At 38.2% G+C, this 135,435-nt stretch overlaps 2 protein-coding genes across 8 annotated transcripts; both read right to left on the reverse strand.

Annotated features, from left to right (window-relative positions):
- Positions 1–4,990: 4,990 nt before the first annotated feature.
- YAP1 (Yes1 associated transcriptional regulator) lies at positions 4,991–98,268 on the reverse strand. Of its 4 annotated transcripts, none has more exons than XM_051780184.1 (9): positions 97,710–98,268; positions 94,458–94,705; positions 46,370–46,485; positions 37,985–38,098; positions 25,612–25,793; positions 24,048–24,095; positions 14,052–14,182; positions 9,907–10,019; positions 4,991–9,264 (listed from the first exon to the last, which is right to left on the reverse strand). In XM_051780184.1, exons 1-9 carry the CDS (start codon positions 98,031–98,033, stop codon positions 9,026–9,028), a joined length of 1,515 nt encoding a protein of 504 aa, XP_051636144.1. In that variant the 5' UTR covers positions 98,034–98,268; the 3' UTR covers positions 4,991–9,025. The 4 variants fall into 4 exon arrangements, with proteins under 4 accessions (XP_051636144.1, XP_051636143.1, XP_051636146.1 ...); XM_051780183.1 differs by having other exon boundaries at positions 25,600–25,793; XM_051780186.1 differs by lacking the exon at positions 24,048–24,095.
- Positions 98,269–98,853: 585 nt separating this feature from the next.
- CFAP300 (cilia and flagella associated protein 300) lies at positions 98,854–119,720 on the reverse strand. 4 transcript variants are annotated; one of them, XM_051780193.1, is made up of 9 exons: positions 119,577–119,635; positions 119,233–119,344; positions 118,836–119,054; positions 117,970–118,063; positions 117,296–117,368; positions 112,088–112,254; positions 109,733–109,905; positions 103,403–103,469; positions 98,854–99,189 (listed from the first exon to the last, which is right to left on the reverse strand). In XM_051780193.1, the coding sequence occupies exons 3-9, from the start codon at positions 119,048–119,050 to the stop codon at positions 99,058–99,060; spliced, it is 921 nt and encodes a 306-aa protein (XP_051636153.1). In that variant the 5' UTR covers positions 119,051–119,054; positions 119,233–119,344; positions 119,577–119,635; the 3' UTR covers positions 98,854–99,057. The 4 variants fall into 4 exon arrangements, with proteins under 4 accessions (XP_051636153.1, XP_051636150.1, XP_051636152.1 ...); XM_051780190.1 differs by lacking the exon at positions 119,233–119,344 and having other exon boundaries at positions 119,577–119,710; XM_051780192.1 differs by lacking the exon at positions 119,577–119,635 and having other exon boundaries at positions 119,233–119,568.
- Positions 119,721–135,435: the final 15,715 nt, after the last annotated feature.

Genomic DNA, 135,435 nt, shown 5'->3' on the forward strand with positions numbered 1-135,435 from the left:
CCATTAGGCATTTAATCTCTGCCATGAGTAAACACTTTGCTCCATAATGTACCAGTTCCCTGTCTCCATAGCCACACACACACATCTGTGTTTGTGTATGCACATGCACGACTGTCCAGTTACAGAGGGCACACATGCTAAGGTGAATAACATGGATTATGCATTAATCTTGAAGGTAAACTTCAGTGTAGACAAATCTGATCTGCATCCATCTCCTCATCTGTCCCAGCTTAAAAGCTAAAGATGCATTCTCACAGGGGGCAGTGATTGGCAACCCAACTTCTCTTACCCAGCTCCCAAAAGCTGACTATTCAAAACTGGTTTCTTGAGAGGCAGCACAGTGGAATATCATGTGCATTCATATTCTCATTATTCATTGTTTTTCTGATTGAAATGCTTCTACATCACATCTAAAAACTCGAAGATTGAAAAATAAACAACAACTTTGCAGACTTTATAACCAAGATGGCACTTCTACTGTTTGTTTTTTTTCCTTGTGAAGCCTAGAATAAATATAATGCTCATGAGAAACTGAGTTGTCATTAGGCAGGAAATTAGTGTTTATATATAGTGTGTCTATATATAGACACATACACAAATGCATGCAGTGTTACTCTATGCCTGCATATATATACAGTGATGCAAGACTGTTTTCCCCCTCACACTCGTGATCAAGGTACTCTCATACCTAAATGATTATTCTGGCTTCCATGCAGCAGATCATTAAAAAATCCTAATCTAAAAAATAGTTAAAAACCTAAGGACTTAGGCATAAAAGTTTTCAGAAAAGGAAGAGTTGGTGCACATTAATCTGTCAGTGGTAACTGTGCACTCTTGTCTTCCACCAAATACAAGGAAATTCAAGTTAACTGGTAAGCAGCAGAGAAGGGTTAACTCAAGTCAGTTCACCCTTCCTACTGAGTGTCCCCATCCAAGTGGAAACTATCATTTGATATGCACTAACATATTGCCTTTCTATAATGCATTTCTATGTGCATCAGATGCATATACCTTATACTATATTGCAAAAATTATATTCCTGTGAGGTGCTGCCACTGAGTAAAAGAGCCCCAGAATAGCACAGTTTGAGAGTGAATTAATGCTTTACCCTCAAAGCATTTTGCAAACATTAACATTTCAGTGCTCCCAAGACACAAGTAAAACCATGCACACAGCCTCGCTTAAAGGCCCAGCAGAAAGGCGGATGTGCCATCACATGGTGGGAGTCATCTTTATTCAGGGCAATGCATACCCAGGTAGATTGCACATGACTACATTTAAAAAAACATCTTTATCCTTTTTCAGTTTCAGTTGTCACCAATGCACTTACTTGAATAACGTGGTTGTCTGTTAGATATCAGTGACATTAAAAATTAAATGCAAGCAAATGTGAAGAGACAAGTGCACCAGATATCTTCACTTGTTTAGAAGTGACACATTTCCAAGAGCAGCTAAGAAACAGTGGTCTTATGCAGCATCAGTACAGGTCTGCTTCCTTCCTATTTTCATGGACCTCACCAGACTCCATTACTTTTTTTTTTCAAAGTGATGATAAAGCAAAATCCACATATCACAACAGTAAACTTAATCAGCACAGATGACAGTTGTAAGGAACCTGAGCCTTCCTGCAATCATGAATTTTCACATAAACCCAGCTTATTTTCCAAACCATGGCTAGTATATGGATGAGAGGAACTTGGATACTGATATCACTGCTTGGATGACAGGTTTTCTAGCATTCTTGCCACTAAGCTGCAAAGTGAAATTTGTATTTCTCAGTGATCTATTGGTGCTTATCACATTCAGATTACTTAGAAGAAGATTTATCCATAGAAAGATAACCAGATCCTGAAAGGCTTTTCACAGGAACAAAGACCGGTAAAGGGAAAGTAATTTCTTAAGTGAAAACAAAAATTAAGAAATAAAGGAAGTCACATAGTTTTATACACTGATGAGTATAAATCAAATCCCAGGGCTTTAAAGCAGTTGGTAGAATCACCTGTGGGCAGGGATGAAGGGGGTGGCAGGTACAGGCTGCAGCAGCAGCAGAGCTTTAACAAGCCAAGCAGTTGTTACCTTTTTGTAGCACTGACTTTTCACAGCAGCAGCCTGAATTTCTCCTGTACTCGCTCACCCACAGCCTTTGATTTTGCCAGCAACTTCTTGGACTACAAAGACATTGGTGAGGGCTTTCAGGCTGAAGGCCACTGTTCTGACCAGAAGGAACCTCACAGTTACTGCTATTTGCTGTGAGGTATCACCATCTAAATCACACCATTTCTTAGCACTGGGGGTCTGGGATTTTGTCATATACATACATAAGCAGTTATCTCCTTACAACTGTAGACTTTCAAAGTCCAGGATTACAGCTGAACCTCTGAGAGGCCTCTGGGTCACACTTGTCAATGGCAGATGACGTCTATGAAAGGATTACATCGCTTGGTGAATTCTGAAAAGGATCCCTTGTCAGTCAAGAGAGGTAATTGTATTTTTATGCCTAACATGAAACTATGAGAGAAAGACTGAATCAAACTGTCAGCTTAAAAAAAACCCCATCATTGTCAACATCAGGTTGAAGTTCTGGGTAGGAGTCGTCCAGTAGGCACAGGGGCACCCTGTGCCCCTGCTAGGACAGCTGGCTGTAGAAACCAAAAATAATAAAATAACCAACTTTTCGAGTCTCAAACAAGAACAGGAAACCACCATTATTCAAAAAAATCATGCTTCCCAATAACCATCCTGTAAAGGGAGTTGGGCAGCAGCACGTTTGGAGTCAGTCTGTAATTTCTGTTATATATTACAGACTTTAAACAGGATGGCTGCTGGATTCTGGAGAGGAGGAACTCTGCTCTCCTCAGGGGATGAACAGCACTTAGCACTACAATCCCAGTTTTTAGGTGTTAGGAAAGCAAAACTCACATACGGTAAATACAATAAATAATTTAAAACACATTAGAGCAGCTAAGAAATAAGACCTATGGGAGGAGGAGAAAGGAGAAAGATCTAGTGCACCATTTTCATGGAGCTCTAGTTGGTTGTTGCAGAACATTGAAGAAAAAGCCTCTTGGGCTGCTCCTGACCCCTCCCTTTAAAAAAACCTGCAAATCGAAACCAACAAACAACAAAATCCCCATCAAAAAAACAATGACAAAAACCACCAAGCCCCCATGCTAAGAGAGAGAGGAAAATCTAATAAAATTACTTTGCCTCTCATGTTCTAATACAAGCCAATTTAATATAGAAAATACTGTCATCAGAGTGACCAACTTCATTCCCACATAGAGATAATACCAGTCAGTGACAGCCTTTATCTGTAGCATTCACTGGTACAACCTCTGCATTAAGACAGAGGAGTATGTTTGGAAAAGTAAACATCATGATTTTTCCACAAAAACCATTAGGCAGATTTGTCAGATGTATCGGTATTTATACGTTTCTCATTCAACATACTTTCTCCATCTGTAGAGAAAAATACATCAGCGGTTTCCTTTAAGAGGCATCAAGTACTGGATAAGCTCTACCGTATATTCTAAAGACAACTTGTTTCTTCAGTTAGTGTTGGTTTTACCATTTCATGTCAACCAAGATCTCTCATGCTGTACAGATGTCTTCCTATTGTGATGACACCTAAATTTAGAGGGTGCAGAAAACCGCTGTTAGCAATAAGAAGTGGTGACAAGGGACAAGAAGCACACTTTTACTCTTCAACGTGAACATATAAACGCTGGATGCTGATACTGCAAATAAAATCAATGGCCCCACTTAATGTCCAAATGAAACTCCAAAACAGGAGGTGCTAGACAGATCATAGCCTGATTTCAAATCATTATTTTGTAATGATCCAAGATGAAAAATGCTTTTTTTGGCTAATAACTTGCACTTGCTTCCTTGGAAGCGTACTATTTCTGACTTAATGAAATTAATACTTTTTATTTTTAACTAAGTGTTGAAAATATTTCAAAGAGCATTGCCAAGTGAGCCTCGAACACCGGAGCAAATATCCTGCTTTGCAGTAATACAGTCTATTTATGGTTGCCTCAGAAGTTCACTCATACTTCAACTACTGGAGTATGTCACCACTTTATAAATGAGAGTGATATCAGCAAATAAAATAGGTGCCTTATCCTTCCCTGGCACTGGTTTTCTAATCTGAGGTGCAAGGTGTGATGTTAGGCTTAAATTTAAAGGACCTGGGTGACTAAAGATGGCTATGAGGGGTACAGGACAAAAGGACAGAAGCATCAAGCCCTGGACCCTTAATTAACAAAACACAAATGGACTGAATTTCACAGGGTTGGGGCATTTTGGTGCTGAATAGTAGTAGTAACTCTGGAACTGCTAAACGCAAATAGTGTACAACTTTGGCCATTACATTAAAAAAACCCCCACTTTTCAGAATTTCTCTTTTAGAGAAGGTCAAAATTAATTAATCCTGTCAAGATATGTTAAACTAAAATCTTCAGATACTTTCAAGGTATGTCATTACATATTTCCCAATTCATAAGTCAAAACCTGGAAATTAAAATAGTGTGTCTTTATTGATAGTCTGCCACAAATTAATGCATAAACTTAGTTAGCCAAAAATGTATCTGCCATCTGAACATGGCAAGCATATCTGCAAAAAGTGGATGCTTTCTTCTAGTAGATAATCAGATGTTCTGTTACCAGCTCTCACTATAGTGCCGAATGCAATTAAAGAATTGTTTTACAAAGCTGCCTGACGCTCAGCAGAATCACTGTCTCTTCATTATTGCAAGGACACGGAGATGTATACTTGAATGTTAAGCCTTCACTGACATTAGTGGGACTCATTTGTCTCTCAGGTGAGCTTGCACACCATGTTTGCAGGATTGAAGTTTATGACTACAAAAGCAGTGACAAGGGGGACAAGAACAGACGCACTACAATAGGCATTCCAACAATTCAATGCATCCATCTTACTGAAGGAAATCATATCTTTACATACCACTGAATGTTAAAAACAAACAAAGAAGTTTAAGCACAAAGTATATATTTATAACAAATAAAACAACTGAAAAAGTATTACATAAAGAAAAAATAATGTAACAGAATGTACTTAAGTACCTAGCTTACAGTCATGCTCGTATCTAAAAATAACATTGGTAAGTAATATATATAATTTTGGACATAATTCTCTAACATACGAAATGATTCTGTGATTCTAAATGTGGAGAGTACTTTTTCCAAGATACAGAACACAAATTATTTTACACAGGCACACCTGTTAATTTGTATAAAAAAACATGCTTGTAAGTGAAAAGGTCACTGTAGTACTAATTTACCATGTAGTGTTAATCATGTTGAAATTGTCTCTTCTCCTTTTGCATTGGTGAGCGCCAACACTGAATGGTACAATATTTGATCCATGTGGTTTACTGACACTGCAACCTGTTTCCAAGCAGTAGCCCTGCCCGGGTGTTAACAGCACAGTACTGTACAGCCCCATCTGTCTGCATATAGTGTATTTATAACTAAAAGCTATTACAATTATTACAATGATTTCTATTTCAATATATACAACAGTATAAAATACTACCCAAAAAACTTTTGTATTTCAAACAATTTTAACCACTTCATCAAACAATGCATTTGCAGAATTAAAAAAAAAAATAACCCAAATTAATGCTGATTGCCAACAGTACAGCATCTCTATGGTATGTTTCCTAATAAATGAGAGAACGGAAGTGTCTTATAATCAATTAAAATAAGTATCACAAAACATAATTAATGTTAGAGCAGTTCAAGGATTCCCAGTTTGTCAGTATCTACCCTAAGCAGTGCTACTCAAATACAGTATAAGCCATTTAGTGTTTCTATGATGAGAATAAAACATTCAAATATTAAAGCTGCGACAAACACACAAAAGCAAGGAAAGAAAATTTGTTCTGTACTCATTTCTGTTGGAGCAAGGTACAGCATGTCAGGAGTTTGCACTCGGTGCATCATATCTGGTTGTGTGTACAGACTGAGGAATGAGAGGCTGGAGAGCAGTGCTGCAGAAAGGGACTGGGGTGTCCTGGTCCATGGCAAGCTGAACATGAGTGAGCAGTGCCCTGGCAGCCAGGAGGGCCAAGTGGCAAAGCATTGCTAGCCGGTCGAGGGAGGGGATTGTCCCGCTCTGCTCTGCACTGGGGAGGGCCTCACCTTCAACATTGTTTGCCATTTTGGGCACCACAATATAAAACAGATATTAAGCTCTTAGAGAGCAAGGGCCACAAGGATGGTGAAGGGACTGGAGGAGAAGCCTTATGAGGAATGGTTGAGGTCACTTGGTTTGTTCAGTTTGGAGGAGAGACCTCATTATAGTCTTCAACATCCTCATGAGGGGAAGTAGAGAGACAGGTACTGATCTCCTCACTCTCATGACCAGTGACAGAACACAAAGGCCTGAAGTTGTGTCAGGGGAGGTTTAGGTTAGATATCAGGAAAAGTTTCTTCATGCACAGGTTTCCCAGGGAAGTGGTCACAGCATCAAGCCTGTCTGAGTTCAAGAAGCATTTGGACAATGCTCTCAGGCATATGATGTGATTTTTGGGGTGTCCTGTGCAGGGCCAAGAGTTGGACTTCATGATCTTGATGGATCCCTTCCTACTCAGTATATTCTATCGTTCTGTATGAGCTACGATACCTGGATACAACTGTGGAAGACAACTGAAATGGAATAAACTCTGACTTTCCTTGCTGTTGTGGTTTTATGTCAGACCATTCAAGTTATAACAACTTAGTGTCCTTTTTTTTCCTCTCCTGAAGGGAGTGAGAGAGAAGAATTCATAATAAAGTTGCAAAAATGCTACTAAAATCCCTATCTTGGACACAATACACTGCTTTAGGAGCTACTGTGTCATTGCACGATATAAGTGGCCTATTTATCGCTGAAGTATTGGTGTAGCAGAATATATTTGTCATTGTGGATGTGTTTTAAAAATTAGTATTTTAAAACTTGCTTGTATCCCATAACAACCCACAAAATTTTGTGTTTTTCAAACACTAATATCCTTACGTAAAATAGTAAGTTTGCATTTATAGTGGCAAATTTCAAATCTCTGCCTCTGCTGCTCCAGTTTTTAAAATGAACTTGGTTCAGAGTTTTCGTTCTTTACATCATCCTAAAACAGAACTATTTCTGAAGCATAACAAAAAATCCAAATGGCAATGATAATATCTGGGGTTTTTTTTGTCTGTTTTGCTGATTCATTCCTAACTTGAAAAATAATCAACGTCTTAAAAAGCAAAACAATAAAACCCCAAAAATCTCTCCTCAGGAATAGTCCCTGCTAAGTGAGATTTTTTTTTTTTCAAAACCAAGTTACACGCCTAGAGTATCTTTATAGTCATGTTATACACCCTTGAAAATAAAGGCTGTTGAGAATGGTGACAGGCCCTTAATTATAGAGGTGTTAACTGGTGACACTTTTTCATCAGAAAAAGCCCAAAAGCCCCACAAAAATTCATAGCTTATATTGAAAGTTTGATTCATGCTCATTTTGTTCATTTAAAAATACTCTTTGGAAACTTGTGTCAACTCCTGCAGACAACTTAGTGATACATCTTTTCCTGTTAAAATAAAGATAATTCATATTCACCTCTACCCCATGCTAAGCTCTACTACTAATATACACTTCATTACCTGCTCATGTCACCCTCTAACACATATCTTTACATTCTTCTACATATAGTGTCCAGGGCTTATTTTTCACCAAACAGAATTTGATAACTATTACACTTAGAAGTTTTAATTGAGGATTTTTTGGTGTTCTAGCCTTTTCATTGCAATGCACAGTGACATTAATGGTTCAGACGTTTTGTCCATGCTAACTTGAGAGGAATTTTTCACCAATTTTTTCCCATTAAGGATTTTAAAATCTAAACTCAGAGATCAAAACTGAAAACCAGAAGAGAGATCAGATGCATGTAATTTTAAAATGGTTTCTGCTACTTTAAAATGCATTTAAAAATTGTACATACAACACAGTATTTTAACTTTTACATTGCTGTTATCAGATTCTAATTCAAAATCTTGCAAATATACACGAAAAATAAGCCACTGGTCATAAATTCTAATGATTACATTCAAAACTAGCCTTTAAAAAAATAAAAAAGTTACAGGCAAAACATACTGGTTTATGTACTCACTAGCTTATCAGGTTACAATAGGCATGTTTTAAGTATAAAAAAGCAGACAATTCAGATTTAAATAAGACTGTGTGAAATCAGAAAAACCCCTTAGATTTCACTATTAAAAAAAACCCCAAGAACACCTATAATTACTTCCCATCCTACAGCTACAGTTAAACCAACTAACAAAAATAATCAAAGTATTGATGACAAACAAAAGTTAGGCTAGAGTATGTGGCAACAATCAAAGTTCATATACGTTTCTATGTAAAATGACTCATGATTTACTATAACATATGAAGAAGAGCACTTCGTGACTAATGAAAGAGCTACTAGTAGAAACACTTAATGCCAAACAGTCTTCAGCCATCCTTTAAGTTGTATCTCCAAATCAGTATTGACTTCTTTTGACCAGATACATCATTTTTGGCTTGTCACCCGAGTATGTCATGTTTTACCACTTGTCACAGGCAGCAGTAGACAACTAGCTAAGCAAACTACAAGCAGTGACATGCAGAAATTAACTCTCAAATCTGAGTACTTAGATAAAATGATATGCAAGCGCACACTAGGACAGAAGGAATGGCATTCGTCATCCAAATAGGCTCATCATCCCTCCCCACCCCCCTTGAACAGTAGTTGCAACAGCAATAGAAAAAAATCAAGATGTCTGTTCTTCAGAGTCAACTGTGGAAAAAAGTCAGCAATATATAACAGCAGCGATGGACAAGGAAGAGCAAACTGAAAGAATCTTGTTGAATATTTGTTCATTTACTTTTTCTGAACACAAGCCAAAGTGTGCCACACTGGCTTGTTCTGAACTTCAGATACAGATGTCCTAATCTCCTTAGATCCTTCACAGATTTAGAATTCAGTCTCCCTGAGGCCCCTATAACCAAGTAAGAAAACTCTCTTTATCTAGCTTGGTGGCTGCCAAGACAGATTCCATGTCATTAAGGATGTCAGAGCTCAAAGCCTCTTGCAGACTTGGCATCAGTTCTTCTCCTTCTATATTCATCCCATCTCCTTCCAGTGTCCCAAGGTCCACATTTGTCCCTGGAATGGCTTCAAGGTAGTCTGGGAAACGGTTCTGATGGGATGGTATGTTACTTTGGCCGATACTGTCACCTAGTTATAACACAAAGTAAGATGGATATTAAATATACTGGAAGTACCAAACCTATAATTAAACAGGACAACTGGTTAAAGGTTAATCATGTGTCTCTTGCATTATACAAACAATGTGATTCACAGAAATCCATCACAAAACCCAAAGGTAACTTGAATGCACGTAGGTGTACAAAGAACATGTCTTTGTTTCAAATTTTCATCTACGCAACCCAGATCTCTACAGATCTTTGATGTCATTTAGCATAATTTGATTTTTACACTTAAAGGAAAAAGACAATACTGAATCAAACACAGTTTTGGAGTAGTATTAACAACACTGGAGGAGATATTATTCTTAGCTCTGAACAAAAAATATACTTTAAAAAGCAAATTCCTTATAACACACTCAAATTCCTTATAACAAGAGCGATACTGTTTATGAGCAATCTCCCATCCTTCCAATACAGTTGATTATCAATACGTTTTTTACAAATCTAACCATAACATTTCTATTACAGAAATAGGGGAAATAGAAAAAATAGAAAAAGGTAGAAAAACAATGCAAAAAGTATCACAGCTTCTCGGAGTTAACTGTTTTCATTGCAAATGGATACAAGTATATTAGGAAAACATGCATTAAAAATGAACACAAAACCAGACCTGTATCCATCTCATCAACACTGTTCAGGAAGTCATCTGGGGTTCTGGGTACACTGTAACTGCTCATGCTAAGTCCACTATCTGTGCTTTCATCTCTGGAGTGATATGTTCCACTGCAACAGAAGAAAGAGAAAAAAAATGAGGGTTTTTGAAGAAAAACAGAGGATTATAGAGGAAAATAAAATAGATGCTTGCTTTCAACCAATTCAAGGGCTTTGCAAACATTGCTGTCCTGAGAAATGCTCTACTGTGATAAAAAAACCGAAGCCTTTGTCTGGGTGGGACACCTGGGTTGTACTTTATGCAGACCTTTTCCAATTAAAACCATATTATTTAGATTCAATTTAACTTGATGAGAGCATATTCAAGCAGCTTTAAGAAACTGCCTACTTGTGTTCTGCATAATTTTAATATTTTTCACACCCACCCACCCACAGCTAAAACCATTGGAAGCATATGAGATAGTCTGTAATGATTATAAAAATAATAATAATAATGATGGTTCATCCTTTCAGGCTTCCATAAGGATAACAAAAAAATATTTCTAACTACTAATGTCCTCATGTTTAATCAACCACTGAAGTATATTTTTAGGTCACTGCTGTTATAAATAGTTGGAACTCCTTTAGCTATTCTTCAATTGCTTCCCACTGCTGCATTACTACTTGTTCAGTCACACGTCAAGGCAATGGAGTGCCCTAATATAAATCAAATACTAGTACAGAAGCTGTCCTGTAAACAAACCCCGCTCAGAATGATCCTGTTGACAGAACGGTTAACCAAACTAATGGCATGGGGCCTTACATGCACTCACTTTCTTACTGCCATCTTACTGCCAGCACAGTGAGTAAAACCAAGAAAGCCACAGTGGGAAATTTGGGATGGGGTGGGGAAGCTGGCCAGTGTATTGAGTTTACATAGCAAGGTTTTGGTAGCAAGGGGTCTGCAGGGATGTACCCTGTGAGAAGGCACCAGGAGCTGATTCGATGTCTGACCCAGCTGGTTCCAGCTGGCTCCAAAGTGGTCCAACTGCCCAAAGCTGAGCCCAACAGTGACAGTGGTGGTACCTTTGTGATAACATATTTTTTTTAAAAAAAGAGTAAAAATGCTGAACAGATGGGAGAGAGGAGAGGAGAGGAGTGAGAATATGTGAGAGAAACAGCCCTGCAGGCACCAAGGTCAGTGCAGAAGGAGGGGGAGCAGGTGCGCCAGATGCCAGAGCACAGATTTCCCCTGCAGCCCAAGGTGCAGACCATGGTGAAGCAGCTGTGCTCCTGCAGCCCATGGAGGTAACATGATGGAGCAGAGATCCACCTGCAGCCCCTAGAGGACCCTGTGTTGGAGCAGGGGGGCACGCCTTGAAGGAAGCTGTAGTCCATGGAGAGGCCAAGTAAGAGCAGGCTCCTGGCAAGAGCTCCAGCCTGTGGAGAGGAGCCCATGCCAGAGGAGGTTTGATGGCAGGAGCAGTGGCCTGCATAAGCAGTTGCAGGAGCACACTGCTACCTCCCTTCCCCTGCATTTCCTAATATCCAGTCTTTTCACAAAATATTTTCAAAATCTATATTTCTTCAGGTTGTGGTAGCATTCACTGAGAATCCTTACTGATTTTCAGCCTGCATACTAAATGAAGATCAACTTGATTTATTGTTCAAATTAGCATCTGAAGACATACTGATATTTCTCATAATGTGCTTGTGAAGTATATAGTATATGTCTTTTTATTAAGAATGAAGAACCAAAATGGTGATGAACAGCTATTCAACATTGGATGCCAGTAGAATGCCATTAGACATATATATGTATTAGATTTCATGAGGACATCTTTACCATACAAGAAAGAAACCTAACATTTCTTTACAGTTAAATCATAAATACTTCTCTTTTTTTAGATTGATTTAAGAATAGAATCACCACACATTTGACACAATCCTAATAAATAAACTATTTAAAACTTCTGTGAAAAAAGATGCTGGTTTACTTTATGGGACAAAATACTAAAAACAGAACTGAGGCAATGCTGAACTAAATCACTTTAGTGGAGAAGGCTTTTTGGCTGCTGCTCTCACACTTGGAATGTCCAGCACTTCTCTTCAAATCACTCCTTAATATACATTTCCTCTTTCTTCCACAAGGATTTCTTCATTTAGTAGTCATACCACCCAAAATTACCACATTGAACTAAACAGCATTACCCAAAATAGAGTGGATTCTTCTTCAACTAATAACTATTAAAATATGTGTATACAAAAGAAGAAATACCAATTTAGGAGTTAAACAGATAATTACCATCACTACCAATATAAATCTAGCAGACAAAAATATATGAACAGCGTGGTAAATCAAAAGGTGAAATAGTCTAATAAAATCTGCACTGTTGAATGACCCATTCAAAAAAATCAAATATGCCACAATGACAGGAAGTACTGAAGATAGCAGGCAGAAGATTAGACTATGTACATGAAAACACTACTGCATGTTTTCTCAAATTGCTCCAGTGTACTCATTATTTTCTGAGATTTTTTTTTTTAATGTTTCTATTATACAAGCACTGGACTACCTAAAATTTGGATATCCAAATTCAGGGCCTAAAACTAGGACCTAGGCCTAAAATTAGTTCACCAGGAACTTTATATACAGCCTATAAAGACAGAACAAAGTATTTCCCTAAGTCTGAACTTTAACATAAGGAATATCAACAAGAACTTTAGAGCAAAACTATTGGACTGCTGTATCTAATTCAGGACAGCAAAGCATTTTCACAAATGTCCTTTCTTAAAAATCCCTTTCCCATACCCATATGATAGAATTAAATGAGGTGATGCACATAAAATAACCTAGAAGGAGACAATGCTCAGATCAAAATGCAAATTAAAATATTCTGAACTCAAGTCAAGTACACATTTTTAATATTTTGTGTGGAGTAAGGGCTACAAAAAAAGCCCACAAACCCAGTCAAACCTATATGCAACTAGGCAAGCAGTATCTTTTTGCACTTTACAGTAAATATCAACCTGCCATGAAATTACAAAACATGAATTTGCCCTTTCTAGCTTTTGTCCTGTTTGTAGCTAATGGCAAAGATCCATCACTTTGTATTTCATGTGTGTAGACTCACAATGGATAAACTGCATCAGCCCATTGCTGTGGCCATTTGAAACCTGAAGAAGTTTTTCTTTCAGAAAACAGGTTTTGAAGATGTGAGGACCTGTATGTATGATGGCAACAGCCTTCCAGAAATTCAAGCTAGTATGTTACTAGAACACATCAAGACCATCATCTGTCTACTGAGCCTTCTCAGGAGAGCAGGTCAGGTTTAACATTTCTTGTCCTTTCTATACTTTAGGACAAGACCAGCACAGCTGCAGCTCACACAAGACCCCAGGATGAATTCCATAGAGGATAAACCGTCCCTCTAACAAAAAATTAAGTTTTCTAGTCATATTTATCTGTGTAGGAGATAAATTTTCCTGAGGGGCTACCCAAAATACAGACATCATTCATCTCAAGCTCCAGCAGTTTTTCCAAAGTTGTAATGTTTAGAATGAAGCATTTACAAGCTGTAATTTGAACAGTATTTCCAGCATAACAAACACTCCAACTCAGAGGGATTAAGGAAAAAGTTATATTAAAAACTAGTGTATACTGTAAAATTCTAATCTTGAATTAAAATACCCACTTCAAAATAATACAGCGTTTAAAATGAAACATGCCACTATTTGCAAACCTAACATTAAGAGAGTAAAAATACTGCTAAATACTTGAAGTGGAAGGAAGGGGTGAATGGAGAAACTTTAAAATTAACCTCAAGGTGTAGTCCTAAATGTGCCTCACAGTTCATTTGATCTCACAGCAAGCTATTCACAAATTCTTTGAGTCAGTAATTTGAAATGACTGTTAGTCAACAGATTATGCAGAGACAAACATGTTATGACTTTGAATAAAAACCTTCCTACAAGTCTGAACAGACTACTTCCTCCCACAGGAGACAGCTTTTAATCCTCAACTTTTACTAGACTTGCCATTTAAGGAAAGATTCATTTACAGCTGTGGCTCTTGGCACAGACAGATGTTCAAAATAAACTATTACATGTACCAAACAGAATTTTAAATCAAATTTTTTTCCTCTAGTAGCTACTCCTACAAACCTGTTAAGAAAGGGATCAGAACTATTTGTAGTCATTGTTCTCAGTTCCTGAGACATTCCAGGAGATGACACGGGGTTTTGCGATCCACCGTCTTGTTCCATTGTTGGAAGCTGGCTACGGAGAGCCAATTCCTAGAACAGCAGGAGGGGGGAAAAAGAGAGATCATGTTAGGCATTTGAATGCACTTTTCAGATACACAGATACATGACATTATAGATAATTGATGCTTTTACTGCTTCCAGTTACAAGAGTTAAATGAAATTAAGTTTCTGAGGACAAAGCAAGAATCTGTCCTGGCTTCAATGACAATGCAAGTTCCCCAAATCATGCCCAGCATTACAGAGACTGCACTGAAAATGTATTTATGGATACAAATATCTGTATATTTACATAAATATTTTCTAATTCATTTCAATATCTTTTCGCTAAGTATATTCTTAAGACCAAAAAAAGAATTGCTAATACTATCTGACCCCAAATATATGTCTGTCTACCTCTACTGATTAGCACTTTCCCCCTGTTTCTCTTAAATTCTGATTCACTCCCCGGTTTCCTTTGTACCTTTCTTGTTTCAAGTCTTCCCCATTCAGTCTTCCTGTTTGAGGCATGTATATGGAAATTTCTGACTGATCAAATCTATTTGATTTGTCCCACAAATAAATCCCAAAGCTCTTTAAATCCCGAGTAATTTCTTCATAAAACTTAAGACACTGCTATTCTGAAGTTACAAACCTAGATTACATATACATTTTTACACATCTGACTGTTCACCAGCTTGAATCAAACCATCCATAAAGCCTGTCATTAGTAATTAATGAAAATAAGTTTTAACATAAAACACATGAAATTAAAGGTGGATGGAGATAAGCAGCACTTTATGCAATTTCCAGTGATCCCTCTCCCCCTTTTTAAACAAGTAATCAATGAGTCAAACATGTGAAAGAAAAAATAATTTTCTTCAAGCAACTCTCCTAAAACATCATCAATGGTTCACCATGACTGAGCTTTGTTAATGTAAAGACTGGTAAATAAATCTTTTGACTATCTTGTTACTATTATTAGTAGTATGTCATTTCCAGGTTGTGCCTGGAAAGATAACCTCAGGCAAAACCAATCTTGTCAGTCTTGACAATACTCAATATTTCTCACTTGTAAAGTGAAAGATCTTCATCCATTCTCAATGACAAACCTAAGGACTACTGTACTGTACACTTTTAAAATATAAAAAATAACCTTTCTCCAATTCTTCTAGTGTTTTCTTTTAAAAAAAGTTTAAGGTTATTTTATTTTCCAGCAGACTGTGCTGGAATACTTCCCTCCTGCCTGTTTTTTTATCTTTTCTCATCTGCATATGCTTCACTCCCATTCCTGCTGATTATTATTACGTATCCCTTTAATACCAAGTTTTATGTCTTGCACTAGAAGATTTTCTCGCTACACTTGATTAGGTCTTTGCAGAAAGTGTACAAACATATCACTGGTTTTTGTGTTCATCACATCCAACTTCCTACTTCAAGTAAATCCAGTCCCCTGCTTACCACCACTTACTTTGCCACTGTTCTAACAAATAGTAACAATACTCCTTCCTCATTTCCAGATCACATGATGCTAGGCACCTTCTAATAATTTATAAAGGTTTATCCATATAATTTTCATTTGCTTATGTACTAAACCCAAGTTGAAAGCCTATATAATGAGGTCTTACTTTACAGCTAAGTATACAAACTTGTATCAGTCACAAATTACCTGATATACAGGTAGACTAAATCCATTTAGAAAAAAAACCAAAAAGTTTTCGTTCCTGGAATGCTTCCTAAACAGTGATCTGAAGAAGGCAGAAGGTCTTAAAACAGCCATCCCAGAGATGGTTCACTCACATGCTTTGTCCTTTTCCCCTTCCCTCTTGGTTTGATCTGTACATTGCATCTTTATTTCCTTGAGCTGCAGTCCCTGACTAGGATGAAGAGGAGGAGCCAAAACTGCAGAAGCAGCTTAATCATACACCAGTGCCACAAAGAGTAGTAAAAAAGCAAAACCAACATGGACTCATTTTTGTATACGAAGCATGAAAGTGACATTGTATCTCATTGTGTGGTAGGCCTGGTCTTTCCAATCAGCACTGCCTCCTGACTTAATAGTTGAGAGAGTGAGAAAAAAAGAGAAGAGGAAATCCATACATGCCCCCTTTTCAAGAGCTACTGACAACAGGAAAGAAAAAAGCCACAAATTCTTTTCTGTTTACCACATTTCACTGAAGACCCACTAAAAAGAGCTGTATTAAGCCAGGAGAGACAATTGTATTTTGCCTATTCTTTGGTATGTACAATGTAGTCCAACTAGTATTTTTAAAATTAGTACTACTTTTACCCTTGTTTCAACAACACTGCTAAAAATGCAAAACTACAACTATTTTTAACTATTTATAAGTAGCATTACTGATACTTATTTAGAAGTCAGAAGCACTTTCCCCTTGAAAGAATGTTATTACATTAGTCATTTAAGTAATACACTTATGTCATTCTGGAAGTCTGAAAGAGAAAGGAGTTACCCAAAAAGATGGACTACTCAGAAACAAATACAGAGCAATTTTAAATCATTATGTAAGATAAGCAGTTTCCTACAAGCCCTAAAGAATGTATTAAGACTATTTTTCCTAAAAGGTCCACGTAATGGAAACTGAAGTTGTGTTGCTTGAAGAATGGTCTTTTCATTTCTCTGTCTTTATAAAACTGATTTGCAATAAAAAAACTTACGCTTCCTAAATGTAAAAAAATGTATGGAAGGGTACCAGCCTCTCCCAGCTCCAAACAGAGCAATGTGAACTCTAGGCTTTTAGTTCATGCTTTAAAATATATCCTTTATTAGAAGTATTTAAAGTCTGGAGGCAAAAATAAAACCATGACAAAATCCTGGCTTAGATTTCTATAACCTGATCTCATCCTATTTTTGTAAGTATGTCAAACTTTTTTTAAGTACCTCTGGGAAAAGAAAAGATTAATACCTATTGGTAACACAAAAGCTGAATTTTTGTTATTACAAAAAGACCAAAATGATCTGTCTCATCTCCTTAAATAATTTTAAAAATAAGGTCAGCACTGTGTAGTTTATCTGGCTGACCTTATCAATGTCTTTTTTGTCATAATTGCATACAGATTAAATTTTACATGCAGTTCCAGGTCATTCACACCATGTCCAAAGTAACTTTATAAAAATACCTTTTTCAGAGCATTTTTATCTTCATGTCCTTTTCAGGAAAGGCAGACGACTCCCTTGTGCAACTCACTTATCATATTCTTACTGTATCAAACATATGATACACTACTCAATTTGAATTAATATATGCTTTTAATTGGTTTTATAAATTTACTTTAAGAGTGCTAACTGTAACATTTCTGCCCCCAACCACTGCTCCACCGTTTGACTATCAAATTATCCACAAGCTTCCCTGGCATGGGAGAGAAGTTTTAGGGGAAGGACAAGACCACACACCACCAGTTTCTTCCTCGTATTAACTGTCTGCATTCTTGTGACGGCCACAGAGTTACAGCACATATACAAAAGAAATAGGGAAGACACACAGACAGATGAAGACAAATAAACTCAGCAATGATGAGTTATGCAATTTGTGAAGAGTAAGGGGAAAACATACCATTCAGTGTTGCAACTGTGAAAATCAGCAAAATTAATTTAAGAGGTGATACTCACAGAGTGATAATTAATTCTATTGTATACACCTAGAAAAGAACTCAACGCTATGTAGAGCATGACAAGCGCAGATAGGGCAGCATAAAATGGAATAGACTTTTGTAATAGAAGTCTAGCTTCTTGTCTGGTTTTGCAGACCTTTGCTGTGCCCCTGCTTCATATTCCTCTTGAGTATAAAGCCATTGCTTTATACCCTCTTAGTATCTATATCTACTCCTGGCTCCACAGCACTACACCTGCACTGCTGAAGTGTCTCAGAGTTCTGTAAGGAAGGTACCTGTCAGCAGGAGTAAGGAATCAGGAAGGCCATGCACAGCTGAATGGCCTCCCTCTACCGCTTATTATTCACAGCCATCTCATACTCGGTCAACGGGACTTGTATCTTTTGCTGCCCAATTGCTTTAGCAGTACTTCTGTGATTAAGTTTTGCAACTGCAAGCAGCACTGGTGACTACAAGAAACCCTCTGCAGAGAGTTGCAACTCCTATACAGACACAAAATGTGTCCTGAAGCAATGAGAGGCATTGGCAATGAAGGCAGTTCCGGTTTACTCTACAGACTTTAAGACAAGGTGTTTATCCATAAAGATCTACTTTCAAAGTAAGCAATATAATTATTTTGTTGATCTGTAAAGCTTAGGTGCAAGTCCAATCAACAGCTTCTGAATTTTCAAATTACTAAAATAATACAAATATCTTTCCTACTGGGTATCTTCCAGCTAATGCGGCTCATCTACTCCTACTTAAACCAACAGTGTGTGAAACTCAAACTCTTGCCACATGAACTAATAAAGTTTCACTCAGATCTGTGGTTTTCAATAACAAATGAAGCTACTCTACTATTTCAGGACCTGAATAACATTTAGAGCATTTAGTTCCCAAGATGGCTGAACAAAAGCAAAGTTGCTTTTGCAGTAAAACTATCCGAATTCCACCTTTTGCATACTTTGATGGCAGCCAGCATACACTGCCCCCCAACAAATGCAGCCACATAGGACACCCTTTCAACAACTTAGTCTCAGTCTGCTTATTTATGTCCAATCATGTATTTTAAGCAGTACCTTAGTGCATGCTCATCAGAAATACCAGAAACTTCAACAATAATGTGGTCAAGGAACATCTCCATAATTTCTACAGGACATCACACTTCAAGCTGAAATCCTTGATGCTCTGACAAAACTTTCATATTTATTTCATAGTGTTTAGAAGCAGCAGAGTTTTTTAGTCAGGTCAGAGGAAGATCTCGATTTCTTAATCACTCTGGGTCAACACAGTGGGCAACTCCAAGTGACTTTCTACTGATAGTTACAGATGGCCCTTGACTGCATATTCTTACCCTCCTTTCAGCTGGGAACTAGCATTTGTATGGCCATACACTAAGCCAAATCAGAAAACAGATCAAGCTGAAAAATGTTTTTTTCTGACAGATCAGATATTTGATCTGTCTTGCAGTGTGGCCGCACCAATGCTTCAGCTAATAGATTATGCAAAAAGGACATTAAATACATCCTGTTCTGCTGTCTTATTATTAAGGCAATCACTGGCAGACAGCCGAGTTAAACACCTTAAACTGCTGCAGTTCAGTTTGCCAGAGCATGTCTACCAGACCTCTCAGCAAGAAGTAATTTTATTAAGAAGCAAATATTTTGCTTAAAAAAATACCACACAACTCCTCAGCTGCAGTCTTCAGTCCCAGTTTAGGATTGCTCTAGCCAGCTGACTAAGTCTTCCTGTGAATTAATTTTCCAAGTCACGGTACTGTATAGGTGTGCTACCTTATGTGTAAGCTTCATGGTACTCTGTAACAAAGCTCTGTGCAACTGATGCTGAGTAATTGACAGGTACTTCACAGATTATCTGAACTAATCTTTAGCTACCTAAAATACAAGTGCTTTCCTAGAATCAGATGCCTATATAAAGACAGTAAGCTAAGACTTGTTATTACATGCTGAATTTACTGCCGCAATCTAAAGGAATCAGTTCATTAATTGTAAAGATTTTTGGAAGGTAGTCCAGTGAATAACAACAGTTTGTTACCTAATGAAGTCAAATATTCCTGTCAACTAAAGCTTATCAACAGTTCAATGAAAGCTGAGATAAATAAATGCATACAAAGTTGATTTCTGCTTCCTTGGAATCTTATGATATTATATATGCTGCTCGGCTCCCTTACCTTCATGACAGTTCTCTAGTAACTTTTGTTATCGATTTTGGAGAGTACCAACTTTCTGTCCTTGCTCTGTTTCACTGTGCTAAAGAAACATCTACCAAAACTTAAACCACGAGGGATAAAGCAGAACTTAGCACTAGTAAAAAGAGCTATCAAGCAATTAAAACCCAACGAAAGGGTCACAAATAATACCTGAAGTCTTCAGTAAAACTTCCAGCCTCACTAATCATAGAAGTCCAGAGAGTACAGAATTCAAGACTGCACTTGTTTTAAATGATATCTTCCTTTCTTTCTAGAACATGTCCCAAATCTGACAGTAACACAGCTTTGTATTGGTGTGCATGAAAAGTGACTGAAAAAAAATTCTTTCTTGTAAAACAATTTATGAGTATTCTAAGAGTTTAATATTTACTTGGAATACTCAAAATCTCAGCTAAGCTGATGAAAGGTGTCAAACATCAATCAAGATGAACTTCTAAAAAAACAGGAACCACAGGAAACTAAAATAACATTTCAAACCCAGTAACTATTCAGTACTGTAAGTGCATATATTTTATGCAGTGCAAACATGAAAAAAAGTATGAAACAAAACCAAGTGGCTCAGCAGAGAGTGACAGACTGGCCGTATGTCTCTGCAGATTCTATACCGAGAAGGGAAATTTCCAGGATATCACTCAAAAGTTGATTAGAAATGAGTTTAGGTCAACTGGACAGAGAATATGAGAGGAACTTCATACAATATAAAGGACAAAAGAACGGAAACAATCAACAGAGAGCACATTCCAGGTATACAGAACTACCAAGAAAGCAGTACAGAGGTAATGAAAAGCCAAGCTGGAAAGCACAGCTGAACAGAGTAGCAGGGAAACAGGGCTGTTCTCAGAGATCTCATTTCAGTGCTAGAAACAAGCAGTAGATACAGAATGAGCAAGCATATACATAGGAACCTATCTCATAAATGTCTGTGCTGATCTTACTAACAAATATCTTGATATTAGAAGCAGATAAATAATAATTCTTCCAGTCTTAGCATGAGAAAGTTGTTTGCACATCATCTAAGAATAATGCCATCAGTGCCTTCACATTATTTGCCTCTATTTCTTTCCATCACATACCAGAATCTGTTACTTAATATCTGGCCAATTTTATGACATATACAAAGCTGATTGACATCTGCTGTAGGTGAGACATTGTTGACAACCAGATGCTAACTGTAGAAAAATGGAAGGAGAGCTACTGGGGATGGAGAGAAACTCAAGTCATTCAATCTCTTAACTAAGACAGATAGACATCTATAAAGTTTCATAAATAATTGATAATGAAGAGCGTTAAGTAACAGGACAGATGCTTGGTGTTTTCAAATTTCCTGGATGTATTGACAGTTCTTGTTTACACACGATAAGTCTGGAAATTACAGTTTTTGCTACAGATACCTTTGACTTGGATATTTTTAGCATTACAATAAAATCCTCATTCAAACAAGGAGAGTCTCTTACAGTGCTTGCTAAAAACAGATGAAGCTGAGCAATTGTTTACTCCTTCCAGAAGGTGCTAAGGCCTCCATACATAACACCTGGAGTGTTAGTGTCACTACAGTATCACAGCAGAGATAAAAAGTGGTAAAGACACTATACTATGATCAGTCAGTACTAAAAAAACCTGACCATAGACAACAATGCACCCATGGTACTGTATCCAGGATACATGGACAAAAATGTCAAGAAGGAAGAGGATGTTGGACTAGATGACCTCTACCAGTCCCTTCCAACTTATTTGATTCTGTGATTTAGAAAAGCTCAGAGATCCCATTAAAAGTTAAGGACTTTTTATCCATATAAGCCAGATATTTCATTAGAGACAAGCTTTAAGAATGCTGGTGTCACAAAATTTCTTCACAAACAAAAGACTTTAGTCTTCCCAGAATTAAGAGCACTGAACATATGAAGATTTTATTTTCAGTATTCCTTAAGAGAACATCTAAAATTTAGCAAGAGAAGCTATTATTCTGTCACCAAGCACACCTTTATCATCACGAAAGCAGATAATTCCTTCAGACCTCATTAACTTTTTTCAAAAAGAAAGAAAGGATCTGTCAGAAAGAAAAAGTTGACTGAAGAAATGTTCATTCTTTCTACAGACTTTTCACAGATTCACTAGGTCATCTGTGACCTGATTGGATGTACAGATAGCATCATGGGAGAAGACAGACAACAATTGCCTCTATAGTACAAGGCCTCAAGAAGCATTTAGAGAACAATTTCCAGAAGCACTTCTCTAAGCACTTTCTTCCACCTGTGGCTGCTCAATACGTTATTGAGGTGACACACGAAAACACAAAAAATACATTTAGATGATACAACATGAATAATCTAGTATTATAGAACTTATAAGTTGACATGATTGTGTACTTTTCTATCCAACAGATCACTCAAACACACTTTAACTCATTAACAAGTGCAGACTAATAAAACTGATCCCAGGCAGGTGACTATATAGGTGAGCCTGGTATGAAACTAGTTTAAATGTAACAGCAATCCTGATTTTTGCACAAATCCTTTCATCAGTTTCTATCCCAAAGCAGTGACCACTACATAGGTATTTAATGAATTATCAGTATAGGCCCTTTGAGTTTTTGCAGCTTTTTAGGATTTAAAGCCAGAATTTCAAGAAGTTCCAAAAATCTCATCTTATAGAGTTAAGTATGAAACTGATACCAAAGTTCTCCACTCGCTGCATATTTCTGAGTTGGCTACAGAAAGAAGATACTGTGGAAGAATGAACAATGGTATGACAGGGCTCCAAGTATACAAGACAACATAGAATATGCTTTTGGGATTCAGTAAGAAAAACATCCCTCCTGAATCCTTCTGAACGACCTAATTATGCCAGAAGATAAGGTGTTTCCAACTGGTGTGGAGGAGTGTCCTCCTTTGTTTATTCTCTTGTATATCCACAATTCTTTAGGATTTTTTTTCTCCTCTAGAATAGTATCTAATATTGATTGCCAAGATCATTATGTGGTTAATGGTCTGTAAAGGAATCAAGTTATTACATCTCAATTAAAATGCTTCAGTTTAAGAACTGCTCTGGTATTGCCAAGCAAAGTATTTATTCCAGGATGTCAGCACTATTTCTAAGGTCTGAGGTTCCTCTTCTCCGAACTAGTAACATACAAATTTTGTGGTATGCAATAGTACACCATGGCTTCCAAACACAGGATACTTTCTTTTATTCTGCTTTTCCTGCCTAGTGCATACAGTTGTTCTTAAAACACAAAGTACAATACAAGCCAATATAAATATTGTACTAAGAACTAACAGATTAAGAATACTGTTAGCACCAGCAAACGTGAAGTTCTCTGAATATACATATAAATCACCCTTTCAGAGATTCATTCCACATTCAACTTCTTTAGAAACTAAAAGAAGATCACATTAATCTGTTTATTATGCTTCACATTTTGAACAATTTTGTTTTGGTCTGAACTTGAAAGGCTTTTCTGAATTGTTCCTATTTGGAAAATGTACCTGTGAAAGAGCCTGCTAAATGTCAAAATGGAATAGTTACATATTATGTATTATATAATTGCATAGCAATTATTTTGTTAGTCTAATCTATTAAGTAATTCTGTTACCTCTGCATGTTTAAAAATCATAAATATTTCAAGTGACTTTTTATTAACTGATTACAGATATCCTTCTTTAAGATCATACCTGTTTAAACAAACCAATAAGAACATTCATATGAACAGTACTTAAAAGTCACTAACTACTACCTCAGATAGTTTCTTTTAAATACACATCTTGATGACAATGGGACTGGAATAACAGTATCCTCAAGAATGCTAAACAAGAAGGTTGTTTTCAATGTAGAAAAATGTGCAATGAATTCCTCATTTGCTCTTAAATATTGATATAAAGTTGTGGTAATGCAGCACTCTTAAAAAACAGTGTTTAGGGTCACGACCAGAAAAGTAGTTCAAAAATTCGCATGGCAGAGCTCGGTTTTGTTTGTATGTTTTTTCTGTTCTTAGAATGCCTTCATGTAGCAAAAAGTTCCCTGCTAGCCTAATTTAATGCTTTCATTTTTCTAATTATGCTGAAACATCAGTTAAGAGCCTACCTGATGTTTTGGAGAATTTGCTGTGCTGGGATTGATATTCCGCAATGCCTAAGAGTAAAAATAAGATGGATAAAAATTACTTTAGCTGCATGGTTTACCTATGCAGGCTGTCTTACAAACACCATCTTGTAGTATCAAGCCCCCAAGACAGGCCAGATGAGACAGGATAAGGGAGTTAAGAAACTATAAAAATCATGACACAGTGAAACAAAACTCACAGATTTACCAAGGATGAGTATTTGACAGATAAGCTTAACGACTAGAGAGAACAACATGAAGAAAACTGGCTGTCACCTGGTCCAAAGTTAGTCAGGTTCTCAATGACAACTGAGGCAAGAAGACAATTAGAAGGCCTACCTAGAAGCATGCTAGCGCAGGGTAAAATGTTTGTTGGTGGATTAATTGCAAAGCAGGAACAGCAGAAGCCCAGGTGCTTAAGCAGAGAGAAAGTCCTGATACCACCTTTGCAATGTATTCTTACCTAGAGTACTATAAAAAGTAACGGCTGTAAAGATGACCCATCTTACACCAAGAGATGCTGAAGATTCCTACAAAACAGGCCTTGACTACAAAGGGGATAACGGGAGTCAGAATCCAGGACAGAATACTGCAGGTGATGAAGAAAGAGAAAAGCTGTCTTTGAGGACATTAAGATATTATCCTCTTCTGATACAAGGCCCATCACCCAAAGTGAAAAGGATAAGATTTTAGAAGGTTTTCCTCAAAGAAAAGATTAGTGCTTTCTCTGGCAGTGTCAAAACCCCAAAGAATACCCTAGGTATCTAGCACAGATGGTAGCAACTCTTAAAACATTCAGATGGAAAAATCGAAGCAGAAGGCTTAGAGTCAAAAGGAGGTCAAGACCGAATTCAACATCCAGAGACTGGAAAGTCTAGTCCTACACTTTAACATCTGCTACAGCTATATTCATACAGTAGAAAAATACTGAAAAGAATAGCTTGTAGCCTAATTATGAAGTTTGAAGTTCTTCAGCATAAGAGAACCATGGGTTCAAAACACAGCAGTGATTCAGTTGTTCCATGCTCACTCCACTGTTGAACAGGCAAGATTTTGGCAACAAGGTGTCCCCCTTAATGAATCTTATATGAACTTTAAAAATACTTCAAAATATTGCAGACTACAACAGGTTCTAAAACTGAAGACTTTCTTCCACTTAAAAGGGAAAACCAAAGCAGCTGTGGGAACCAACTTTTTGCCTTTTACATGACTTGGAACTCAATGAATATGAAATATATCCTCAAGAGGAATATCCAATCACATCAACAGTCCATGTTGTCATCCTTTTTGGTTTATGAAACCTGTTCTCAGAGAATTCTTTTAGAGGGAGGAATGAGGAAGGAAAGCAAAATCCTTCAGTCTGATAAGTCAGACATTTTCACTACCAAGCTGGTATAAGTAAGAGCATGAATTCAGACCTTTCTAGGTCTCAAAGCTTTTTGTACAGTCACAGGTCTTTAAGACTCACTGAAACAACAACTTAGCCAAATCAAAACATAACATACAAAAGAAATAGTGGAAGTAGGTGTCTAACCTGTGGCCTCACCTGCCGAAGCAGTTCTTGATGCTTCAGTCTCAGCCTTTCTTTCTCCATCTGCAGCTGCTGAAGTCTCATCTGTTGCTGCTGATTGGAGCTACTCCCACCCATCACACCACCCTGAGGACTCTGAGGAGCCAGAGGAGGTGGCTGTTTCACTGGAGCACTTTGGCTGATTCGCTGATTCATGGCTAAGGAACCAAAACAATAAACATTTAAAATGAAACTCAAATAAATACAGGTAAGGAAAGTATTATCCATAAAAGGCATATAGTAAAAAATTTATATGACAAGCCATGACAGTGCAAAACATGCAGTTACACTGATGTTCAAAGTGTGAAATGTATGCTCACATGTGTGAGCAATCAACGTGTGTAAAATTAACATAATAGTCTCCTGTTTAAGAATGCATACTTGTTCGAAAAGCTTCTGAGAACAGTTAAATATATAAGCTGGTGAAAAATTCAAAAGTGGTAGTAAAATATTTCAAGTCGAATTACAAGGATCTCTCTTCTTTCTAATAAACTATTCTCACTTTAGACACGAATAGTATAACTTTTTTTATTCATGTGAAATCTTAGAATCATTAAACTCAAGAACACAGAGAATGACAATGGTCATCATACTTATACTGAACTACATCTAGTTAAAGGTTAATTTAAGTGGAAGTTAAATTCTTCCCACTGCAGTGCAGGTCATGCAACAAGCATTCACATCCATGTCACATCAAGCTTTTAGTGTTACAGACTTTATTTAGAGCTTTTTGACAGGCAAAATTAGAGCTGGTACAAAAATGGCAGATGAATTATACAGCCATAACTACTGACATCAACATAGGAAAGATTTTGCTTCATTTTCTTTTACCCCACAGCAGTATGCAATGCATCTTTTCTCGGGAGCGGAGAAGAAAAAGTGTCACTTCCTATGCCTAATGGACAATGAGAACCCATCTTCCCCCATAAAATCAAGGTCTAAGACAATTTTATTTTATAAAATAATGCATGACTGGGATGCATCTACCTGACAGGCCGGATTTCTCCCTCATATGATACCAGTATGGTTAAAGTCAATGGAGGGACTAGAGTTCCCATAGCAAAACATAGGGCTGGGAAAGGCTGACTGTATTGCAAGGACAACATTTTCAAGGGCTTTCAGTTTTGGAATTAACTCTCCATTGTGTTTTCTGTAATAGCCTGAATCTGTTAACATTCACAAAATGCTACAGAATAAAGCAGTGATAGGAGAATGGTAGAGGTTTATATTTTTTTCTGGGAATGAGGATTATAGTTTATAGAAACATAGAAAAAAAAAGGAGAGAGCTTCTTTTAGGATGACAGGGTGATTTGGGGCAAAGAAAACCATCTGTTGAATTAGTTTGATTAAATGTTCTCATATAGAGAATTTCTGGAACACTAACACTTATAACTGCCATAAGAAAGGACAACTATCTCATAAAGAATTGGTATCAACTTTTCACTGAAAAGCCCTTCAGTCTCCACTGTCCATAAGCCTTGCTCCCTTTTTCCCTTGCCACAGCTCACCTTTCCATTGGGAGGTAATATATGAAGAACAAATGTCATATACTAACTGGAGTGATAACAGAAAGTCAAAAAAAAAAAGACTAAACCAGTTACAGACTCAACTCTTCAGTCCAACTTTCAACTAATCCACTGGTCTAGCACAGAGTCAACAGTCTAATGGGCAGATGGGGCACATTTTCATGAGTCACATCAAAATTAAATGGTGTCAAATAGCTTGAAGTAATTTGAAATAATATTTTATGCGGTTACTAGTGAGAGAGTTTCATACATATGATCACTAATAAGATAAAACTTCCTGTAAAGGTAAGCGAACCAGTGAAGTAGGAATAGAAACTGAATTCCAATGCCAAGCAGAAACAACAAAAAGAATACCAAGGGCCAGAGGTTCAACTCTAACCCACGAGTCCCATCCTTATCCAGCATGGACGAGACACACAGCATCACTTCCCCATCAGAACTGAACTTTAGGAAGAAGTTGACCAGAATCAGCTAATTAACCAGATATCCTATACAAGCTGTGGTCTCTAAGGCAGCAACAGGAAGACTGGCCCCAAGACACTGGAAAATGTTAAGCAGAAGTTCAAACAGCTTCAACAGCTGTCCTGTAAGGATGTGGGCAGCGAACTTTTAATTACATGCTCCAGGATCTCCACTGGGCACTGTTTGCTGGAAGACTGACAGCAATTAAGACTACCTACAGTTACCAAATCAGGGCAAAGTTGAAGATAGAGAAAGCAATGCAAAAAGAAATGCAGCCCATCTAGCAGTTCTAGACAAGCTAGACATGACATTGCTGGAATGGGGAACATATGTCCTTCTTTCTCTCTTTTCAAGTCTGGAACCAGGACCATGCCTTTTGCTTTATATATCTTACCCTCTTTCAACTTAAAAGCAGTAATGAAGGAGTTAGTAGGGAACAACAGAAAACAACAGCCTTCTCCTGCTGTTAGTTAATTCTGCAACTCCATCTGAAGTCTGTGCTACCCTTCAGAAGTTCCGGGATTCAAACCCTGTTATTAAACAAGATGGAAGGTCAGTTACAGTAGAAAGCCATGAGGGAAGAAAGTTTGAAAATTACAATCACCAGAAAGAAGTACATCTAAGTTAAAAGCAGACTACCTAGTTTGTAAAAATTAAGTAACCAAAGCTGAAAAAATGTCAATTTCTTTTGGTTAAAAAGGCTGCTTTTGCGGTTTAGTCCCCAAAGATATAATCATATCTTGGTTTTGGAGGTTTTGGAGTCCTGCCTCAATGTATTCACAGCCAAGGCATATTACAGATAACCTCATAAAAATTTAAGTGCCTAACCTTAAACACTTAAGTGCAGTATCAGTAACATTCCTTCAATATGTTATGATTTTGTTTTTCCTGAATGCACTATACAAGTATTATTTCCCTAGGTCTCTTTTCCACGAATAGGTAGTTTTGTAAATAATTTCCTGCTCATGCCAAATGCTTCATATTTTACATAAGTGTATCTTTCTGACAGCTGCATGTATTATTCCTGTTCTCTCTGACCACTGTTTGCTCCATTCTTCTCATCTACTGACTTCACAACAAAAACTATAAGAAAGAAATCATGTTTCTCTGATATTTTTTGTTTTAATCCCTCATCCTAGATCCCCAAAATGCCTTCTAATGTCTATTTTTAAAGTAAATTTGTAGCTGAAAGCGTATCTAAAACTGGAATATCATAAGATACTGAGACTTTGGTGTGTACTTAATATTCATCAATAAATATTAGAGGAAAACTTAATGAGATGATTTGGCAACTCTTCGGAAACTGAACCTATAACTCCAGTTTCTAAATTATTATTGATCAGGTCTCCATTAAAAGGATGTTTCTGAACATTTTATTATTTCAAGAATGAAAATGCAAGACTTCAAACTGATAAAACTTTAAACTGTCCTCAGAACAGATCATGGAGATGTTTTTTATATGAGTGAACTATTTTTAACCCTGAATATAAACTAAAAGTCAGGATATTAAAAGAAGATGCAGCTAACTGAATTTCATTGATTTAACATATCCAAGTGAAGAACCAGTGACCAAAAACCCAGCAGTAATTACACTCAGTGATTTTCAGCCACCTTGGTGATAAGAAGAATGTAATTTTTATCATTTCCAATACAATACTTAATGAAAAGAGAGGAAACATATCTTGTTTCAATGGTAGTGAAAAAAGAAGGGTTTAAAGCTTTTTGTTGTTGTTTGAAGTTGTTGTTTTGTTTGTTTATTTGTTTGTTTTGTGGGTGGTTTGGTTGTTTTTTTTTTACATTCTTAATTCTCCATTACTTACCACGGATGCAACTGCAGAGATCTGCACTCTAAAGAACATGCTTATCAATGTGATCTCAGATAAGGACATTTTATTTTTTCCACATCTCATGGGTCTGTGATGATGCTGACACGCACAGCTCTTTTTAAGTACTTTGAATTCAAAGGTAAAGAGCTTCATTTTATCTATTAGCTAGGACTTACCAGTTTTCTAATGCATCCTGTTCCTTATGTTCCATGGCTATGGAAAGCATTTAAATAAGGGGCTCTGCACCCACACAGCGGAGGCTGCAAAGACCTCACAGGCAGAGCAGGAACAAACAAGTCTTTCTTTCTAGAAGAGGGGGATTTGAGGGAGGAGGGGCAGACAAGTTAAAAAACACAGGCAACTTAAGACAATAAAAAAGATCTTGTAGTCCTATAATATGGCTTAGCTTCACAATCTGCAGGATATAGTCAATTGTAAGTGCTGCAATATGCTTTCAAGAATAGAAAATGAGTGGTCTTCAAATGCTACACATTAAATGTTCTTCTACTGTCCAAACTCAACAGCAAAAATGCCTCTTCTGTACTGCAGCAGATACTACCTGACAGTTATTGAAAACAAGTTTAGACTGCTGTCTAAATGATAAAGACCACATGAAAAATAAAAAAGAAACAAACAAACAAAACTCAAAAACCAAAACCAAGAGGGAGAAACTATTACCAGGCATTGGTGCTAGAGAAAAAAGGCCAGCAGCTTGTTAACAACTGAAACATAAAAGGCTAATTCTCTCTCAAGATCCGACGTCAATTGAAAATGGCAAGTCCCAGGGCTGTGACAGCTTGCAGTAACACTTTCTTTGCCCTATGGAGAATCCCATGCAGAGATTACACCCTTAATGATTAATAGGCACAGTTGAATGTTTGATTTTTTTTTAATTTCGTTATAATTTCACCCTTCAAAGCTAAACCTAATTTTAATCTGCAAAATTAAAGACATTATTTAGTTGAACAAACAACAACAAAAAAGCTCAGAATTTTAGCATACTATAACTGGCTGTCCTTAGTATTAAGAATTAATGTTTTCACTGGGGGAACTAAAAAAGAGAACTCGTCCACTTCAGTTTCATTTAGGAACCAGATACCATTTTTGTCATTGTGCATAATTTTTGGCTATGGTCAGGGTTTTACATGGTGTTAGTTTGCAACTACAACAAAGGCAAAAAATTCTCTTTGATTACATTTAAAAGAGCTGTGAAGAAAAAAAATTACAAGCAGGATTTGAAAGAGTGAGCCTCAGAAGTAATAAAAACATGTTCCAAGTGACTTTTTAAGAGAGACTTGGTACAACAATTTGTTATTTAATCAAGATATAAGTAATGTTTCTGGGTTGCATTCTTTATAATGCATTGTCTATTACTTCAAGGAAATCCCAGTTGCAGTTTCATAATGCCGCTGTTATAAACCAACCTAAAAATTAGCACAATAAAATATTCCATTGCTTTCGGTCTCTGATTAATCTTAGAATCCTGGAGCTTAGAATCCTTCAGCTTTGGGGGAAACCTGAAACGGACTCTGGGCTCATTTTGCTCTCTTAAGGGTACAAACAAATCTTAGTGTCTTAGTCAGGTAAAAAGAAATATTCACACATTCCTGCCGTGAATTTTGGTTAAAACAAGATCTATCCAATGAAAGTACTATTACAGAAGCATATCCAAACTACAGATTGGTTACTCTACATTTACTGTTTACTTGCACTCAAATGAAATCAGTATTTTTCTTTTTGTTCTACTAACACTATTGCACCAGCTGGTTAAAACAATTTAAATTAATTTAAGTAATTGTTTTTAAAATTCTGTCTCTATTGTAAAATGTCAAGGTGCAATGAGTGGATTGACTGATCACCACTAACACTCCATAGCATCTGCACACAGACTATTAACACACTGGAAACTAAACTGGAGTAAAACGCTGTATCAGGATTTTTCCCCAATAGCAATACTTATAAAGGACTTTCACTCAGTGTATGCCAGCCAGAAAAGCAAATATAAATGAGATTCTGCAGTAAAGTAAGTAGCTATTAGGAACTTCAGGTCAGTGTACACATACAAAACAAAACATTTTCCACTCTTTAAAAATAAATCAATTTTAATTTTGAAAGGCAATACGATTTTTAAAATATTTGACTTTATTTTTAAATCTTCATACAGAATGCAATTGACACCCTAAGTATTAGTACTACAGGAGAACTACGTAAGACACTGCATTGGACAGATTATGGGAAGAAAATGTGATGTAATGTCATCTCAGTTTAAACTGTATGTAAGAAATGCAGAAGAGCAGGAATCTGAGCTCACCAAGGCCCCATGTCTGTCAAACTCAGTATCTGGAAAAATATATTTAATGAAAGCTAGTCCACATTTTAGATCAAAGTTTAATCAGCAAGGAGTGTACATAAGGGTATTAGCTGCAAACAGTTTTACTGGTTAATCACCACATAATACTTCCTGCATTAAAGAGGCCAAAACCCTTTCTTTTAATGCAGGTTTCCTTCAATTTGTTTTAAGGGAACAAGCCCTATGTATATGCACGTGTACATCTATATCTTTTTTTAATCTCTGTTATAAACCCATTAGAAATGATTAAACAGGAATTAAAAAATCCAGTGAAAACTACCGTAAAAAAATAAAATCAACAGTATACTTGTCAAGAAACATTTCTCTCTATAAGAAACTGCAATTGTGTTTCAACATGATTGAATTCAAAGAGGAAAAAACCTGACGCTTCTTTGAATTTAAGATCATATATGATTAGATATAGAGATATATAATTATTGGAGATATATATATTTAGATTGCATATAATAAATTATGTGTTCAAAAGGATTCCACCTTCAACTTCTAACACAGTATGCTCATTAACAGAGAAGTGCAAACTGTACTATTAGAAGGATATGGTGGAAAAAACATACCTATCAGGAGTGCAGTTTCCTTTTACTATCACAGCTGCTTAGCACAACACTGGAAGCATGCACTGTTTTTACTGGCACACAGACATCATTAGCAATAAATCTCCTTTCTAAAACAGGGCTAAATTACTCTGAAAACAAAACAAAACCCCAAACAGGTATAAACTTATATAAACCTACTACCTTGATAAATCCTTAATAAAACTCTGGTTTTCCCCCTATTTATTAGTATAGAAATATTCTACATTAAGTAGATAACTGCATCCTGACATAATACTTGTGGACAGATTTAATAAAGAGTAAAGAGATATAAATGCACCCTGCTTTCAAACAAACTAAGATTTCACTGTCTGATACAATGGTGCACAACAAATAAGTATTTATCAGCACTACCATAACAGCAGCATCTGCCTATTAACAGTGATGCTTACCACTGAAATTTCATCTATCTCTGCAGATTTGCAACGGGCTCACTTTCACAGAAAGTTCACTGAAAACTGATGCTGCTTCCTCTGTACATACTCTCTGACACACAAACCAAAATAAATAAGACATTTCCCCATCCTAAATAATCTCCTGAAACTGTTCTTCTGCAAAAACAGAGATAGGGAAACGAAAAATCTAATACCACTAGACCTTTTAGATAAGTCAAATCCTCTTTGTTTTAAGGAGTATGTAAAGAGGGTATGTCATTGCATTTGCAGATCAAAACCACTTGTGGCTCATACTTCGCTTTTTGTGCAAAAATGGAAGGCAGATCTGGAACTTAAAAAGTCTGAAATGCTACTATGACCAGACACAAGGTCTGGCTGGTTTTCTTTTTGACTAGACAAAGGCCAAAAACCAGTTTTTCAGTCTAGGGTTCCCGTTCTATCTTGTCCACAAATCTCCATCTGGAAAGGCTCCTGCAAACCAATTTGAAGACACATATATTAAACAAAGAGCTAGACAGGAAAGGGATAAGAAAGCAACACTATGGAATACTTCCTTCTAATTTTGATACTTAAAAAACAGCAGATGCTCTGAAGCTTAAGCTTTTAAGTGAATTACAAGCTTGTTGTGTGTTTGCTTGCCTTTTTTTAAAAATAGAAATGATAAATACGTTTCAATTACATGTACATTTAATTGAAACAAAGCCCTTTTGATTGTTTCAAAGGTGTAATGTTTTTACACTACATAAAAAAGAAAGCAGAAAATCTTGATGTGCGTTCTCTATAGTCCTACTGTCATCATCAGTTTTACTCCATTTCCTACTTGTGCAGTTCAAGCACCTACTGTACAGAGAGCCCCTATGGCACTTTCCATAATAATATTAAACACTGACTTGCCATACCTTCCCCCTCAACCGAAATTCATGCAGAACTTCAAAGAACATTAACATAATCTCTAAGTGGGAGTGAGAGAGTGAGTCGTGGCAATGATTTCAACCTGAGGTCACATCTTTTGCTTCATACCCCATTACTGCACCTTCGACAATTGAAAGAACAGAAGGAAGACTGGGCGTGTGTAACACTGGTATGATCACTACTTACAAACTCTTAAAAACCCAAGTCTGGAATAAAATAACAAGGAAGCTGAAACAGTATCTTCCTTTACTCCAATCCTCGCAGACACTTGTCTGACTACTCTAATGGAGTACTTTCTGCTTCTAAACCAGACTTAACCCAACTCAGACAGAAATGAACTGTCAGTTTCCAGAATTTTCCCACTTCAAGTTTGCTGTTCCATCTTTGAAGTTAACAAATTAAGTATCCTCAAAAGGCAAATAATTTTAAGTTGCATTTTAAAGCCAAGTCCTATCATCTGCTAACTTAAGTAACAGTTAAAATCCCTTCAACGGCATTTGATACAAAAGTCAAGTCTTGGAAACTTGTAGCAATAAAGTTGAACGATTCCAAACTTCAATTGGTACTAGGAAATTTAATTTTATAGAAAAAGCAGATGTTCTACTTCACCAACTCCAGCCACTCAGAATGCATAGCTGACCTGCCTCCTATCCAGATGTTCTTCAACTATCAAGAAAATGCATTAAGTTATCTGGAAGGCTTAAAAATCCAGAAGAATCTGTGAAGAATGACCAGTGAACAACAGCAGAAATGACAAAACAGTCCAAAACACGAGCTCAATCTGACAGTTCAATTACCTTAAAGAAAAAAAAAAACCACCTTCCACATTCAAAAAAAAGCCAATTTGAAGCACCTTACTCTGAGACCTCTAAAGGCACTGAGAAGGTAGGACAGCATGTTTGTACCAGATGCTCCACTAGACAAGAATTCTGCTGACACAGGCCTAAGGACCACCCCCCCGTCCCCATTCCCATTCGTTTGATCCCATGTCACCTTTTATGACTGCCTGTGCTTGGCTAAAAAGACCCTCCTTTCATATCAGTTCTTTCCTAGATTTGAAAGTTTGTGAACTCTCCTAATGCAAAACTGCTTTTAAGTCATATGTCATACACTTGGAGGACAAACGTCTGAGCTACAAGACTTCACTGCCATTTAAGTGGTGTAGCTGAAGACCTCAATCTCAGTTCAAAGATGTTAGACCTGAGTCTTGGAACAAAGTTTTTATCTTCAACTCAGGTTTCAGACCTAGCCTACTCCACAGCTGGGTATTCTGACAGGGGCTCTTATCTGATTTATTTCTAAAAGTCTGCTCCAAGAAAGTATCCATATTAACTAAATTCTTTTATTTTCTGCTTAAAAGCATGAATGCAACACCAAAATTTGCCTTACCAAGTCAGTCAGTCCACCTAAAATAATTTTTTCAAACTGATCTTCCTTCCTTTCTCTTTTCTAGCCACAATAATGGAAAATTCAGAGCACTGTTTGAAAAAGAAGTATATGCACACTTACTAGAGAAAATAAAGATGAATGCAAAGTTTCCATCTGATGAAGAACATAGATCTAAAGGCTGTCTCCATGGAAGCTGGCAATTCAGAAGCAATAAGAGCAAAAACTCTTCATACCTTCTGGTTTTGAATATGGGAACAGAAGAGTATGTTTGCACATGCCATTCAATAGGTTTGTTTTCTTCAATGGTTCTTAAGATTGGTGAAAGTGGTAGTATCAAGAAAGAAATTAATTTCTCCTTTATTTTCAATCGACATTAATATAACTGTAATAACCAAAAGCTTCGACATGACAAAGATGATTTCACTCTGCTTCTGAAAGCGTTATTCGTCAAAAAATAGTGAAAACCAAGCCCTTACATTACAACACAGTGACAGAAAAGGGGGGGAAAGCCCAACAGGAGTTTCAATCTATATTAAGCATAGAAAGGTAAACTTCTGAGTCATTCGCATGCTATTTAGTGTCACAGTGCATATTTGCCGAGGATCTCCACATGATAAATAAATACAAAGCCCAGTAAGTTAACTCTGTCAAAGAGATTTTTTTTCTTCATGACTGGAGTGACTTAAGGAGGTCACAAGTGAGAAAGCAACAGGCATAAGATTTTGTATTTTCTTGGCTCAAACGATAAAAACATAAACCACAATACAATGGGTACAACTTAAGTTTTCAAGGAAAACTTCTTCAAGCTCAACAGCAGCTAGCAGCTTGTCTCTATTTGCCATCACTCTAGATCAGAAGAGCCCACATGCTTTTTTTTTTTCTCCTTTCCTGCCCCTTTCAGTTACACTTGAGCTCTTTGACTGAAAAGGTCTGGAACAGATTAAAAGTCCAACCACAAAATAAAGAGCCTTGGCATGTACTCAAGCCTGTCTGGGATACACATACGCAGTGGGCCCAAAAAGGGAAGCTATGCAGCAAGAAACCCTTAATCAGTCTTTTGGACATTTCTAACTTCTTTCGGTTTTAACTGCACAGCCTTAACATTTGATGGAGTTTCAGTATGCACAAGACAAGTAGCTTTTGCCCTTACAGTTAGACTACTCTATTTACAGGAGTACAAAACAGTTCTGAAAAGCAAGATTCATCTCATGACTTCTGTCAATTAAGGCCTTTTTCACACTCCTTTTTAATTCCAGCTCATCACTGGAAACTGTAAAGTAATACATGTAAAGAAAAATAGATACCCTGCAAGATTACCTGAGTAAATATAATTGACTGCAAAAGGCAACACTGATTTTCAAAATGACTGCTTCCTTTCCAGCCTTATTCACATATTAAGTAATTGTGAAGTTGCAAATTACCCACACACACCTCTTGCAACACGCAAACAGGTCTGTAGCTCTGGCTGGTGTTAAAGCCAGTATGGACAGTTGCCAAAGCTGACGCCCCACCTTTGGACTCAAGTTGCACAGTGGTTCAACCTGTCTACAAACTGGTGAGCAGTTTATAAACAAACTGGGACAATCTGGTATTCTCCATAAGAGTAAATGGATGCTTTAAGTACACACTCAAGCCTAAAAACAAAAAAATGCAGGAATTTCTAACAGTCAAGTCAGAAAACAAAACAGAACAGTGACTGTTGAGTTTTGTAGCTCTGTATTTATACGGCATTCATGGAGTTAATGCCTCTCCCAAAAGGGGCCCACAGTTGTTGTTAGGTCAACCCCTGTAAAGCTTCAAAGGTTTTGTATCCCCTCAGCCTGACCTACTCAGTGATCTGCACACTGTTTTCATTTGGCTGCACTGAGTCCAAAAGTAAAGCCTGAAAACCACAATGATATCTTCTTTTTTTTTTTTTTCCCTACTGTTTTTCCATGGCTCTGGAAAAATAACTACAATCTGAAGGAGTTGAAAATAGTAAGTTATTGGGAAAACAAATCAAGGGCAAATTAATACAGCTAATAAGGCTTACACATACAGGTCACAGCTTTATACAAAAACAGAAATGGTAATGCTACTTTAAATACATTACTTGGACAATCTAAGAAACTAGTTTAGAGTCTTCATATTATACACGATTGCTTTTCATAGTCATCAGTGCCAATATTTTACTGAAAAGTCTGCACTTCTGCTCTTAATATGGATCAAAAACATTACTGAAAAAATTACATATTAGTTCTGTTTCTTTGAATTTCTACATCTAGATTTTGTGATCCTTCACTTAACTTACTATTGCTATTTCCAATATTACATAGTCTTTACCCCACAAAAAGATTACTAAAGTAGAAACAACAAAACTAATTTAATTTCTCACCGTACTGTTTAAAACAGAAGGTTTTGTTATGATCATCACTGTGACAAGCTGGAATTATAAGCTGGTATATATTTCAAGTGAATTTAAACAGCATAAATTATTATTTGACAATGCCCTCTTAAGACAGCACAAAGGAAAGCAAATATTTGTTTGGGAATTAAAAGGTTCTTCTGTGGTAAAGTTTTGCAATTTTAAAGGGAAGAGTGAGCTTGGCTGAAACTGTCTCTAAATAAAGTAATTTCTGAATGTCACCACTTTTGAGAACTGTATGGATCATATGGCAAAATACCAACCCGTAGCATTAGATACTTGGGTAACATACAGTCCTGAAGGATATATACTTATAGTTTTTATCTTTAAAAAAATTATTATTTAAATAAGGTCTCTATAACTCAAATTAAAATATATTTTAATTGTACTATGAAGTTTTGAAAATAGGCCTGCAAAATTAAAGCTGAGTGAACTGACGCAAATCAATAATTCTGAATTGAGATGAACTTTTACCAAAGCGTGGGTCAAGCCTTGGGTCTAGCCAAGATGTGGTCTTGTTCTTATGGTTTATGTAGTAAATTTCTCCATCCTGGGTCATAGCTTGTTCCCATCCATCGGGGAGTGGGCCTGCAATATAGAAGGAAGGAGTTGATGGCGGGCTCTTGTTTGCTCCAGCTGAAATTGATCTAAAAAAAATTTCAACATTTTACATATATAACAGTACATGAAACAGAAGAGTTTCAAGCTCATGTCTAACATTTCTGGGATAAGGGCAAAGAAGTGCTGAGTGGGAAATCAAGGAACAGAAAACACTTCTATCATTTTGATTTAGGATTTGGAGTTTAGTTTTAAAACTTGTTTGCATCCTTTCATATGCTTCTGACACTTCCTTCTGATATAGCATTATAGTATAAAACCAGCAATAAGTCAAGCCTGCCAGAATGAAACCAGCATGAGCACCAGGAGAAAGAAGAATAAACATATTCTACTTCTCATAAGAAAGTTCATCTAGTGATTAAAGCACAGCAGCAGCAACACGATAACACTGAGGAGATTCTGAAATATTCCTCTTTCAAAAACAATTAAAAAATGTGACAAAACTCATTTTCCCTTTACCTCATAACTTTCTGTGAAAACATGAAAGGCTTAAGCAGGCAAAAATGCAAACCTGAAGAACAGGGCAGGCAAACAAGCAATGACAAAGCAAAGGTAAGAAGACACCACGAGTAGCCAGAGACACAGTGCTATGAACAGCAGTGCTACACACCTCTACAAGCAGAAAGGCACACACAGGGAAAACTGCTTTTAAAAAATGCTAAAAGGCAGGTAGGTGATGGTTTTGTGGAGTTCACAGCTAATGTCTGAACACAGACCTTAGGAGGGCTCCCCTTATGTTCCAATCAGCAGCTTTCAAGAAACCACCTTTCATTCCTACACAGTTCTTAAACCATCTCTATATGTACATTCATCTGTATTTTGCTTAGACTGAAAACTGTTCTTAAAGTTACATTCATCTCATCTGGCAGGTGCTTAAAAAACATATAGTTTTGAATTCTTATCCTCACACAGACACTAATTTTTTAAAATAGCTAAATTAGATACAGGAATATCTTCCCTGCATTTTAGATTTAAGTACAATCCTAAAATTATATAACAAAAGATCCACTACAATGTTAAGGATAGAAAAGAAATTAGAACAAAACCTGCTGCAGCAGCAAGCTGTCCTATTGCAAACTCTCCTTCCACACTTCTTCAGTATAATACATTAATACACTACCAAAAGCTATCTGGCTGTTAGACTTGGACTAACAGACTATTCTGTATAATATAAGATACACTAAGTATGCACAAACATCATAATTTCACACATGAGATTCAGATATACACACAAAAATATATGTATCTCATAAATACCTCCTATATGCATCTTCAAACTATATTAGCTCTTGACTGTCATTTTGTTCTGAAGTTGTGCTCCTTCTGAAAAATTCAGTCTAAAGCTGGGAGGGACTTGGGGAGCAGGATAGATTTGTTTGCTTAATCTCAAAAGATGTTCTTGGAGAAACATCAAAAAGAGTAAAACAATAATTTGATTGCGTTCCAGTAATATCTCAAGGCATAACCAGGACAAGAATTTCTTGTGGTCTTTGAAGATCCCTTGCAAACTACATTTCTAATTTAAACTTTCATTTTGGCTCAGAAAACAATGCCCTTCTCTAGCAACTTCACTAGTCAACCATTAGAGCTACAGGTTTTCAAGTGAGGAAAAACAGTGAAAACTGGACATTTCCTTCTCATTCCTAATGCTCATAAACTTTAAATGTTACATACAAGTAACAAGAACCTCAGCTTTTATCAGAAGCTAGTGAACAGAACAGGCAAGAAAGAATGACGATACTTCCTAACATATTCACTGTACAAAAGGACTTTGATGCAGAGTGGAAGGTTCCAGTGCAAAGAACCCTGTATTTTGTTATACCCAAAGACCAGCCAGATAATCAGTGAGATGGTATTTTATAAAACTGGGGCACAGGAGCACAGTGACATGGCCCCCATCATCTAAGTGCAGAAGCTAATGAAGAACCGAAAACACTCCTTGACTGCTAAGCCAACACACTAGCCATGTGGCAGACCTTCTCACTATCACTCTCTTCAGAGTCCATCTAAGCCACACATCACTTGGAGAAACTCAGCAAGAAATTCTCTATTGAACTGCGAAGCCAAAAAACCCATCTGGCTCTAGGAAAAACAAAACCAGCCTTGGGGTGTCAGTCCTGCTGAACACTGAAGTCAATACTGGTCCAGCATGTTCCTTCGTGACAAATAAGAACAAAATGCCTTTGAAGCAGGTTGCCAGGAGCTGACCAGTCCACCTACCTGGGAACAATACTACTTATGAGATTCAGTGATCTGATGAGTACTAGCTTACTGGAGACAAACCTGGGCAAGGTTCTTCTTCCAAATAAAATGCACAGCTGTGGAACAGGACAGGAAAGGTCCATCTGCTCACCTGGCTGTCACAGCAGCAAACCTTCCTTGCTAAGTGCCATCAATGACTGCAGAAACAGAACTTTTCTCTACACAAACTTTTGGCATTAACAGCGTTGCTTTCTTCTTGGACAACAAACTGCTCTCATATTTCTGCTGTCATCCTTACATGTTGAAATGGTAGTTCAAAAATTGATTAGTACTGCTTTCTGTAATTCCTGTTTGGGTTTTGTGAGTAACTGTGAAACTAGAAGTCTGATTTTCTAACTGGTTGTCTGACAAACTGTATTAGAGGCAAGTACCAGAGGAAAGACGGAAAACCATGCTGAGGAATAGCAGGTACATTCATCCAGTGCATCTAGGAAAATTCCTTCACAATTACATGCCCCTTTTCACCCAAAAGGCTCAATAAGAACAGAATTTCCAGCATTAGCTTTTGTGACTTCAGTTATCTAAGCCCTATATTGCTGCTCTTCAGACCTTCTCACTAAATTTCCACAGTTACTGTAGCCCATGTGATACAGAAACAGCAATGATGGGTCTAACCAAAGGTCCATTTAGTCCAGACATCTAGCCTGGTGTGATGGACAGATCCTGTTACTGAAAACAGCCCATTTAGTGAGTGCCATAGTCTACAAACTTTTAAATAAAGCACTGAATACACACATAGACCTAAAAGTTAAAGAGGCTATGAATAGTCCCTTGGCCTCCAAGTATGCTCGGCACTGGAAGAGGCTCTCCAGGGAAGTGGTCAGAGCATCAAGTCTGCCAGCGTTCAAGAAGCATTTGCCCAATGCTCTTGGGCATATGGTGGGATTCTTGGGACATTCATGTGTAGGGCCAGGAGTTGGACTTCAATGATCCTTGTGGGTCCCTTCTAAACTCAGGATATTCTATGATTCTATCTCAAGTTATTCCTTGAACTAGATTCTGTCTGCTTACTAGGTACCAAAATATCTTTCAAGTACTTTTCCAATCTGCCCACCAACAATATCCCTGTGTCATGGGCTCCTACCAGTTCTGTTTGGTGCTTCTTAGGTCAACAGAACACTATCACAATCATAAGTTTACAATTCTATGAGATTATTTGCAAAGGAAGAGACAACCTTTCTAGGCAACTCACCCTGCACTGTGGTACTTTTAAGGACAAAGTCATAAAAAATTTAAATTCCAATTTCCAAATGTAAGCCATCTGTACATAACTACTGATAAGGCATTCTTCTGTAACTAAATATTCATATAATGGTGTAACTTAATATAAATAACATGTAATTTCAAAAGCTGGTGTACATGTCTCTTTGGTGCACGTCTCCACATTTTGTGAGATTTTTTTTACCTTCTCATATGCCATGAAACATGGAATGCAAAGCAGAGCTTGCTGCTGGCAGAGAACAACAGCAAGAGTAACAAAGAAAAAATTTAGTAGAGATTCCAATTATACTGGGATACACAGGGAGTCTTCCAAGTCCCTACAGTTTCTTAGATTTAATTGTAAAATAAATGTAAATAAAGCCATATTTTATCAAAAGGTCAATGCATATTAGAGGGAAGCTGTATCTATATACTAAAAGAATATGTATAGACAACGTAGGAACTAGAACACCTATATTCAGCAACAGGAATCACCTCACCTAATACAAACACTGATCTCCAAGAACTTTCCTAATCTTTTTCTGTGACAGCTGAAATTTTTCCCTTCATGCACTGACACTGTAATTCCAAAACTTTTTAAAATTATAGCGAAGTCTACAAAGTTTACCTAGAGTAGATATTTATCCTGTCAAATTAGTAAAAATTACAAATGGACACTATTTAAAAAGGGGTGTTTTTTGCAGATGAAGAAAGCAATGAACATTACTGTCATGGAAATACTTAGAAACTTGATTTTCACAACAGATTGTATATAGTGTTGACTGTACACAAAGCAGAATTTGTAGTAAGACTGGTTACGTAGAGGAGAAACATCTAATTGAAGTGAGCAAGAACCTAAGAGAACAGCTAGAACTTGTTTTATTTACTGGCATATTCCTTCCTACCCTCCTATCACCCATAAGTTATGAATTTGAGTGTTCATTTTCCTACCAACCTTTAACATGGCACTACAGTCTCACCTTAAGAGACAAAAGAATTGCACTAGGTCAGTAAACTCTCATTGGGAAACCCAATTGAAAACTGCCACATAAGACTGAAGACAAAAGAGGACAAAGACAAGTAATCTGCTCCAAAGCTAATTATCTAAGGTCTATGCGCAAGCGGAAGAGGCTAAAGTAAGCAGTGCTGTCAAACATGATTCAGAAAGTAAAAGCATCTGAAGAACCAAAGTATGTAACTACAATTACTATCCCACCTCTGTTATATCAACTGCAATTGTGTAAGAAACAGCCACTGTTTATTTTCAAATGTATAATTTTACCTCAGTAAGAGATGTGTAGGTGATGTTCCTCAGAAGAACAATGTACCATTATTATTACTTTTTTTTGTTTGTTTGTTTTAAATGAAGACAGAAGAACATAGTTTCTTCTGTATTACCTTCAGGGAAAAAATGGTTAGAAACAACACAAAAAATCAGAACAGTCACAAATAATTTTTATATACATGTGGGATATTTACAATTAACAGGATTGTTTCCTTCCCACTATTGATGTGAATATGCAATTGTATTTCGCAGAAGATTAACCAACAAATGCCATCTAAAAGAGCACTGGGCTGCTTTCTCTGCATACATATGGCCCAAATTATTTTAGTTGATTATGTGTAGCAAGCTAAGATCAGCAGGACTGAGACAAAAAAAAAAAACCCTCACTTTTCACTCTGATGCCTTCTCGTAAAGGTAGCATGCTAACTAAAACTCAAAAAATAATTCATTCACAAAATCATGCCAGGAACAGATAAAGCTGGATCAGATGTCTATTAACTTCCTCAAAGGAACATTACATGCAGAAAGATACATGGGTTCTCATCCAGTCTCAAGTGCGTGAAGAGATGGAATTTCTTAAAACAACCTAAAAATTTCAACCTCATGCTAAACTACATCTTTCCCATTTTTATATTTTAAACAATCTTTTGACTTGCCTTTACCCTTATGACACCTTCTAGTTATGCTTTCTTCCCATTTTTTCTGGGTTCTACTTTCCCTATTTATCCAAAAAGACAACAGATTTATCTCCAATATGCACACGGCAGCTTTCAGAGGTCTCCTCTCTCTGCCTCTTCTGTTTGCTTTCCTGTTCTTAATTCTAGCTAATGATGGGAATTCTAATTCTGGCTAAACAGTTAAAGCTCCTAAAGACTTTTGAGACAGCTCCCAAAAATCTCTCTTGCGTTTTATCACAGTAACTTTACTCACAAGCTCCTATGGTGGTACATTAAAACTCGGACAGTAACTTTGATTAAGGGTTACAATTAACAAGCACTACACAAGGTCTATACAGAAAGCAAAACATTCTTCCTTGTGGCATTTCAGACCTATTTTTGCAAGTCAGTGACCTCCAGCTGTCACAATACTTACGCTCAGTTTTTCCCCATATCTTTCATGAAAGACTCTCATAGCACTAGGGCATGTTTCATTGCCAGCAATATTTCATAACAGGAAACTTCTGTCTTAAAGGTCTCAGCTTTATTTCCCAGTTCTTGAGGATGAATATCCAAATTAGAACATTAAGCAGTCTTATAGCCATGACGTTGACACTAAGATTTAAGTTCCACTATGCTGAAATGGTACAAGAATTACTTGATTTTTCCATTTCTCTCAAAGATTTTTTAAGAGGCCACCATGGAAGCATAAGCTACCGTGAACTCAGTAGCAAAAAACAACAAAAATAGATATAAGAGACTTTACGAAAAATAAATATACAGTCATAATTTAAAGTTAGTACTAAACATTTGCCAAATCAGGTATCAGAAAAAGAACTGTACCCAATACATGCAGGTTCATCATTATTTAATTCCAAGTAGACTTTTGTTAATAGCAAATAAGGGTAAGCAGATGCATCCAAAGAGCCAGTTCCAAGTCATACTACCTCAACTGATTTAAGCTTAAAAAAACCCTAACACTATGTAAACATGTAACTCAGTATACAGAGAAGTTCTTTGTTCTTCATGCACTTTATCCAATTCAGAGCACTGGTGGAAAAAAACTTTACATGATTTTCAGTTGATATTCAACACAGTATGATATGTGAAATTAAAAATAAATGTTGAATAAACCTGTATTTAAATAAGAGCTTTCTCAAATCACAAGACAACCCACTTAAACATCTGAACTGTTTTTTATTGCATGAGCAACAATATCTATGTGGCACCACTCACTCACAAACATCAGGCAATTACATGTAAATTCTTTATTTTCTTTCAAATATAGTCCTCCTGTGCTGATTGCTAGGTTCTCTTCTCATTTGTTACCTTGTTACAATTAAAGGTAATTTTTTTGCTAAAGACTCTTAATTTCTTTTTAAGTACCTAAAATGAATCCTACTTTACTATCAGTATTTTTTCCTATTCATTCTTGGTACAACTGAAGGTTTGAGGAGTTAACTGAAAATACAGAATTTATGTCAATATTGAAACAGCAAGCACCTTGTTTTAGCACAAACAAGATAAGCCAAAAACCAAGATAGACCAAGGGAATTGTTTCCTTTCTCCTATTCTCTGTTCTTCAGAAGTGTCCCTGCAAAAACATGTCATCTCTATTGCTGCAGATTTCCTGAGACAGATTTACAGAAAAAATAATCAAGCTATTTTATTTTCATATAAGAGCCTGAGACCTTAATTGCTGTGAATCACGACTTCCTGAACTTGAACAGGACTCATTTGTTTCAGGATAATCCAGTCTCCTGGCCTAGCCAGCAAAAAGTTTGATTAACTTCCCCTCTACTACTCAGTCATGAACAGCACAGTTTGGTCACGCCTGTTAATCTTTCAGTATTGTCTGCAGCACATGAATTGCAGCATGAAACAAAGCTGCCTAAACGGACCACAAAGAGCAGCACCAGAGAAATAACCTTTGTGTAGTACAGGAACAGCAGACATACACAAAATACAATCAGACTGTGAGAAAATAAATATAACATGAACCTCCGTGACAGACAGAAGGTGACAAAGCAAGGGAAAGACCACAGCATTCAAACTAACATGGCACCAAATTTATCTGCTTGCTGTCTGCATAATAAGGACAAGAGAGCTCTGAAAACATACAGCAGGTTCTATAGCAAGAACAAGAACACTTTACTGCTACCTAGTGATGGTCCCCCCAGGCCAGCTGAAAACAATTCTGTATTCCAGGAAAAGACATCAGACTTCCTCAGCTATAGAAATAATCATTATGATACTGGATTTTGGAAATAATAGAAAAACAAGAGGAAAACCAAAACATCTCTGCTTCTAAACAGGATTTTCTAGGTGTTCCCTTGATGCATTTAGAGAAGACAGGAAAAAATGAGATATTCATAATAAACGTAGGAAATGTAAATAAATGTCAGTGTACTACATCCGGTCAGTGAGTAAGGGGAGACAGAAGAACAGTGCAGAAGCACAAAAGCTTTAATGTAAATTGATGTTAATTTAATGGAAATTCTGGTCTTTATCAATTTAACAGCATTTTTGGCCAGAAGAAACTAGACAAAAATTCTGCTTCCTTAGAAATTTGAACCATTCATTTGAAAAAAAACCACAAATCAAAGAACTACAGTATAAATATAAATATTATAAAAACATGATTATTATAAACACAATTATTATAAAAAATCTCTTACTTCAAGTATCAGCTTCTTGCTTGATGCATCAGACATGAACAAATTTAAAGTTTTAAACCAGGATAACTACAAGAACATTTCTTAAATGTTCTTCCCCAATTACAATAGCCTGTAGTTTCTTTATTTGTATGATTTTTTCATAAATACAGATTTTGCTTACCCGATGCTGAGTTCATGATGTTCTGCTGCACGGAAGGACTAGTGGGAGCTGTAACATTCATCTGGGAGAGCATGGCCTTCCTAGGATCTTGCCATGTTGTTGTTTGATCAATATGACTAAGACAAAACAAAGCGAGAGTTAGGACAGTCATGCATTCACAGCAATGACCTGCTCACACAGAAAGTTTAACAACAAAAAGTTAAGCCTGCCAACAACAGCCACATTCAAACCCAAACAAGAACGTTTGGATTCTCTCCAAGCATCACTGTATGTCAGATTCTCAAACCCTTACCCTGGCTACCATCACTTTCCCAACCAACAGCTGTAGCAATCAGAGCGGGAGATAAGGTTCATCATGAATATCGTAATCTAGACTGTTGTACCATAACTAGATTTTGTATCCTTGAATTAAACATTCTCTTCCCTCTTCTCATTGATTAGTTATTTGCCATTTTTAAATGTGACTTCACAGACTTTCAAACAAAGCCAGTTATGTCTGGAATCTCAAGCACAGTCCAGTACCTTGGCATGATGAGTTCATATTCAGTGCTTAGGGAGTGGTAATGAGCTGGTTAGTAAGTAACCACTAGTCTTTCCAAACTTGCTGTGCATAGACCATGTACTCAGATTATTTGCTGGACTACTCCCCTCACCCCTAACAACTGAACAATCTCTCTGTGGCAATTTAAGTAATCATTCACATTAAAGCAGTAATGTAAAAGTGATGTGCCTTTCAACTAACGTGAAAAGATGAAGACAGTGAAACTGCCAAGTAATCCACCCAGCCCTTTGCAGAGCCTAACTTTCTGTTTTGAAAAAAATGGAAAGTACGTTCAGCGCTGTCATTCATAAATGTATTCAATTCAATGAAAATACAAATGTGTAACGAATGATTACTTCACCTTTTGACTATGTGATTAGCATATTTTGCTAATGAACAACAAATGTAGGTTATTCGTAACAAGCATCAATGCTATCTTTATGTAATTAAGCAACACTGAGAAGTACATGTTGACAAAAATACAACTCCCAATACACACTGAACATTGACAACAAAGTTAGTTATCCATTCATTTAGAACTGGTATCAACTGAAACTCATATTCAGATTTTTTTTATCAATTCGAATCCAACGCATCATTAACTTGGTACCATTCTTTTCTTAGATTAATTATCCTTAAAATTAAGTTTTTCTGGATTACATGGAACATGCATTTTCATTTACTTCAGCAAAATCACAACATTTAAATTCAGAAGAACATAAAATGGGACAGTAGTCACCAAAACAATTACTGATATAGAATCACTTATCGCATTCTAATCACTGAAGGTACTTTCTGTCATAAGGTAGAACATACCACAAACTGGTTTTTAAAACTGTTTTAAGATATATATATTTTACTCTCTCTAAACATGCACATGAACAATTCCAGGTCAAAGAGTTACAGACACACTGTAGTAGGGTCACAATACAGCTCATTTAATAGAGATATGTGCTGGTTTTGTCTGGGATAGAGCTAATTTTCTTCACTACTAGCCCAGTGGTTAGTACTGGGCTGTGTTTTGGATAAACGTGACTTCCCTCTGATTGTCGCACCAATGATTTAAACTGTTTGGTGGCTGGGTTTAAACCTCAGCAAGGTACTGTAAGCACACTGCATCTCTGGTTGTGTATGTTTTCAAATATTCTGCTCCACTGAGAAACATGCCACATACAGCATGATTTCTTTATTTCTTTCTTTTAGCCTATTTATTTATAAAACATGGAACAGCATAGTAAAGACTGCCCTATATATACTGGACTATACATAAACCTTCATACTGGAGAACACTTTCTCACTTTTCTGCTGGTCAATTTTGCAAAGCAATGAAAACAGGTAAAGATAACACAGATGTAAAAACAGTGCACAGTAATGTTTCACAGACCATGTGTTTAAATTACGGTACCAGCATGTCCTACTCCTCCCCTCCATTTCTGATTTGTTATATTTGCACAACTCAATTCTGGGAATAGTGGAAACTGGGAAAACACCACTGCACCCATGATAACACATTCATTTATTTCCATTTAACTCCTATAAAAATCCATGTAACACTATGAACTTATGTCTACCTAAGGTACATAATTTATAGCTTTTCTTTTTATATGCTATTTGAGTGTAGAGTAAGAAACAGAAGGAAAAGCTTTTGTTTCCCTACACTACAAAACCATGTTTTGCAATCAACTGTCGGAACACAGTGAAACAACATTCACCAATTTTTCAAAACAGATCTGAATACAGGATAGATGAATGGACTATAGATGAAGCAATTTTACAAGTACCTCCAATTTGAGCACAAGGAGAGCATTATCAATTCCTCAAGACTGCTTAAGCATACCATGCTAAGTACAGTTAATGTTCATATGGAGTTTTTAACACAGACAGCTATTTTAGACAGCAGCAGCTTCAAACTTTTCCCTAGCTGAGTATCACTTGAGAAAAGTCAGCATGTTCCTTACTTGACCAACTAAACTCCAACCAGTAGTCATTGTAGAGCAAAGAACCACGAAAGAAAAGTCTCAAAAGTAAGCTGATTATATCAATATCATACTAATCATATGACTGGTTCAAGAAGGCAAACTCCTTTTTTTCCCCTCCCACTCAGCTCTGTGCTTCCTGACCTGCATATCCATTTTCCCTACACCTTCCCTCGAAACCCTTCTCTTCAATCTCCATCAAATCACAGTCCTTCTATGTATCTACCTGCTCCATATCCTGAATGTTTGAATGCTATATACTAAGAAACCACCCAAAACACATTATGACAGATCAGTTCTTTTCCACAAATTCCAAACCATGCTCACCAATTTATGGAATACAAAGTAGGCAAAGCCCCATTCATATGGATGAAATGTTTAAATAAATCCTAGTACTCAAAATCAAATCATGGCCAGGCTTCGTGAACGAAGATTTGGGAAGGGCTCTACCCCCGTTTGTTGCAAGCACGCTGGTGGCTAAAAAGGCCAATACGAGAGAGGCATGTCCGGTTGAAAAAGGCACAGCAGAAAGACTCCTTAGGTGGTGTATTCTGCAAGGCACAATTCTTTCTGAGTTGTCTTTTCTCCTCAAGGGTGATCCTGCGTGCTTTCTCAAAAGCATCAGCAGCGTTATAGATAGTCTGTCTCCAGACCTCTCGATTGGAGGCCAGAGTAGACCAGTTATGGTGATCAATATGGCCAAGGCTGAGATGTTGTTTCAGGGAGTCCTTGTGTCTTCTCTTTGGGGCTCCTCTCCTGCGGCAGCCGGTGGCAAGTTCACTGTAAAGCAGGATCTTAGGGAGGCGGTGGTCCTTCATCCTTGAGATGTGCCCTGCCCAACACAGCTGTGTTCTCAGCAACATGGCCTCAATACTTGTGACTGCTGCTTGTTCTACAACAGATGTATTGGTCACATAATCTGACCAGTGGATGTTTAGGATTGAACGGAGGTAGCATTGATGGAAGCGTTCTACTGCAGGTGGTGGCGGTAGATGACCCATGATTCGGAACCATATAAGAGAGCAGACAGCACTATGGCTCTGTAAACACTCATCTTGGTACTTTTCTTCAGGTGTTTATTTCACCAAACTCTTTTATGAAGCTTTCCAAAAGCTCTATATGCCTTTGCTAACCTGTTGTCTATCTCTCCATCAATCTCACCATCCGAGGAGATGAGGCTGCCTAGGTAATTAAACTGCTGGACTGATTCAAACTCTGATTGGCCAATGGTGATATGGGGATGATGGAAGACTTCCTGAGGTGCTGGTTGACGGAGAACTTCTGTCTTCTTTAAGCTGACTTCCAGCCCAAAGAGCTCAGCAGCATCTGCAAAGCAGGATGTTAAACGCTGCAGAGCTGCTTCTGTGTGGGCCACAAGGGCGGCGTCATCAGCATAAAGCAGCTCCTGGACAAGATGGTTTAAGGTCTTGGTGTGGGCCTTCAGTGGCCTTAGGTTGAATAGGCTTCCATCAGTACGGTATCGAATGTAGATACCGTCCTGGTCATCGAGGTCTGCTGTGGCCCTTTGGAGCATCATGATGAAAAAGATTGTGAAAAGGATTGGTGCAAGAACGCAGCCTTATTTCACACCACTGGTTATTAGAAAGGGCTCAGAAAGTGCATTGCCATATCTGACTTGGCCGTGCTGATCCTCATGGAGTGAGATGATCATTTTAAGGAACTTAGGGGGACAACCTAAATGTTCCAAAATCTGCCACAGACTTTTCTGCTCACAGTATCAAAAGCCTTGGTGAGGTCAACAAAGGTTACATAAAGACCTTTGTTCTGTTCCCTACACTTCTCTTGCAGTTGTCTGAGAACAAATACCATGTCTGTGGTGCTCCTGTTGGCTCTGAAACCACATTGACTTTCAGGTAGAATTCCTTCTGCTATAGTGGGTATTAGTCTGTTCAAGAGTATTCTTGCCAGGATTTTGCCAGCAATGGAGAGCAGAGTAATACCATAGTAATTTGAACAGTCTGATTTAGTACCTTTCTTCTTATACAAAGTGCTGATGACTGCATCATGAAGGTCTGATGGTAGTTCACCTAGTTCCCAACAGCGCACCACAAACTCGTGAAATTTAGCATGGAGTGCATGGTCCCCATGTTTCCAGACTTCAGGTGGAATTCCATCAACCCCAGCTGCCTTGCCGATTTTCACCTGCTGTATGGCCTTGAGGGTTTTTCCTAAAGTGGGGGCGGTATCCAAATCGTATTTCACCGGTTGTTGTGTGATGGACTGGATTGCTGAGTCTTGGACTACACAGTTGGTACTGAAAAGAATCTGAAAGTGTTCAGACCATCGATTCAGAATGGAGGTTTTAGCTGTTAGAAGCGTTTGACCATCTTCGCTGAGTAGGGGGCTTTGGACTTGGTATGTAGGCCCGTATGCTGTTTTCAGGGCCTCACAGAATCCTTTGTGATCACCCGTATCTGCACATAATTGAGTTTTTTCAGCTAGATCGATCCACCACTTGTTCTGGATGTCACAGAGTTTCTGTTGGAGCTTGCTGCATGCAAGATGAAAGGCCATTTTTCTTGCATGACAGGATGGCAGTGCAAGGTGTGCTTGGTGGGTGGTTCTCTTCTTCCTCAACAATTCCTGGATCTCTTGATTGTTTTCATCAAACCAGTCCTTGTTCTTCTTGAGAGAGAACCCTAAGGATTCTTCAGAGGATTGCAGGATGCTGTTTTTAATATGGTGCCAAATTGTTTCAGGAGAGGAATCTGCAGAATCTGTGGAATGGTTTTCAAGCCTAGTTTGAAGGTTAGCCTGGAATCCGTCTCTAACTGTGGCTGATTGGAGATTGTTAACTTGGAGTCTTCTCCTTGGGATACTGCCCCTTTTAGGTTTGAATTCGAGATTGAAGTTGAGTTTACAGTGCACAAGCCGATGGTCTGTTTGGCATTCTGCGCTGGGCATCACGGGGGTATGATGAACATCGCGGACATCTCTCCGTCGCACCAAGACATAATCAATGAGGTGCCAGTGCTCAGATCTGGGGTGCATCCAGGTTGTCTTCAGACTATTCTTCTGCTGAAAGATAGTGTTAGTGACGGTGAGCTGTCGCTCTGCACAGAATTCTAGAAGAAGTCGACCATTATCGTTGCAGTTTCCAACACCATGCTTGCCTAATATTCCTTTCCATGCTTCAAAATTCTTACCTACTCTGGCGTTGAAATCACCAAGAATAATGATCTTATCGTCTGCAGGCACCTTTTGGGTAAGGCGGTGCAGGTCAGTGTAAAATTTATCTTTTTCAGCAGGGTCAGCTTGGAGAGTTGGGGCACATATACTAAAGAGGACGATGTGTTGCTCGTTGTTTAGTGGAAGGCGTAGGGAGATAATGCGGTCAGAGTGAACCTGTCGGTAGATTTTCGAGTTTTGGAACAATGGAGTTTTTGATCATGAAGCCGACTCCTGAGAGATGTTTTTCGGTTCTGGGCTTCCCTGACCAAAAGACTGTGTAACTGGCACCATGTTCTCTGAGGCTGCCTTCCTCATGTAGGTGAACTTCACTGAGAGCAGCTATGTCAATGTTGAGATGAGCCAGGTAATGGGCAATTAGGGCAGAACGACACTCAGGGCATCCGCTATCCGCAGAATCAAGCATGGTTCTGATGTTCCAACATGCTAGAGTTAATTTAGGTACATCTTTGGAGGCAGGTACATGCCTTTGTCTTTTGATCTTTGTGCGACCGCATTGGAAGAAGATGCCTGTTGGCCTGCAGTTAACCAACTGGGTGAAGGTGGAGATGAGCTTTGTTTAGGCCACCTTTTCTATATTTGTATATTGAGATCCAGGTGTATCCATACACATTTGTATATTGAGATCCAGGTGTATCCATACACATTTGTATATTGAGATCCACGTGCATCCATACACATTTGTGTACTGAGATCCACGTGCATCCATACACATTTGTGTATTGAGATCCACATGCATCCATACACATTTGTATATTGAGATCCCTGTGTATCCATACACATTTGTATATTGAGATCCCTGTGTATCCATACACATTTGTATATTGAGATCCCTGTGTATCCATACACATTTGTATATTGAGATCCCTGTGTATCCATACACATTTGTATATTGAGATCCCTGTGTATCCATACACATTTGTATATTGAGCTCCTCGTGTCTCCAATATGAATTGGTTTTTCCCTTCTGTCAGCACTGACACACTACAAGCTTAACTCGTAATCCACGTTCAAAGTTCATCAATGGGGCAGTTTTCTCCTTTCACAGAAATCACAGAATATCCTGAGCTGGAAGAGACGCACCAGGATTACCCAGTCCAAGCCCTGGCCCTGCACAGACACCCCAACAATCCCACTCTGTGCCTGAAAGCGTTTCCCAAACATTCCTTGAGCTCTGGCAGTCCTGGGGCTGTGACCATTCCCTGGGGAGCCTGTTCCAGGAGGACCCTACACTCCAAATCATCTCAATTTTTCTGTCTCTCAAACACCCAGGATTTGGAAATGAAAACATAACACTTCCATGCCACAGCGCAGTGACACGATTTGTTCATTTTAACAGCAAAAAACAACTCCTTAATTGTTTATCCTGATGACAACTGCACAAAAGGACACACTGGCTATACTGCTGCACTTGCAGGGTTAGATATTTGGATCCCTGGAACATATCTGGCACTGTTAGAAGCCACATTTAAGCCAGGTTCTAAATTAAAAATATCATTAAGAGCCTTACCAAGGGGGACTCACCTGAAAGCTGCCAGTAAGGGAGCATAAATGGAGTCTCCATCATAGACATACAAGTGGTCCCAGCTGCACTCTGTGGCAAAGAGGTTGAACCGAAGCCTAAACGATTGTGTTTGGCCTGGCATCAGCTTGGTTCCAATCCTAGTACTAGAGGAACCAATCCTAGTACTAGAACCAATCCTAGTACTAGAACCTAGTACCTGGAACCAATCCTAGTACTAGAGGAAGAAATATAGGACTTAATTTTGTTCCTATCTACAGTACGTGCACCAGGGTAACTTACTATAAACACTGTGTATTTTTAATTATCAAGTTAAGTACTAAAACAGGACATTCTCCACAGGTAAAAGATGTTTCCCTCCATTTTAAATAGCAGCACAGGCAATGTCTAAATGGACATAACTGACATCAACATCACATTATTCTTCCCCGTACTAAGTGGATTTTTTTTCGTAGTAGCTGTATTACAAGACAACTGCCCCAATGCTTACATTCAAGATCTTCTATGTTATATGATCTGAGCCATATCTCAACAAAGAATTACTGTCAACACAAAAAAAAAATTAAAAAACATTAGCAAATCATATCAAATCAATGAAACCTATAAATCAGTCATTCTATTTAGTATGTATTATCAAATTAAAACTTAAAATCTACCTATTCATGAATAAGAATCACAGCTCTGTACTCTGTGAACAGAGCAAAATGAGTAAACACTCTTGGAATTAAAATCAACATCTCTAGGATAATCAAGGAATGTAAGACATTTTACTTCATAGAATAAATTCTCAAATCCAACATCTAGCTACCTGGCACTATTTATTATTGCTCATTTATGTCTCGGTGAAGCAAATCCTCATCAAACTGGACAAATATACTATAAACTAAGTAAATCAATTTAGACTGTACCATAAATGTAGGTCTATGGTAACAGGCCTTAGAAAAACAAAGCTAAAACGCCTACCACATGCTAAACATTTGTTAGCAAACTTACGTCAATTCTAGTACCAAGAAGAGTGACTGTTCCAAGGCATATCACCCACCACCCTCCACCAAAAAGCACTTTCAAAGTGCTGTGCATTGAGAACAAGCTGCATCTCTTCACCCATCACCAAGTTCTACAGTCAAATACAAATTATTTGCATTTTGAGAAGAACAACTTTAAAGAAAAGAAAAATGTTCTAATCTTATGTATGCAAAGACCATTTCTGCAGCTACTACAAAATCTGGATTTCTGATTGCAAGAAACCTTTATTGGCATTAAACACTCACATCCTGAAGATTTGTCAGATTCAAATTCTAACGTAATTTTACAGTTCACGGTTCAGGTTTATTGGGGGTTTTTTGGAGGGAAAGGGGTATTGGGGATTTTGATTTAGGTGTTGGTTGGTTGGTTGGGGATTTTTTAAAATACAATGGAAAACAAGCAGGAGATCCAGAGATTAAAAACAAAAAAAAAGGTTATTACTTTTTATTGAAAATAACCTTTAGATCCTAATAGGCTAATAAAATAATACCACTCCTAAAACCAAACAACTGATCTGCCTTTGCAGAAAGTGTAATACATCTTCACATTTGTTCTCCAGTGGCTGCACTGAAAAGACGTGAACTGTCATACTGAAAGCCATGTCAGAAATGAACTAACACACAAAAGACACTCAAAAACTTACTTAAACATTTTAAGAAAGGTTATCTAGGAGGCCTTCAGTTTTGATATGCCATGGTACGTATTGCAACTACAGTGCCCCCACTGGTAAGTACACTTTTCAAGGTAAGCTGAGAACTTCATTTGTGTAACAGAATTCTGAGTCATTACAAAATCATGTTTCTTTCTCCCCCTTTTTCACCTTTATTAGCACAAAGTCACCTTATATACAGTGTACATCTGCTACACCATTTCTAATGAGAACCTTTCACAAAAAAGGATCTTCTCAGAACAGATACTAACACAGGCAGGTCAGAATTGCAAGACTGTTTTACTGAAGCGTGTAATAGAAATGTAACATTAGGAAAAAAAGCAAAACACAATGAAAAGATATTTTAATCCTCAGTACCAGATGAACATACTGTATGAAATTTCTGCAACAGCGCTGAAGAGGTCTGATCTACACGTAAAAGAATAAACACACGGCACAATAAATAATCCACTGCTTCTCAGTATGTTTGGACACGACTCTTCATAACAGGACATTTCGGAAAACTAGTCTCAAACATTCAGAAAGACAAGTTCTTCTTCAATATAAATGCATCACCATAAAAACCTATGCAAGCATCTCTCCATAAGGTAATGCTTGTGTTTTACAATGTAGATAAAACTCATATTTTATGTCTGTGAAAAAATTATTTTCAGTCTCTAGTGAACTTGAGATGACTAACTTGGATCTTGGTTTTCAGATTTTTGGGACTGATTTAAGAATTCACTGGAAATCGTATTTTAAGAAAAGGAAAACACAGTCACATACCACTGACCACATCATGACAGACTTTCCAAAGCTGCTGACGTGGCATTGTGTACTTTTTGTTCTGGGGATAGATAGGAAAGTCTCTGTGTACCATAAGTAAGTGCACCAATGAAGTTAAACCTAATTATGTTCTAATTTTGGTGTGAAATTTAAACTTTTCATTATATCCCAAACATCAACTGCTCCATTGACAAGCAAGTTACCTATGATTCTATTTTACCTTAAATAACTGAGATATAGATTCTACTCTTTCATGTATTTTCCTTTGTCTTCCGAACCAGTTGGTTTCATCAATCCACACAATACATCACTTTCTGAAAGGTTTTCTCTTTTTATTTATGTTCATCTACTAACTTTAAAGATTAGTAATGAGTAAGCATCTCCTCATAAATGCCAGAATTATTTTAGAGCTGTCACCAGCACACTTTAGCACGTCAGGTCTCGATGTATATATTGAAACTTAGTTTTCCTGGTGATGCCAGCAAAAACTGAGTATTTCTGCTCTTGAAACTAACATAGTTTGTCAAAAAAACAAACAAATCCAAACAAAAAAAAAACAAACCAAAACAAAAAATCAACTAACCCCTTTGCCCAATCTTATACAGACTTGTCCTGTGCATAGGCAGTGTAGGGTATCTCCAAGATATCTACCTACCTATCATTTTAGCAGGCAGAGAATAAACCAGAATATCTACTTCTGCAGAGGTCTAAGCTCTACAGTAGAGTAACAAATGTGGTAGTCTGACCACAGGGCAGTTGTGAGAGTACCTACTAATTCAGGAATAGAAATGGATGTATATTACTAAGAAAGGTGACAATAGCCAGATCAGTCTGACAGGGCAGGTGGGCTACGGGGATTCCCACAGGTAAATTTTCCATAGATTGGTTTAGAAATGGGATAGGAAAAAAGGCTGAGAATAAACAACCTCCATGTGAGCTGCTTTGATTAGACATTCAAAAACTGGAGTATAGCATGCAGAGAACTTCTGGGTTATGGCTGATGATGCTCTGAAGAGTATTCACACAATGGAGTGGGATTCAGCTTCGCCCCAGGATAGAAGACATTCTTTGTGCATGCACCCTTTTTTATCCTATTTAGGGAATTTCAAGAATTGGAAAAGAGTAAAACATGAAACTAAGTCTTCAGATATATGTGACATTTTTAATTAGGCATAGCTGACTGGAAAGTAAAGTACTTTTCTTTGCAAGTGGTGTAACAATATTACAGATTTATACCTTAAGTAGCATGAATACATTGTTTGAGAAGATTTCAATTCCAAGCAGCAACACTACAGAGAAAAGCCTGAAGGGGAAATGAGACAGTTAGCAATTATCTCTACCTGTTCAGTCCTCCATAAACACTTCCCTGAATTTGCACTACTATTAGACAAGGATACACATTTAAAGTTCCCAAAACCCTTTAAGGGCTTTCCACCTGGCTTTGTAAAGAAAAAAAATCAACAAAATCCAGCAAAAGAAAAAGCAAGTCACACAGCAATGAAAATGTCATCTGCTGAGAGATTATATTCCACCCATTGCTTGGGAAAGCAGTGTGTTTCCACTTGTCTTCTCCATATTAGCCTGCAATATTTCCTTTTTCGGGATTATTACAGCCGAATATATATAAAAGCACATGGCAGTAAAATTCATAATTTTCTAATCTGTTTCCCAAAAATGTCAGAAAAAGCCTCTAAAATTCATCACATCATGGCTGTGGTTTTGAATTTTTCATATTCTTCCTTCTACTTGACAGGTCTTTATGCATTAACTAAACAAAGCTTGTGTTGGACTACACCATCTATGCCACTGATCATGTCCTCACTTAACTGATTTGAATAACTTTGAGATAGAACAAAAGCAAAAAAAAATACTAAAGTGGTGGGCACAAACATTCTGTTGACCAGGTGAGAAGAGAGCCTGTCAGAGCTCAAGCCCCTTAATGAAATAGAACCACATATGCTATCCTACAAAATTACAGTCTTAAGAAGAAGAAATTCTTTCAGCAAATTAATGGTTTGAATCTGAACTAGAACTATGAAGTAAGGGAAACTTAAATGCCTCTGACAAAAGTCTAATTGGTCAAGAAACAGCTTTTGCACACAGTCATTACTGGTCAGGCTAGCTCTTCTACAAATCCCTCTGGAGTTTATTCCTAAAGTGGTTGGAGATTGCAAGATGCTAAGAGCTACCAGAAATTCCAGAAAGCATGGCCCATAGAGCTGTGGACACTGATACACAGAACAGAGAGCTTTTACAGATACACAAAACACAGTACTTTATATTAAAGTATTCAAAGGCAGTCTTCATTAGCACTGGCCTGCCTGCAGACAACAGACATTACATACACCAAGGACTTAAAACTAAGCTTCCTGTTCTGTGTATAAACACCTTGCTCTTTTGAAGCTGCAGAACAGCACTGCCCTTCTTAGGAAAGCACTCAGAGAAAGGTCTTCACTTCAGAGTGTGTAACGCTAAAATGGATGTGTGGGCAGTAGGTAGTCTGACCACACATGCATGATTAATAGAAGAGATGAAGACATGATATGATTTTCAAAGGCTTGCCAAAGTAGGACCACTTTTATTAGAATGTGCTCTTGAAACAACTGCCCTTGGTAAAAAGAAAACTGGAAGCAATAATATGCTTATTTCTGCACTTATTATTCCTTTTCCTTCTGCCCCTCTTCCTGCCTGCACTCAAGGACCTCATATAGAAAAACAGGACTAGTATCACAATGCTTAGAAGTATTTTAAATGGGTTCTCAAAAATATTATTCTTGGATTCCTCTGTAGATTTCTCAAATAAAATGAAGTTATTTTCTGGGTTTCAGGAACAAAAAAGGAGCATGAGGATGTTTTCATTTCCAGGGCTCTTTCCATTACTTTGAAAACTGTAAGACATAGCAGTATCGCAGACACTAAGAAAAGTCCTTGTCTTACAGTCTTTGTAACAGTTCAATCGTTTCCCAAACCCCATAAAGGATTAAATGCTGTGATCACATTCTCTATCACCAGAGAGATTTAATTTTTAAACTTGCCCTCTCAGTTTCACAGCAGAAAAAGAGGCTACTTTTAAAGAAAACCTTCTCTTTTCTCTACCCTGCCCCCAAAGTTAAGAAGTTTGCTTCCTGTGGCTGTCACTTACCATATGCAGAATTCATCTTTTTTCTCTCTCCATAATTTTCAATGAAAGAGATAAAGATATATCACCAAGGAGGGCAAATCTAAAGGAAGAACCATCTCTGTTGCTATTTTAAGTGAAATTACTATATTCGTTTAACTTTACAGATACCCTCCTACACCCCCACTTAGCAAATTCAGACCTCCTCAAGATGCAACCATTTTGCCTTCTGTAACACTAAAGACAAGATTACACAAACACGAGCTCTCACATTTATTAAGGGAAGGGCAGATTACTTTCAGATGTGATGGGCCATGGAATACTTTATCACTTTCTTGTCCTTTTATCTCTGAGATTCTATCTCATTTCTCTCTCCCTAGTTAGCTCTTAAAAGGAGACAAAGAAAGCAAGAGGGAAATCAAATGCCTCTTTGCATGAACAGAAGCCAGGCAATTTTACGCCCCTCTCTATACACCCTTACTTATGTTGCCTGAAGTCAGAGAGGCTTGCCTAAGCACGCTGCAATAAAGCTGCTATAGCCAGCTGTCTTAGTAAAGGGGGTTCGTAGCAATCCTGTCCATTAACCCTGAGGCTAACTACCACTAAGGAAAACAAAATATTAAGATAAAAAGATTCTCTAGGTTGTTTCCTTATTGCTTTAAGTAGGAAGTCTCAGAGGGCAGTTCAAACTGGTTGCTTGAGTGTTCAGACAATGATCACTCCCAGATGGCCCTGACAGAATGAACTGACTTTTAAGAAACCATTAGGTAGGACCTACTGGAAATGAATGAACAGGTAGCTTTCTGCTACAAAGAATAAGTGACCTGTTCTTCTTGCCATTAAAATCATTAATATTGACATCCATTTTAAATATGTGCTTCAGAACTGACACTTCACACCTTAAATCGATCAGCTGTTTAGATGTTCTCAGTTTTAGTCACACAAATAGCCTTATGGAGTATTTTTTCCTTGATAAGAGACTGTAGTTTCTTTAGTTTAAAAGCAGCTCCTCCTTATGACCATGTTTCAGGTGAGCTTTTTACCTTTACAACTCAAACACTATGTTCTGCTGAGGTTGGAGGCAATTGCTCTTGTCCCTGAAGACTTTGCAGATTGCTACCTAAAACAAAGCAGAAAATCTTCCAATAGCAAGTTGCTGCCTCAGTCAGTACTTGTAAGATACCTGCTCAGTCAACTCTAGGCCATCTTGCATACTCTGTTTTTCACCAGCAGATTATTCTTTTTCCTCCCCCACACTTCAACCCCCTGAAGACAGATTTCCCAAGCTGCAATGCACCAGAGGCAACTGATTTCTTCACCCTAGATACAATACACTGTCTAAAGGCTATGCTTGGAAAAGTTATTTTTATTTACCCATTTAACCTAGAGTGGCAAAGAAAATACAAAACAAAAGCCTGAGAAGAAATCAAGCTATTTAGTACATTATTTTAATTATTATAGCTATCATTTAAATGTATAGTATACTTTAATACAATACCTATTATATTTATTTTTAAAAGTGACCTAAGAATGCTTTCAACTTGAGGATTTCCAAGTTTCAGGTTCTATATTTCCCTTTACCATTCACAAAGAATTTGAAGAGCATCAGTTTAAAAAGTATTCAGAGGCCCATTGGAAAATAAGCAAAGGAAAGTAAAACTAACTTTGAACTCAAATTTCATCGCATGTTTCAGAAGTTATCTACTAGAAATATTATTTAATTTTTTTTTATTATTAAGAATTTGGGTATTCACAGAATCTGTAAGGTTGGAAGGGATCACTGGAGGTCATTCAGTCCAACCTCCCTGTTCAAGCAAGTAACAGAATAGTACAGGAAGTACAGGATGGAACAGAAACTAAAAGTTTGACTGTGAAATTATCATCAGCAAAACAAACTACTTTCTTTATAGAAACAATTAAAGATTTAAGTTATTTCATTAAATCATCATAATAAATACCAATAGCTTAGCATTTCTGTATTTGATTTGCAGTAATTTAATTTGCTTTCTGAGTATCTTTTGGTACGGAGGGAATTAGAAATAGTGATTATAAAATGTATTAAGCACATGATTATATTTAAAAGCACATGACTTAAATAACTAACAGTTCTTAAAGTACTAACAGTTTAGTCAAAACAGATCACAAAGCAAAAATCACAGATTTACAAATTTCAGTAAGTTTCAGCAGGAGATTTATAACAAGAGTTGGAGTTCCAAAGAAATCCTAAATAACTTTAAATTATCACCTTAACTTAGCATAACTTAATTCCAAATTTATAATTACTTCTGTCTTCACCTACTAGTTATGAAAATCAGCATTCAGACATTGGGGGAGGGGAGAGTGGTGAAGGGGCTGTGCTGCTGCCATGAGATATGCGGAAAAACATTATATTTACTTATGGGCATATTTTTTAAAAAACAAGTACTCATCAAATATATGTCTAGCATTTAAAAGCATGCTTAGTAATCATACTCGTAATAGACTGCTCTAAAGATAAGAGCACATCCTACCTATACAAGAGATCAGACTACAGGTTGCACACTACGCAGCACTACTAACTTCTGTTCCAGAGGTCAGTTGTGTGTCTTTTTTAATGGTTAACATCATTATAATCAAACTTTTCTTCCAGCACAGTCCCTCCCCACTTTCTAATAGTCCAGTATAGAGATTTCCTCAGCCCAAATTTCCCCACTCTGATTAGTATGGAGTTTATTTTCTTTAGGAAGTGAGCTCAGTTCTTAATATCCGAACTCCCTTACAGTATTTGCTGACCATTAGTCAGCACTTCCCTATGATGCATCCCTTTCCTCCACTCCCTTTCAGTTCCAAATGCTGTCATTATAAGCTTCCAGTTTTTCTATTTTTTTGCCTGCAAAATTCACAAACTACTTTAGAAACTCCCTTGAGAGTAAAGCAGCTTTTTTCCATGAGTATTAAGTCACTTTGAACTCTTCGACAAACTGAGTTCCTTTAATCTTTCTATAAGATAGGTTTCCTATAGTCAGATCTTCTTATCACCATTCTACAGGACTACTTTTGCCCAACAACTAGGCAGCCAAAATTGTTTTAAAACTTTCAATTCAAACAAAATTGTAAGTGCAAGCTCTAAAGGTTGTCTAGGTTTTATCTATTTGTTTGGGTTTAGCTCATTCACAGTAGCTAACATACAAAATTCCAAAGACAAAAGATATTTGTTTCATAACCCATGTTTGGAAAATATACTGCTACTGATCACAGAAGAGCCAATATGAACTATCACGTATCAGTAATTTCAACAGCTGAGTAATAAGACAAAGCTTTTCTGAAATTTAAGCATTAAATTAGTGAACACAGCTAATGAAACAATATTCATCCCAGTTCCATGTCAACTTCTCACTAAGTAAGCTTTTATACAGGCTACCTGATACACACCTGCTGGGGCACAGTGCCTAAACTGCACATGAGAACACAGTTACAACATGGCTCCATCACAGGGACTCACTGTCACTGCAAACTTCAGAATATATCCACTCTTGCCCTTTAAATTCTGTAATCTAGATTGTAATCTTCAGATCAGAAGTCGTAAACCAGTACCTACAGGCAAAAAAAGGATATATCGAGAGGAGAATGAAACTCTCCATATTTTTTTAAATTAATAACCCTTGATAGTCACCCACAATTAGGTTGCTAAAATGGAACACTGAGTTAATATAATCCTTCTGGTCTGCCCCCCTCCAGTAATTTTCAACATTCCCATATAACGTCTGTATTTAGCCATCTGAATCAATTGTTTCTAGTCACCATGTACGGAAAGCTTTTGTAACAGATGTCTTTTTTTCACATCAATTTTACATTCAGAATTATGGAAGAAGGAAAGAAACAAACCACTCTGCTCTTCGGCTAAGTTTCTTAGTTTTTAACTAAGATGCTTGAATAAACCAAAAAAGTAAATATTTCCTTGGTTAATGCTTTCTAAGCTGTGGTTTAACACTTTATAGTTCCAGGTACTTACTCAGCACTTCCTTCCAGAATTTATCACTCAAAATCCAGTAGCAAACATGCAGTGTTTAGTGTTATCTTAAAATTTATTCTGCAATCATTTGATATCACTACACAGGTCATAATTTTAAACTTTATCTCAAAATCTTTTAAAAGTAAACTGTACATTATAAAGAAATAAATCTATTCCTGGATACCATGACTCTAGTTGTATAAACTGGGACATTAAACCCCCTAGTCACTCTTATCTGATATCTTGTTATCCTTTAAATATATTTTTAAAAATCTATTTCTTCAGAAAAGTGTTACAAAATATTTATGTTCACATGAGAACTGAAAAGGACTGTTACAGGTCTGACAATGTAACTTCTCTACAAGAAACCTATTTACATTTTCATGTATATCAAGAACAACAAAATTTAAGAGTACAACAAGGGCAAAGAATATGCTGCAGAAGACAGTCAAAATATCTAATATGAAACAGAGAAGCTCAACAAGGCCCTGGAGTTGAGTGGCTCTATTTCACAATGCTCATTTCTTGGTGCTACATTTCTCCTCACCTCTGACTTGACTGCTTATGTGCTGAGCTCATCAGGACTGCAATCTTACTTAACTAACTTGCAGTAGGCCAGTAATCTAGCAGTCTATCTGATAATGCTCCTACTCTACTACAGGGAACAGCTGCTTGGACAGCAAGCATCATTCAAGCAGCCAAATACCACCTTCTGTGCTAGAGCATGCACGGAGTTGGCTGGAAGCTGCTGCTGCCAACACTGCTTCCACATGGGAGAGGAGGGCCTGGAGGCATCACTCCTCCTGCTCAGAGAGCAGGCCAGAACTGCTCTTTGCTGATTTTGTCGATGCAATCAATGGGGAAGGCGGTAGGCAGATGTTGGATTTATCTCTTAAATACAGTAACCGCATTGAGACCATATCTCACTGTTAGTGCACACAAGACAAGTGAATCTGCTGATGGAATCACTGTACTATAATATACTTTGAAAATCATTGGTGATGAGGGACTTCAAACAAATCTGTTTCCTGGATATCTTCATCAGATGCTGTTATCTGGCATCTTATCTAAAAATCACTGTATATGTTACAGTAAGTGTCCTGCAGGTGAAAGCTGCTGAAGAAAAGTTAGCATAAAAATAAATCACATCCACTGAAAATTATTTTGCATCCTATCCAGAACTGTTCAAAGATCTAATAAACTGTTTAATTACTGAAAACCTGTAGCTATTTTGTGAGATAACGAAACTCGTGTAAATTTCTGTACTTTCATAAAAGTGAAGGGCACTACACTTCAAAACTGCAGATGTGAAAACATGGTTTACCTGACTCCACAACTGTTACTTATTTTCAGTCAAGTAAAAAACAATAAAATCACTGTGAACCACTTCAGAACAGTACTAGGGGTGATTAATTAGGGAGTGGCAGAGGAAAGTATGAAACATCAAAAGAAAGTGAACAGTGTAAGTGTAAAAGAAGAAACATGTCTTGGAGAGATCTGGCAATCTTGTAATATCAACATCTCCTAAGGAGCCAAGCTGCACTAAGAGAAGCTGAAGTAGCCAAGGAGGGAGGTCGAAATCTGCAAATTTACAAACCACAGGAAGAATTCTTACCGAGAGTGAACAAACTGTTGAGTTCACTGGACAGAAATGTATTGGTCTGGGAGATTAAACTGGGAGGCAAACTCTCACTGGAGTGGAAGGAAATACTGAATAAAAACATTATGAATCCTCTTCTATTCTCAGGCAGAGGAAGAACACAGAGCACTTCAGCTCAGGGGGGAGAACTAACTCAATTTGTTGAGCAGAAAACTATCACAGAGGAGGAACACGACTTATCAGAGACTAGCAACGGTAACAAAAGGATACAGGCATTTGTATATCAGCAGCTCAAGAACAGTAAAAGAACATAATGAAGGAGAAAAGAAGCTAGAAGCTGATATGTTAAGAACAGATTTTGTCTGGTTTTGAATCTGCACAAGCCAAAAAAATAACTTTACATACTTGCAAAGCAAAACTACTTTCTTTAATAGTGCATCTGAGATGACATCAACTGAGAAACAGAAAAAACATCATCAAAAACTGCAAAGCAATAAGTCTTACAGTAAAAAATATATGCCAGCTGGATACAAGAAATGACCACTTCTCAATCCTAGAATTATTTTTAAAGTGTTGTGCAATTCCTTCTCTTTTGAAAATCTTGCCCAAAAAAACAAGAAAGGAAAAATCTCCTCATTCTCACATTGCAAATTATTAGATGAAACATTTTTACTTCACCATAACTGGTAACAACCAAGGTTTTCCCTTAGTTTTGAACTGAAGGGTTTTCCAAATGTGCAACAAATATCCCAATACCCTACAGAAATGTACTCTATGTAAGGTGGTAACGCTGTTCTCAGCACAGAGAATGCCAGCACTGACTTAGCAGTTTTGTGCACAAAGCTGCCCATTTGCTCCTTGCTCCCCTTGTTTTTGCTTTGCTGATCAAAGGAGTTGCCAAGTTTTTTCTTTACCATTACAAGGCAGGAAAAATGGGTCTCCTTGGAGAGGCCCCTTGTGAAGGTCACAAAGGTTAGCTCCACAAGCCCCAGAGTCTGCTCTGATGCTGGAGTGATTGGCTGGCTTCCCTGCAGTTACCCTGCATTTCCCCTCCTTCACAACAGTGCACTGGTTATGGAAACTAAATATGAAAGAACATGGTGGGGGAGGAAAGAATTTCTATGGAGACATTCTAAAATCCTCAGAAGTTCTACTTGTTTGAGCAGCCTGAATATCTAGCATGATAAAATATTTGATTTCTTTCTGAAAAACTCACAATAAAAATTTGAGCCTGTAATCCCCTTTTTAACAAAAATTTGAAAGGAAAAAAAACCCGAGTTTGCTTTTTCTTAGCACACTAACAGATGGACACTGGTTTGGAAGAAGTTTAAGATGTTTATTTGCCCCATCCCTGGACTTAATCAACTGGAACCTACAGGTCACACCATCTTAATGAAGACTGAAATGAAGTCAAATAATCAGGATTTAGATTTGTAGCACCTTCCAGCTCCAGAGCAGTATCACACCAGAGACATTTAAAAAATCTTACAGAATATATGAAAGTTTATTTATAGGCATCAGACTCCTTACTTTTAGGTCCTAAAGTTAAGTAATGAATATATCTTGGAATATCCAGCAGATGGCTGTTTAAATACTCTAATTTAATTTTTTAAATACACACATTTTCTATACATTCAAACTGACCAATCCACAGGCAGCCACAACTATTCAGGTTTTTCTTATACATAAAAAAATTAAGCTGTAGTGTATACAATGAAAGCTCTAGACACTTTGAAGCACCTGTTCCTAGAAAATGGATTCAATGTTGGTCCAAATAGGAGAAAGCAGCATAGATTTTGTATATTGAAGAAGCAACTTTTTGAGCCTTCATATTTTGGGGGCACAATTTTATATTACTTTACAAATAAAACTGATTCTCAGCATTGCTCAAAAAGCTTTCTTACCACCCTGAAAGTCAAGCCAGGCTCTTTCCTCTCTATGTAACTGTAAGTGTCAAGTTCTGCCTCCAGTGCCATCACCCATATGTTTGGACAGATGAAGCCATTTAAAACTCAGTCATCAGTGTGTCTGATGATGAACCCACCTCTACAGCTGTTCTGAGTGCATTATCCTACCAGGTGTCAAAAGTACTTCCAGAAGAGTCAATTGTACAGCCCTACTAACTAGACATCTCAATCATTTTAAGTACTCTCAAGATTTAACAATACCCAGTAAGAGAGAGGCTCATACTACAGGTTTTTCTTCCTAGGCAGAATCAACAGGTTTCCTCTTCTTAACCAGTTGCCTCTGATCACAAAACACCAAGGAAAACATACCCCCTGTATTGGCAGACAGCAATAAATTACTGAGAATGCCAGAACCTTAAACTGAAAACAATAAAATACATCATTAAAGAAGGAATATCATAGTTCATATAAAAGCACAGAAGTGCAAGTGGAATTCTGATCCAGTTACTTTGATTTATTCATCTGTAAAAAGATATAACAAAAAGTACGGACACTTCAAGGGGCCTCCAGAACTACTCCACCTACAAGTCCAGATGCAAATGCAGGGAGAAATCCATACAATAGCCAAATCCTAACAAAAAGCAAAGAGTATATAGAAAAGAGCTGCACCTGATAATGATTAATATTTAATGGAGAAACTTTTAAAAAAGAACAAAAACACAATACCAAATTCCTCTTTTCCAGGAGAGCCTTTATCACCAACACTTGCTTTTTTTTTTTTTTTTTTTTTAGCTGGTATAATAAGGGAGAGCATTTCTGACTGAAAATCTTATCAAACTTCTCAAGCCTCTTTGGGGGTGGCCACAAAAGCCAGCACAGTTAACATCTACCAAATTCAAGCCCTGCTCTACTCCCATACAAATGCTGGGTACACAACGTGCTGGCCAGCATAAAGCACAGACACCACGTTACCTGAAACATTTACAACACCAACAGATCACTTATCTTTCAAACTTGCCATGACAATAAAACCCAAGAGGAGAAAGGATTGAGTCAAGACTCAATAACATATGCTATTTTGCTACCAGGCACATCTTTAATCACCTTGGTGTAGGACTGAAATTTTCATCCTTCTGGCTGATGTTGCTATGCAGGCAAACAAGCCTCCCATGGTATATGCTGTGATAACACTAAGGCATTTCTCCTGCTTTTGTTACTCAGACAATACTTCTTTATGCCAACACCTACCCAAACCACACTGAGGGGCTCTGCTGATGTAATACATTTTCTGACAGGTATTTATTTAATGACTATGTTAACCCACTCTACCTAAGGAATTAAATTCAGTATGTGAAAAATGTGTCTGTATTCTTACAGACACCGCAGTTAAGAAGAAAGAAAAAATCTCCAAAATACCTAAAACATCCAAAAGCATCAAAACCAACAGCGAACACTATTAAATGAACAAAAAACTCTCCATAAGCAGCAGTAAGGCCAAGATACCACCCAAACCTGTAACATGAGAAAACGCTAAAGTTTAGGACTACGGTTTTGTAAGTTTTTATGTTAAAGGTTCAGATTGGTGTAATGTTTTAAGGATGACATAACTGGGCCAAGGAATAGATGCACTGTAACCAGCCTCTTCTTTCTGCTGTACATAATGTAACGCAGGAAGAACATTCAAGACCGCTTCGGAAAGCAACGCCCTTCAAAAACACATTTTAAGAAAAATCTAATTCCCTGACACAAGACTCAAGCAATGTAAGAATATGTCCAGTGGATTAGGACCAAGAGCCCTACATCAATCCTGGAACTGTACAGAAGAAAGATGTTCAGATGTTGCTTTTTTTTTGATCAAGTTACAGAAAAAATAGTAAAAACAGTCTAAACACCTATCTTTCTTAAAACTTGAAAAGAGTTTCATTTATGGCAAAACCCTAGACATTTCATTAGAACCTCAGCTTAACTTCATTTTATGACTTATGATGTAACCCAACAGGTCAATAAGTTTATAATTTCTAAATTAACAAAAAATTAAATAAATTAACAGAAAACATGAAAGGAGAAGCATATAAATAAAAATGAGGATGCAGATCAAAATAATTTAGTTTCACACTTGCCATTTCAGCAATATGGATGGCTCATCAAATATCACATGACCTCCAAAGTTAAGTTTTTAGCTTAAACTGTGACAGGCTTTATTTTTTGTATTTAGCCTATAAACGCCAGTAAATCTAACACTATGTTATTTAAAAGTGCCCCATAGTTCTTGGAATTTTAAATTCTGGCATCATACAAAAGTGTTATATAAAACTTCTAAAATTTTTACACCAGAGCAACTGAACCAAAGCAATCTTACCACAATTTAATTGTTTACACCAGACAACCTCATATATGCACACAGAGGTAAACCCGATCTATTAAAAATAAACTGAAAAATGCTTTGTTCCAACTGTTTTAAATATAAAGTTATAAGAGAATACAGAGGTTTTCCAATAGGAAAGGAGAGCAGGACAAAGAACAAACCAAAAACACACAGTTGACTAAAAAACCCTGGTAAAGTGGCAGGGGAAATTATGGCCCACTTGCTAAGCTTACATTTGTTATGCGAGAGTGCTATTTATAATGTCACATGCTGGAACTTGTTCCCAAGCTAGCTAAACCTACATGCTTAATTGACTCAATAGACAATGCTGCATTGTAAAGACTAATCTTTTCCTACAGGCTACAGTTTCTAAACCATGAAAGCTTTTATACATTTTAATTTTTTCAGTAGTTCTGAAATCAGAAAACTTCAAAATACACATGCACATAACAGACACACATACGTATTGGGGTAGCTACTAAAACTCATATATCCATATGCAAACCGAGTCATCAAGTCCAAGTATTTTAAAGAACATAGGAGCCAGAAGGTTCAGACATCCTAGACAGAAGGGACTAAGGAAGAAAAAGTCTAGGAACAGGTTCATGTCACCAATGTACACCACATGATGCATGGAGCAGCAGCTCTCACATTGCACTAGAGTTTGACTAAGCCACCTCATAAAGTATTTGTTTCTAGTTACTTCCCAAGAGTAAGGTTTTGGGAACTTCTAATTAGTTTAAAGTCTGACAAGTTCACAATTAAGAACCAATTTAAACAAAAGTTACCCTGAATGCTGCAGACAGACTGGATTGCCAACTCCTGCAGATTACCTTAGTTTTGCACAATAAACAAGTTTCATGAATTAATTCAACAGTGAAACGGAGCAAATGTTTTTAAACATTTGCATACCAACTATGAAAATAATTGCTGAATTTTAGAAATTGAAGTGATTCAATTACTAATTATTTGAAACAGCAAATTGGTTCAATCTCTTCTACAACCAGCTTCAGAAAGCTGACTTTTTATACTTAGGACCCACCGAGCCATTTTGATTTCTTAATATTACCTCTGCTCCTCCCTCCCCTTAAATTGATGAAAAGAAACACCTCAGAGAACAACACTACTGAATCACAAAAACTCCTGAGCAGCTTTAAGGAAAAATAAAAAAGAAGAAAAATAATTAAACTATGCCGTCTCAAATTATTGCCAGATGTAAGCAATTAGCAGAACTGAAGTATTTGTAATACCACCAAGCAACTCTGACAGGAGCACTTGAGTTTTTTAAGTCAATTGTGATCAGCTGGCCTAAATGCCTATAAACCACAGAACGACATACACCTAACAATTACTAAAATACAGAGACTAAAAGTCAAGATAAACATTAAAGGCATAGGTGTACAGATGTGCATATATTTTTCTGTACAGACTTGCCATTTAATGAGTTTACCTTTCAAATTTTTATAGTTAATATAATGCAGATTGTATTTGAACTCTCTCTTTTGTTGCTAGTATCTCGACAAGATAGCACTCATCTACAAGAACAATCATCCCCTTTAAACAGCAATGCTTCACTGTAAACACAGCCTTCAAAAGGATATATTTACATACATGCAATATTTCTTGAATAACATGGCAGCATGAATGACATTGCTGAGAATGCTGCATGCAGCACATTGCTGATAAAGCTGTTTTAGACAGTCTCCCATATCTCATGCTTCATTGACTCAAGCTGAAAACAGCCTTCTAAAACAGGAGGATTAAATTAACAACCATCATGTCTATCCTCTATAATGCATCTCCTTCTAATTTTCCCACACCAAGAAGCCACCAGGTTTATACTGTAGGAGGATAAAACAGCTTTGCAAAAACAATGCACGACTCCCTTTAATAACAAGCTGAAGGGCAGCTGGTCGCATTTGTTTCATTTTTTTCTGATCTTCACAAAAACACCATTATTCTACCCGACTGCAAAAATTAAAAGATGTAGATAGAAAACTGCTAAATTACTTAAAGCATAAAAAATAGAGTCCAAAAAGTCATGCCATGTTGGAGAGGCACTCTTTCAATTGCCACAGGGTCTAATGATATTTTGACAAGACTGCAATTATGTTTCTGTTATAAGAGCAGATCCTGTTCTCCATGTCTTGCCAGCAGAATACTGCTTTTAATTAATGCTTTCGTTGTGAAGTGTTCCCTCAGGCACTAATAAGTTTTATAATAATTTCAGTATGTAGCATGTATTTCCCCACACCATTTATTCAAAATTTCTCATCATTTGGCCTCATAGATAATGTCCAAGCCCCTGCCTCCCAGAAGGCTTCAAAACATGGCTAACTACTGCTGTGCTGAACAAGACACTGTTAAAACATGTCTTCATATGATTGTTTTCCTCTGCTTCCCTTAAGAAGAAAGAAACATTACATGCCTATCAAACTGGCACAATTACAAGACAACCAAATTTTCCTTTAAACATCAGTCCCAGTTTCACTTTCAGGAAGTGGCACAGACCTCATTCTTCTTTTCATATAGTTGATACACGCTTTTAGTGTATTATACAAAGTTGCAACCATTGCCAAAGTCTCAATTACGTTTACTGATCACTAAACCTGGGTAAAACGGGTGCAGCTTTACATCTTACAATCCACTTCATAACCCACCTCTTGAATTTGTAGGGTTGCACTAAAGGAAGCTACAAACCAGAGCTTCAGCAAACAGGTCATTACCGAAGCCATGAAACTACAGACACACACTTCTGTGAAGCCTGAGACAAGTACAGTACTGTGTGGGAAATGTTATGAAATTCCTGTCAAGAAAACTAGGCCTCAAATTTAATCCACTCACTGCTTCTCTCTACCACAAACAGCTGTGAAGTAACTAACTTGGTTTTGGTTTAAATGTCATTAATTAACACCACAAGAAGGTGGGGAAGTCTCAAACTAATTCCTATATGCCAATTAAAATTGGCTTTATAAGGTGTTTAGATACACTTTATTGACTTTGAAAAGCAAAGTCAGTACACAAGCTGCTGCCTTTACAGACTGCAGGGATTCATTTTTATCTGTCACATGTTCTCTGACCATTTTCAAGAAAAGAAAATAAAATATTAAATCTCAATTTCATTTAAGTATTCAAGCTTTATGTTTCCTTTTTTTTCCTTAATTAAAGTGGTCTCTGTATTTTAGTAGACTCAGTTCTTCAAAGTTTGAGGACTAAAAGCAATAGTATGTTTGTTCCTTCAACAGAGGGAGGAGTTAAACATTATTTCCAATTATTTTCCATTACTTTTTTATTTCTCTAATAAAACAAATCCAATATCCTGTCTGATCCCTCAAAAGTGAAATTCATTTCAGAATCCTGTCCCCATTTCATGCACAAACAGTTTCTCCTGCATGGTCTTTGCATGACTTCACTGGAAGTAAACATTTAAATAGACCAGTATTTCTTAAGAAGAAATGTACATTCTGTCAACAGCAAAATTCATGGATTACATTATCTGGCCTTTATCAAGAAAGTCAAACTAGGTGACAGACATCTCTACTGTTTCCAAATTCTCTGGCTGTAGCTGGAAAGTGCATCTGTCTAAAAGGGTATCATTTAATTTTTTAGCCAGGTTGAATTTGTTTGTGCAGTCTAAAATCCAATGAACTAGTAAAAATAGCAGTAGGTTGATCTCCAAGTTGTGTGTCTGTGATTTGCAAAAGCAACCAGTAAAGAGTTCCAAGGCTTGCAATCTCAAAAAAAATGAAGTTATTTAGTATAAACTTTCCTTATAAGGTTTTCTTTACAAGGGGTTGAATTCCCCTAATAAATAGAAATTCATCGGTTGCCTCTGAACAGCATGCTGTAAGCATCAAATAAAGAAGTTATCCTTTTGACCCTTCCCCTTTTCTTTCAGAGGAGGCATTACTGCATTACTCTGTTCCCAATATGTTTCTCACAATGAAGCAAAACATTACCTTGGAATTAAAATGGATTCACCAAATGGAAGCAGATTGAATAAAGAGTTAAAATACTAGACTTCTGGTAACCAACCTTAATACTATTAATACCAAATCATTCACTAAAGAAGGCAGTATTCAGTGCCTAAAAACCTGTAAATTGGCTTCAGTTGACCATACAATCAAAAAGCCTATATCTTGAAACAGAGAAGTATAAAAAAAGGAAATTAAAGTAATTAATTTTTACTGTCTCTCTCTTGTTGTTACTGGCTGACATTACCATTAATGGCATACCTATTGCTACTAGAAACAAAAAATAGCTCACAACCAAAGGATAAAAAAGTGCATAAAACTCATAACTGAGATTTATTCTCTCTATTTCTGATTTTGTCACACTGGTTAAGATACACAGTTACTCTGTAAAAACCTGAAATAACTCCAAATACAAAAAGTTCCCAGAATCAGAACTACTACCTTTAGATTTCAGGCACATCTGATAATTTCTACTTTGAACGAACAGAAATTTCATGCTATATGAAGTCCTTGACTGGATTTACACAAAATATCTAACACTGCTATGCTTTTTCATTCCAAGGATGTGTCAATCATTGACATTCTGTATTGAACACTGCACCAAGAATTTTAATGGCATTTGTTTCCTAAAACATGTTTGTGTGTTACAATTCTGACTTCTGGTTAAAATCAAATTGTATATATCTTGATCTATGTATCTAGTTATATACATATGGGAGAATAAAAGGTTCATAGACAAGTTGAATACATCTTTCTGTAATGAACACATACACTGAAACTATTTGCTCTATCATCATATGGCAGGACAGTTAATTAAAGCATTCAAAGTTTACTTTAGTTTTACACAGCATAGCAGTTAAACCAAGCTGGTCAACTGGAAGAACAAGTCATAAATCAAAGAGGAGCCATGTGTAGCAAAAGGAACAACTTCATTTTTTATTCTAATGTTTGAGATGAACCACAACTGCAGTAACTATTTAAATAAGGAACAAGAAAGAAGAGATTTTAAAAAAGTATTGGACTTCAGAAAATTTAAAAAATACTACTGTTTACTCACACTTTCAAATGCTTAGTAGAATATCTGAAAACAATGGTACAGGCTTGAATTCTTTATTAGTATCAGTTCCTCCAAGAACAAACCATGAGAAATTCTTTCAGTAGCAGACCTGTAGAGACACGTTTCTTGTTTTCTTGTTTCCCTACATCAACTCCTGTTGGTCAGACACTCAGTATTCTTCATCACCCTGCTTTGCCTATGGCAAACAAAACATCCACCTGTATTTTCTGAGAAAAAAACATAGCAAAGAAATAGCCTATCCCTCCTCTTAGGCTTCCATATCAAGCCTAACTTTACTATAGGACATAAAGCAGTAGCATGCTAATTTTGTCACTAAAAAGCATACTACACTGTATTGTATAGGCATGCAATTATAATTTCAAACTGGTATTACTCTTTAAAAGTAAGTTAAATCGTTACTTGTTTTATTGCTCTTGTTGAACTACTTTTATTCAACACAAGGGAGAAATGAAGAAATGCCAATTCTGCATAATTTTTCAGTTCTTTTCTATTTCAATCTCACTCTAAGCCCTGATTCAAATTACCTGCCATTTGAATTTGTACCTCGTTCTACACTTGAATTTTGCTGGTATCTGTGCTTCAAGAAATTGCAAGATGTTCAACAACAACAAAACTGCCAAAAAAACCAACCAAAAAACAAGAGTGTGGTGTGGATACAGTTATGAACACCATTACGTGTTCACCCTTCTTAATTTAGCTTGCTCTTTCTGTGGTTTATTCTTCTGACATAGATCATCAGAACATCTGAGACTTTTACTTGCACAGGTGTACTTACAAAACTTTCGAGAACAGAAAATAATCATTCTGCTTTTACCTAGGCCAGGAGCAGTTAGAGTTGCAACAGACCTAAGTCTTGCTTAAGTACAATAGTTTTACCATTAAATACCCCACTTAAAACTAGAACAACTCAATTTATCAATACCTCACTTCAGATCTAAAACCACTCTGCTTCTGTAGAAGCTTGTATTTCCCAACACCATTTTATTTTTAGTATGTTTTGATCAAATTATTAATGAGTACAGTTTCATGCCAAAAAGGTAGATATCGTGGTGGGAGTCTGCCATAGACCACCCAACCGGGACAAAGATGCAAGTGAAATATTCTATAAGCAGCTGGGATAAGTCTCACCATCACTAGCCCTTGTTCAACTTATTAGATGTCTGCTGGAAATACAACACAGCAGAGAGGAAACAGTCCAGGAGGTTCCTGAAGCATGTGGAAGAGACTTTCCTGACACAGCTGGTGAGGGAGCCAACCAGGCAAGGCATCCTGCTGGAGCTGCTGTTTGTGAGCAGAGAAGGACTGGTGGGTGATGTGGTAGTCAGAGGCTGTCTTGGGCACAGAAGTCACAAAATAACAGAGTTTTCAGTTCTCGGAGTAGTAAGGAGGGGCATCAGCAGAACTGCCACCTTGAACTTACATAAGGCAGACTTTGGCCTGTTTTGGACCCTGGCTGAGAAAGTCCCTTGGAAGGCTGTCCTGAAGGGCAAAGGAGTGCAGGAAGGCTGGACATTCTTCAGGAAGGAAATCTGAAACACGTGGGAACAGGCCATGCCCATGTTGTAAAAAGACGAGCTGTTGGGGAAAACCAGCCTGGCTGAATAGAGATTTGGCTGGAAGACATGATAAAAAGGAGTTTATAACCTTTGGAAGAAGGGGCAGGCAACTCATGAGGACTGCAAGGGTATTGTGAGGTTATGCAGGGAGAAAATTAGGACTAAAGTACAATTAGAACTTAATTTGGCTATTGCTGCTAAAGACAATAAAATGTTTCTATAAATGGATTAGCAACAAAAGGAGGGCTAAGGAGAATCTCCTCCTTTACTGGAAACAGGGAGAAGCATATTGTCAAAGGATAAGGAAAAGGCTGAGGTACTTAATGCCTTTTTTGCCTCAATTACTCTTAATAGTAAGATCAATTGTTTTCTAGGTACCCAGCCAGGCTGGAAGACTGGGATGGGGACCAGAATGTAACTCCCATAATCCAAGGAGAAACAATCAGCAACCTGCTACACCACTAAGACACACACAGATTTGCGGGGCCAAATGAGAACCAACCAAAGGTCCTGAAGGAGCTGGTGGAAGTGCTCCCTAAGCCACTTTCCATCACTTACCAGCAGCCCTGGCTAACCAGGGAGGTCCCAGTTGACTGGAGGTCAACAAATTTGATGTCCCTCTACAAGAAAGGATGAAAGACAATGCATGGAACTACAGGCCTGTCAGCCTGACCTCAGTGCTGGGAAGGAATGGGAGATCATCTTGAGTGCCAACACATACCACATGCAGGACAAGCAGGGGATCAGGCCCAGACAGCATGGGTTTTGGAAAGGCAGGTCCTGATTGACCAATCTGATCTCCTTCTGTGACAAGGTAACTCAGTGATGAGGGAAAGGCTGTGGATGTATCCACCCGGACTTCAGTAAAGGCTTTAAAGGCCAGTAGCATCCTGGCCTGGATCAGGAATAGTGTGGTCGGCAGGACCAGGCCAGTGATTGTCCCCCTGTACTCAGCACTGATAAGGCCACACATCAAGTCCTGTGTTCAGTTTTGGCCCCCTCACTACAAGAAAGACATTGAGGTGCTGGAGTATGTCCAGAGAAGGGCAACAGAGCTGGGGAAGGGTCTGGAACATAAAACTTACGAGGAGCAGATAAGGGGGCTGTGGTGGTTTAGCCTGAAGAAAAGGAGGCTCAGGAGGGACCATATCCCTCTTTAAAACTACTTGAAAGGATATTGTAAACAGGTGGGGGTCAGTCTCTTCTCCCAGGTAATAAGTTACAGGACAAGAGGAAATGGCCTCAAGTTGTGCCAGGTGAGGTTTAGATTGGATATTAGGAAAAATTTATTCACTGAAAGGGCTGTCAAACATTGGAATGGGCTGTCCAGAGAAGTGGTGGAACTACCATCCCTGGAAGTATTTAAAAGACATATAGATATGGCACTTTGGGATAACCTGACATCACTGTGTTCACTGTAACAGTTAGACTTGATGACCTTAAAGATCCTTTCCAACTTTAATGATTCCATGATTAAAAGTCACCTGTAGGTCAGTCATTAGTTCGGCTCATGTTTTTCTTACAGTAACTTTCTAATACCAGGTGTACAAAATTTACACTGTTAATAAAGTAAAATTAATATTTTGATCTCTCACTAAAAGTTAACTACAGTAAAATGCTTGTTTTGTGAAGATTTTAGACCCTGTTAAAGACTTGAACGGACTTTCACTCTTGAACTGTGTTAAATGCTTGTAGGCTTAAAGATTAACACTTATATGCAGTGACAAAAATCCAAGTTGTTTTCCTGCCAGCACTCCTCCCAAATCCCACAGTATTGCAGATATTCCAGTTAAGCTACAAGTTTTTCACTCTGATAAATTACAAGGAAACAGAAGATTCTATACAAAGGCAACACTATTTTATTTCAGAACAGCTTTATTAGCATATTAACTAGGATAGCATAACACATCATCGAGCTAACAGCTCAATTCAATGTGCAAGTTTTAACTAAAAAAAACCCACAACCAAAAACCTCAAAACCACAAACCAAAAAAAAAAAAAAAATCCAACCACAAAACCACCACACACCCCTTGTTGATTTCAGCTGAAGTAAGATCACACATCGGATCTGTAACTGCTGCAAAGCCAAGTTTATGCATCCTGTTAGAATAAAACCAAGCTCAGACCTCAATGTATCAGCTACAGAATGCATATTGGATCACAGCCAAGTATAATACTTATCAAGCAATAAAGTATGTCTTTTTTTCTGGATTGAGGGTTGGGGGGTTTTTTGAGTTGCCAAAAGTAACTAAGTAACTAAGATGTGTATTGGTGTACTTAGAAGAATCAGTGTGTCACCCCAGTCCAGTTTCTACGCAAAATGGAGGTGGTAACTCTACACAGATGGCTGCAATAAAACTTGAAGTTTACAAGCCAGATGAACACAAATGCTTTTTTTTTTTTCCCCTCCATATGGGCCATTAAGAACTCCTTTTCCCCATTATTTTCTTGCTGCCTGTGAAGTTCATATTAAGCTACACATTAATGCATGGGTTTATTTACTAAAAAGAAACCGAACAAAAAACACCAACAATGACCAGCCCCCCAAATTCCCATCTGAACCAAAGATTTATACCAACTTATTTGTACTTTTTCCTCTGTCCATCACTGATGTACCACATTATTGGAGCAGAAGACTGGCATTTTCAGACCATCTTACACGTTTGCTACTCCATTCAATGAGATCTGTGCTTCCATAAAGAGCACAAGCATGCACATTCCACAACAGAAGGAGATGCTGATCACATATCTACAGGAGCTCAAACACAAGGGTTTTTTTGTTTTGTTTGGGTTTTTCAAACCAAATACCTCAAACTGTAATTTTAACAGTGAAATTTTGTACACTTTTTAAGCCAACTTCTTGAGGACTGCACTCAACAGTTCTCTGAATTTTAGATTAAGAACTGTTATATTTGTTGAGCATCTACTTAGCTAATATGATGTGTACAAAGATTAACTGAAAAACCTTAAGGTCCTCTTTTCTGTAGGTTCATAACAGAATCTGGATTCAAGAAAGACAAGAATGTTATGCCTTATTAATGGCTTACTCTTGGAATGACTGTTCAATATTCACAGTGAACTGCTTAGAAAATTCACTCAAGAATTGAAAAGTAACATTTCAATAAAGCTTTTAAAAAATGTTTATATTGTCTCTCCTTTAAACATAGGTTTATCATTCAACTCAGTCACTATAAGGTTCACCAAAATATTGTTTGAGTACATCATAGTATAAGAGAATAAAAACAGGTGTCAGTTAAATCTAAAGTATATTTATTGCAGACAAAACAAATGGATCAAATCCTGACTGACGCTGCCCAGAATGGAGCAATATAAAATCCGCCTATTTGTCTACAGGAAATGGTAACCATATGATTTTGAACTGCAGAGAATAGTATTGACAGCAAATTTAAAAAATAAACAGATTATATAAAATACACACAACAGGCACTCTCCCCCAAAAACCTCTAACCAAAAACCAGGCCCTACCACACAACCAACAAGCTGCTCCTCTAAACCCCCAATCCCCTTCAGTATATCCCAAGTGCAAATGAAAAAGTAAAAGAAAAGGGCTCCAAAATTGTATTTGGTCTTCTAGTAAAATATTACTAAAAATGTGAAGGGATAAATAAATAATATTTATTAACTGATTGCATAATTTACTAGTTCTCCTAAAGGTCAGCAATATTGTACAAATTATTTTAAAGGTTCTAAGAACATAAAATATTTGGTTTATGATTATATTGAATTTTAGATGAGCAATACTAAAACTCATCAGAAATGCTTCATGGAATAGTTGCTTGTTTTGGCAAAAAAGTAAAAACAGATTCTGATGTCAGACGGAATAACATGCAACAACTCTCTTTAGTGGCATCACTGAATTAAGGCTTAATCAATTATCAGGAAGTGTCTATCTCTACTTCCTCCTCTGAGCAGTCACACCATGACCTGGATCAGAGAACAAATCCAACTGATAAAACATCATCACAGAAAAAAACCTGATGTACAGCTTATGACATAACTACACCAGGAACTATGCCAGCGAAGCTTCAGCTACAAAACTCAGAGAGGCTGCCCCAAAGTTTATAAACAGAGCTTGCTTTTACTCTTCAAATGCAACCTATTCTAACATCTTCAACTTCATCATGCTCTGCTGTCTTCCCATGACTTTACTTATTCACACCCCTTGTGCCATGACAAGTTGTCCAACAACTGACTTACAGGGAAAAATTAAGAATAACTGTAGCAATAAGAGCCAGGGAGTACCACTGCTGACTAAAGGCCCCTACCTGTGTATCAGCTAATGTTATAGGCACGCTACTGAAATCAGCTGGGAAGTTAGCACTGTAAGACTTCTTTTCAAAACCAAACTACATGAAAAGACACACTTTCCCAATGGAAGTATGTTTCTCTCTATTCTATCTACCTCTCTATTCTTGTTCTATCCTGTTCAGAAACTTGTAATTACAGTACACTGAGAGTACAAATATGGAGGATGACTTCATATACAAGCAGTAATTTCTTCTATTTGAATAGGATTCCCTGCTATTATGACTAAACACTCAGTGTATAGATCATTTAGGGAACCATGTCAGGTGCTAGCTGAAAAGTTGTTACTGTATTGCACACCTAGTAGCCTGTCAGAGCTTCATGCAAGTTAAAAGAAATTGCATAAATATGATCACAACTGTAAGCAAGCAATAACCTAGAAAATTGATATACATAAACCAGGTATTCCAGGAAGGCAAATCGCTGGATGAATTACTGAATACATGCAAGGCTGCAGAGTACAGCACAGTCATTTGGAGAACTTACTCAGTGTAAGATGGTACATGGGATGTCACAACACAGGACTAACTTATGCATATGAAACAGATTGAGAAACTGTGGTGGGTTGACCCTGGCTGGTCGCTAGGTGCCCACCAAAGCCACTCCATCACTCCCCTGCTTAGCTGGGTGAAGGAGAGAAAACATAACAAAAGGCTCATGGGCTGAGGTAAGGGCAGGGAGAGATCACTCACCAGTTCCCATCACAGGCAAAACACACTCGATGCAGGGAAACAAGTTTAATTTACTGCCAATCAAATCAGAGCAGGACAATGAGAAATAAAATCTAAAAAACACCCTTCCTTCTTCCTAGGCTCAACTTCACTTCTGATTTCTCTAATTCCTCCTTGACAGCAGTGCAAGGGTACAGGGGTTGCAGTCAGTTTATTACACCCTGTCTCTGCCACTCCTTCCTCCTCAGGGGGAGGACGCCTGCTCCAGTGTGAGGTCCCTCCCATGGGACACAGTCCTTCACTCACTCCTCATGTGAGTCCTTTCCATAGGCTGCAGTTCTTCATGAACTGTTCCAGTGTGGGTCCGTCCCACAGTCCTCCAGGAACAGGCTGCTCCAGCGTGAATCCCCCACATGGTCTTAAGTCCTGCCAGCAAACCTGCTGCAGGGCTCCTTTCTCCACAGGGCCACAGGTCCTGCCAGAAGCCTCATTCAGGCATCCACCTGCTACGGCATGAGATCCTACAGGGGCTGCAGGTTGGTCTCTGCTCCACCGTTGACTTCCTTGGGCTGCATGGGCACAGCTGTCTCACCATGGTCTGCACCACAGGCTGCAGCGGAACCTCAGCTCCAGTGCTTGAAGCACCTCCACCTCCTCCTTCTTCACTGACCTTTGTGTCAGTATAGTTGTTTCTCTCACATATTCTCACTCCTCTCTCCAGCTACTGCTTTCTGCAGCAGTTTTTCCCCTCTTCTTAAATACATTATCCAAGAAACGCTATCACTGTCACTGACAAGCTCACTTTTGCCAGCAGCAAGTCCATCTTGGAGCCAGCTGGCATTGGCTCCGTGAGACACAGGGAAAGTTTCTAGTAACTTCTCACAGAAGCTACCCCTGTAGTCCCCCCACATGACCAAAATCTTCACAGGCAAACCAATACAGCAAGTTTCTTCACTGTTCTTTTTTTTTTTAATCCTAAGAAAACTACCTAAAGCATGACATTACTTTTTTTTCAGCCCATTTACAAAATCAGTAGGTGTGAGTTGTCCATCAGGAGCAACGTTAGATATTTTGCTCTGCTGCAAAGAAATCAGCTTCTGAAGGAGTATATTAATAGGAAGGGAGGGTGTGGTTATCTCCATCCTTGGAGGTTTTCCAGACTTGGCTCAACAGTCAATTCTGACTTGATTTAGCTTTAGCAACATTTGTGGTTTCAGCAGAAGGTTGGATGGATAACCTTCACTAAGTATTACAACAGCTAGATAATACGAAAGACATCAACAGCTGTGTTTATGAAAACACATATCTAGATCACCAGGTAAATTCATGGTCCTTTGAACTTCCAGTCAGCTGAAGGTTCTAACAATCCTGAAGATCCTATGCACAATTAATTAATCAGCCTTGACCAGTATGAGAAGAAAGCTTCCACTAAGCTAACCACTCAGGTGTTTTTCAGACTCAGACAACTGTCCCTTATTATCCATTAACTAATTGCCACATTTGAAACAATATCACAAAATCAGTTACAGTTGGTTGACAAACTTTCAAAAAATCCCAACTTTGGAGAGCCAAATACTTTTCTTTCAGTTATTGAACTGTTGTGATAAGTAGATATGCTGCACAACACAGAAAAATATAGTGTAAGCATCTGATACTCAGATACTAGGAAGTGAAGCATGGTATTGGCAGAAAAAATTTTGTAACAAAACTTAGTAAATATGAAATTACAGTTCCAAAACAAGGTTGAGACAGACATTCTTTCAGCATCACTGGAACTGAGTATATGAAGAAACAAACCATCTTCCAAATATGCTGGCATTGCTTACTTCTGTAATCATACATCCATTCGATTAAAGACCTGTGTACACATGTACTATCATCCACAACATATTTTGTTCTAGAAATTAATCTCGCTAGGATTTTTTTTAAAGCACATACACATCATTTTAGCACACCAGCATACTTCCATGTTGTTGGAGCAGCTCCCAAATATAAGCAGTAAGCAAGTGCAAATGACCTCTCTCTTTCAAGGTGAATGCATCAGCAGAAGTATTTGCATCCCAAAGTTCATACAGAAGGCTCAACTTCTGAAGACACAGCAATCATAGTAGACATTAAGTTCCAGAAACCGACGACTACAAGGTCTGATCAGGAACACCAAGTATTGTTGGTTTTTACAAAAAAAAGAAAAACGACAAACAAAAGGAAGCTACAAGATGAAGATAGGTCCTGATACGACGTGAACAGTTACCAATAAGAAATTAAAACCAAGAAAATACACCACTAGGAGGGAGGAATTAGCAGCTTTTGCACCTGAGGTAGGACTTTGGTCAACTTCCACAGGGGCCTATGCACTAGGATCTATCTAAGAAGGAGGAGCAGCAGCATCACAGTTTCCCAATACAAATTTGCTCTCAGTCAACTCCTAACTGCAAAGATTTGGGGGGGGAGGGCGGGGAGGGAAGCTATATAGAGTAGAAGGACAAGCAGCAGAAGGAATAATTTGAGTATTTTTTAGGTGAAAGGTTCAGAATGGCAAATGCTGTAAAAAATTCCTAACCTTTCATTTGAAAAATAACAAAAACTGGAAGAGGCATGAGTTAATGATATGAAAAAGAAGGGTTGCAGAGATATTTGAAAAAAGTTTCTATCCCAGGAAGACCCAGCAGGTTAAGATTCCTCAAGTTTCAAAAGAAATAATTTCCCAAGGAAAAGATATCAATCATGAGCAGAACGAATATGCACCAACTATTTATTGTCACTTCCAAATTAAGAACTGGGCACCACTGAATGCAGCTGCTGAGAGCCAAGCCTAGAACAGATGAAAGGCACTTCTTCACACAGCAGACAAGACAACCAGTGGGACTCCTTGTCAAAGCATGTAGCAGGTGCTAGAAATTTCTATGGGCTCAAGGGGAGACAGCACAAGTCTTGGAGAAGAGTTATAAGAGTTCTCGGAGAAGAATATCATGTATGCTTGCCCTGTTCTTGTCTTTCCAAGAAATTTGCTCAAGACCACTACTAGCAAGCAACAAAATACTGATCTGGACAGGCACTTGGTCTGAACCAGTATGGGCAGTTTAAAGCAATGCTGCTAACAAAACAAAAACAAAGCTGGCATTGCCCAGCAGTTGTTAGGTTTTAAAACTGAACACCTTATCAAGAACAGCAGATGAAGACTTAGGAAGAGTACAGCTACTTCTACTGCCTCCCTACTGCCAGTATTCCTATTTTTTATCTCCATATCAACCTCACATTATCATCTGAATTTTTTCCTTCAATTGATCATTGTAAGTATACTTTAAACATGTTACTCAGAAAGATAACTATATGAAACAACACAACACTATCATCTGATCGTGCAGTTCAGCTTTGCTGTAGGATCCACTAGAGCTGATCTAGAACGCTGGGCAGGAGCATGACCTTAATAGCTTTGACAAATAAACATTTTTTCTTTGGCAGAAGCTGCCTCAAATGGTATGCAAGATTTATATCAACCTAAATGGAAAGCTATTAATCCTAATGAAGTGCAAACGAAAGGGCTGTTCTATGAAGCACAGTGTGACAGCACCAGTTGCCACTGCACTGCAGTCTGTATATATTAGTTTAGTAGCACTTTTTGGAGTAATCAGTTTGATTAAGTAATTGCTTACAAGAATTTGTATCTTACTTATTTTTCTGCAACTTGCACGACACACAGATTTTTAGCTGGAAGTCAGGAACTGAAATGCATTATATATAATAAAAGAACACCTTTTACTAAAGGTGTGTCTTGCAGTTTGACTAAATGAAGAGAGACAATATGTGCATATTCACCTACATATGGTAGGTGGAGCTGGAAAATTTTAGTTGACAGTGGGTATGTAACTGAATGATTACATTCAGTTCATATGTACTTCATATCACAGCTGCTGGAAGGGTAACAATGATCAAATATATTTATCTGTAGAAATCAGAGATAAGTTAGGTATTTCAACTAGTTAGGAAGTAAAAGAGCCATACATTTGCAAAATTGTACGTTTGCTTATGTCTTTTATAAAAACAATTTTATAAAATTATAGGCAAACTATGCACAGATCCTGGCAAAGCAAGAAGCATCAACACCAGAATCTCCTTATTTCAAATAAATTTCATACAAATGTATATGCATGTTTGCATGCACAAAACAAGAACTCAGTGGCTTCTTGTAAGGATAAAAGACTTCTTCCCATAAACTGATTTACATAAAATTTATCCATTATAATTTTCACTTTACTGCAATTCCTTCAACTATTTGGTAAGTTAGCTGTTACCTTGGCTTGGAAACCATTTAAAATCCTCCCCCTTAAGTTTCACAGAGCAAGCATTTGAGGCCATTTTGAAAGGGCAAAGCTTGGCACAAACCAGAGTCTACACTCCTACTCCAAAAGGACAGCAGAGCGAAGGAATCAATTAAAGTTCACACACAATCTCTGAGTTGCCCACCATCACAGCATAAACAGGGTTCAAACTGTAGCCCTCAGCAAAAGCCACACAAATAGTTGCACCAGAAGAAAAAAAAACAAACCAAGTCTCCCTTATGTTCCCTTCTCCCTATTCCAATGTAACCTTAAAAACAAAAGTTGGAAAATGGGTACTAATTATGAAACTGAATTAAGATTCTGTTTTCCTAAAGATATTACCACATACAACTGAAATTTAATTCATTAAGAAAACAATGAACTGTCCAAGTTCCTCAACAAATTTGTATAATACAAAGTTGATCGTGTCAGGACCCATCTGACAGCATAATAAAAAATGGGGAGAATTTTGAATTGCAAACTATTTTTTAAAGTATGTAATTAAGACTTCCTTTGACCTTGTTAACAAGGATGCTAAAATGTTAATTCTTAACTAACTGTTTATGCTAAGGTCTGTTTCACATTTTCTCTTCCTTATGCGTAACCAATGCCTAACTTCTCAAGATGCTGTGAAATATCCAATAGTTTGGTTTTTTTTTTTTCCCAGTTATTAGTCATTACGGGAAGAAGAAGGGGAAAAAAAACAAAAACAAAAACCACACAACAACAAGCAAAAAGCCCAACAGCAAACCCCCACAAGCACAAATATTAACAGTTCTCCCAGTACTACAAATCTGAAAGTTCCTGCCCTCTGTTACCTAGTAATTTTTTGCTTACAAAAAATTGGGTCTGCTTTAGAATAGTTTTAGAATTAGAATCTCATAAAAAGTGAAAACCTGACATACCAATTATGAAAGGAAGGGCCAGAAGTGATACACACAGATAGAAATTAAGTGTGCACGTGTTTAGGGACAGAAGGTACGAAAATGAAACACAGCTCCACACTGTTGGTTACATAATTATGTCAACAGCAGCATAACAAAAAGCTCTCAAAAATCTATCCATACAGTAACTAGAACACAGGCAGTTTTAGCTTAGTCAGGTCCTTGTGTACAAAGCCCTGTAACCATGGAATGTGCTATTAACTGTTTTCACTGAAGACTGGAAGGATTTAAAACATTTTATTGTTAAATGAGTATAATTCATCCTGACCCAAAGACCATCACAGAAGTCAATAGAGACCTAAACTCCAATGAAACCACATTTTTCTACAAACATGTTTTTCATATATATATATATAGGTATTTTTCAAGTACGTATACAAAAATGGCCTATAAAGTTGGACACAGAACACTCTTCCAAGTAATTTTGTAACAGCCTTTTATAGTTCCGATCACATCTTTTTAAGTACATATCATTTCAAACCCTTAACTCATGCAAAGCTGCTCTCAGAATGACAAAGATTTTGTAAATAAAAATCACTACTGAATTACAAGTTCATTGGACATTTAGATCTATCAACTAAATTAACTATACCATCAGCATAGTTAGCACAGAAAGAAATTTCTCTTTTACTCCGTATTTCACCATTCTAAAGAGACTACATAAAATGCTGGAATCAAAAAAATTGCAAAGGACTTGTCAACCAAGCTTTTCAAGTAGGTACAACAAATTAGAAAAAAATAACTGAGAAGTGAGAGCCACTTCAGTTCCATTTCAATTGCAATAGGTAATCAGAAAGGGAAAGGCATCCTTAAAGTAGCAACACTATTTAAACAAATCTGTGTAGTGCAGACTTTCAACTAAGTTCTCAATAAATCAGAACTCATTGGAGATAAACCAGCAATAGTAAATGACCTTTAGCTGACTTTCCTATAAAACAGTTCAGCAGAAAAAAAAACTGGCTTTGCAACCTCCAGGTAATAATCAGTAACTACACTGAGCCACTAACACCGATCTAAGTTACCAAACAGCATGTCAGAGACTCAACAAAAGGGATCTAGTCTTTTACTATGATGCAGCAAAGTCTCATTAGCCAAATTAAAGCAAAGTCCAAGATTGCTTTCAAGACAGCTTTGTTTCCTTGGCAACTGGCATGACTGACAGGCAGTATACTGGTAAAAGTCTTACTTTACAAGGCAACTTTATATTATTAGCTTGATTTAGCCAGCAGTTCAGAAAAGCTAACTATACTTGCCTGAAACACAGTCTGAAGTAACTTAGTTAAAAGCCAAATAAAACACCAGCAGAGTGAATCCCAGAAAATAGACTCCAAGAAGCACTTCAGGAGGCCATGAAACAGCAACACAGCTTAGTCACGCCTAACAAAAATTTTCGTTCTCCAAATAAAACTCCAGGGTTTTTTTAACCAAAAAATAGCTATGAGGTACCATTTTCATATTAAAGACAAACTTCCCCCACACTGTAGATTCCTATTCAAACGCTTAACAAAAAATACAGTTCATGTGGTAAATTTCCCAATAGAGACTGACATCAAAATGAGGTTTAACAAGCTGTTTGGGAGAGTATGTACTGTGAGTACATGGCATCTACCTGTTAACATTCCAATAGACAGTCTTCTCCCAAGAATTTGTTTCCCATTATGCTAAACCCCATGCTATCACATTTCCCCTATGGACAATTCTGTCTCTCTCTTGGGTAAAATACATGGTATCCTGACCATATCCCAGGGGCACCTGCCAGAGAACTGCTACTCACAGAAATCTTTAAATTTCCTGCACTCAAGGAAGTGAAATTTTCTTTAGCATTTACATGAGAAACTGAGTCATATAAATATTGGCTTTAACATAATCACTCACAGCTTGTTGAGGGTGAGAAGGAAGAAAAAAAAAGGAAAAGAAAAAAAACACACTTTATAAAAGTTAACAATGTTTACTCAAAAAGTGACAGTTCCACAGCTAATCAGATATGTGAATTGTACAAATAAATGCAAATATGTTGGAATGTACGAAAACACATGGACAGAAATTACTAGGGGAACCGAGGAGCTATCAGTTTTGAAAGGCTAAACTAAATCTAATTACATCATCTGAATTTGTTCCCAGCTACGAAGATAAACACATGCAGTGGTCTGGCCACGTATAAAAAGAAGACAAACATCCCTAGTTTTAGCTGGCAGATCTCTATTGCTGTTTACCTCATTTTTGTTTTTTTTCTTTGGTTGGTTGCAGAGGGGAGGTGTCAAGAGCCTGAAAGAAATTGCTGGTAACTCAGACTAGTTATAACAGTTAATCTTCTACCTCGACCCTGAACAACACATCTTGGTCTCCTGGGCATCGTCCCCTAAGTGCTTAGGTCTGATTTGTGAAAATGTTTCTTTGAGAGCAAACTAAGAACTCTGCTTTAATTTTATATGTGACCCAATTTAGGTCCTGCAATTATATATTTCGGCATTACCAGTCTAGTCTAAAAATTGACAAACTGAGTGAAAAATCCACTTTACTTGCTGTGTCAGCTTTTAAAACTTTGTAGTTGTTGTGCCACAACTGCAGAAGGAAACTGAGCAAAGTGTAAATGGAGGCTTTATATTTAGAATTTTAAAGCTACTGGTTTTTTTTCATTTCCAGAAAGGAAAGATAAGACAGCGAGAGATGAATTTTGTAAAAGTGGGTATGATTTTATTCACATATGCCACTGATCAGTTCCATTGCATTTACCCATTAGGAATTTTTTGCAAAAAAAATGGTGGGGTAGTGCCTGGTCTTACTTTCATGGGAACTTTCAAATTAACATCGTTTTATTATTTTACTGCTTTCTATTGAGTAGGAATTTCCATGATGTGAGTGATGGTTTACAGATTACCCTATGCCACAAACCAGATGACTACTAGGAAACCCACAGTTCTTTGCCATCCTCAGCACACAGAAGAAGAAAGGCGAAAGGATAACAGTTCAGAAGACGCACATCTTGAAATATCAAATTCTTGTTTGTCTTTAGAAGAAGTCAAGACCTGAGAAAACAAAAGTGGTTCCACAGCAGCATAATTGCACCCACGGAGCTTGATGCTAATACTTTAAACCAAATATAACTTGACAAAATATTTAATATGCAGAATGGCAGAAGTGTATCTTTTTAAACATGAAATTCTGATTAAACCTGTATCCAGAGACTCTTAGTACTGATCAGAGACTTTGGAATTTTTCATTATAAAAGATAAGTTAATAGATCTTGGTCACAGTTATTGCTTTCAACATAATACCATATCTTTCAGACCACCAGTAAGATAAAATTGATCTCAAATTCGATTCATGAGATAGGAAAGCATTGCTATAAAACAGCATGAAGCATTCACAAAACATAAACTAAAAATCAGACACTATAAAGCACAGAGAGTATTTTTATGAGAGATACATGAAAGACAAAATCTGTGGGAAAAAGAAAGGTACAGATCAACAGCTAATTAAAAAAAAAAAAAGTCCTCAGAGATAATTTAATTATTCCAATTAAGTGCCAGAGATTCTATATTTTCCCCAGTTCTAATTTCTTCTGAAGATAATAAATGTCAAGATGCTTATAAATAAGAGAAAAATACATTAGCAAAACCCACAAGATACAGTTCTGGTTTACCTGAAATCACATCTATAAAACATCTATTAAACTGCTTTTGGAATTAGCCTTATAAAATCACCTTGTACGGTAGGGTATTGAATGCATGGGTATCATCATTTACAATTTTTCTTAAGCAAAATAAAAACCAAACCCAAGCAAAGTACTGTGTGCAATTGCTTTCACTGATGCCCATCAAGCAAACTGACTGCAAGTTCTCTGAATTCATACTGGGCTGAGTATGTACATTCATCATCCTCCGAACTCGGTCTCAGTGCTAAAACAAATAAGGCAGGTTTGCCCTTATTCTTCCTCGGCCCTTTTAAAAACAAAGAAATCTTTAGTACAACTGCAAATTCCAAATAGCTTGTGTTACTGTTCTTTCATAGGACTCTTCAAAGTAAGAGACAGAAAGAAAAATATACACTTGGTAGTACTATGACCATCTTCCAAGACAAAAAACCCCCCTTAAATTGCCAAAACTATATTACAGCAAGCTTTACTTCAAAAGTGTTTTAATAATATTTCTTTTCTTGAGCTATGTTCCAAAACCGACAGTGCCCATTTTTTTTATGGTTTTTTTTGGGTAGATCTTCAATCTTACATTAAACAGTCAAATCAATACAAAAATGCAACTAACTTGACATATTACAAATAAAATTTAGCAAACAGACATCTTCAACTGCTTTTCAGTACAAAAAGCATGAAAAAGTGGAGAAATCCATCAAAACCAGTGGTTGCAGTTTTGGTTTCCAACAATACTGCTATTTTACTGACCAACTAGACTGAACTATAAACACAAGAACTCACACTAACTGATGAATCTGAATATGCATTTCCCCAATAAATTAAGGTATTCAATAAAATAAGTAACTGTGGCTGCAGCTTTTCCTATAAACATCATCTGTCCTTGAAGACTAAGATTACTTTGGTGAGATGGGGAGGAGGAGGGGAGCAGATGATATTGGTGTAGTGGGTGGCTCCAGTCAGGTGCAAAAACAGGATGAAAGAGAAATTTAACAACAGCACTGGGTATTTTTCGTGTGTGACATGAGGAAATTTAAAAAAAAAAAAAAAAAAAAAAAAAAGTAAAAGCACAGCAACAAACTTCCCAGTTGTCTTAAACGATCTCATTTCATAATGTCCAAAGCCATACCTCTGTATGGAGCACATAAGAAATGTGTAACAGAAATCTATTTTTAAGGTTTCTGCCAGATGGGTAAACACCTCAAACACACCCACAGATACTAATGAAAACCACCTTGGCCTCCTTCAGGAAGTCATTCAACACTTCATAGGAAAAAAAAATAGGAAGTTGTTGATAAACTGCTTGCAAGAACTACTTCCTGTAGGAAAAATAATTATAAGACTTGTTTGCTGGACAATCAGTTAACTTTTCCTCACACTACAACATAAGAAGCGCTATTAGACAAGCTTTGTAAGAATTAAAAGCATAACTCTAAGCTAAAATGATACAAGAGTAACTCTAAAATTAATCAAAACTTATTTTTTCTTTCTGCAAGTAGTTGCCTGCTACTCCCATGGCATATTATCTTTTGCCTAGAGAGCGATCCCCTATCTTTCTCCATAGTTCACCAAAATGTCAACCAGCAGCTGGCTAACAGGAAGCGGTTAAAAAGCAATGCAATTGACATCACCACACAAACCAAGCCCGGCTTTTATACTGCATGTTTAAGAATGGGCTAAAGCTACCACACAGCAATGCTGGGATGAGTCAGATCTGACCACTTACTAACTAGGCAAGTCTTAACTGATGAGTTCAATTTAAGGAGCAGTATCAGTAAAAAAATAGGATTAGTTTTACCAGCTGTATAGTAGTGGCCTTAACTCATGGCTCAAAATCATCACTAATGGAAAATTATACTCAGCAGAACTGCTCATAACAGTGAGATGAACATTAATGAGTGGAATTCTGGCAAATCATATGTTGGGCATTCATACCTAAGGGGGTCTATTTATCTAGCTGACTGACTAATTTATAAGAGTAGCTCTGGTTCAAACCCTACACTACCACTCTCACCCTCTTTTAATATTTACGGATATGTGGGGTGTGTACATAAAATACGTGGCCAAATAACTCTGTGCATGTATCTGCATGTATATATATATATATATGCACACACAGGCGATTAAATGTTTTCTCTGCCACATACACTACTTTCATTTCTTTGTACAAACTAATGCTTGCAGTACTTGACCCATCGATTAGTGGAAGTGACTGTAATTACAAAGTGTATTAAGTACGGTACTCAATTTTATTTTATTCTGTTTGCACCGTAGTATATTATGATAACTATAACCATAAGGCTTACTGACATCTGGAAAAAATATAACATTGTTACCTATTCGGCAAAGATCCTTCTAGAGCCTGGTTACCAGACTGTTCGTAGAGTGGCTACAGAACAGAGCAAATGGAAACAAAAAGCAGTGCAGCCAACCCAAAAAAAAAAAAAAGCTGAATACTTGGAAAAGACACCAGAAATCTGCATATGGTAGAAGGAACCACTCTAAATGTATTTAGAATCAGAAATCTTAGTATTCACATTTCGAGCAAATGTTTAAGGTATAACTAAGCAAGATGTTAGTTTTTAACAGGCTTGTAGATGTGAGATAGAATTTATCACTTAACACTGAAAAAACCTTTTAATATACAAACTTGCTACTCAAAGCTAATTCTTACATTTCTTTAGACTTCCTACACATACAAAGCAAACATTTTGCTAAGACTTGAAATGCTTTTTACAAATCTTCATGAACTCCAATGATCTCAGTGGGTCTCACCTGTAGATAGAGTTAAGCAACCTTTTAGGAACAACACATGTTCTTTAAGTGTGAACAGAGCCTTCTGAACTGTCCTCATTAGACTCTCCCATACCACAGTATCACCCAAGGAAAGCCAAAAGAAAACAGCCTATTACACTGTTTAAAATCTCCCAGGGTCAGCATGGGACCCAGCAGGGAGAGGTTCAAAAAGTACAGCCTTTATTTTTCTTCCTAACAATATGGTTTGTTTCCACTCCTTTCCCCTTCAAGACACATCCTTCACAGCTAGCAGCTCTTTCAATCATTTACTTTGGATGTCTGCTTGAGAACAAACGATCTTGCTCATGCAGATGAGTTTGCCAGACTTGTGTGTACTTTCCACTCTCAGGCTCTTTATTGTTCTTGCTGAAACCTGACCCTTTGAAATGGATACCAGGACACCAAGAAAGGACAAAAAAACTTGCAGAAAAAAGGAAAAGATTTTTTGTGGCAATAATCAAACTGCAGAAAAAGCTTTCCAAGAACACATCTTTCACTCTGCTTTCACCTGAATGAGCATAATTAAAAAAACTTATTACAAGAGCATGAAGACATTTTTCGTCTCTTAAACTCTTCCATTTTTCTGTAAATTTGACAGCATTATCAAAAACAAGCACTTGTGGTAGTAAAACCTAAAAATCAAATATCTATTTTTTGTGCTTCATAAGCTGCTCTTTAAGAGCTCTCACTAACACAGTCAAAACAAAGTTTGCTTTTTATTTCAAAACACGGTCTGTTCTTTCCTCAAGGTCCAGTGAGCTACAGTTCTCAAACGGCATAAACTTACACAGTTCAAAAAAAACTTCTACTTGTGCCTGCTGAAAAGTTCACATTCTAGAACATGCTGATTTTTTAGAAAATATCCCATCTTCAAGCTCTATAGCTAATGCCTATTTTCATGCTCCTGACGGAGAATGATTATTTTCAAAAAACAACCTTCAGACTCAGATGTCAGACAACTACTGCAACCTCTTTTTGGTTAAAAAAAAAAAAGCTAACTTCTCTGTATGGAAATGCCACCCCTACAGGAACAAAACACATTTTTAAAAAGTTCTGCAAGTTCCACTTTCATTGAAGACAATGTAAGTTTGTTTTTGAAGCTACAGACTCAATTACTTCAATCAGATGCACATATAAATGACAATGTCTATGCAAGAAAGGTAGGGATAAAGACGTTTTTCTTGGCTGAAACAAGTTTTATATAAGTAACACAGTGTTGCCTATCCCAGCCCTGAAAATGACATATAATGGGTTATTTAGAGACTTGCAGTTAAACAAAAAGTTTAAAATATAATCAAAATATTTGAGGGTAAATTATGGTCTCAGAAAGAGAAGGACAAGCTCCTGCTGTTTTAGAAAACTGCACAGAATAAAAGAAAACGCTCCCTTATGGATTAGGTGTCAGATGGCTGGCATGTGTAACCTCTCTTCAGTTATAGAAGAGGTGATACTAATTTCACTGTGGGAAAAAGCTACAGCTGTAGGAACATGAAACAATGTTACAAGTTCTGCTAATTTCCATTTCACTGCAGAAAATGTAGAGAAGTTACAGACTCAAATACTGCACTCAAACACATATATTAATTTCCTCATGAATAGAGAGTAGGCAAAAACGTTTTGATTGCGTAGTTACACAACTGTTCTAAATCAAGAGATAAGAAGTCTTGATATACAGTCACTAGAACAGTTTCTAAAGTTACTCTATATTTTTACATCTGTATTATAAAAATAAGGTAAAATGTATCTTGACCTGCATGACAACTCTGACAAGATTCAGCAAATCCAAACGTCACATTGTTTAAAAATCACTATGTGCGCTTCACTGATTGTTAGTAGACAATACAACCAATAACATTCTTCAGCTAAGATTAATGTAAGATGAATATTCACAGATACAGTAGAGACTTAATATGGGAGAAGTACAAAAGTGGTAGGCTCTCCTACTTCAAGTTAGGAGCACATTTTTAGAAATACATATTTTAAACACAATGAAATTTACTAAAATTCAAAGACTGTAAAAAAAGTATAAAATATATCCCAACAAGCACCAGAGATACAGCTAACTGAAAAGAAATTTTACTTACTTAAGAAAGTATCTCTGTCCAGATGGTGTCTTAGCCATCTCCCAGCCTGGTGGCAAAGGTACATCATCAGGGATCTCAAATGAAGACTGGCGGAGATGTTGAGAAGATGGAGCTCCAGGTCCAGTCACTACTCCAGAGGGTGTAAGCGTCCCTGGAGAAACAGCTCCCAGCTGCAGTGATGCTGGAGAGGAATGAGCTCGGACATGCTGTGGGGTTAGGGCTCCTGCTGTCCCTGCATCAGTGCTAGCCTGCCAGGAGTGAAATTATTCCCATTAAAATTCTTATATTTCAGCAGAAATGCAGCTGTCAAATGACATTTCACTTTAAATGAACCTTTCAGGAGAAATTCTTAAGTCAGTCATTCTAAATTCTGCTTATTTTCCAGCTGATGCCGTTCAAGAGAGCCTCCAAGTAGTCTGGTTAATTAGCATCACAAAAGCCCTAGTGTAAGTCAAGACCTATTACCACTAAGTATGTGCTAAGCGCCCTTAGTTTTACTTGGAAAACTACAACTCTTACTCCTTGGTGCATGGTTCAGAAAAAAACCTGCCCGCAGTCAGCAGACCTCATACACTATAGTGGTTCATTACTGGACTGCACCCACTCACCACCATCACACCCGCTTTCTGCAGGAGGAGGTAATTTCCCACTCTTTTTGAAAGAGGGGTGTGGGGGTTCAAGTACACCCACACACAGACCCTCTGTAGGGTTTAAAAGATTATCCAAAGAGAAAAGCAATAGAGAAATGCCAACTGGCAGCAGCGAGGTCCAATGGAGGAAGACTCACGAATTCAACTATAAAGAAAACATATACGAAAATACTGAACACAGAATTTCCTAACAATCCACACTTTCGGGGGTTTAAAGAGTCTGTCCATGCTTTATCCAAAGCAAAGCTTCAGGAAATGGTTGAACCAGTCAATCTGAAGTGATTCACAAAACCATTCGCTGGAGCCACCAGTTACAAGCACAAAGAATGTCCTTGCCAGCAGTAAGTACAGATCCACCATGGAACAGAAAAGGCAGCTCTGAAGACCTGATTGAAGTAAAAATGGTTTTTAAAAATATATTTGCCAATTAACTGGTTTTATAGATACAGCAGAACAACATGGATACCCATAATGAAATGCAGGTATCAGCCCTAGTCACACCTCTCTACACAAGGTATTGCACCATGAGGCCCCACTTACACACTCTTATGGAGACTGACAATTATGCTTCTCTCCATCTGTATGCAAGCACACGTGAACTTCCACGTATTCAACTGGAAACGAATTAGTTTGAATTTACATTTAAAAAAAATACCGAGTAGCAAATCAACTGAATTTGTGGCATCTTGATTCCTGAGAATCAGGGGAAACTGCAGAAAATGAAAGACTTTTTCTTTAAAGAGAATGTTTTTGTGGCACAACTAAACAAAAAGGAAAGTGAAAATAGTCCACAGTGAAGCAAATGATTCTTTGGCTTCAAGTTTATATTTTAACAACCACCGAGTGGTACAAGGAACAGTGATACAACTAAATATGCATTGCAGATGAAGAGTAACATACACAAAGAAGATAAGGCTAAGCTTAAAAGTGCAAGCTGTAGGAACATCACAGACGTTAAGTGCATTTCAAACACGATAGCTATTTAACTGCAGTTACTGTATTTAACAAGACACAACACCAAGTGTTGGATGAATGTCTACCTATTCAGATTTGTACAAAATGGAACTGCGATAAGATTTGCTCAAGTTGGAAAAAGACTGTACATAAAATCCTTTTTCTTTGCTGGAATTCAGTATGTTATTAAAGGTCTGCAACTCAGAAGCTAGCAAAATTACAGAACCAACTCAGCTCCACTCCTTTCGATTTTCTTTTCAGTCTTGCTATATGAAGGCCAGACTGATTTTTCGAGTATTTGGAAAATGAATTAACTCCTAGGCTGGGAGAGAACGTGCCAAGGTTCAGCCTGGAATGAACTTCAGAAGTCAAGTTATAAATCCTTCAAAACAGAAGTTTAATAATGGAAATGTTGACAGACCCTTAACAACAAGGGTAGCAGGCAACAGTCCACACAGCGAGTTTCACTTTTACTGGCTACACAGATAAAGTGACAATAGCCAATAATAAAACCTATTTTATAGCTTAGCAACAAAGTTCATTACTTAATAACACTCGAGTAGGTAGGCACAGCCTCCTGCCAAAACACTGGTAACAGCGGCCTAAACGTTAACTTTCAGCCGTATTTACAGCAGCATTTAGGTCTTGGCACAAAACTCCCTCCGCTTGAAGACGAAACGCTCCCGGAGGCCGAGGGACGACCCTGCGCCGTATCCCCCACCGCGCTCCTCCTCCGCCCTGCCCTCGCATCGCCCCTTCCCCCCTTCGGCCCTGCCCCGCCCCGCCCCCCCCTTCCCGGCCCTGCCCCGCATCCCTCCCCCGCTCCCTCCTCGGCCCTGCCCCGCATCCCTCCCTCCCTCCCTCTCTCCCTTTCCCGGACTAGCACGGCCGAGGCCCCACAGGTCCGAGTCCAGCGACTCCCGGGATGCGAGAGGTGCGCCCGGCCGGACCCTCGACGCCGTCAGACCTGATGTCTGGCTCAGTTTGGAATTAACTTCGGATGTGCGTGCGTCTCTATATGGGAGGGTTAATCCTACTCTACCCAGCGCAGTGCCGAAATGGTGGAAAAGCCACATCCATATTGTCTGACGGGGCGGGGGGGTGTAGGTTTGGCACCGCCTAATCAACCCCCCCTCCACACAAGGCAGGGAATTGGACCGCAGAGAGAAATCCTCCCCGTCTTCCAAGCAAAGCGTTTTCTCCCAAGTTTTAGGGGCTCACCCCCACCGCCGCGGTCCCGGCGAAGCCGAGAAAGTCAAGGAGCGGATGTCCCCGCCGGACACCGGGACGAGGCCAGCGCCCGCCCGCCCGCCCGCCGCGGTCCCGGCCCCGGCCCCGGTCCCCGTCCGGATCCCCGTCCAGGTCCCAGCGCGAGAGGCGCGACAGGGGCCGCGCGGCGCCCCCGCTCCTGGGGAAGAACAAATGAAGGGATGGGGGACACACTCCTCCGGCGGGCGGCACAGAGCGCCCCGGCAGCCCCGGCCGGGCGCCCCCCGCCCCGCTCGGCCCCGCAGATTCCCGCCCCGGCCCCCTCCCCCATACGCCTCCCCCGGGAGGAGCTCGGCGGCGGCGGGGAGAGGGAGCTCGGCCGGGCCGTCCCGCCGGCCCCCGCCCGCCCGCAAGCGGCCCCTCCTCCGCTCCCCCTCACCTGGCGGGAGTGGGCCTTGGGCTCGGGCGGCTTGAAGAAGGAGTCGGGCAGTTTCCGCAGCCGCATGGGCAGCGTGTGCGGCACGTTGGCGCCCTTGGGGTTCATCACGGCGTTGAACAGCGCCTCCAAGTCGGTCTCCGAGTCGCCCCGCACATGGACGATCTGGTGCCCCGCCGGAGGGGGCCCCGCGCCCGGGGGCTGCGCCGCGCCGGCCGAGGCCCCCGACACCGCGCCCGGGGGCTGCGGCGGCTGCTGCTGCTGCTGCGGGGCCGGGGGCTGCGCTGCCTGCGGCGGCTGCTGCGCTTGAGGCTGCCCAGGATCCATGGCTCCGTCAGGACCCCCCGGCACTTCCCTGGCGGGGATCGACGGCTCAGAGCCCGGATTCCCAGCCCCGCATGCCCCGCTCCCCGGGCCGCAGCTCGTCCTTCTGTCGCCGGTACTTTCTCACCCTTCGGTCGGGAGACCGACCCGGCCGCAGCAACTGGCAAAACAACTTTGACCGTGCGGCGCTTCCCCGAGCCCGGCCCAGCCCGGCCGGCGCCTCTGTCCCGGCGGCGGAAACTAACTCACACAACACACCAAACAAAAGTTCGCAGTTACGCCCGCCCGAATCACTCACTCTCCGCCGCCGGCCCCGCCCCTCCTGAGCCCGCCCGCACCGTATCCGACGGAGGCAGCTTGTGCCTCGTCGCGCTTCTGCGCGGGCCCGCCCGCACCGCCTCCCGCACGGGAGGCTCCCGGCGCGGGGCCGCTGCCCGGGACCCCGCACCCCGCGCCGGACCCGCACCGCACCCGCCTCGGACCGCGGTCGGCCCTCGCCCCTCCGCCTCTCTCTGTGCGCCCGCCCGCACCTCTCCCGGCTGCCGCCCGCCCGCCCGCCTGCGGCCGACACGGAGCGGTGCCGCCAACCAGAATTTTTTTTTCGCCCTAACTTCTATCCAACTTCCAGGAGGCCGCTCCGCGAGGGGGTGGGGAGGGGCGGCCGTGCTCGGCTGTCCCCCGGCCCGAAACGGGGCTTCGGCCTGGGACACCCCCCCTCCGATCGGCCCCCTCCCGCGCTTTTTCCCGGTCCCGCAGAGCCTGCCCCGCAGTTACGCGCCGTGGGTCTGTGAAACGGGCTCATTAAAGGGACGGGACCTTTGGGGAAATACTTTTTATTAGATAAAACGGGTGAAGGGAGGGGGGCACTGCCAAGAAAACAGCGTCAAGAACTATAAATACAGGAAAACTTTTGTCACTAACTCCGTAGTAACATCTGAGTAAACGTGAAGCACTTCCGAGCCTGTAATCAAGGAGCACATCGTTCCTCGTCAGAAAAGTATGCAGAGAGTAAAACTGGGGTTCGTAACTAGTTAGCAAATACGCCTCCACCGAAACAGTGATACAGCGTATTCACGTGTCGCTTGCAGGGATCCACAATCAAGTAGGCAAAAGTCTGTTCGTGGCTTTTGCTTGAAGGGTAACATAGGCCATTAGCATCCTGCCAGGAAGTAAAAAAAAAAAAAAACAACACAACAAAGCAGTATTAGGGACAACATGGATACCCATGACAAAATTAAGAAAATCTGAATGAAACTGATAATTTGTTCCAATTGATAGTTTATTGCATAGCAAAACAGAACAAATACACCGTAGTTTATTGAAACAGCATTATGTCTCCATGAGAATCCCAACGCTACAAAATGCACAGTAGTTCTAGCTGAATGTTTCAAATAACCTTGAGGTAAATGTAATATTAATATAAAATGTAAAAATAAACATGTAAGCATGTGTTTACACAATTATAAAAATTACAAATGATTAAATTTACAACAGCCCCATCATGTTTCCTGTGAAAGAGAAAAAAATCATAGACTCTATATTAACACATAAAACTGTTCCATCGTTATAATTTTTTTTCATTTAACATTTGCTAATGCATCTGTTCAGGTTCAAATATCTGCATTTAAGCAAAACCCGCATTACAGCTCTTTTTAACAATTTAGGACTGTTATTGAAAACATTTTGTGTGCCAGTCCTCAGAAAGGGTTTGAAGGGAGTCTAGGCACCTAAGCTCCAAAATGCTCATTCTGAAAAAACACTTTCAGCTGACAATCAGCACAGGAACTGGGCTCTTCAGTTTAACATCCTACGTCTGCACATGTCAATAAAAGCTTCAGTGTTGACAGAGCAGCACAGTTTGACACATACTTCAAACCCAGTAGGGATCCAGAAGCTAGATGGGGGGATTTTTGAAGAGTTGATTTTTTTTATTCAGTCAACGTGGTAACTGAACATCTGAAAGATCAATAAATACGTAGGGACACCTCTTTTCTTTTAAAACATGTAACAGTTCCCTCCTGCTCCCCAACCCGTTTATGAAAGAGCTGAAGAGATGTAAGTTCTGTTCCACTTTTTTGCCTGAGGGAAATTGCTATATTGCATATATTGCCCATTTTGTCCAGGAAAATTTTAAACTCCCAGAGTATTCCAGATGAGGGTCACATGTCTCACATTCTTTTGTTCAAGCTGTCTTCCTTTGCATAAAATAATCCATCTCAGTGGTTAAGGTAGTCAGGTTAGAAGGAAAAGTTTTGGGTCCCTGTTTCTGCTCCAAGGACCATTTGTGAATTTTATCCATTAGCTGTTACTGGCACCTCATTTTCTCCTGCTATTTCAAGGAGGATGAACCCCCTACTAGATGTTCTGGTGTCTTCCTTTGGGGAATTATTCAAACTCCTGAACCTTAAATTAAGCTAAGCACCACCATAAAAGCACTGTTTAAGACAGGTAGAGATTTGATAATGTTTATTCACAGCATTTTCCAATGGTAGTCAAATGCCACAAGCTAAAAATAGTATTCTATTTTTAAGCCAACGCAGCATACAAGCTCTGTAGCTCCAATTGTAAGATGCCTAGCTCTCTTCAGGTGTTTTTTAGGGACACATATGTAACAAACTCTGGACTCTCATCTGCAAGTAAGGTGAGAAAGTTTTAAGATTTTACAGTGCTCATCACAATGCCTTTGGAGTTTGATCCAAAAATAACCTAAGCTCATGCACAGAAGTGAAGAAAAAAAAGTAAGAGAAGACCAACATGAAGATCTGATTGCTAACTAAAATCTTTTCCCATTGCTACCAAGGATCCCACTCCTGCACTCCTTATGGAATCAACTGATGCCAGTTGACGTTTTGGCTGTTTAAAGGCAGTGTTAGCCCACTAAAAATTTTTTCAACAAGAACAAAAACTAATTAAGTTCTGGTGATAAGGCATGTCAAGAAACTCCAGAATATACCAAACTTGGTATGAGGAAAATAATAAATATAACTTAATTAAATGAAAAGGGTTTTAAAATTTATTTTAATTAGTAAAAGAGGTCATAAAAACCCTAAAATACTTGAGCACAAAGACTCTGAAATTTACATTCATGCATGTACACAAATTAAGAACCATACCAATTCCATCTGCAGTGTGGACTTTGGTTCAGACATCCAGGGGGTGTAATGATTGATTTATTGATGTACTGTATTTTTTCTTTGTAGCAACACAGATAATCAGCTGATGATTTAAGAATACATATGCACAGCATAATACAGAAATAAAAATACTGCTGAACATTCTCAAAACTGCATAATTTAATCAAGTTTTTTTAAAAAATACTTCTTGAATAAATTCTGCATTATGCTGATTTCTAACACTGCCACAGTTTGGGTTCAGGTAAAGAAAGTTCAAAAATATCAGTGAGCATCCCAATACTTTAGCTGTAACAGTGTTTCATTATATGCAAAGCCCCAAAGCTTTCAAAGGTATTTGGAGTTCAAGAGAGTACTTTGTCACAAGATCTAAAATTATTTCTCTTGTGGTGCCCAGGTCTATGTCTATCAGGTTTTGATGCTAAACATCACAGCTGCTAATCACAGCTCTACAGACATTTATAACTACACCTTAATACCTTGAACTATTTACATCTCTAATAGTGTGCTTTTTTAGATATTGTTTCCAAAACAAGGGCTTCTTAGCCACATCTTAAAAACCAAACAAAGAGGAAGGGACGGTGTTTATTTGTTCATTTGTTAATCCATCTTGCAAAAATGTGTGTTCTAACTTCTTGTATGCAGAAGTCACTTTTACCAGAACAGCTTTTTAAAATTTATTTATTTATTTATTTACATCAGGCTAAGTCCCCTTCTTCCAGATACAAAACAAGACAACATGGCTTAAAAACTGTCAGCTCAGCATACGGATTATAATAACACACTCTACAGTTACTTAGCAAATGAACTCAAACTAAATCTACTGCAGAAATGTAGTTATCTCCTTGAGAGAAACTTTTCATCACAAGCATAAGACATTTGTGCTCCAGTAAGTGTCCTTCCTGTAAGTGCTGACTTGAATAGTTTTGATCCACACAGCCATGAAACAGTCTAGACATACTGTTTAAGCCTTTCTGTATTCCAAGAGAAAATTCTTCCGGACGTTCTTTAATACAAACCATAATTTCAGAATTCTTCACCTCACAAATTTTCAGAATGCACAGCAATGCCCAATTTTCCTCCAAGGCTATAAAGAGGATAGCCTGCTCTGCATTTACACTGGATTTTCTTCTGTCCATACACATTTTTGTTTACAAAAAGTTGCCTTTTTTTCTTCCCTAGTGGTATTTAATGTATGTCTAAGACAGTTAGGAGAACTCTTTAATGTCACCCATCTACCTAAACATAATAATCTGCAAAGTTCACATCAATGCACTTGATTCAGAAGTGGGTAAAAAACAGTAATAACAGAAGAACATTAAGTTATCAGAGGTTTGGTTTTTTATTTTATTTTTATTACAGTCTGCAACCTAGTAGAAAGATAAATTTTAATACACCCAAAAAGTGTTTATTTTCTAAAGTCTTTATGAATCACATATAGTAGTTAAAGGTGATGACCCACAGATGAACAACTGGGTTATTGGCAACCTACAGGGAAGTTTGTGCAGTCTGAAATGACATCAGTTACTGCTGTTGAAAGGGGGTACATTATCTGACATTTAATTATTACATATTCTGGTTACTCAAGAAGAATTTGAAGTAGTTAATTCTACTGAAACAGATAACAGATATGCTGAAACTGATAAACGTGCAGCCAGTTCTCAAACTTATCTTGATGGTAAATATATGATTTTGCAAGGGAAACAAAGAGGAATGAGACTTGACAAGGGAGGGCAAAAGAGATTAGCAGTCATGTCCAGCCTTTTTGTATACTACACTTCCTTGCAATGTCTAGAGAAACAGATGCAATGCAAGCTATTCAGAAAGCTCTAGCAACATTTCTGAAAACAGAATATATGAAGTCAAGAGTGCATTCTTTATCCTTACTGCTATCTCAAGTTTTATTATTATCTAAGCCCAGAATTACTCAGATCTTTTTTTTTCCCATAAACTAGTTTCTGGATGACTATTATGACTTCAAGTGTAATCCAGTAAGCCTATTTTTAGTGAGCTACCAAACAAAACTTTAGTTAGTAGTTACTGATGAAGAATTAGTGTAGAGGACGAGAAAGCAGGATGAGATCAGGGAGAGAGTTCACGAATAAAAAAATTACAACTATGGGAAAATAACCCATTACAACGGAATATTATGTTTTCTTTGTCTTAATTTCAATTCATTATTTTCATGCTGTGCATGCAACTTCCAGTAAAATCCTGTATCAAAACATTATTAATACTTACATATGCAGACACTCTGAAGACTGTAGAAATAATACGTATTTCTTTTGTTTCAGGATTCTTTTGAACACTGAAATACAGGGGAATAATATGTATTTACTATACACTGTAACTACTGATGATTAGAATTTTTCATTTATTAAATACATTTAAAACACTGCGTCCTCACTCAAATTTTATGAAGGTCAAACTCAGTTAAAATCAACTTCTGTCACACTGACCGTGGAAAGGTATGTGGCCATTGCTAGATAATGTGGCTATTATGACATTTTACTGAAAAATATTTAGTATATCTAGTCCGAAACTGACTTGGTTTTAGACATAGAATCACAGAATCACAGAATATGCCATGTTGGAAGGGACCCACAGGGATCATTAAGTCCAACTCTTAACCCTGCACAGGACCATCCCCAAGAGTCACACCATGTGACTGAGAGTATCGTCCAAATATTTCTTGAACTCTGTCATGCTTGGGGCTGTGACTACTTCCCTGGGGAGCCTGTTCCAGTGCCTGAGCATCCTCTGGGTGAAGAACCTTTTTCTAATATTACAACCTAAACCTCCCCTGAGACAACTTCAGGCCATTCCCTTGGGTCCTGTCACTGGCCACCACAGAGATGAGATCAGTGCCTGCCCTTCCTCTTCCCCTCATGAGGAAGTTGTAGACTGCGATGAGGTCTCCCCTCAGTCTCTTCTCCAGACTGAACAGACCAAGTGACCTCAGCTGCTCCTCATATGGCTTCCCCTCAAGGTCCTTCACCATCTTTGTTGCCCTCCTTTGGACACTCTCTAAGAGCTTAATATCTTTCTTATATTGTGGTGCCCAAAACTGCACACAATATGAGTGAGGCCAGTGCAGAGCAGAGTGGGACAATCCCCTCCCTCGACCAGCTGGCGATGCTTTGCCTCATGCCCCCCCCCAGGACACGCTTGGCCCTCCTGGCTGCCAGGGCACTGCTGACTCATGTTCAACTTGCCATCGACCAGGACCCCCAGGTCCCTTTCTGTGGCACTGCTTTCCAGCATCTCATTCCCCAGTCTGTAGTACATACAGGGTTGCCCTGTCTCAGGTGCAAAATCCAGCACTTTCCCTTGTTGAACTTCATATGGTTGGTGATTGCCCAGTCCTCTAATTTGTCAAGGTTGCTCTGCAGGGCCTCCCTGACTTTGAGGTAGTCAGCACCTCCTTTGAATTTTGTGTCATCTGCAAACTTGCTTAGCATCCCTTCCAGTCTTGCGTCCAAGTCATTTATGAAGAGGTTGAAGAACACAGGGCCCAAAATGCAGCTCTGTGGAACCCCACTACTTTTCACAGTTTTCAGCTAATAAATCACAGCAATATTACCCAGATGTTGATGACTCCAGTATAGTTTGCATTTTGATAGCTATGAAAAATTATGCAGCTAAATATTTTGTAAAAATCTTTTCACATATTCTTTGAGATAAGAAACCTGCAAAGTGAAATGCATCTTAGTACAGACCACAAGAAATAGCAGCAGTACTGGTGAAGAAATGCAGTCTTTAGCTCATTTTTAACTAGTAGGTATAGTTTATGATAATTTTTCTTCCTTTGGAATTTTGTATACATAGTCAGCTATGCAATTTAGGATGGGATTAGTTCCGAATTTTTATATTTCTAGTCTGTGTTATGAAGACTGCTATTTCTTTCATCATGTTTACAAAAAACACTGAGATATCATTGCGAAGAATCCAGGCATCTCAACATATTTTCAATTTAAGTATTTTTAATTTGTTATTTTTCCTCAGCTCTGCTTTAAGTGATGTTTACATTTCTTCAGAAATTAGATCATGTAACTATTATTAATTTATCTAATTTTGGAGGTTCCTATTTACATTAACTCACTATGGAATAGTTGAGGCTTATAACTTCCATACTTACACACTTCCAAGAAATGCATACCTCAATACCTGCCTTGTCACAGATTCCATCCCTGGGAAAGGTCCCAATATAGACAAGTTACTATGTTAAACACAGGCCAGTGAAATCACCACACCAGGTCCAAGCTGTGACAGCAGTCCCCTATTACCAGTGCTCCGGCAAAGCTTTTTTTTATAAGAGCAAGTGAACCCCAAATCAACCAACATCACCTTTGTTGATTCAATCTCTCCAGCCAATAAAAGAATTTGACTCTGCAATCAACTGACCCTGTGGAGTCCTTTGTCATGTTTGAACCCACACTGTGAAGATCATCTTCCTTGGGGGGAGTCAGTAACGAGGCTTTCTCAGAACTTTTTGTTACATCTGATACGTTGATATACTCAACAGTGGATTGAAAAGCATTGCTGAAATTGGTACTGACCCCAGCTGTCTGCCTTCCCAGCCCTTCAGAGATGACTGTCCCTCGCAGGGGAACCACTGCAGTTTACAGACCAGCATATTAAGACAAACTAACATAGATGTCAGTTTATGCTAACATACTAGGCTGGAAACTACAGCACTTCAGAAACTGCTTAACCATCTCTGTGCAAAGAGTGACAACTTTCAGAAGAAGATATAGAGAGTTAGTGTGGTTATCGCTTTCTACCATATATTACCACCCCCAAAAGCTACAGTTCTAAGTTACTCTGTCTTCAGATTCTTCTCTGAAAATAAGGCTACCACTTTCTGGTTTCATATATGTAGGATATCAAAGTAAGAGGTGACAAAGAATAAGTTTTTCTATTTATTCCACTGCCTTGAGAAATTTTCCCCTTGTGGTTAGCTTCCTGTAAGTAATTTTTCAGAATGAGTGTTTATTTCTAGCACTTTGGTTATTTTTTTAAGGCAAAAAATTGTGTCTGTGAAAATCAGATAGATTCTTCATTTGTTGACTTGAAAGAAACCAGGACATTGCCTTTAATGAGTGTGTTTGCCCCATTTCTTTTTTTTTTTCCCTAAAAGGTTTTAGAAAAAACCATGTTGTCTTCTTGAAGAGGACAGTATTAATAGCCCCATGTTCTTCCAAATTGTTAACGTCTAAACTATTCATTGAATATGGTAGTTCATCACTTTAATGTGCATCTATTCTATTTTTATGAAGAGCAAACATCTTCATCTCAATACACTTTGGGATTTATTAATACCCTAACCTTACCAGCAGTATTTTATTAGGCTCTCCAAATAACAAAAGAACAACTTAATGCCTTCAAATACATTCATTCATTATGGGGGAAAGGGCATGGAGATGGAGATGAAGCAAGGAGAAGAAAACACTGACTACAAGATACCACAGCAGCTGTCACCATCGACAGACACTGTCAGAAAAATCTGAGGTTAAGTAGAGAAGGCAAGATTTATCAACAAAGATTCATGGACTTTATTTTAATTAACAAATTTTTGTTGTGTAAGTATATTCTTTAACCAAATCAAAATACTACAAGAAATTTTGAATCATTTAGGTTACACAGGATATGACAGTAAACACTAGAATTTTGGATGGATTCAACTGGTCACAGACTATTTATGAATGGATTAGTAACAGACTACAAGTTGTGCATTAATTCATTAGTAAGAAAATATCACTTTTTTGCAAACAAGAAAATATCTGCCATTTAATAATTGTATCTGGAAGTCCCTAGCTGTGCTTGTAAAATATCTAGATCTCCTAATTTCAAAAAGATTATTGCATTTTCTCATAATAAAGCTATACACATGGAAATGCTTTAATAAAACAAAATCTCAAACCTTTTGATACTATTTCGAATGCCAGTGCCTTGGAGTTAGAACTTAGGAAAGGCCAGAAAAAACTGTTGTAATAAAGATAAGTAAGGAAAAGCTCATAGGCCTGCTGCTCCTAGCAGTAAAGACACTTTTGTGTAACTCTTCATGCCAAGGCTCTTTTCCATAAGGAATACTGTTACAGGACTGAACAGTGGTAGTTTATACCTCTATAAGCTTATTGTTATTGGTCTGAGTTCATCTGTGGCAGCTAATTTTTCAATGCACATCATCTAGCAGCTAACAATTATTTTAGTATCCATTTGTTTTTTACCAAGCCTTCTTAGCCTTCAAATATAAAAATTCAAAATTAAACCTTAAGGAGAATACAGTTTACAGAATTTTTAATACCACAAAAGGTTTTTAATATCACTTTAAAACAGTAGAAAGTATCCAATGCGACCATAATCTAAGATGAAAAGAAACCAGACAGAGGACAGCAGTCTAAAAAAGAATTTAAAGGACAGTTAGTATTCAACAGGAATTTGAAGGTGAACTCTTTGGGAAACAGAATTTAAGCAATTACTACTGTCATTAGCAGTTGTTTACTGAAAATAAAAGGCTATGAGCAGGTAGTTTTCATTGCATTATTTTCTGGTGAATTTGTACAAAAATGAAGTAACACAGGCCTAGCATGGACTAGAAATTAGAAATTAAGTCAAGACTGTCATTAGTGGTCATCTTCACAGCCTTTCAGTGGCTTTTTCTCTCTTAAGATGGTGGAAATAAAACAGCAGCATCATTTTGGTAACCTGGGGACAGGGAGAAATAAGACCAAAAAAAAAGACAACCATGATTGTGAAGGGGGAGGGAAGGTCTGAAATGTCAAAATCAAAAACTTCTCTCAGGGAAGTGACAGAGAACTTAATATCAAAGGACAAAGAAAAAAGATTTAGTTAAATTTTAAATTTCTTTTTCAACTGGTATTGAGTGTTAACACCAGCTCCTCTGGCAGTGAGAAACCAGCAGACATTTATAGGCACAGAAATGGAGAGGCACATGGTAGATAAATACTGAAGATCAGTTATCTCACATGAACTGAGTAGATGTATTTCAAAACTTCAGAGGATAGAAAGCAATCTGCCAACTGAGGAAAAAAAAAAAGACAAAAAGAAACAGCAGAGGAATGGATCTTGAAATATTTTCTCCTAATATTGTATAAAGGACAGAAGTAGCACACAAGAGGAAAATCACAGAAATATATAAAGGGTCAATAGGTTGAGGATACAGAAAAAGTAAACCTTGAAAGCAGGATGAAACTGTGGGAAGATCTTGGCAGATGCTTTTTTTTGTTTTAAGTAACAAGACCTACTTGACATCCTTATCAAATTTTACAGCATAAAAAGGAAAAAGAATGGGAAGATGTTTAAGGAGATAGGAAGGTAAAGAAAATGAGTGGTTTAGAACAGAACTTGAACATGTTTAGGATAAAACAACTCAACAGCAAAGGGAAGCAGTAAAGGGAAAGAACTGATTGGATTTGCACTTTGTCCTAGATCAGTTGAACAACACAAGAGCAGAAACAGCTGCAGGCAATGCAGAGTCAACTAAGGCCCAGGATTAAAGTAACAAGCAGCTTGATTTAAGTGCAGAGTGAGCAATTTAAAAGAAAAGGGAGGGTAGTGTTGAAGCACTCATGGATGCTTTTTCTGTCACATCCAGTACTTCTGAAGAACCCACTTGATTTCCATCTATATATGATATGAAAATACAAAAACTAATCAGACTAATAAAAAATTTAGTAATATCTTTGACAATCTCTATATTCCCATTGCTTAACTAGGAATGAGTCTGCATAACCTATAACTACATTCTGTATCCCACTAACCAGGGAATAAGAAGTTTTGTCCATCGGAGAAGTCAGCATATGGATACATCGAAACAAAATTAACTTTTTATTCTGAATTTGAATGTCTGAACAACCACCCTTAGTTTCAAGGAAAAGAAACCCTCACGTAAAATTCCAAACAATTCCATACACCAGACCTGGCAAAAAATATATGTTAGTCCACTGTGTCATGTTAACAGCCAGATTCTATCACCCTTAGCATTGCACTGTGAGAAGTGTATTTGCTGAATTAGGAAGGCCAAAATCCAAGTGAATTACAAAAAAATTTTAAAAAAAAATCAGCAGGAATAAAATATATACAGAAATAAAATTTTCAACTAATTATTTCAATTTCTAAATTCTAAATCAAAAGCAGTCCAATGGAAAGTAGTGTAAAACTAAACAGCCAAGACTTAATTGTTGATATTTTATCAATGACAGTGGGAATACAATCTGTTTCCATTACCATGCCATGTTTTCAATAGATGATTGCAAAAAAAAAGTATCTTTAAAATGGTAGCGAATTATCAACCATCTATGTCCATAAATATTATATAAAAAGAGTTTTTATGTGGGACAGATGTGATTAAAATTGCATATATTTTGCACTGAACTAATACTGTTGTTACATGGTATTTTGATGGTCGAAGCCAAACAAGCTTACAGGTGGATTAAATAACAGCTCCATTTTTGAAGCAGCAGTGCACAATAAATTTACACAAATCGACACAAAGTATCTATGCACAGTACATACATACACAGTTGTATAAAACAGAATAACACTTACCTCACCAAGTCTTTATAAAAAGCTTTTGTAGTTTCTAAGTATGGGTCAACTACATCTTCGAACTGGCAAAGAGTTCCTCCGATGCAAAAATGCTTAAAAAGACAGAAGAGAAATTCCTCGCGATCCAATTGACTGAATAAGTCATAATGGTCAGAATCCTCCAGAAGCAAGACCTTGTAGAACAAGAAAAAAACAAGGAAGTCAAATTGATAAAAATTGCTTATTTGAGATTCAGTTTATAAACAATGCAACTACTTTGCTGTATGGCACACAGAAATTATGCCCATATAAAATATAGGAACTAGGGATGGAAATACATATTTCTCTATAAATCCTTCTTCCAGTGATGCAATTATGTTCAAAATTCTTACATAAAATATAAACCAGAATCACTGTCAGATTTGTGCCCAAAAGCCATAAGGGAATATTTTTCACGTTTTGTTGTTTCACTGATTAATTATTTGTCATGCTAGTGAAACGATCAATAATCTGAAAACAATCTAACTATATTTGGGGTGTGAACCACTGCCAAACCACTGGCAAGGTTTTGGTAACTTTGCCAACACTTGCATTTTCACTCTTAGATTGACACAGTTATTTCATATTTGTAAAAGAATCCTAGGATCTCCCAGAGGAGATCACTTAAACTCACATCATGCTTTACTGCAGACTCCAGTGAGCCTTAATCTGTAGGCTGGATTAACCAGACATGCTCTCCAGCTGTCTCTATGTGTCTCACCTGCCTTTTGCTGAGATATTATGTGAACACAGAGAACTTGCTAAATTAGTCCCAACACTGCACACTGTAAATGTGGAAAGGACAATCCCAATGGCTACAAGACATTTGAGTCATGTCAGCCAAACTGCAGATGCCAGCCCAGGCAAACTGGTCAAAGCTAGACATGAGCCTACTACTCTCTGGCCCTCTTTATAACACAGCCTGAGTAAAAAGGGGTCAGGGCAACAACTGTTCTGGATGGCCACTTCACATATATCCCAACCCCCTTCTTGGCTGAAGCAAGAGAAGACAAGGCAGGTAGGAAAGAAACATGGAGCCTTGCAGCTGAGGGCCACCCTCTGACACCAGGAGACAGTTTGGTGCCCCCTACAGTCTTCTGTCTTAGAGCCCTGGCTAATTTAATTTGAAGCTTTGATGTCATTCCTGGAAGATTTTTACTCTTATTCTTTCTGCTGTCTTACCACGAGTAGGAATCCCATTTGTTTCAAACCAATGTGAAAACCTCAATTTGCAAATGCTGACACACACATCCCTTCCATGGGAAGGAAGATGGGAAGACATTGAAACCCCAACAATTTCTAATTTTAAATGTTGCCTCTAACTTTCCTACATACAATATACTTAATTTTCAGAAAATATTTCACATGTACCCAGCTTATAAATAAATACATAGTATTTTGAACTGCTAGGCTACAAACCACATCTGAAATTTAAACATGAGCTTGAGTTCTCACCTTTTCCCAGAACTTTACAAGACAGACCAGTATTTCAGGCCACATCCTGTAACCAGTGTCACTGGTTCAAATACACTGCCTTCAAAGGATTTGCCAAGTGCAAATGAGTGCAACTCTATAATTATTAAGTACTTATGCTGATTATATATACAAGGAAGAGCAAAATCCAGTTCTCCCACACTATGCTTTGCTAATGCTAAACAAACTAAAGTTTAAAAAATTGGTTTAGCTTAGTTTATGAAGTCAAAAGAAACACAATAAAGACATACATTGATTAAGAAGGTGCCAATGCTAGATTCTTTTCCAGAATAATCTGCTTTCTGACACCTCCACTACAGTATAACAAAGTTTTTACATTGCAGGCCTGTTCAGGAGTTATACTTAGTCCCCTTCCAGTGTTACACTGAAAAATAATTTCCTTTTTCATAGTTTCCTCTTCATTTTAGTGAAAATTTATGAAGATGACTTTCTTTAAATGTCTTCACATATGATATGGTCAACACCCCTGGCCAAGAATGCTTCAGGATGTAGCTATCAAATACATTCAATTTCATCAACTACCTGGAAGGCTGGGTGAACCTACAGCTCTGAATATCAGAGAACCTTCCCTTTGGCACCCCTTGTTTCCCCCTCCTAAGCAAATGAATATCTACATTTCCCCACATACACCCAAGGACTGACTACTTGAGACACAGGTGGGCAGGTTTTCCCTTTTTCTCCCAAATAAGAAGGAAAGAGGGCCCACCTGGAAAACAGTCCCTGCTTTCACACATTTAGGCAATGTACTGCCTCAATTGTTTCTAAAACATGGCTATCAATGTGTCCTTATGGTACCTAACAGAGTATGAAAAACTATAATAAATTATTCATTACTATACTGACCTTCCTTAATTCATCAGAGATAAGAATATCATCATAATAGTCATCGTAACATTTCACAATATCTCCAGTTTCTCTAACAACTCCTTCACAGTACAGCCGATCAAAAAATGACATGGAAATCTGTGTGCAAGGTACCACTGTAGCTTCAATTTTTGTCACTTTAGAACCTGGAATATATAGGAAGCTGGTTGCATGTTTCATATGCTTTAAAAAAACACAGATTACATAAGTATGACTCAATCACACAGACCCTCAAAAAAGCCAAAGAAAGGTAAGAAAAAAACAAGTGTAAAGAAAACATTAAATTCATCTGCATGCCACCTTCCATTAAGGCTCATGTGTTTGCTCCCTCTGTCGGTAAATACTATCAACCGAAACTAGGAGTAGATGGAACACTGTGAACCCAACATCATGTTAGATCACACCCTTAGAAAAATCATATTCCACAGCTTAACCCTTAAAGAATCTAAGGACAGCTGCCAAATTTGGCATGATGAAGTACAAAAGTCAACAGCTGCTAACAGCACCCCACAATGTAAAAACCAAAATGAACACAGCCCCAACAAATTTTTTCTTTATTAAGTATTATATCTGAACTTTTTGAAAAGCTTTATTAAGCAGCTATTTCAGAAAATGAAAAAGGTACTCTCAACATTTCCCGTATGAATCCGAAGTATTATCTCTGTAATCACTAAATGCAGGGTATATTTTTCTATATTTTTTTCCCCTCTGCTTGCAAGTCATCCAAGGCCAGTCCTGTTGCTCATAGACATCTGAACCATTTGAGAGCCCTATAGTATTTTCCTTAATGAGGTATCAGTCTAGAAGGGCACATCTCTATATACAGTGTTACATCTACAAATCTGTATGCATGGTGTTGGATAACTTATGGCACCTTAAATAGCATTAGACCCCATGTTTGAGAAGCTTTGGACTCAGTCCAGTTCTGTGTGCTCTCTACAGTCCAAGTGTTCAGAACATATTCTCTATCCATCTCGTAAGTCCACCTGAACACCCTCATTGGAGACTGGTCAACAACATCACAGTATCAAAAGGCTTTTTACCATACAATTAAAGATAAAATTCAGTTGTGTCCTGACAAACTGACCTAAAGGATCACTAAGGACTACTATTTGGGAAATGTCCAGATTTCCCTCTAGATGACAGTATTTCAGGAAAAGAAACATGCCAAAAAGGGGTGTATGAACCAGGATGTTTCCAAGAGCATTGGAAACCATTTCATTTCGACCCTCATCTTTGCAAGCATAGCATAACCTAAAATTTCTCTTGCCCACACAGTTCCAGAAAGCCCTTGGGATTTCTGCCATATACTTACATGGAGACTATTTATTCATAAGTTAAGTAGGACTGGCATTTTAATATCTAAACCCAGGTAAACTGTACCACCTACCTGATCAACACTAGGAAAAAAAATTAAAGAGAAGTTACAAGTTGATGGCTTGAAAATGCACCTACTTAAGCTAAAATACTGACATGAAATTTTATAATTATTTTACCAGACCAATGTTATGTAAAGAAAATCAGCTATAGACATTTAATTGCTTGGCTTCACGTCTACAGATTATGAAAAAGAGTACCTTTTATTAAAGAAAAAAAGTTTAGGACATTCTCCTACCTGTCCACGTAGTGACTATCAAACAATAATGAAATTATGTAACCAAAAACACAAGTCAGAAAAAAAACATTAATTACAGCCTCACAACCTAAGAAAACAACGAAACTGATTTATATTTACTTATTCATCCTTCCTCCCACCCCTCCACTTCCAGCTTCCTCTAACTTTTAATTATCCAGCTTCCTTTCACAGGGATAGAATTTTTATTTTATAAGGGATTTAATATGAGCCAAATCAGCCCTTAACAGGCTGATTTTGTAAATACCTATGAATTAAAAACTGAGTCAACTAATAAAAATCAGATGTTAAATGACCTGAGAAAAATGAAAAATCTTACATTTTCCCAGTTATTGAGCTAAAAGTATAAGAAATTGAGCTATTTATAGGCCTCGAATTGTAAGGATTTTTCTGAAAAAAGATTTTATGAAAACTTTGATCAGGTAAAAAAAATCCAGAGCTTTGTAATCTATTCAGTAATTCAGAAAACTGAACTATAAATGGAAAAGTTTAAATACACTGGAAGCTCCTAGTCTCCATTTGAGAGGTGAGATTTGAAATTGGAGATTCCAAATTTCCTAGAAAAGAGTGACTAGTTTTAATAATGCTGTAAAAGTGAGAAATAAAATAGGAAGAAGAAATGCCTTGACAACTCTGCAAGTGGAAAACAAAGAGCTGAGAAGTCCTGAAGTCGTTAAAGCTTCTTATAACAGCCAGCTCTGAAGTATCTATAAAGTGTTGCCAATATAATTTTAAATGAACATGCTGCATATCTAGTAGGGGGCAGACAAACCCTGGACTAGGTATATTTAGAATTCCTTCAAAATCTAAGACAGGTTTTTACGTCAGAAAAACATCTTGCAATTTACTATTTACAAAACAGGTTATATATATTGCAAGTTCAGTGCTTAGAATTAAAAATAGGCTATTTCAAAAGTAAAAGGTGCAGGTTGATGATTTATAGGTTCAAATGACATCTACATTTTGTTGGCAAGTTATAACCTATAACTGTAGTCTAAAATATTGCTGATTTAAGATTATAATTCAGATTTTAAAATGCCATTCCAAAGACAGAAATCGTTGAAGCTTCAAGTACGTATGGGAACTCAAGAATCTTTTTTCAGGCAAATACTGAATTTTTATTTACACAAAAAGAGCATAACCCTACCCCTTTGAAGATAAGTTTTCAAGTGTTAATTGAGCTTAAGCAGATACAGTCCTGCCTCCCCAAGACTGCTGACAGGTGCAAGGCCAGCAATGCATCCAAGGAAAAACTACTATTTAGTTCTCACTGCAGCTATTTCAAACACACAAGACTCAAGACATAAATTGGTATGCATCAAATTTGTTCCTTTAGCTGCTTCTATTTTTGAAATATCAGAGTAACCCATGAAGAGGTGGCTTAAAGCACATGTCAGAACTATCAGGTACTGTGCCATGCAGCCAGGAGGAGGGGAAAAATATCCCTACTACAAGAGGCAAAAAGTGTGGTGTGAGAATAGGATAGTAAGTATCTTTCTGATCAGATCAAGCAGACTAGAGAACGTCCTTGTGTATAATTTACCTAAAATGTTTCATTTCGAGCAATGTTAAAGCTGGAGTCCTCGAGACAATGTATAATTATGGATTCTACCAGGAAAAAATACATTCTTAGCGAAAAGGTGCAAGGGGACTACATCCTCAAAAAAGACAAAGTTATTATGAAAACAAACACTACTGTTATATTGATGATTTACATAATGCTGACATCTTTCTGTGGGTCCATAAATACTTGCTGCTCAAGCTCATGGAGGAGAGGAGAAGGGAAGTTTCTAAGGATCTATCTAGACTTGACTTATATTATGCATCCAAACTATTTCCCCTCTGAAAAAAAGCCCTAACATTTTTGTTTGCAAGAGAATAAATACAGTATCTGAATCAACCTAGATTATGTAATTTTTCCTCAGATATTCTAAAAAGCAAAATAAGCCCATTTCCAGCATTTTTTTAGGAACAGGAATGTGTTTTTAAAAGAGTTACTCCACAGTGATAAGTAAATGATAAATCTGCATTAATATATCAGCATGTCTGAAGAAGAAAATACTAGAAGATGATTTTTACCTCCTCCCACTCACAGTAAATTCTTACTATATTTTCAAAAAATGCACATGAAGACTAAGTATAGAAAAATGAGCCAACATTCCTCACCAAAAATAGGCAAAGAATGGGAAGATGAAATTTTAAGAGCAAATGGGGTATACCAGCTGTTCAGGATTTAGAAAGGAAACCCTTCCAGTCCTTAGAACAAAATGCACTACTTCTGTGCAGAGGAAGACTGAGCAGAATTGGGAGTTAAGCTGAGATACTTGGCAAGTGACCCTCCACTCTTAACATAAGGTATGTAACCTACTGACCTTCACTGCAGGGACTGGCAAGTCATAGGCTAGACAGATAGCCTAAAAAAATTCTTGCCTAAAGCAGGAAAAGGTTTACCCAACAGTTTGAAATATATCTATTTTTTTTCTGCTTGCCAGAGTAAGAAAGAGGTACCTGAAGGGGTACTTCAGATATTTTTTGCATCTTTTTATTTCAATTGTTTTAACAGTTGGATGTAGTGTTTGGAAAATGGATTTTAACTGAACAAAAGGGTGGCAATGTCTAGTGTCATTGTATATAGTGGGAAAAATCTATGCCAATTTCAGAGAGCTGAAATGGAAAAGTTAGAAAATTCCCAAAGCTCCATTAAATATTTACACACAGTAAAGTATTTGCAGACAAACCAAAAGAAATTAGGACTTCCCACTACCCCCTTTTAAAATATTCTTATTATGGAAAACCGCTTCGGCAATACCAGAGATCACATTATGCACAAAATCTCACTACATTATCACATGCAATTGCTGTGAAATTTTATGTGTTATTTACACAATGAAAAACACATTTCACAGTGGTGCCATAAATTTGCTATTTGATTTTAGCCTTTCTGCCTTAGTGTCTCATCTATATCTATAGACGTAACTGAGTGTTTTAAGTAGTTTCTGATATGGCAAAAAACTAGAAGTCAACCTCATGGCATGATTGCACCTGGAGCAACCTATGACATGGGGCTCTTCTGCGCCTTGATCACCTCTGTTGTGCAGACAGCAGATTTACAGGAGCTCGGAGGTGTGCTCCACCTAATCTGCTCCTCTCTCAACTTTAATTTGTAACAGAGCAATACTCTCAGATCTGCCCAGTAAGGTTGTTGCATCTATAGAAGAATGCCTTTCTCCAAACATTATCTGAATAATTAATGCAGTTGATTTTGTCTGGATACGTGGTCAGGTCAACCAGATGTCACAGACCATTCAGAAACAGTTCTAGGTGCTTGGTTTATGAATGATGCAGGGTCGAGGGAAAAAAAAAGAGTAAAATGTGACAATTTAGTAACAGACAAGACAACAATCTTTTCTTTTAGTAAAAAAGTCATTCTTTAAGGTATTTGAACCAGGTGAGAATACACATATATGAACTGTCGTTATTAGAAAATGGCAAATTAGAGCAAAATAGTTACAACACAGACTTTTTTAGTTAAGACTAATTTATTCTAAATTTACCCAATGTAGTCCACTGTCCTGAAGCTGACAGCAACTTTAAACTGGAGTTCACGTTTTGATCATTAAAAAATGCCTATAATATTCAAATAAGAGAATACCAGTTAATGAAATGAAACATAAAATCATCATTTATAATGGCTTGAATATTTTCAAAGCAAATTATAAGGCTCCAATTCCAACAGTAGATTCTGTATGATCTTTCAGTTTGGATGCCACCAAATCCATGCTTTTGTAACTTTGTGTAGGCAGTGTCTTTTATACATTCAAGATATCTTCAGGTGCACGTTTATATATGCATTAAAGTTTTACAGTAAAGCACTTTTAGTCCAGGAATACACAAAAAAGCTGTATGAAATTCTCGAGGTACAGAAAAGTGAGGAAGAGATGAGACAGTTCTACCTCTTTATGCAATGTCGTTGAAGTGAAAAATTAAATGCTAAGTAGGATTTTAAAATTTGCACTTTTCAAACAAATTCAAAGCTTGGAGAAGTGTAGAGACACAAAAATTATTAAACAGATCTATAAGTTATTGATAGTGTGGAGAAGATGTTCCACATTAAGATTTGAAGTATTCAATCTTATTATCACTTAAGAAAGGAGACATGCATAGAAATGTTGGTAGCTGGCAAGTTTAAATGATAGATAAGGCAACTGAGAAAACCACACTTACATACATGTATACAAGCAGTGGGAATAATCATTGAAGAAGCTGCTATGAAAATGATGGATTTTTCAGTCTCTGCATCACCAAATCTCTTTACCACCCCTCTGGGATACAGAGAGATCAGACAGTATAATGTAATGGTCCTTTTTCCCCCCAATTACTTCACAGCTATTCAGATTTCATCCATTCATAGTGATATCTTTACATTTTTAATTCAAAAGATTCAAGCATTGAGAAGGCAAATGCGTATTTTGAAAACTTCAATAATTTGAGGTTCAATAAATTGAAACTGTTATCAGTGGGAGATGAAATATTGGTGCATTTCTGTGTGAATTTCTTTAAAATACAAAGAGGCTAAATTCTTTATCCAGGATAACAATATAAAGTAGACGTATAATAAATTAAAACCACAAGTGCTTTTGAGGGTTTTTTTCCTGTCTGCAAATAGATACACAGATTTGATTTTGCAGACAAGAGAAGTGAAGGACACAAAATCAGTATGAGACTTGAGTCTCAAAAAAGCTAAAAGTTCAAACTTCCAGTATAAAGCAATGGTACCCATTAATTTTCAAAAAATTATATCTCCAGATATGTGGTGCACATGCACATCTAATTGCCCAGTGTAGTTACTGTGACAAAGCCATAGCAGCTGAGAGCAAGGGTACCACCTGTGCGTATACTGTTTAAAGTCTCACCCTGGGTGGACTTCCCAATATTAAATGCTGTGGCCAAGATCAGCTCCAGTTCAGATTTCCATTCTTGGGAAACCTGAATGATTAAATTGTTCCCTCTTATAGCAGAGTAACACTAGTACAGACTAAAATATTTTTACTGGACAATACAGTTAACTCACAAAGTAAGACTTGAGCACCACACCTATTTTCAAGGAGACAGTGAGTAGGCCAATAGCATGCAACACTGGTACTATGTTTCCTGTTATGCAGTTTTCCATTAGCTATAATTTCATGGGAGGAAAAAAAAGTCAATTTAAAATACAAAGGACTTAGAACTACCATAACAAATTCATCCTTTTGATAGGGCTTAAACTGCTGGTCAAAACCGAATGCTTGTGCTGTGATCCTGCCTTGCATGGACCTGAAATGGAAAAATGAGATTAAATATTCTGCAGACATACTAAGAACTCATTCACTCTGCAAATTTGTTAAGTTAACCACATAAAGTCTTATTCTGACCAATAATTGTAGGGGTTTGTTTGTTTTGGTTTTGCTTTTCATTCTCAGTTATAGGAGCTTCCCATCACCCCCACACACACTTTGGAGGGCTCAGGCTGCATCAGAGCAACGCTGCGAAGCTGAAATAGATCTTGGCTCACTCTGGAAGGCGAGGACAGATGCCTCGCACCTCAGAAGGAGTGGTTTGCGTGCCTGGAAAATATCAAGAAGACTTCAGATTAAGAAGTGGGGGAATAAACGGGGGGAGAAATTTAAAAAGAAAAAAAGGAAAATAGAGAGACACGGATCCGCCGCCACCGGAGCGGGAGCCCTGAAGACGAGGTGAGGACTCCAGCCCTCAGCACCGCCTGCCTGTTCCCCGCCGCCCGCCGCTCCCTGCCGCCCCTAGCCAGACGCCTCTCGCAGCGGGCTTTCCTCCTCCCACCATTTGAGGAGGCGATCCTCGATGTCCCTGTCCTGCAGGCAAGAGAAGGATTTCTGTGACAGGGCCCGGAAGACGAAGCCCGCCCCGCCGCGCCGACCCCCGGCCGACATCTTCCCGCGGCCTGGCGGTTGCCGTGGAGACGGCGCCGCTCCGGCGCGGAGCTCGATCCCGCTCACAAGCGTTCCGCCACCCGCGAGGGCCCCCGGACACGGCCGTCCCCCTTTTCTTTGGCTTTTGCCTATAAAATCCCCTAGTTCAACACCAGCCTTCTCCCCCCTCCGCTCTCTTCCTGTCTTTGCGCCAGGAAAGGCTTGCCAAGGGAGAGCCCAACAGGCAGGGGCGGGGGCTGCCATTGCTGCCTCTGCCAAAGCCACCTCAGTAACGTAAGACCAAAACCTGTTAGGAAAAGCCCAAAGTTATGCATTATGAACCTCTAATGAATCAGCGTTGCTTCTTGCTTCCCAGGATGCTGCGCCGCTTGGGAATAGGAGAGCCGTGCTTTTGAACTCTTCCCAGTCGAAATTAAAGGAGAGCATATTCTTACTTAAGCAAAATATTTCTGAAAGTCTAGTAAAGCAAGGGACACCTTGCAAAGTTTGGGCAATTTCCTGGCCTTTGCAGGGAAAGCAGTGAGAGTTTAAGGTTGCTGCACATCTCATGCTATATCCTTCAGCAGCTCACCCCCTCCCAAACCTGCCCTTGCTTTACTGCAGATTTCCAAAAAATGGCATTTTCCCATTAACCTACTGCTCAGGCTGAACAGCAGCCCCATTTCTAAGGAAAAAAAGAAAAAGCAGAATAGAGAGAAATGCGGACCAGCCATCACCAGAGGAGGAGCCTTGAGGGCATGGTGACGACTCCAGCCCTCAGCACCTGTTCCCCCACCACCTCTAGGAGTGGTTCTGTTGGTTTCTAATAAAAAAAAAAAATTAATCACATTCGATTTGATTAGAAAGCAGAAGAGAAAGGTGCAGCATGCCACAACAGCAGGGAGCCAAGATGAAACTGCTGCCACACACACCCTGGTCTCATTGCCCTCTAAAAGATGTCCCACAGATTTAATTTGTAAGAGATGTTCATCAAACAGGCTTGTACCAAAGGAATCCAGAAGAAATTGATATAATAAGCCTATGAAGGAGCCCTGTTTTAACATCATTTCAGTAGAATTCATTGCTCACTACATACTCACTACATTTTCTAACAGTGCAGCGAGCTGCAGTTCAGCAGATCAGATTGCTGTGTAGCAGTCATGTATGTGAGATTTAAGGAGCCATTCCTCTCTATCTTCTCCATTCTGTTTTTTACCAAGTTCCCACACATTTCCATTTTTTTCACCTGATAAATTTTGCTTACACCTAAGCAACGATAGAAAATAAAGCTACGCTATACTTCAGGATGTTTAACTGGTAGAGATAGTTCAAGAAGAGATGAAGAAAAAGTGTGCCTTTCTTAGTTTTTAAATATGATGTAGAGTGGTGGCACCAGAAACAAATTACTATAACCTTATTCTCAACACATCTCCACCTACTCCAGCACTACCCCATCTGTTAAATTCCTCTTGCCACTAATACTGCTAGCCAGAGATTAAATAGCCAAAGTGAAAAAACTGGTTTGGGCAGGGAGTGATGTGTAGCAACAACTACCAAACACATAAATTCTTAATTTCAAATACAGATTTAAAAAAAAAAAAAAAAAAGAGCAAAACTTTAGGTCTTTGTGGGCAAAAAATTCTACTGACTTTAGTAGGGATTTGCTCTGGTTAAAGTGTTGAATCAACTAGCACATGCTTAAACCCCTCTGAAATCTAGAGTGTTTAAACACTTTGATGAATCAGGAGAAAGGAAATGAGCAAGGACTTCAGGATTGGCCCAGAGGGATCAGGACAGGAAACTCTAAACTGTGGAATTAATTTCTTTAAAGCTGTGCCATTTACCTATCATAGTTTATGATTCAATAGTTCCAGTTTAAGCAGTACACAACAATAAAAGTTAAACTGGGACTTTCAGTTTAAACACTGACCTCATTATCCTCTGATGTCATGAACAACAGCCTGAAGTAGAAAGTCAGGCACAGTACTCTTTTAAACACAGACACTAAACTTGTTTTTTAAAATGTTAAGGATTTTGTCTTTTCACAGAAGACATTTGAAGGGTGGAAAACATATTTTTCTGCCATAGAATGAAGTCTGGTAGGTATATATTATTAAGCAATAGTAGTCCCTTCCTTTTGAGCAGACTGATTTTCAGCATTGTTTGTTTTTCATGTATTTACTTATGTGTAATTTTGAAGAGTTTTACAGTCCTGAATAATCTGTAGGCCTTAAGTGCAAAGCAAACAAACCAGCCTTTCCATGGCAAACAAAAATCAAATTACAGAGGACCAGCCCTGTTGCACCTTTTCGAAGTGCATCAGTCTTTAAGGCAAAGGTCAGCTGGTGACAGAGCAGCAGCCCATTCCAGTCGGGGAGGTAGGGAAGAACCTGAATGGCAGCTCCTCCCTCCTTCCCTCCTGCAGAAGTCTTCAGCATAGCTGAGGGATAGTTAAGCCACGTGAATTAGCCAAATGGAGGAGGAAAGGGAAAATGATCACTATATATATTCATCTGTGATATAAATTAGCCTGTCCGGTGTTAAAATACTATAAGTCTGATGGAGAGCAAATTAAAGTCCACATCCTACACCTTTTCTGTAATGAGGACTAGAACTACCCAGCATAGAAGGCACTCTACACTACAGTGAAGTTCAGCTCCTGCAGAAGATTTATGGGGTGTCAGTGTCCAATTCTAGGCACTCGCACTGATAAAAGACTCCAGGTTCAAGTCTGTGAGAGAGACAGAAGCCAATTAGATGCCAAATACAAATATATCTAAATCAGTAAATAGAAAAGTCTGTAGAATATCTGAATTTCCCCCTTTCTCCACTGCCACCTCTAACGTTACTCTTCAGCAATTGAAGGCTGCAAAGCAGAAGTCACCTCAGGCAAGGGCAGGCATTAACACCTCTGTTTGCAGAGAACTTTTTTTCTTTTAAAACACAAAGAACAGGCTTGTGATGGCCACCTTCATACCATGCAACTGGAGGCCTCACCCAGGAAGAGGAAAATCTGGATTTTAACATTTTTAGGCATGAGGAAGTCCAAGCTCAGAGCTTTTACATCTGAAGTGCCTCAACTACTAGGGCTGTTGTCACATCCTCTGAGTTAACCTGCCATTGTCCCAGCAAGTGTATTTCTGGATCACAGTGTCAGGATCGTGCAGAGACTCAGCAACCACATTTTCCTAGTGGTAGGGCTGCTGTACTCTGAGGCCAGCTCTACTGTCACAGTAGAGGCCAACTCTACTGTGACCTTGGATCAGACAGCAGGGTGGGACAGAGCTGCAAGGACACTCAATGGGATACTCATCTTGGCTCTGGAGCTGCATTTCAGACCCAGTTGTTGTCTCAGCTTCTTGTTGTAGCTGTGTGGCCAGCATACTCGTGCCTGGCCATGAACCTATTGGTCCTGAGTCTGACCTTAGACTCAACCTGTCTCATCTGTTTGGACTGGTCTGATGATCTGGACTTGTGGTTGAATGTGGTCACTGTCACCAGACCTGCTTTGCTGGTTAGGGTGCTGCGGGATGGGGCTGTGTCAGGGACGGCACTGCCCCACCAACTTTGCTGTCACCCTTGGCTGCCAGCTCAGCCAGTTTTACAGAGCAGCCCTCTCTTGCAGCTGCCTGACACACAGCAACTGGTTAAAAGGTGGTTGTGTTTATGGTAGATTTGTCCATACTGTCTGTTTAAGGTTAATCAACTTCATATATATATGAGTGACTGTTCCATTAATAACCTCTGTTTCCAAAGGAAGTGTGGTATGTTGCACTATTATGAGACTTAATTCAAAAAGTGAGGCAAATATAGATAATTTACAATTTGCAAGTTTTTAAAGTATTTAGAGATAAGTAGTAAGGAAAATATGTGAGGATAATTAACTGAAATGAGCTTAGGTATCAAAGCAACAAGCTTTGCAATGCCTAGATTTCCAAAAAGAAACATGAGATGATGGAGATGCACAGCTAGAATAAGAATGAGGCCTAGGAAACTCAACACAGTGTGTATGAAACCATCCAGCCCCATCTAAGAGGGAAACAAAGAGGATTCACACACTAAAGTCTCAACTTGCCATTACAATTTACGTTCTCCCCTGGAGATTCACTGCCTTAAAGCTCTCCTTCGAAGGCTAGTAGCTAAACACCCTTTCTCTAAATGAGGTATGGATTGCTGTTAATTTTAAACCCAGCAGAAGAAAAAAAGGGTTTCTGAGCTACTAATCCTGTTTTCAAGCAATACGGTTGTTCATATACGCAAACAGCATTTGAGATACCCAGTTTCAAAGTTAAACTTTTCACCTTATGCTTTGAGATTTCAGTGCTATACTCCCTTTGTTCTAGGACCACAAGCCAAACATGCACTTGCACACATAGTTTTCCTACACAGTTTACCTACAAAAGCTTACAAGGTGTCTGGGTATTTGTGTCACAGAAACTGTTTCCCTGTGAAAAAAATAAAGTTTTATTATAGTAGTTGGAGAACATAAACATGAATTTGTATCTCTAACTTCTTGATTAGGGACTTTAGGAAGGAGGGGACAACCAACTCTTGGCCTGTTCAAGTTCCAAAAGGCTGTTTATTACTTTTATCCAGTGACTACCTGGCTAATATGAAATACTGAAGTAATGTTGGATTTAGGCATGCAAATTCTTTAGAAATTTTATTTTAAATGTTTTTTACTTATTCTAGTTAAATTTTTTCCTTATTATTTTAGACAACTGTGTAGCCATACTGCAAGGTGTCCTGTTACAAATTCCTTTAAAGTGTAACAGTTCCTCTCCCTCTGTGTGCATGAATACAGGCTACCCAGCCACTGGATGTGCTGGTTTTCTCTGGACAGTGATCTGGGTACGTTTAGGAGTGACTGAAGGTCTAGGTGCCAGAAGCTTAATTCAGTTGCTTGAACTTTAAAATCCCTCAAGGGGCTGGAAGATCTTCATGGGGCTGTCAGATATGACACAACACCTAGAGGAGACCTATGCTCCTCCAGACTGGTGGCTGGAGGTCAGGTGGGTATTTCAAATGGCACTAGACATAGAGGTGAGACCTGAGGCCTTGGGGTGTGTTTCAGCTTCAGAGACTTAATTTTAGATGTCTACTTGTAGGTCTTTACAGGTCAGCCAAGTTCCATTGTCATCAAGGGAGATCAAGATGTAAATTTATTTGCATAGAGAGGCATTTCAGATGCCCAGGGTATCTTTCAGATTGTCCCAGATACCTCTTTTCTGTTTTTCTGGAATGGCAGCTAGAGGCTGAGTCTACTCTTAAGTAGTGATATCTGCCAGCTCCATAAAGGCCATACTCTACTTTGTCTCAGATGGATCTAAGTGGCCACGTAGAAGCATCTGAGGAATTTACTGTTTTAGATATATTTGTATTTGGCTTCTAACTGGCTTCTCTCTCTCTCACAGACTTGAATCTGGAGTCTTTTATCAGTGCAAGTGCCTAGAATTGGACACTGACGCCCCATAAATCTTCTGCAGGAGCTGAACTTCACTGTAGTGTAGAGTGCCTTCTATGCTGGGTAGTTCTAGTCCTCATTACAGAAAAGGTGCGGGATGTGGACTTTAATTTGCTCTCCATCAGACTTATCTTACAGTATTTTAGCACTGGAAAGACTAATGAGTCCCAAGTCAGTACTGTCCTTAGAGGCAACAGATTTATTCAGTTGATGAGATGTCTACCATAAGGTGAGCTCAAAACATCCTAAGCTCCATAATTGAACTCCATTGAATGTATGATTACATGTTACATGTACACATCTACCCATAAGGTGCCTAAAGTTAGGAAAACAGGGATGAATTCCAGCTGTGGAGGTGCTGACTGAGTGGCTGAAAAAGCACAACTGTTCCTTCTATTGTAAATTTACTATCTAAAACTTATTATCCCTCTCAGCTTTGTACACCTTACTCTCCACTCTTGACTGTTACCTTCCCAGCAGTATTTTGTACATCCCAGTTTAGCCCCACTCCCCCATACCTATGAGCAGATTACAGCTATCTACAGGATCCCATCTTCCTCCCTCCCTCCTGACTCTGGCACATTATATCTAGCCTTGGGTTACTTTGTCCCTTCTGCTGCACTGACCCTCCAGGTTCCTTGCATCTTATGGTGCTACCTGTGCCATGGCATTGGTGTCTCACTCACAAGTCCTTCACTATACATACCAAAGCCACTTTCATTACAAAGGGAGGGCAGAAATATCACCATTATATTTTTCACCACTTTTTCTTCTCTGAAAAGGGCTAAATACTATTCTGGTATTTAAACAGCTTCTTTTTGCTTATTTTATATCAGTCTGCTGAAGTACAGATGGGTTCTAAGCAGATCACTAGCGTATACTCCTTGGGTGCTTATTCTGTTAATTATTCACCTTGATTTTTCTTGGCTCTTCTTATTATTGCATGGGATTTTACAGGGTTTCCATTTGAGGAGTTTATTAAAGGGTTCAGGGAAGGAAAAAGAAAGCTTCGTTTCAGAAGGAAACTGGGTGTGGTTATCCAGCATGATATATTTACCAAAAATATTGTTAAAGAGACTTTGGAGAAATGTGCATGTGTTGAAATTAGCAAGCAACAAGCAAAGACTTGCCTGCAATATTGATTTTACATTGAGAGGGATACAGCAGTGACAAATCTCAGTGTAGCTTGACACATGTGGTTTGGAATTAGGATATTTAGGACCCACAGAGACCTTGATTTCCCTCCTGCAGTGCATGTTCACTAACATGTGCCATGTATGCGAACTACGCATCATTATACTTCCCTTTGAAAAATTTGCTGAGTGAAAAATCAAGGTGGTCGAGAGCTGTGAGGCACTAAGCTTAACTCCATTGTGGTTTTTTTCATCCAGAGGGGGAGGTTAATACAAGGAGGGAAGTTATAAATGTGTAAGATTTGGAATTTACCACTGTTGCCTAATAAGACCTCCATCTTTGACATTAAATTCAGGTTTTTTCAGGGCTGGCAGGCAAAGCAAGTTCTGTTGCTCTCTTAAAAGCTGAGTAAGAGGTCATGTGACTTTTGCTTTCATAAAAATAACTTTTATTGCAAAATCAACTTACCTTTGTCTACTGTTTTTACTGTTTAAACAAAGCTTATGAAGTGTTATAAGATAAGGTACCCAAATGTCGTCTTCCATTCAGTCTGACAACCATCCTTCATTGCATAATTGTGAATCTTAATCTAGGCCACCTGAGAGAGTGGCGATCTAAACCCTGATTCAGTCTGGAAGGGTGGAGAAACTGCTCTGGTTTTGGATTTGTCTACTAAAATTATGAGGTTTATGCTGAACTGCAACTGTTCTTTAACCTTTATTTGTTTGAGAGCTTATTTTAAACCATTAAACTGGTTTGAATTCCTATGCAGATTTTTTCTTGCTGTTGTTTTCAATCCTGTAAGGAAACCTAGTTTATTATATTCTTTCTAGAAAGGTGAGGAAAAGATGAACTCCACTGTGAATTGTTTGTTTTGGGCTTTGCAGAACTGAAATCAGTTCCCAGTGTGACCACAAAGCTTTTACTGGAATTTAAGCAAGTCATTTAACACTAGATCCATAAAAGGCATAGAAGGTAGTGTTGTTGGGCTGAGATGCCCATCAAAATCCAGATTCTAAGTTATGTGTCTGAGCTACCTCTTCAAAAAGCCTCACTTTAAGCAAAAAGATGCCTAAACTAGCCATAAGGAACCAGTACCTGACAAAAGGAGAGGCTCCATATGAACTATGAGAACTATGGCATGTCCTTGAATTTAAGCTTCCCTAATTTCAATTAAATATTCTGGCTGCTAATTTTACAGTAATTTTTATGCTCTTCAGCCCAATTAGTATTACACTTCTACCCAAGCAGAGACACTTTCAACAGTGAGACTGATGGAGACCTGTCCTATATTGCCCTCTGATCTGGAAGTTATAAAAGGTGATACATGAATACACATTTCCTCTGTGGGCAAAATCCAGCTTTACCCACATAGACAAAAGGAGAAGGGTGACACGACCAATGTCTCTCTTGTTTAATGTAGGATTCTATCTGCTGGGACACCTCAGGGAATGCTTACTGAATTGAGCTTGGGAATTCGCATGAAAGAGGAAAATCTGTGTTTTGAATCCTGATGCTATTTAGGTGTAGGACAGATACTCTATGAAGTCAAGTTCAAGGTTGTTGTAGGCTTATTCACAAAAATAAAGAAAATACCAAGAAAAGGGGTTTTGGGGGAGATTTTTTTTCTTTTGAATTTCCCAGCCAACTACTTTGCTGTTTTCCTCTACAGCAGCCAGTAAACTATCAGCCAAGACATTTATTTCTCAAGGTGGTGCCTGTACCTCCTGCCATGGGAAAGGCAGAGATGTTTCATGCAATTTGACATGCTCAATGTAAGATAAAGGTTCTACCAGAGAGCTGGTGATAATGCCTTCCTTGCTAAGCACCAGGCACTGTGACTGTCCTAGTTCACCTCTACAGATTCAACATTAGGACAGACAAACATCTCTAGGGACCTAAGGATAATAAGTACATGGGAGCAGAATGGCACCCATGTAAATGTGTGAAGCAAAGGGTTCTTGTTATTCTACTCAACATAAGAGACAGATAATAGCAATCAGGACTAATTGAAGAGTGAGGGTAGACTGTCAAGGATATCTATTTTGGGTGTATTAAAGCAGCACAGCCTGAAGTCAAATATAGGGTCAATTTAGGAAACACTGCTAGTGTCAAAACAAAACTGTTGCTTGGTTTTAACAAAAACTTGACATTTCTACATTTTCTACCAAAGAAACAAAAAATAGGTAACTATTTTGGTTTAAGTTCCAGGATTTCTGTGGTTAATTCAAGGCCATTGGTGAATCTGGGGCTTTTTGTCAGTGTTGCAGAAGTCTACAGGGTTTCCATTGGTCAGGAAAACCCAATGGAGTCTCCCAGGGCAGAGCTAAAAATCCAAAACTTTGGTTCCACAGGTTATGATCGAGGTCACCAAGTGTCCAGGTTTCTCCCTCAGTGCCAAGGTGAAGTTATCATTAGAGTTAGGAATTTTAGGCTCTGAGAACAACAATATAGAGTTTAGGAATCCAGATCTACCTGCACAAGAGATCTATCTTGAATTCACAAATCAAGGAAGACCAAGCTCCTGATTATTCTACCAAGCAGTAGTTTTTATGATGACAGGAAACTAGGAGGGCTTTTATGCAGAATTTTGCATGAGTTTTGGTGAAGTTGGTTTTGATTCATACAAATTGAAATTATCTAATGAAAACCCGCTTTTACAAAACTTCCAGTTATACTATGGAACGAAATTGCATATCAGAGAATGTGATTGCTACGTTATCTTTGCAAACTCTTCCTCCTTGATCAGCTGGTGATTTTCTTCTCTATTTTCTCTTCTAAGCTTCTGTGTGGTTTACTCTTCAGTGTTAAATAGTGATCTTCTGACAGTAGTATGCCTCAGAATCCATGTAGAAGGAAGAAATTCCTCTCCCCAGATGAAGGTCTAAGACTACAAGGAGAGTCTGGAGCTCTTGTTTATGGGCATGAAATGTGTGGCCTAAATATTGTGTGTGTCCTCCAGTAGGAAACCAAATCAGAGAGCTCATCACTTTGTCTACAGATGCCCGAAGATAAGAGGATATGCACACTAGTTTGCTTCTTTAATTTATCTTGTGAGAATAAATTTGCACCTGCAAAGTGAATAAAAACCTATCTCCAATCTGCAGCAAGTAGAGCAGGATAGTATTCTTGCAAGTGCAAAATATTCTTCTAGAATCCATCCTTCTGCACAAGGTGTTTTCATCTCCTTTCAGTCCTCAGGTCTGCAAATCATGCTGTGTAGTTAGAATGTCAGCATCACTTCTGGCTTTCCTCAGACTCCATTCTGAAAGAATTCTGAAAGCATGAAAGAGATCTTACTCTCAGCTTTCCAAATGAGTGCGTATGGCTCAGTTACTAAAGCAATGCTGTCCCAATGAGGAAATGACAAACTCATTCTGAGTATTGGGCCAGTTAAGAGTCTCACTTATTTATTATTCTGCACAGTTTCATTTGAACACAATGATATGTAAGTGCTTTCTTAAAGTGTTTCTGAGAATATATACCTTTTACTTGCAATAAGAAGAAGCCAAACTGAGCTACAAACTATGTAAACTAATGGAACCCAATCCATTCCATCTCCTGGAAAAGAAACTGATTTGTCTTTTCTGTTTAACTGTTAGATGAAGAATGAATAATCTACTTTTATTCCCTAGCAACGAGTCTGAAAGAGAAATGGCAATATTTTGCTTTTGATTTTAATATTTTCTGTATTTCAATGTTTAAATTAAAATTATCCTTCCTAGAGCTTCAGCTAAGAAGTGATTTGCTAAAGTTTTCAATTTACAAACTTCGTAGTCAGAAGTCCTGGCAGAAGGATGTGAGCTTTTCTTCTCAAGGTTGCATGATTTACAATGCCTGATCTGGCTCACGGAGGGAACGTTTTGCCATTTTCTCTAATGCTGCAGTTCTCTTCCTACTCATGTTGTAGTTCAGCTGAGGAATATTTAGACTAGAGTGGTAAATGTTTGAGTGTTAAGACCCTCTTAGGAAAAAAAAATGGATAAGGGACATTTAGAGAACATTTAGAGAAATAACATTTGGAGAAATTATTTATATAACAATAGACCAAGAGATCCTTACCAAAATATAGATTAATTGTGCCAGACATGTGCATACAATAGAAGAGTTTGTAATTTGAAGGAGAGGTGTAAAGGGGTTTCAAGCCTGTATCCAAGAAACAAGTAGGGAAAGGTTAAGGTGCTCTTAATAAACCCATAAAATCCTTCAGAGCTTACAAAGTCATCTGTTAAATGCACTCAGAATTGTACACAATCTGATGCTTTACAGTTCTACCTAGAGATCTCCACACATTTCAGAAAGCATTATTTAATTTTCTAGAGGGCTTGTCAGCATTTCCTTATTTCATAAGCACAAAGAGATACAAAGATTTTTCCAAAAGACTTTTAGCAGAATTTCTGATGCCTGATAAGCCTGGAATTGGCTATAGATTTCTTGTTTGATTGTTTTAGTTTACTTAAAGGTAAATTTAAGTGATGCATTAACAAACTTTGCTACTGTGCAGGTTTTGTTTGGTTTTGGTTCTGCTTGTGGGTTTTTTGAGGTTTATTTTTTTCTTTCCTTCCTAGCCATTTGTCTTCCCCATTTTAGGTCCCTGAAAATGTTTCATATGCTACTTCCACTAAAGTTATTGATGTCTGCCTTTGTTTCAACAGCAGAAGGACTGGAGACATCCATCTTATTCATATGTGAGTATCTCGAGCTGCAAACTTATCACTCTTTTTGTACAATACAAAGATTTGTACAAAGATTTACAATATTAATACAGAATTTTACAGAATATACTTTTAAAAGTTAGGTTTAGAACGCACTGAGAGTTATTAAAGGAACAGCAGAGTATTAAAGGAATAAACAAGGGATCTCAGGAAGAAATTTTCATAATGATATATTTATATCTATTTATTTGTCATAAATTAGATCTATGATGCCAAATGTCCTGTGAACCGTAATTCTAGCAAATTATCTGGCTGTAAGGTGCTATTACTGTTGCTATTACTGAAATTTGGTGGGTCAAATCCTATGGCTGGAGTGCAGCTACTGATGAGTGCAGGCTGTTCAAGAGGGGCAGGCAAGGAAGAAGGGGCAAAGGGGTTGCCCTCTACACCAAGTGCTTTGGATGTGATAGACTGTGAAGAGATCTCTCTGAAGAATAGCCATGAGCAGCTTGAAAGCTTATGGGTAAGAATTAGAGACTGAGACAACAAAGGACACCTTGTGGTTGGTTTCTACTTCATGCTGCCTGATCAAGGGAAGCCTATTGATGAAGCCGTCTTGCTCCAGCTACTGAGGGACAATAACATAGACAGTGGGATCAAGTACATCCTCAGCAAGTTTGCAGATGATACCAAGCTGAGTGGTGTGGTTGACATGCCTGAGGAAGGGGATGCTGTCCAGAAGGACCTCAACAAGATCAAAAAGTGGGCCCATATGAACCTCATGAAGATCAACAAGGCCAAATGCAATGAGCCAGCAATGTGTGCTCGCTGTCCAGAAAGTCAGTCATATCCTGGGCTGCATAAAGGGCCCCACTGCACAGAAGTATTCAGATGTTAATAGAAAAACTTCAAACTCATTGGCTTCAAGTTCCCTAAGGAAACTGAAAACATAGTCAGAGTTAGCTTATCCCTGTTCATTATTCAGTTAGCAACCAACTTGGAAGCTGGCACGCTGTACCTCTTCCCATCAGGGGAAAAACAAAGTGAATGTCCTTCCTAGGATCATGTTTATTTTTAGTGCTGTCCTTTATTCCAGACATTTATTTTAGCAAAATCAACATGTTGACTATGTCTTAGTGAAGCCTTGATAGTAAACGTGAACACTCCCTGCAATATTATCAGAACAGACAGATTTCTCAGACTCTCATCCTGTCATTGGACAAAAGCCCTCAACTAGACAATACAACTGCTTGATTTGTGGGAAAGGCAATGTTAAGAGCCGTAAATTGGCATTAAATGGAATCAGAATTGTTTGCTCCTTTTCATCTCATTGAACATACAGACTGTTTGGCTGTGTTTATACTGCTGAGTTGATTCAAGCCTTGAGGCTGAATAGCACTGGCTGGCTTGTGTCCACACTCCACAAGGTCAACTCCCTCTACAACTGACTTCTCTCAGTGACAGCTGAAGTGCTCCAAAACAGAGTGAAGGAGAGCACTAAGAATTAAGCAGTGTGACAGTAAGTGTGAATACCTGAGCTCATTACTTGGTCCTCTTTGGCTTAGCAGTATAGATACTCCCTAAAGAAAAAATATCCAGTTGCTGTGAAAACTTAAAAACAAGCGATTGGAGCACCAGTGACAATGCATCCATTAGATGTGTGAGTCTATAGGGGTATGTATTGCAGCCTAGGAAGAAGGCTCCTCTCTAGCACTCTCAGTAACATTCATGTCTGGAGAAGCAAAGCAGAGACCTGCCTCTCAAGGTCATGGTCACAGCAGTCATGGATCACAAAGAATTCTGCTGAAAGCTGAGCTTACAAGAATCACATGCACCTTGGTATAGCCTAGGCAGCTGTGCCTGCCTGCACCCAAAGGTTGGTTACCCCTTCTGCATGTATGTACACACACACACACACATACATATGGGAGACAAAATTTATATGCATAGATATACAGATAGATTTATGAAATACAACTAGCACTTCTCTTGTTTATATAAAATAAAACCACATTGTGCTATGGCACTCAGTATAATTTTAAATTGCTGCTAAGAAATCTTCCCAACAATGGAGCCATTGATTTGAGTATGGTCTTTTTAAGATGTTGCCCTGGGCTGCTGTTGGAAAGCTGCTTTGCAGGCTGCAAGATATATCTTTTTGTTGTGTAACACCAAGGGTGGCTTAGGACATGAGGCCATCTGAAATACTGGTTAGTCTGGCAGAAGCTAAGCCCTACATGAGTCACACTTGTACTGTATCTTCATGCAGTGTGGGGGTGGGACACTGGCACACACTATCTCTTACTCTCTGCCTAGTTCTTCCCAGCCCATAAACAACTGAGCTTGCTCCAGAATTAAGCTTGAGGGTGAACTAACACTTAAGTAGCATGGACAATCAGGAGATAACACTTAAGCACAAAAATCCAGCAGACACCAACAAGACAGTATAGATGAACTGTGTGTTTACTAAATTTGAAATCACATTTTTCCTGTGTTAAAACTTCCATCTAGAGTAACTCAGACCTTTGTAGTGGAGTTGGTTAGGTTGGATTGGAAAACTTACTTAGGTAATACTGAATTTCTGCCTTGAAATGTTGAGTCCAAAGATTAGAAAGGTGTAGTATCAAAATTCCACTCCTGTTAAATATTGAACATGCTACTCCAATATATTGATTTCCCTTGATATGCTCACAAGGTGATATGATATGGAAATACAGCTAATCATCCCATATTGATGACCAGATTATCTTTGTTGAAGTTAAACCGTGTTCTAGGCATATGATCTGTCTGCATGATGGAAATCCTAACCCCCATTCACAGAGCAGTAGGTCTGTGCCTGTGTATTTTATAAGACTCCTAAACAACCTCTATAACTACGCTGGAAACGTGGTATTAGAGAGGATGTGTTTAGGCACTGACCTGTTAATGGTCTGTAAAGTTTAACTGGTGGCATAGTCCCTGTAATGGTATGGCATGTTCCAGCTAGTGCTTTCCCAAACAAAGTCCAGGCCCAGCTAAGGGCTTGGCGTAGTCCTGGGACTTTTCCCAAATGCAACATGAACAGAGCTACCTGCTCTAGGTGAGAGTTTCACTGTGTGGTTGCAAACTGTAGTGTGCCATTTGCTTTGGGGGGCAGAGAATTGGCTCTTATCCATTTTATTTACTGATAGAGATGTAACCAAACTGATCTATGCAGAGCCAGCTTAGCTTCTGAACACTCAGTGTGCCGTTGCACATTAGGAATTAGGATGCGGAGATTTCAAATTTCCTCATTTTAGGTTTGGAAACACATTTTTTCATTTACTTGTGGAATCCCAACACTTCAGTTACTCAGATAAAGGAGAATTAGCTGCAAGCGAACAAAGTTGTATCTACAGGAACACAACCGTTTTGGCCAAAATATGCCACAGGTGCCTATACATTGGTGATCATCATGTCTGCATGTTATACATCCTTTTGTAGCTATTTTTGGTCATCTCGGCTTGAGATCTAGTTTTTCAAAACACATCACAACACACCAAGAGAGAAAGCGAAGAAGTCAGTAGACCTCTTCTGAGCCTGCCTACAATGGCGTGCATATCATCTAACTTCTACACAGCTTTATATCTGAGCTCATCTGTAAGCTCTCTTTCAAGTCATTAGAAATGAACAAGTAGTTTTAGGGACTGATTAATCTGTCCTATTTTAGATACATAGGAACAGGTGAAACATACCTTAAAATTGTCTCTTTCTCTCCAGTTGTTATAAAGGAATCACATGGCAATCATCTCACACGTAATTTCTGTACATTTACAGAAGACATACATAGCTTCTAATTCCTCAGTCTACAATGGGGCCATACGATAATTTTTAATATTTTCCTCGAACTTTCTGAATAAATCCATACACAGCAGCAGCAGTAGTCAGTCAAGGCATAGCTTTTGCTTATGTGCAGTCCCCCCATGGTGGTCAGGCAGTGAAGGGTAGGGCCACAGACCTGAGTGGGATGTAGGTGACACATGGTGGCCCGGGGAAGGGGGGGTACCTTGGGGGCCCTCCTCAGCACATGGAAAACACAGTGGCCATGGATCTGGTGGGACCTGGGCTCTGCTACAGCTGCAGTTTTATGGCATGTTAAATCTCTGGCTACTCAGTTGCCAAAGGAAACATGAGCGGCCACAGTAGTTATGTTCTTTATAGGAAATGAATAAGCACAAAAAGGCCATCTGATACCCCACAGGCCAATGTGCGAGTATTGTCTTATTAAGGATAAAAGAGATCTAAGGAACTGTCAGATCTAGTACTCTGGCTTTTTAAAATATATAATAACTCTGTCTTCCCTAACCCTTCAGTTTTTCAATTCTTCAGAAGAAAAAAAAAAAAGAGTAACTTTGAGACTTCTTTTGTTTAACAGATCTTCCATTTAATAGTACCAGAAAGATTTTAAAATGCTCTATTAATTATGGGCCAGATGTTGTATGCAGGGCCAAGCTAAATTGATAGGACTGTTCAGGGCTATTAGTGCTGTGCCACGAAGT

Source organism: Manacus candei, unplaced genomic scaffold, assembly GCF_025592945.1.
Source record: "Manacus candei isolate 608988 ecotype Guabito, Panama unplaced genomic scaffold, ASM2559294v1 h1tg000014l, whole genome shotgun sequence".
NCBI lineage: Eukaryota > Metazoa > Chordata > Aves > Passeriformes > Pipridae > Manacus > Manacus candei.

Bases quoted from the DNA above. Each gene is read 5' to 3' on its own strand.
- CFAP300 (XM_051780190.1), bottom strand. From the start codon at position 119,686: ATGTCGGCCGGGGGTCGGCGCGGCGGGGCGGGCTTCGTCTTCCGGGCC. The intron at 103,470-109,732 runs GTAAGTGTTATT...CCTGTATTTCAG, and splicing joins TTTTATAAAGACTTGGTGAG to TGTTCAAAAGAATCCTGAAA. The intron at 99,190-103,402 runs GTAAGTATTAAT...ACTTCCTGGCAG, and splicing joins TCTTCAGAGTGTCTGCATAT to GATGCTAATGGCCTATGTTA.
- YAP1 (XM_051780183.1), bottom strand. From the start codon at position 98,033: ATGGATCCTGGGCAGCCTCAAGCGCAGCAGCCGCCGCAGGCAGCGCAG. The intron at 38,099-46,369 runs GTAAGCAAAATC...TCTATATTGCAG, and splicing joins CATCATGAACTCAGCATCGG to GCCCACTCCCCGATGGATGG. The intron at 9,265-9,906 runs GTCTGGTTTTGT...TGTTATAACTAG, and splicing joins TGTTGATGAGATGGATACAG to GTGACAGTATCGGCCAAAGT.